Source organism: Hypanus sabinus, chromosome X1, assembly GCF_030144855.1.
Source record: "Hypanus sabinus isolate sHypSab1 chromosome X1, sHypSab1.hap1, whole genome shotgun sequence".
Classification (NCBI taxonomy): domain Eukaryota; kingdom Metazoa; phylum Chordata; class Chondrichthyes; order Myliobatiformes; family Dasyatidae; genus Hypanus; species Hypanus sabinus.
In genome coordinates this window covers 31640568-31784746 of record NC_082738.1, presented here as the reverse complement: position 1 = coordinate 31784746, position 144179 = coordinate 31640568, and positions in this window count along the sequence as shown.

The following is a 144179-nucleotide window of genomic DNA, read 5'->3' as shown; positions in this document are numbered from 1 at the left end:
GGAGGGGTGCACAGACGGAGAAGGTGTAGGGGTGGGAGCGGGTCACAGAGCCGGGGAGGGATGTAGGGGAAAGAGTGGGTCATAGAGTCGTGGAGGAGGGTGTTACAGAGATGGGGAGGGGTGTAAGGGAGAGAAGGGGTTACAGACACGGGGAGTGAGGGGTTCACAGAGATAGGGAGTAACGTAGGGGCGGGAGAATTCACAGAGACGGGGAGTGAAGGGGAAGGTGGTAGTCATGGAGACAGGGAGGGATAAAGGGTTGGGGGGGTCACAAAGACTGAGAAGGGTGTCAGAGAGGGAGGGTGGGTCACAGAGATGCGTGGAGGGGGGGGTCACAGAGACAGGGAGGGGCATCGTGGAAGGAAGGGGGTCACTGAGGTGGAAAGGGGTGTAGGAGAGGGAAGGGGTGTCATGGAGACGGGCAGGGAGTGGGTCATGGAGAAGGTTAGAGGTGTTGTGGCTGGAGGGAGGGGTCATGGGGACAGGTGGTGTAAGGAGGAGAAGAGGGGTAACAGAGACAGGGTATTACACTGACGTGCGTGCCATCACCCCAGCATATTCAGAAATCACCCGCCCACCCCCGATTAATGACAGACACCGTCGATTCTGTGTCTGAAATGGAAGTTGAAATAGCGACAAGGCTTGACAGGGAGACAGATGCTGAGGCATCTGAAAGCGCAGGCAGTTTTCATAAACTGTGTTAGAATAATTATCCCCTTCAGGGATATAGGACGGAGGTAAAAAATGCGAGAAATTTCGACTGTTAACACACTGACTGCTTTATTGAGATCTCCATTATTTCAGAAATCCCAATAAATGCCGGATAATTTCAATAAATTATCTTCCTGCCTGAGGACTAAGGATTACAAAATGTGTGTATTCAGCACCCCTCTCTGTCTCAGTGACCGCCCCCACACCCAAGCAATTCTGTGACGCCCCTAAACCCTCCTCATCTCTGTGACCCACTCTCTCTCCCCATCTCTGTGAGCACCTCCCACCTCAAAACCCTTCTCTGTCTCTGTGAACCAACCCCTCCCTATACGCTTACCCAACCCGCACGCTCCGTTCTCTCTGTGACCAACCCCAATACCCCAATGCCTCTGTGAACCCCAAGGAGACACCGTATCTGTGAGTCTCTACATCACTGTCTCTGTAACATGCTCCCTCCACTACACAGCAATCTGTCTGTGACACACTGCCTCAATGAGTTCCCTCATCATATCTGTGAACCCCTCCATCCCCCATCGCAGAGACACCCACCCTCCGCTACAGCACTCGCTGGGTAGGGGATCGACACTGATGGCACCAATACATCATTGCCTCTGTCACAGCCTACTGCACCCACTCTCGAAACAACTTCCAGCAATAAAGGCTCTCTGACAGTAACACGCCCAAACAAACTTTATGCGCCAAGCCTGACATCAGGAGTGTGTACTAGGACTAGAAATACACTCTTCCCGCTAGCAAATGGAGAGTCTGACGGGATGGTGTGGAGGGAGCTTCAATCTGTGTCCGACCCTGGGAGTGTGTGATGGGACGGTGTGGAGGGAGCTTCAATCTGTGTCCGACCCTGGGAGTGTGTGATGGGACAGTGTGGAGGGAGATTCACTCTGTGTCTGACCCTGGGAGAGTGTGATGGGACGGTGTGGAGGGAGCTTCAATCTGTGTCCGAACCTGGGAGTGTGTGATGGGACAGTGTGGAGGGAGATTCACTCTGTGTCTGACCCTGGGAGTGTGTGATGGGACAGTGTGGAGGGAGATTCACTCTGGGTCTGACCCTGGGAGTGAGTGATGGGACGGGGTGGAGGGAGATTCACTCTGTGTCCGACCCTGGGAGAGAGTGATGGGACGGTGTGGAGGGAGATTCACTCTCTGTCTGACCCCGGGAGTGTGTGATGGGACGGTGTGGAGGGAGATTCACTCTGTGTCTGACCCTAGGAGTGTCTGATGGGACAATGTGGAGGGAGATTCACTCTGTGTCTGACCCTGGGAGTGTGTGATGGGACGGTGTGGAGGGAGATTCAAGCTGTGTCTGACCCTGGGAGTGTGTGATGGGACAGTGTGAAGGGAGATTCAGTCTGTGTCTGACCCTGGGAGAGTGTGATGGGACGGTGTGGAGGGAGCTTCAATCTGTGTCCGAACCTGGGAGTGTGTGATGGGACAGTGTGGAGGGAGATTCACTCTGTGTCTGACCCTGGGAGTGTGTGATGGGACAGTGTGGAGGGAGATTCACTCTGTGTCTGACCCCGGGAGAGTGTGATGGGACGGTGTGGAGGGGATTCACTCTGTGTCTGACCCTGGGAGAGTGTGATGGGACAGTGTGGAGGGAGATTCACTCTGTGTCTGACCATGGGTGTGTTTGATGGGAGAGTGTGGAGGGAGATTCACTCTGTGTCTGACCCTGGGAGTGTGTGATGGGACAGTGTGGAGGGAGATTCACTCTGTGTCTGACCCTGGGAGTGTGTGATGGGACGGTGTGGAGGGAGATTCACTCTGTATCTGACCCTCTGAGTGTGTGATGGGATGGTATGGAGGGAGATTCACTCTGTGACACTGGGAGTGTGTGGGAGTGCCCATCTCTCTCATACACTCACCCTGTCCATCTCTCACACACACCCTGTCCATCTCACACACACACACCCTGCCCATCTCTCTCATACACTCACCCTGTCCATCCCTCTCACACACACACACCCTGTCCATCTCTCACACACACAGAGATCCTGTCCATCTCTCTCACACACACCCTGTCCATATCTCTCACACACACCGTGTCCATCTCTCGCACACGCACCCTGTCCATCTCTCACACACGCACCCTGTCCATCTCTCTCACACACACATCCTGTTCATCTCTCTCACACACACACACCCTGTACATCTCTCTCTCACACACACCCTGTCCATCTCTCTCACACACACATCCTGTTCATCTCTCTCACACACACACACCCTGTACATCTCTCTCTCACACACACCCTGTCCATCTCTCTCACACACACACACACTGCCCATCTCTCTCACACACAATCTGTCCATTTCACACACACACACCCTGTCCATCTCTCTCACACACACACACCCTCTCCATCTCGCTCACACACACAGCCTGTCGATCTCTCACACACTGTATGTCCATCTCTGTCACATACACCCTGTCCATCTCTCACACACACACCCTGTCCATCTCACACACACACACCCTGTCCATCTCTCTCACACACACACCCTGTCCATCTCACACACACACACCCTGTCCATCTCTCTCACACACACCCTGTCCATCTCTCTCACACACACACACACTGCCCATCTCTCACACACACACACTGTCCATCTCTCTGTCACACACACACCTTGTCCATCTCTCTCACACACACACACACCCTGTCCATCTCTCTCACACACAGGGACTCTTTCCATCTCTCACACACACACCCGGTCCATCTCACTCACACACGCACCCTGTCCATCTCTCACACACATACCCTGTCCATCCCTCTCACTCACACACAACCCCTATCCACCTCTCTCTCACACACACCCTGTCCATTAAACTCACGCACACCCTGTCCATCTCTCTCTCACACACCCTGTCCATCTCTCACACACACAGGGACTCTTTCCATCTCTCACACACACACCCTGCCCATCTCTCTTATACACTCACTCTGTTCATCCATCTCACACACACCCTGTCCATCACTCTGACACACACCCTGTCCATCTCGCACACACACACCCTGTCCATCTCTCTCACACACACACCCTGTCCATCTCTCTCACACACACCCTGTCCATCTCTCGCACACGCACCCTGTCCATCTCTCACACACGCACCCAGTCCATCTCTCACACACACACCCTGTCCATCTCTCACACACGCACCCTGTCCACCTCTCTCTGACACACACACCCTGTCTATCTCTCTCTCACACACAACCTGTCCATCTCTCTCACACACACCCTGTCCATCTCTCGCACACACACACACAGCCTGTACATCTCCCTCTCACACACACCCTGTCCATCTCTCTCACACACACAGACCCTGTCCGTCTCTCTCACAGACACCCCCTGTCCATCTCACACACACACACACACCCTGTCCATGTCTTACACACACACCCTGTCCTCTCTCTCACACACACCCGGTCCATCTCTCTCTCACACACACCCTGTCCATCTCTCTCACACACACAGACCCTGTCCGTCTCTCTCACAGACACCCCCTGTGCATCTCACACACACACACACACCCTGTCCATGTCTTACACACACACCCTGTCCTCTCTCTCACACACACCCTGTCCATCTCTCTCACACACACACCCTGTCCATCTCTCTCTCACACACCCTGTCCATCTCTCACACACACGCACCCTGTCCATTTCTCTCTCATACACACACCCTGTACATCTCTCCCACACACACACCCTGTCCTCCCTCTCACGCACACACTGTCCACATCTCTCTCACACACACCCTGTCCATCTCTCTCTCAAGCACTCAGCCTGTTCATCCCTCTCACTCACACACAACCCATATCCACCTCTCACTCACACACACCCTGTCCATTACTCTGACACACACCCTGTCCATCTCGGACACACGCACCCTGTCCACCTCTCTCTGAAGTACACACCCTGACTGTCTCTATCTCACACACAACCTGTCCATCTCTCTCACACACACCCTGTCCATCTCTCGCACACACACACACCCTGTACAATTCCCTCTCACACACACCCTGTCCATCACTCTCACACACACAGACCCTGTCCGTCTCTCTCACAGACACACCCTGTCCATCTCTCTCTCTCACACACACACACACACACACACACACACACACACACACACACACACACACACTGTCCATCTCTCTCACAGACACACCCTGTCCATCTCTCTCTCACACACACACACACACACACACACACACACACACCCTGTCCATCTCTCACACACACGCACCCTGTCCATTTCTCTCTCACACACACACCCTGTCCGTCTCTCTCACAGACACACCCTGTCCATCTCTCTCTCACACACACACACACACACACACACACACACACACCCTGTCCATCTCTCACACACACGCACCCTGTCCATTTCTCTCTCACACACACACCCTGTTCATCTCTCTCACACACACCCTGTCCATCTCTCTCTCAAGCACTCAGCCTGTCCATTTCTCTCTCACACACACACACCCTGTCCATCTCTCTCACACACACAGACCCTGTCCATCTCTCTCACACACACACCCTGTCCATCTCTCTCACACACAATCTGTCCATTTCTCACACACAGATCCTGTCCATCTCTCACACACACACACCCTGCCCATCTCTCTCACACACACCCTGTCCATCTCTCGCAAACACACCCTGTCCATCTCGCACACATGCACCCTGTCCACCTCTCTCTGAAGTACACACCCTGACTGTCTCTATCTCACACACAACCTGTCCATCTCTCTCACACACACCCGGTCCATCTCTCTCACACACGCACCCTGTCCATCTCTCACACACATACCCTGTCCATCCCTCTCACTCACACACAACCCCTATCCACCTCTCTCTCACACACACCCTGTCCATTAAACTCACGCACACCCTGTCCATCTCTCTCTCACACACCCTGTCCATCTCTCACACACACGCACCCTGTCCTCCCTCTCACGCACACACTGTCCACATCTCTCACACACACACCCTGTCCTCTCTCTCACAAACACACACTGTCCACCTCTCTCACACACACACACCCTGTCCATCTCTCTCTCAAGCACTCACCCTATCCATTTCTCTCACACACACACACCCTGTCCATCTCTCTCACACACACAGACCCTGTCCATCTCTCTCTCACACACACACACTGCCCATCTCTCTCACACACAATCTGTCCATTTCACACACACACATCCTGTCCATCTCTAACACACACACACTGTCCATCTCTCACACACACACCCTGTCCATCTCTCTCACACACACACACACTGCCCATCTCTCACAAACACACCCTGTCCATCTCTCTCACACACACACACACTGTCCACCTCTCTCTCACACACACACCCTGTCCATCTCTCTCACACACACACCCTGTCCTCTCTCTCACACACACACCCTGTCCATCGCTCTCACACACACAATCACCCAGTCCATCTCTGTCACACACACCCTGTCCATCTCTCTCACACTCACCCTGTCCATCTCTCTCTCAAGCACTCACCCTGTCCATTTCTCTCACACACACACACACACCCTGTCCATCTCTCTCACACAGACAGACCCTGTCCATCTCTCTCACACACACACCCTGTCCATCTCTCTCACACACAATCTGTCCATTTCTAACACACAGATCCTGTCTATCTCTCACACACACACACACACACTGCCCATCTCTCACACACACACCCTGTCCATCTCTCTCTCACACACACACACACTGCCCATCTCTCACACACACAGGGACTCTTTCCATCTCTCACACATGCACCCTGTCCATTTCACTCTCTCACACACACGCCCTGTCCATCCCTCTCACACACACACACCCTGTCTATCTCTCACACACACACACACTGCCCATCTCTCACACACACACCCTGTCCATCTCTCTCTCACACACACACACACTGCCCATCTCTCACACACACAGGGACTCTTTCCATCTCTCACACATGCACCCTGTCCATTTCACTCTCTCACACACACGCCCTGTCCATCCCTCTCACACACACACACCCTGTCCATCTCTCTCACACACACACACTGTCCATCTCTCACACACACACCCTGCCCATCTCTCTCATACACCCACACTATCCATCCCTCTCACACACACCCTGTCCATCACTCTGACACACACCCTGTCCATCTCTCACACACGCACCCTGTCCATCTCTCGCAAACACCCCCTGTCCATCTCGCACACACGCACCCTGTCCACCTCTCTCTGAAGTACACACCCTGACTGTCTCTATCTCAAACACAACCTGTCCATCTCTCTCACACACACCCTGTCCATCTCTCGCACACACACACACCCTGTCCATCTCTCTCATACACCCACACTATCCATCCCTCTCACACACACCCTGTCCATCACTCTGACACACACCCTGTCCATCTCTCACACACGCACCCTGTCCATCTCTCGCAAACACCCCCTGTCCATCTCGCACACACGCACCCTGTCCACCTCTCTCTGAAGTACACACCCTGACTGTCTCTATCTCACACACAACCTGTCCATCTCTCTCACACACACCCTGTCCATCACTCTCACACACACAGACCCTGTCCGTCTCTCTCACAGACACACCTTGTCCGTCTCTCTCACAGACACACCCTGTCCATCTCTCTCTCACACACACACACACACACACACAAACACACACTGTCCATCTCTCTCACACTCACCCTGTCCATCTCTCGCACACACACACACAGCCTGTACATCTCCCTCTCACACACACCCTGTCCATCTCTCTCACACACACAGACCCTGTCCGTCTCTCTCACAGACACCCCCTGTCCATCTCACACACACACACACACCCTGTCCATGTCTTACACACACACCCTGTCCTCTCTCTCACACACACCCGGTCCATCTCTCTCTCACACACACCCTGTCCATCTCTCTCACACACACAGACCCTGTCCGTCTCTCTCACAGACACCCCCTGTGCATCTCACACACACACACACACCCTGTCCATGTCTTACACGCACACCCTGTCCATCTCTCTCTCACACACCCTGTCCATCTCTCACACACACGCACCCTGTCCATTTCTCTCTCATACACACACCCTGTACATCTCTCCCACACACACACCCTGTCCATCTCTCACACACACACCCTGTCCATCCCTCTCACTCACACACAACCCATATCCACATCTCTCTCACACACACCCTGTCCATCACTCTGACACACACCCTGTCCATCTCGCACACACGCACCCTGTCCACCTCTCTCTGAAGTACACACCCTGACTGTCTCTATCTCACACACAACCTGTCCATCACTCTCACACACACCCTGTCCATCTCTCGCACACACACAGACCCTGTCCGTCTCTCTCACAGACACACCCTGTCCATCTCTCTCTCACACACACACACACACACACACACACACACACACTGTCCATCTCTCTCACACACACACCCTGTCCATCTCTCACACACACGCACCCTGTCCATTTCTCTCTCACACACACACCCTGTTCATCTCTGTCACACACACACCCTGTCCATCTCTCTCTCAAGCACTCACCCTGTCCATTTCTCTCTCACACACACACACCCTGTACATCTCTCTCACACACACAGACCCTGTCCATCTCTCTCACACACACACCCTGTCCATCTCTCTCACACACAATCTGTCCATTTCTCACACACAGATCCTGTCCATCTCTCACACACACACACCCTGCCCATCTCTCTCACACACACCCTGTCCATCTCTCTCACACACACACACACTGCCCATCTCTCACACACACACACTGTCCATCTCTCTGTCACACACACACCCTGTCCATCTCTCTCACACACACACACACCCTGTCCATCTCTCTCACACACAGGGACTCTTTCCATCTCTCACACATGCACCCTGTCCATCTCACTCTCTCACACACACGCCCTGTCCATCCCTCTCACACACACACACACCCTGTCCATCTCTCTCACACACAGGGACTCTTTCCATCTCTCACGCATGCACCCTGCCCATCTCTCTCATACACTCACCCTGTCCATCACTCTGACACACACCCTGTCCATCTCTCACACACACCCTGTCCATCTCTCACACACGCACCCTGTCCATCTCTCGCAAACACACCCTGTCCATCTCGCACACATGCACCCTGTCCACCTCTCTCTGAAGTACACACCCTGACTGTCTCTATCTCACACACAACCTGTCCATCTCTCTCACACACACCCGGTCCATCTCTCTCACACACGCACCCTGTCCATCTCTCACACACATACCCTGTCCATCCCTCTCACTCACACACAACCCCTATCCACCTCTCTCTCACACACACCCTGTCCATTAAACTCACGCACACCCTGTCCATCTCTCTCTCACACACCCTGTCCATCTCTCACACACACGCACCCTGTCCTCCCTCTCACGCACACACTGTCCACATCTCTCACACACACACCCTGTCCTCTCTCTCACAAACACACACTGTCCACCTCTCTCACACACACACACCCTGTCCATCTCTCTCTCAAGCACTCACCCTATCCATTTCTCTCACACACACACACCCTGTCCATCTCTCTCACACACACAGACCCTGTCCATCTCTCTCTCACACACACACACTGCCCATCTCTCTCACACACAATCTGTCCATTTCACACACACACATCCTGTCCATCTCTAACACACACACACTGTCCATCTCTCACACACACACCCTGTCCATCTCTCTCACACACACACACACTGCCCATCTCTCACAAACACACCCTGTCCATCTCTCTCACACACACACACACTGTCCACCTCTCTCTCACACACACACCCTGTCCATCTCTCTCACACACACACCCTGTCCTCTCTCTCACACACACACCCTGTCCATCGCTCTCACACACACAATCACCCTGTCCATCTCTGTCACACACACCCTGTCCATCTCTCTCACACTCACCCTGTCCATCTCTCTCTCAAGCACTCACCCTGTCCATTTCTCTCACACACACACACACACCCTGTCCATCTCTCTCACACAGACAGACCCTGTCCATCTCTCTCACACACACACCCTGTCCATCTCTCTCACACACAATCTGTCCATTTCTAACACACAGATCCTGTCTATCTCTCACACACACACACACTGCCCATCTCTCACACACACACCCTGTCCATCTCTCTCACACACACACTGTCCATCTCTCTCACACACACCCTGACCATCTCTCTCTCAAGCACTCACCCTGTCCATTTCTCTCACACACACACACCCTGTCCATCTCTCTCACACACACAGACCCTGTCCATCTCTCTCTCACACACACACACTGCCCATCTCTCTCACACACAATCTGTCCATTTCACACACACACATCCTGTCCATCTCTAACACACACACACTGTCCATCTCTCACACACACACCCTGTCCATCTCTCTCACACACACACACACTGCCCATCTCTCACACACACAGGGACTCTTTCCATCTCTCACACATGCACCCTGTCCATTTCACTCTCTCACACACACGCCCTGTCCATCCCTCTCACACACACACACCCTGTCTATCTCTCACACACACACACACTGCCCATCTCTCACACACACACCCTGTCCATTTCACTCTCTCACACACACGCCCTGTCCATCCCTCTCACACACACACAACCTGCCCATCTCTCTCATACACCCACACTATCCATCCCTCTCACACACACCCTGTCCATCACTCTGACACACACCCTGTCCATCTCTCACACACGCACCCTGTCCATCTCTCGCAAACACCCCCTGTCCATCTCGCACACACGCACCCTGTACACCTCTCTCTGAAGTACACACCCTGACTGTCTCTATCTCACACACAACCTGTCCATCTCTCTCACACACACCCTGTCCATCTCTCGCACACACACACACCCTGTACAATTCCCTCACACACACACCCTGTCCATCACTCTCACACACACAGACCCTGTCCGTCTCTCTCACAGACACACCCTGTCCATCTCTCTCTCACACACACACACACACACACACACAAACACACACTGTCCATCTCTCTCACACTCACACCCTGTCCATCTCTTACACACACACCCTGTCCATCTCTCACACACACGCACCCTGTCCATTTCTCTCTCACACTCACACCCTGTCCATCTCTCTCACACACACCCTGTCCATCTCTCTCTCAAGCACTCACCCTGTCCATTTCTCTCTCACACACACACCCTGTCCATCTCTCTGTCACACACACACCCTGTCCATCTCTCTCACACACACCCTGTCCATCTCTCTCACACACAATCTGTCCATTTCTCACACACAGATCCTGTCCATCTCTCACACACACACACCCTGCCCATCTCTCTCACACACACACCCTGTCCTCTCTCTCACACACACACACCCTGTCCATCTCTCTCTCAAACACCCTGTCCGTCTCTCGCACACACACCCTGTCCATCTCTCGCACACACACCCTGTCCATCGCTCTCACACACACACTGTCCATCTCTCTCACACACACCCTGACCATCTCTCTCTCAAGCACTCACCCTGTCCATTTCTCTCACACACACACACCCTGTCCATCACTCTCACACACACAGACCCTGTCCATCTCTCTCTCACACACACACACTGCCCATCTCTCTCACACACAATCTGTCCATTTCACACACACACATCCTGTCCATCTCTAACACACACACACTGTCCATCTCTCACACACACACCCTGTCCATCTCTCTCACACACACACACACTGCCCATCTCTCACAAACACACCCTGTCCATCTCTCTCACACACACACACACTGTCCCCTCTCTCTCACACACACACCCTGTCCATCTCTCTCACACACACACCCTGTCCTCTCTCTCACACACACACCCTGTCCATCGCTCTCACACACACAATCACCCTGTCCATCTCTGTCACACACACCCTGTCCATCTCTCTCACACTCACCCTGTCCATCTCTCTCTCAAGCACTCACCCTGTCCATTTCTCTCACACACACACACACACCCTGTCCATCTCTCTCACACAGACAGACCCTGTCCATCTCGCTCACACACACACCCTGTCCATCTCTCTTACACACAATCTGTCCATTTCTAACACACAGATCCTGTCTATCTCTCACACACACACACACTGCCCATCTCTCACACACACACCCTGTCCATCTCTCTCTCACACACACACACACTGCCCATCTCTCACACACACAGGGACTCTTTCCATCTCTCACACATGCACCCTGTCCATTTCACTCTCTCACACACACGCCCTGTCCATCCCTCTCACACACACACACCCTGTCCATCTCTCTCACACACAGGGACTCTTCCCATCTCTCACGCATGCACCCTGCCCATCTCTCTCATACACCCACCCTATCCATCCCTCTCACACACACCCTGTCCATCACTCTGACACACACCCTGTCCATCTCTCACACACGCACCCTGTCCATCTCTCGCAAACACATACTGTCCATCTCGCACACACGCACCCTGTCCACCTCTCTCTGAAGTACACACCCTGACTGTCTCTATCTCACACACAACCTGTCCATCTCTCTCACACACACCCTGTCCATCTCTCTCACACACACCCTGTCCATCTCTCTCACACACACACACACTGCCCATCTCTCACACACACACACTGTCCATCTCTCTGTCACACACACACCCTGTCCATCTCACTCTCTCACACACACACCCTGTCCATCTCTCTCACACACACACACACCCTGTCCATCTCTCTCACACAGAGGGACTCTTTCCATCTCTCACGCATGCACCCTGCCCATCTCTCTCATACACTCACCCTGTCCATCACTCTGACACACACCCTGTCCATCTCTCACACACACCCTGTCCATCACTCTGACACACACCCTGTCCATCTCTCGCAAACACACCCTGTCCATCTCGCACACATGCACCCTGTCCACCTCTCTCTGAAGTACACACCCTGACTGTCTCTATCTCACACACAACCTGTCCATCTCTCTCACACACACCCGGTCCATCTCTCTCACACACGCACCCTGTCCATCTCTCACACACATACCCTGTCCATCCCTCTCACTCACACACAACCCCTATCCACCTCTCTCTCACACACACCCTGTCCATTAAACTCACGCACACCCTGTCCATCTCTCTCTCACACACCCTGTCCATCTCTCACACACACGCACCCTGTCCTCCCTCTCACGCACACACTGTCCACATCTCTCACACACACACCCTGTCCTCTCTCTCACAAACACACACTGTCCACCTCTCTCACACACACACACCCTGTCCATCTCTCACACACACACACTGTCCATCCCTCTCACTCACACACAACCCATATCCACCTCTCTCTCACACACACCCTGTCCATTACTCTCACGCACACCCTGTCCGTCTCTCGCACACACACCCTGTCCATCTCTCGCACACACACCCTGTCCATCTCTCACACACACACCCTGTCCATCGCTCTCACACACACAATCACCCTGTCCATCTCTCTCACACACACCCTGTCCATCTCTCTAACACACACCCTGACCATCTCTCTCTCAAGCACTCACCCTGTCCATCTCTCTCACACACACACACACTGCCCATCTCTCACACACACAGGGACTCTTTCCATCTCTCACACACGCACCCTGTCCACCTCTCTCTGAAGTACACACCCTGTCTGTCTCTATCTCACACACAACGTGTCCATCTCTCTCACACACACCCGGTCCATCTCTCTCACACACACACCCTGTCCTCTCTCTCACACACACACACCCTGTCCATCTTTCTCTCAAACACCCTGTCCGTCTCTCGCACACACACCGTCAATCTCTCGCACACACACCCTGTCCATCTCTCACACACACACCCTGTCCATCTCGCACACACGCACCCTATCCACCTCTCTCTGAAGTACACACCCTGTCTGTCTCTATCTCACACACAACGTGTCCATCTCTCTCACACACACCCGGTCCATCTCTCTCACACACACACCCTGTCCTCTCACTCTCACACACACACACCCTGTCCATTACTCTGACGCACACCCTGTCCATCTCTCTCTGAAACACCCTGTCCGTATCTCGCACACACACCCTGTCCATCTCTCGCACACACACCCTGTCCATCTCTCACACACACACCCTGTCCATCGCTCTCACACACACCCTGTCCATCTCTCTCACACACACCCTGTCCATCTCTCACACACACACCCTGTCCATCGCTCTCACACACACAATCACCCTGCCATCTCTCTCACACACACACTGTCCATCTCTCTCTCAAGCACTCACCCTGTCCATTTCTCTCACACACACACACCCTGCCCATCTCTCTCACACACACACCCTGTCCTCTCTCTCACACACACACACCCTGTCCATCTCTCTCTCAAACACCCTGTCCGTCTCTCGCACACACACCCTGTCCATCTCTCGCACACACACCCTGTCCATCTCTCACACACACACCCTGTCCATCGCTCTCACACACACAATCACCCTGTCCATCTCTCTCACACACACACTGTCCATCTCTCTCACACACACCCTGACCATCTCTCTCTCAAGCACTCACCCTGTCCATTTCTCTCACACACACACACCCTGTCCATCTCTCTCACACACACAGACCCTGTCCATCTCTCTCTCACACACACACACTGCCCATCTCTCTCACACACAATCTGTCCATTTCACACACACACATCCTGTCCATCTCTAACACACACACACTGTCCATCTCTCACACACACACCCTGTCCATCTCTCTCACACACACACACACTGCCCATCTCTCACAAACACACCCTGTCCATCTCTCTCACACACACACACACTGTCCCCTCTCTCTCACACACACACCCTGTCCATCTCTCTCACACACACACCCTGTCCTCTCTCTCACACACACACCCTGTCCATCGCTCTCACACACACAATCACCCTGTCCATCTCTGTCACACACACCCTGTCCATCTCTCTCACACTCACCCTGTCCATCTCTCTCTCAAGCACTCACCCTGTCCATTTCTCTCACACACACACACACACCCTGTCCATCTCTCTCACACAGACAGACCCTGTCCATCTCGCTCACACACACACCCTGTCCATCTCTCTTACACACAATCTGTCCATTTCTAACACACAGATCCTGTCTATCTCTCACACACACACACACTGCCCATCTCTCACACACACACCCTGTCCATCTCTCTCTCACACACACACACACTGCCCATCTCTCACACACACAGGGACTCTTTCCATCTCTCACACATGCACCCTGTCCATTTCACTCTCTCACACACACGCCCTGTCCATCCCTCTCACACACACACACCCTGTCCATCTCTCTCACACACAGGGACTCTTCCCATCTCTCACGCATGCACCCTGCCCATCTCTCTCATACACCCACCCTATCCATCCCTCTCACACACACCCTGTCCATCACTCTGACAAACACCCTGTCCATCTCTCACACACGCACCCTGTCCATCTCTCGCAAACACATCCTGTCCATCTCGCACACACGCACCCTGTCCACCTCTCTCTGAAGTACACACCCTGACTGTCTCTATCTCACACACAACCTGTCCATCTCTCTCACACACACCCTGTCCATCTCTCTCACACACACCCTGTCCATCTCTCTCACACACACACACACTGCCCATCTCTCACACACACACACTGTCCATCTCTCTGTCACACACACACCCTGTCCATCTCACTCTCTCACACACACACCCTGTCCATCTCTCTCACACACACACACACCCTGTCCATCTCTCTCACACAGAGGGACTCTTTCCATCTCTCACGCATGCACCCTGCCCATCTCTCTCATACACTCACCCTGTCCATCACTCTGACACACACCCTGTCCATCTCTCACACACACCCTGTCCATCACTCTGACACACACCCTGTCCATCTCTCGCAAACACACCCTGTCCATCTCGCACACATGCACACTGTCCACCTCTCTCTGAAGTACACACCCTGACTGTCTCTATCTCACACACAACCTGTCCATCTCTCTCACACACACCCGGTCCATCTCTCTCACACACGCACCCTGTCCATCTCTCACACACATACCCTGTCCATCCCTCTCACTCACACACAACCCCTATCCACCTCTCTCTCACACACACCCTGTCCATTAAACTCACGCACACCCTGTCCATCTCTCTCTCACACACCCTGTCCATCTCTCACACACACGCACCCTGTCCTCCCTCTCACGCACACACTGTCCACATCTCTCACACACACACCCTGTCCTCTCTCTCACAAACACACACTGTCCACCTCTCTCACACACACACACCCTGTCCATCTCTCACACACACACACTGTCCATCCCTCTCACTCACACACAACCCATATCCACCTCTCTCTCACGCACACCCTGTCCGTCTCTCGCACACACACCCTGTCCATCTCTCGCACACACACCCTGTCCATCTCTCACACACACAATCACCCTGTCCATCTCTCTCACACACACCCTGTCCATCTCTCTAACACACACCCTGACCATCTCTCTCTCAAGCACTCACCCTGTCCATCTCTCTCACACACACACACACTGCCCATCTCTCACACACACAGGGACTCTTTCCATCTCTCACACACGCACCCTGTCCACCTCTCTCTGAAGTACACACCCTGTCTGTCTCTATCTCACACACAACGTGTCCATCTCTCTCACACACACCCGGTCCATCTCTCTCACACACACACCCTGTCCTCTCTCTCACACACACACACCCTGTCCATCTTTCTCTCAAACACCCTGTCCGTCTCTCGCACACACACCGTCCATCTCTCGCACACACACCCTGTCCATCTCTCACACACACACCCTGTCCATCTCGCACACACGCACCCTATCCACCTCTCTCTGAAGTACACACCCTGTCTGTCTCTATCTCACACACAACGTGTCCATCTCTCTCACACACACCCGGTCCATCTCTCTCACACACACACCCTGTCCTCTCACTCTCACACACACACACCCTGTCCATTACTCTGACGCACACCCTGTCCATCTCTCTCTGAAACACCCTGTCCGTATCTCGCACACACACCCTGTCCATCTCTCGCACACACACCCTGTCCATCTCTCACACACACACCCTGTCCATCGCTCTCACACACACCCTGTCCATCTCTCTCACACACACCCTGTCCATCTCTCACACACACACCCTGTCCATCGCTCTCACACACACAATCACCCTGCCATCTCTCTCACACACACACTGTCCATCTCTCTCTCAAGCACTCACCCTGTCCATTTCTCTCACACACACACACCCTGCCCATCTCTCTCACACACACACCCTGTCCTCCCTCTCACACACACACACCCTGTCCATCTCTCTCTCAAACACCCTGTCCGTCTCTCGCACACACACCCTGTCCATCTCTCGCACACACACCCTGTCCATCTCTCACACACACACCCTGTCCATCGCTCTCACACACACAATCACCCTGTCCATCTCTCTCACACACACACTGTCCATCTCTCTCACACACACCCTGACCATCTCTCTCTCAAGCACTCACCCTGTCCATTTCTCTCACACACACACACCCTGTCCATCTCTCTCACACACACAGACCCTGTCCATCTCTCTCTCACACACACACACTGCCCATCTCTCTCACACACAATCTGTCCATTTCACACACACACATCCTGTCCATCTCTAACACACACACACTGTCCATCTCTCACACACACACCCTGTCCATCTCTCTCACACACACACACACTGCCCATCTCTCACAAACACACCCTGTCCATCACTCTCACACACACACACACTGTCCCCTCTCTCTCACACACACAACCTGTCCATCTCTCTCACACACACACCCTGTCCTCTCTCTCACACACACACCCTGTCCATCGCTCTCACACACACAATCACCCTGTCCATCTCTGTCACACACACCCTGTCCATCTCTCTCACACTCACCCTGTCCATCTCTCTCTCAAGCACTCACCCTGTCCATTTCTCTCACACACACACACACACCCTGTCCATCTCTCTCACACAGACAGACCCTGTCCATCTCGCTCACACACACACCCTGTCCATCTCTCTTACACACAATCTGTCCATTTCTAACACACAGATCCTGTCTATCTCTCACACACACACACACACTGCCCATCTCTCACACACACACCCTGTCCATCTCTCTCTCACACACACACACACTGCCCATCTCTCACACACACAGGGACTCTTTCCATCTCTCACACATGCACCCTGTCCATTTCACTCTCTCACACACACGCCCTGTCCATCCCTCTCACACACACACACCCTGTCTATCTCTCACACACACACACACTGCCCATCTCTCACACACACACCCTGTCCATCTCTCTCTCACACACACACACACTGCCCATCTCTCACACACACAGGGACTCTTTCCATCTCTCACACATGCTCCCTGTCCATTTCACTCTCTCACACACACGCCCTGTCCATCCCTCTCACACACACACACCCTGTCCATCTCTCTCACACACAGGGACTCTTCCCATCTCTCACGCATGCACCCTGCCCATCTCTCTCATACACCCACCCTATCCATCCCTCTCACACACACCCTGTCCATCACTCTGACACACACCCTGTCCATCTCTCACACACGCACCCTGTCCATCTCTCGCAAACACATCCTGTCCATCTCGCACACATGCACCCTGTCCACCTCTCTCTGAAGTACACACCCTGACTGTCTCTATCTCACACACAACCTGTCCATCTCACTCACACACACCCTGTCCATCTCTCCAACACACACCCTGACCATCTCTCTCTCAAGCACTCACCCTGTCCATCTCTCTCACACACACAACCTGTCCATCTCTCTCACACACAATCTGTCCATTTCTCACACACAGATCCTGTCCATCTCTCACACACACACACCCTGCCCATCTCTAACACACACACCCTGTCCATCTCTCTCACACACACACACACTGCCCTTCTCTCTTACACACAATCTGTCCATTTCACACACACACATCCTGTCCATCTCTCACACACACACACTGTCCATCTCTCACACACACACCCTGTCCATCTCTATCACACACACACTCACTGCCCATCTCTCACCCACACACACACTGTCCATCTCTCTCTCACACACACACCCTGTCCATCTCTCACACACACAGGGACTCTTTCCATCTCTCACACATGCACCCTGTCCATCTCTCTCACACACAATCTGTCCATTTCTAACACACAGATCCTGTCCATCTCTCTCACACACAATCTGTCCATTTCTAACACACAGATCCTGTCCATCTCTCTCACACACAATCTGTCCATTTCTAACACACAGACCCTGTCCATCTCTCTCACACACGCCCTGTCCATCTCTCACACACACACACCCTGTCCATCTCTCTCACACACACACACACACACTGCCCATCTCTCACACACACACACACACACTGCCCATCTCTCACACACACAGGGACTCTTTCCATCTCTCACACACGCACCCTGTCCACCTCTCTCTGAAGTACACACCCTGTCTGTCTCTATCTCACACACAACGTGTCCATCTCTCTCACACACACCCGGTCCATCTCTCTCACACACACACCCTGTCCTCTCTCTCTCACACACACACACTGTCCATTACTCTGACGCACACCCTGTCCATCTCTCTCTGAAACACCCTGTCCGTATCTCGCACGCACACCCTGTCCATCTCTCGCACACAGACCCTGTCCATCTCTCACACACACGCCCTGTCCATCCCTCTCACACACACACACCCTGTCCATCTCTCTCACACACAGGGACTCTTCCCCTCTCTCACGCATGCACCCTGCCCATCTCTCTCATACACCCACCCTATCCATCCCTCTCACACACACCCTGTCCATCACTCTGACACACACCCTGTCCATCTCTCACACACGCACCCTGTCCATCTCTCGCAAACACACCCTGTCCATCTCGCACACACGCACCCTGTCCACCTCTCTCTGAAGTACACACACTGACTGTCTCTATCTCACACACAACCTGTCCATCTCCCTCTCACACAGACCCTGTCCGTCTCTCTCACAGACACACCCTGTCCATCTCTCACACACACACACACACCCTGTCCATCTCACTCACACACACCCTGTCCATCTCTCACACACACCCCCTGTCCATCTCTCTCACACACACACACACACACACACACACACTGTCCATCTCTCTCACACACACACCCTGTCCATCTCTCACACACATGCACCCTGTCCATCTCTCTCACACACACCCTGTCCATCTCTCTCTCAAGCACTCACCCTGTCCATTTCTCTCTCACACACACACACCCTGTCCATCTCTCTCACACACACAGACCCTGTCCATCTCTCTCACACACACACCCTGTCCATCTCTCTCACACACAATCTGTCCATTTCTCACACACAGATCCTGTCCATCTCTCACACACACACACCCTGCCCATCTCTCTCACACACACCCTGTCCATCTCTCTCACACACACACACACTGCCCATCTCTCACACACACACACTGTCCATCTCTCTGTCACACACACACCCTGTCCATCTCTCTCACACACACACACACCCTGTCCATCTCTCTCACACACAGGGACTCTTTCCATCTCTCACACACACACCCGGTCCATCTCACTCACACACGCACCCTGTCCATCTCTCACACACATACCCTGTCCATCCCTCTCACTCACACACAACCCCTATCCACCTCTCTCTCACACACACCCTGTCCATTAAACTCACGCACACCCTGTCCATCTCTCTCTCACACACACTGTCCATCTCTCACACATGCACCCTGTCCATTTCACTCTCTCACACACACGCCCTGTCCATCCCTCTCACACACACACACCCTGCCCATCTCTCTCATACACCCACACTATCCATCCCTCTCACACACACCCTGTCCATCACACTGACACACACCCTGTCCATCTCTCACACACACACACACCCTGTCCATCTCTCTCACACACAGGGACTCTTTCCATCTCTCACACACACACCCGGTCCATCTCACTCACACACGCACCCTGTCCATCTCTCACACACATACCCTGTCCATCCCTCTCACTCACACACAACCCCTATCCACCTCTCTCTCACACACACCCTGTCCATCACTCTGACACACACCCTGTCCATCTCTCACACACGCACCCTGTCCATCTCTCGCAAACACACCCTGTCCATCTCGCACACACGCACCCTGTCCACCTCTCTCTGAAGTACACACCCTGACTGTCTCTATCTCACACACAACCTGTCCATCTCTCTCACACACATCCTGTCCATCTCTCGCACACACACACACCCTGTACAATTCCCTCTCACACACACCCTGTCCATCTCTCACACACACAGACCCTGTCCGTCTCTCTCACAGACACACCCTGTCCATCTCTCTCACACACACACCCTGTCCATTTCTCTCTCACACACACACCCTGTTCATCTCTCTCACACACACCCTGTCCATCTCTCTCTCAAGCACTCACCCTGTCCATTTCTCTCTCACACACACACACCCTGTCCATCTCTCTCACACACACAGACCCTGTCCATCTCTCTCACACACACACCCTGTCCATCTCTCTCACACACAATCTGTCCATTTCTCACACACAGATCCTGTCCATCTCTCACACACACACACCCTGCCCATCTCTCTCACACACACCCTGTCCATCTCTCTCACACACACACACACTGCCCATCTCTCACACACACACACTGTCCATCTCTCTGTCACACACACACCCTGTCCATCTCTCTCACACACAATCTGTCCATTTCTCACACACAGATCCTGTCCATCTCTCACACACACACACCCTGCCCATCTCTCTCACACACACACCCTGTCCTCTCTCTCACACACACACACCCTGTCCATCTCTCTCTCAAACACCCTGTCCGTCTCTCGCACACACACCCTGTCCATCTCTCGCACACACACCCTGTCCATCTCTCACACACACACCCTGTCCATCGCTCTCACACACACAATCACCCTGTCCATCTCTCTCACACACACACTGTCCATCTCTCTCACACACACCCTGACCATCTCTCTCTCAAGCACTCACCCTGTCCATTTCTCTCACACACACACACCCTGTCCATCTCTCTCACACACACAGACCCTGTCCATCTCTCTCTCACACACACACACTGCCCATCTCTCTCACACACAATCTGTCCATTTCACACACACACATCCTGTCCATCTCTAACACACACACACTGTCCATCTCTCACACACACACCCTGTCCATCTCTCTCACACACACACACACTGCCCATCTCTCACAAACACACACTGTCCCCTCTCTCTCACACACACGCCCTGTCCATCTCTCTCACACACACACCCTGTCCTCTCTCTCACACACACACCCTGTCCATCGCTCTCACACACACAATCACCCTGTCCATCTCTGTCACACACACCCTGTCCATCTCTCTCACACTCACCCTGTCCATCTCTCTCTCAAGCACTCACCCTGTCCATTTCTCTCACACACACACACACACCCTGTCCATCTCTCTCACACAGACAGACCCTGTCCATCTCGCTCACACACACACCCTGTCCATCTCTCTTACACACAATCTGTCCATTTCTAACACACAGATCCTGACTATCTCTCACACACACACACACACTGCCCATCTCTCACACACACACCCTGTCCATCTCTCTCTCACACACACACACACTGCCCATCTCTCACACACACAGGGACTCTTTCCATCTCTCACACATGCACCCTGTCCATTTCACTCTCTCACACACACGCCCTGTCCATCCCTCTCACACACACACACCCTGTCCATCTCTCTCACACACAGGGACTCTTCCCATCTCTCACGCATGCACCCTGCCCATCTCTCTCATACACCCACCCTATCCATCCCTCTCACACACACCCTGTCCATCACTCTGACACACACCCTGTCCATCTCTCACACACACACACACCCTGTCCATCTCTCTCTCAAACACCCTGTCCGTCTCTCGCACACACACCCTGTCCATCTCTCGCACACACACCCTGTCCATCTCTCACACACACACCCTGTCCATCGCTCTCACACACACAATCCCCCTGTCCATCTCTCTCACACACACACTGTCCATCTCTCTCACACACACCCTGACCATCTCTCTCTCAAGCACTCACCCTGTCCATTTCTCTCACACACACACACCCTGTCCATCTCTCTCACACACACAGACCCTGTCCATCTCTCTCTCACACACACACACTGCCCATCTCTCTCACACACAATCTGTCCATTTCACACACACACATCCTGTCCATCTCTAACACACACACACTGTCCATCTCTCACACACACACCCTGTCCATCTCTCTCACACACACACACACTGCCCATCTCTCACAAACACACCCTGTCCATCTCTCTCACACACACACACACTGTCCCCTCTCTCTCACACACACACCCTGTCCATCTCTCTCACACACACAACCTGTCCTCTCTCTCACACACACACCCTGTCCATCGCTCTCACACACACAATCACCCTGTCCATCTCTGTCACACACACCCTGTCCATCTCTCTCACACTCACCCTGTCCATCTCTCTCTCAAGCACTCACCCTGTCCATTTCTCTCACACACACACACACACCCTGTCCATCTCTCTCACACAGACAGACCCTGTCCATCTCGCTCACACACACACCCTGTCCATCTCTCTTACACACAATCTGTCCATTTCTAACACACAGATCCTGTCTATCTCTCACACACACACACACACTGCCCATCTCTCACACACACACCCTGTCCATCTCTCTCTCACACACACACACACTGCCCATCTCTCACACACACAGGGACTCTTTCCATCTCTCACACATGCACCCTGTCCATTTCACTCTCTCACACACACGCCCTGTCCATCCCTCTCACACACACACACCCTGTCCATCTCTCTCACACACAGGGACTCTTCCCATCTCTCACGCATGCACCCTGCCCATCTCTCTCATACACCCACCCTATCCATCCCTCTCACACACACCCTGTCCATCACTCTGACACACACCCTGTCCATCTCTCACACACGCACCCTGTCCATCTCTCGCAAACACATCCTGTCCATCTCGCACACACGCACCCTGTCCACCTCTCTCTGAAGTACACACCCTGACTGTCTCTATCTCACACACAACCTGTCCATCTCTCTCACACACACCCTGTCCATCTCTCTAACACACACCCTGACCATCTCTCTCTCACGCACTCACCCTGTCCATCTCTCTCACACACACAACCTGTCCATCTCTCTCACACACAATCTGTCCATTTCTCACACACATATCCTGTCCATCTCTCACACACACACACCCTGCCCATCTCTAACACACACACCCTGTCCATCTCTCTCACACACACACACACTGCCCTTCTCTCTCACACACAATCTGTCCATTTCACACACACACATCCTGTCCATCTCTCACACACACACACTGTCCATCTCTCACACACACAACCTGTCCATCTCTATCACACACACACTCACTGCCCATCTCTCACCCACACACACACTGTCCATCTCTCTCTCACACACACACCCTGTCCATCTCTCTCCCACACACACTGTCCATCTATCTCACACACACCCTGACCATCTCTCTCTCAAGCACTCACCCTGTCCATTTCTCTCACACACACACACCCTGTCCATCTCTCTCACACACACAGACCCTGTCCATCTCTCTCTCACACACACACACTGCCCATCTCTCTCACACACAATCTGTCCATTTCACACACACACATCCTGTCCATCCCTAACACACACACACTGTCCATCTCTCACACACACACCCTGTCCATCTCTCTCACACACACACACTGCCCATCTCTCACAAACACACCCTGTCCATCTCTCTCACACACACACACACTGTCCCCTCTCTCTCACACACACACCCTGTCCATCTCTCTCACACACACACCCTGTCCTCTCTCTCACACACACACCCTGTCCATCGCTCTCACACACACAATCACCCTGTCCATCTCTGTCACACACACCCTGTCCATCTCTCTCACACTCACCCTGTCCATCTCTCTCTCAAGCACTCACCCTGTCCATTTCTCTCACACACACACACACACCCTGTCCATCTCTCTCACACAGACAGACCCTGTCCATCTCGCTCACACACACACCCTGTCCATCTCTCTTACACACAATCTGTCCATTTCTAACACACAGATCCTGTCTATCTCTCACACACACACACACACTGCCCATCTCTCACACACACACCCTGTCCATCTCTCTCTCACACACACACACACTGCCCATCTCTCACACACACAGGGACTCTTTCCATCTCTCACACATGCACCCTGTCCATTTCACTCTCTCACACACACGCCCTGTCCATCCCTCTCACACACACACACCCTGTCTATCTCTCACACACACACACACTGCCCATCTCTCACACACACACCCTGTCCATCTCTCTCTCACACACACACACACTGCCCATCTCTCACACACACAGGGACTCTTTCCATCTCTCACACATGCACCCTGTCCATTTCACTCTCTCACACACACGCCCTGTCCATCCCTCTCACACACACACACCCTGTCCATCTCTCTCACACACAGGGACTCTTCCCATCTCTCACGCATGCACCCTGCCCATCTCTCTCATACACCCACCCTATCCATCCCTCTCACACACACCCTGTCCATCACTCTGACACACACCCTGTCCATCTCTCACACACGCACCCTGTCCATCTCTCGCAAACACATCCTGTCCATCTCGCACACATGCACCCTGTCCACCTCTCTCTGAAGTACACACCCTGACTGTCTCTATCTCACACACAACCTGTCCATCTCTCTCACACACACCCTGTCCATCTCTCCAACACACACCCTGACCATCTCTCTCTCAAGCACTCACCCTGTCCATCTCTCTCACACACACAACCTGTCCATCTCTCTCACACACAATCTGTCCATTTCTCACACACAGATCCTGTCCATCTCTCACACACACACACCCTGCCCATCTCTAACACACACACCCTGTCCATCTCTCTCACACACACACACACTGCCCTTCTCTCTCACACACAATCTGTCCATTTCACACACACACATCCTGTCCATCTCTCACACACACACACTGTCCATCTCTCACACACACACCCTGTCCATCTCTATCACACACACACTCACTGCCCATCTCTCACCCACACACACACTGTCCATCTCTCTCTCACACACACACCCTGTCCATCTCTCACACACACAGGGACTCTTTCCATCTCTCACACATGCACCCTGTCCATCTCTCTCACACACAATCTGTCCATTTCTAACACACAGATCCTGTCCATCTCTCTCACACACAATCTGTCCATTTCTAACACACAGATCCTGTCCATCTCTCTCACACACAATCTGTCCATTTCTAACACACAGATCCTGTCCATCTCTCTCACACACAATCTGTCCATTTCTAACACACAGACCCTGTCCATCTCTCTCACACACGCCCTGTCCATCTCTCACACACACACACCCTGTCCATCTCTCTCACACACACACACACACACTGCCCATCTCTCACACACACACCCTGTCCATCTCTCTCACACACACACACACTGCCCATCTCTCACACACACAGGGACTCTTTCCATCTCTCACACACGCACCCTGTCCACCTCTCTCTGAAGTACACACCCTGTCTGTCTCTATCTCACACACAACGTGTCCATCTCTCTCACACACACCCGGTCCATCTCTCTCACACACACACCCTGTCCTCTCTCTCTCACACACACACACTGTCCATTACTCTGACGCACACCCTGTCCATCTCTCTCTGAAACACCCTGTCCGTATCTCACACACACACCCTGTCCATCTCTCGCACACAGACCCTGTCCATCTCTCACACACACGCCCTGTCCATCCCTCTCACACACACACACCCTGTCCATCTCTCTCACACACAGGGACTCTTCCCATCTCTCACGCATGCACCCTGCCCATCTCTCTCATACACCCACCCTATCCATCCCTCTCACACACACCCTGTCCATCACTCTGACACACACCCTGTCCATCTCTCACACACGCACCCTGTCCATCTCTCGCAAACACACCCTGTCCATCTCGCACACACGCACCCTGTCCACCTCTCTCTGAAGTACACACACTGACTGTCTCTATCTCACACACAACCTGTCCATCTCTCTCACACACACCCTGTCCATCTCTCGCACACACACACACCCTGTCCATCTCCCTCCCACACATACCCTGTCCATCACTCTCACACACACAGACCCTGTCCGTCTCTCTCACAGACACACCCTGTCCATCTCTCTCTCACACACACACACACACACACACTGTCCATCTCTCTCACACACACACCCTGTCCATCTCTTACACACACACCCTGTCCATCTCTCACACACACGCACCCTGTCCATTTCTCTCTCACACACACACCCTGTCCATCTCTCTCTCAAGCACTCACCCTGTCCATTTCTCTCTCACACACACACACCCTGTCCATCTCTCTCACACACACAGACCCTGTCCATCTCTCTCACACACACACCCTGTCCATCTCTCTCACACACAATCTGTCCATTTCTCACACACAGATCCTGTCCATCTCTCACACACACACACCCTGCCCATCTCTCTCACACACACCCTGTCCATCTCTCTCACACACACACACACTGCCCATCTCTCACACACACACACTGTCCATCTCTCTGTCACACACACACCCTGTCCATCTCTCTCACACACACACACACCCTGTCCATCTCTCTCACACACAGGGACTCTTTCCATCTCTCACACATGCACCCTGTCCATCTCTCTCACACACAATCTGTCCATTTCTAACACACAGATCCTGTCCATCTCTCTCACACACAATCTGTCCATTTCTAACACACAGATCCTGTCCATCTCTCTCACACACAATCTATCCATTTCTAACACACAGACCCTGTCCATCTCTCTCACACACGCCCTGTCCATCTCTCACACACACACACCCGGTCCATCTCTCTCACACACGCACCCTGTCCATCTCTCACACACATACCCTGTCCATCCCTCTCACTCACACACAACCCCTATCCACCTCTCTCTCACACACACCCTGTCCATTAAACTCACGCACACCCTGTCCATCTCTCTCTCACACACCCTGTCCATCTCTCACACACACACACTGTCCATCTCTCTCACACACACCCTGACCATCTCTCTCTCAAGCACTCACCCTGTCCATTTCTCTCACACACACACACCCTGTCCATCTCTCTCACACACACAGACCCTGTCCATCTCTCTCTCACACACACACACTGCCCATCTCTCTCACACACAATCTGTCCATTTCACACACACACATCCTGTCCATCTCTAACACACACACACTGTCCATCTCTCACACACACACCCTGTCCATCTCTCTCACACACACACACACTGCCCATCTCTCACAAACACACCCTGTCCATCTCTCTCACACACACACACACTGTCCCCTCTCTCTCACACACACACCCTGTCCATCTCTCTCACACACACACCCTGTCCTCTCTCTCACACACACACCCTGTCCATCGCTGTCACACACACAATCACCCTGTCCATCTCTGTCACACACACCCTGTCCATCTCTCTCACACTCACCCTGTCCATCTCTCTCTCAAGCACTCACCCTGTCCATTTCTCTCACACACACACACACACCCTGTCCATCTCTCTCACACAGACAGACCCTGTCCATCTCGCTCACACACACCCTGACCATCTCTCTCTCACGCACTCACCCTGTCCATCTCTCTCACACACACAACCTGTCCATCTCTCTCACACACAATCTGTCCATTTCTCACACACAGATCCTGTCCATCTCTCACACACACACACCCTGCCCATCTCTAACACACACACCCTGTCCATCTCTCTCACACACACACACACTGCCCTTCTCTCTCACACACAATCTGTCCATTTCACACACACACATCCTGTCCATCTCTCACACACACACACTGTCCATCTCTCACACACACACCCTGTCCATCTCTATCACACACACACTCACTGCCCATCTCTCACCCACACACACACTGTCCATCTCTCTCTCACACACACACCCTGTCCATCTCTCACACACACAGGGACTCTTTCCATCTCTCACACATGCACCCTGTCCATCTCTCTCACACACAATCTGTCCATTTCTAACACACAGATCCTGTCCATCTCTCTCACACACAATCTGTCCATTTCTAACACACAGATCCTGTCCATCTCTCTCACACACAATCTGTCCATTTCTAACACACAGACCCTGTCCATCTCTCTCACACACGCCCTGTCCATCTCTCACACACACACACCCTGTCCATCTCTCTCACACACACACACACACACTGCCCATCTCTCACACACACACCCTGTCCATCTCTCTCACACACACACACACTGCCCATCTCTCACACACACAGGGACTCTTTCCATCTCTCACACACGCACCCTGTCCACCTCTCTCTGAAGTACACACACTGTCTGTCTCTATCTCACACACAACGTGTCCATCTCTCTCACACACACCCGGTCCATCTCTCTCACACACACACCCTGTCCTCTCTCTCACACACACACACCCTGTCCATCTCTCACACACACACTGTCCATTACTCTGACGCACACCCTGTCCATCTCTCTCTGAAACACCCTGTCCGTATCTCGCACACACACCCTGTCCATCTCTCGCACACAGACCCTGTCCATCTCTCACACACACGCCCTGTCCATCCCTCTCACACACACACACCCTGTCCATCTCTCTCACACACAGGGACTCTTCCCATCTCTCACGCATGCACCCTGCCCATCTCTCTCATACACCCACCCTATCCATCCCTCTCACACACACCCTGTCCATCACTCTGACACACAACCTGTCCATCTCTCTCACACACACCCTGTCCATCTCTCGCACACACACACACCCTGTCCATCTCCCTCCCACACATACCCTGTCCATCACTCTCACACACACAGACCCTGTCCGTCTCTCTCACAGACACACCTTGTCCATCTCTCTCTCACACACACACACACACACACACACACTGTCCATCTCTCTCACACACACACCCTGTCCATCTCTTACACACACACCCTGTCCATCTCTCACACACACGCACCCTGTCCATTTCTCTCTCACACACACACACCCTGTCGATCTCTCTCACACACACAGACCCTGTCCATCTCTCTCACACACACACCCTGTCCATCTCTCTCACACACACACACCCTGCCCATCTCTCTCACACACACCCTGTCCATCTCTCTCACACACACACACACTGCCCATCTCTCACACACACACCCTGTCCATCTCTCTGTCACACACACACCCTGTCCATCTCTCTCTCACACACACACCCTGTCCATCTCTCTCACACACAGGGACTCTTTCCATCTCTCACACATGCACCCTGTCCATCTCTCTCACACACAATCTGTCCATTTCTAACACACAGATCCTGTCCATCTCTCTCACACACAATCTGTCCATTTCTAACACACAGATCCTGTCCATCTCTCTCACACACAATCTGTCCATTTCTAACACACAGACCCTGTCCATCTCTCTCACACACGCCCTGTCCATCTCTCACACACACACACCCGGTCCATCTCTCTCACACACGCACCCTGTCCATCTCTCACACACATACCCTGTCCATCCCTCTCACTCACACACAACCCCTATCCACCTCTCTCTCACACACACCCTGTCCATTAAACTCACGCACACCCTGTCCATCTCTCTCTCACACACCCTGTCCATCTCTCACACACACGCACCCTGTCCTCCCTCTCACGCACACACTGTCCACATCTCTCACACACACACACTGTCCTCTCTCTCACAAACACACACTGTCCACCTCTCTCACACACACACACCCTGTCCATCTCTCACACACACACACTGTCCATCCCTCTCAATCACACACAACCCATATCCACCTCTCTCTCACACACACCCTGTCCATTACTCTCACGCACACCCTGTCCATCTCTCTCTCAAACACCCTGTCCGTCTCTCGCACACACACCTTGTCCATCTCTCGCACACACACCCTGTCCATCTCTCACACACACACCCTGTCCATCGCTCTCACACAAACAATCACCCTGTCCATCTCTCTCACACACACCCTGTCCATCTCTCTAACACACACCCTGACCATCTCTCTCTCAAGCACTCACCCTGTCCATCTCTCTCACACACACAACCTGTCCATCTCTCTCACACACAATCTGTCCATGTCTCACACACAGATCCTGTCCATCTCTCACACACACACACCCTGCCCATCTCTAACACACACACCCTGTCCATCTCTCTCACACACACACACACTGCCCTTCTCTCTCACACACAATCTGTCCATTTCACACACACACATCCTGTCCATCTCTCACACACACACACTGTCCATCTCTCACACACACACCCTGTCCATCTCTATCACACACACACTCACTGCCCATCTCTCACCCACACACACACTGTCCATCTCTCTCTCACACACACACCCTGTCCATCTCTCACACACACAGGGACTCTTTCCATCTCTCACACATGCACCCTGTCCATCTCTCTCACACACAATCTGTCCATTTCTAACACACAGATCCTGTCCATCTCTCTCACACACAATCTGTCCATTTCTAACACACAGATCCTGTCCATCTCTCTCACACACAATCTGTCCATTTCTAACACACAGACCCTGTCCATCTCTCTCACACACGCCCTGTCCATCTCTCACACATACACACCCTGTCCATCTCTCTCACACACACACACACTGCCCATCTCTCACACACACACCCTGTCCATCTCTCTCACACACACACACACTGCCCATCTCTCACACACACAGGGACTCTTTCCATCTCTCACACACGCACCCTGTCCACCTCTCTCTGAAGTACACACCCTGTCTGTCTCTATCTCACACACAACGTGTCCATCTCTCTCACACACACCCGGTCCATCTCTCTCACACACGCACCCTGTCCATCTCTCGCAAACACACCCTGTCCATCTCGCACACATGCACCCTGTCCACCTCTCTCTGAAGTACACACCCTGACTGTCTCTATCTCACACACAACCTGTCCATCTCTCTCACACACACCCGGTCCATCTCTCTCACACACGCACCCTGTCCATCTCTCACACACATACCCTGTCCATCCCTCTCACTCACACACAACCCCTATCCACCTCTCTCTCACACACACCCTGTCCATTAAACTCACGCACACCCTGTCCATCTCTCTCTCACACACCCTGTCCATCTCTCACACACACGCACCCTGTCCTCCCTCTCACGCACACACTGTCCACATCTCTCACACACACACCCTGTCCTCTCTCTCACAAACACACACTGTCCACCTCTCTCACACACACACACCCTGTCCATCTCTCACACACACACACTGTCCATCCCTCTCACTCACACACAACCCATATCCACCTCTCTCTCACACACACCCTGTCCATTACTCTCACGCACACCCTGTCCATCTCTCTCTCAAACACCCTGTCCGTCTCTCGCACACACACCCCGTCCATCTCTCGCACACACACCCTGTCCATCTCTCACACACACACCCTGTCCATCTCTCACACACACACCCTGTCCATCTGTCTCACACACACACCCTGTCCATCTCTCTCACACACACCCTGTCCATTACTCTCACGCACACCCTGTCCATCTCTCTCTCAAACACCCTGTCCGTCTCTCGCACACACACCCCGTCCATCTCTCGCACACACACCCTGTCCATCTCTCACACACACACCCTGTCCATCTCTCACACACACACCCTGTCCATCTCTCTCTCACACACACACACACTGCCCATCTCTCACACACACAGGGACTCTTTCCATCTCTCACACATGCACCCTCTCCATTTCACTCTCTCACACACACGCCCTGTCCATCCCTCTCACACACACACACCCTGTCCATCTCTCTCACACACAGGGACTCTTCCCATCTCTCACGCATGCACCCTGCCCATCTCTCTCATACACCCACCCTGTCCATCCCTCTCACACACACCCTGTCCATCACTCTGACACACACCCTGTCCATCACTCTGACACACACCCTGTCCATCTCTCTCACACACGCACCCTGTCCATCTCTCGCAAACACACCCTGTCCATCTCGCACACACGCACCCTGTCCACCTCTCTCTGAAGTACACACCCTGACTGTCTCTATCTCACACACAACCTGTTCATCTCTCTCACACACACCCTGTCCATCTCTCGCACACACACACACCCTGTACAATTCCCTCTCACACATACCCTGTCCATCACTCTCACACACACACACACACACACACACACACTGTCCATCTCTCTCACACACACACCCTGTCCATCTCTTACACACACACCCTGTCCATCTCTCACACACACACCCTGTCCATCTCTCACACACACACACTGTCCATCCCTCTCACTCACACACAACCCATATCCACCTCTCTCTCACACACACCCTGTCCATTACTCTCACGCACACCCTGTCCATCTCTCTCTCACACACCCTGTCCATCTCTCACACACACGCACCCTGTCCTCCCTCTCACGCACACACTGTCCACATCTCTCACACACACACCCTGTCCTCTCTCTCACAAACACACACTGTCCACCTCTCTCACACACACACACCCTGTCCATCTCTCACACACACACACTGTCCATCCCTCTCACTCACACACAACCCATATCCACCTCTCTCTCACACACACCCTGTCCATTACTCTCACGCACACCCTGTCCATCTCTCTCTCAAACACCCTGTCCGTCTCTCGCACACACACCCTGTCCATCTCTCGCACACACACCCTGTCCATCTCTCACACACACACCCTGTCCATCGCTCTCACACACACAATCACCCTGTCCATCTCTCTCACACACACCCTGTCCATCTCTCTAACACACACCCTGACCATCTCTCTCACACACACACCCTGTCCATCTCTCAAGCACTCACCCTGTCCATCTCTCTCACACACACACACACTGCCCATCTCTCACACACACAGGGACTCTTTCCATCTCTCACACACGCACCCTGTCCACCTCTCTCTGAAGTACACACCCTGTCTGTCTCTATCTCACACACAACGTGTCCATCTCTCTCACACACACCCGGTCCATCTCTCTCACACACACACCCTGTCCTCTCTCTCACACACACACACCCTGTCCATCTTTCTCTCAAACACCCTGTCCATCTCTCACACACACGCACCCTGTCCTCCCTCTCACGCACACACTGTCCACATCTCTCACACACACACCCTGTCCTCTCTCTCACAAACACACACTGTCCACCTCTCTCACACACACACACCCTGTCCATCTCTCACACACACACACTGTCCATCCCTCTCACTCACACACAACCCATATCCACCTCTCTCTCACACACACCCTGTCCATCTCTCACGCACACCCTGTCCATCTCTCTCTCAAACACCCTGTCCGTCTCTCGCACACACACCCGGTCCATCTCTCTCACACACACACCCTGTCCTCTCTCTCACACACACACACCCTGTCCATCTTTCTCTCAAACACCCTGTCCGTCTCTCGCACACACACCCTGTCCATCTCTCGCACACACACCCTGTCCATCTCTCACACACACACCCTGTCCATCTCGCACACACGCACCCTATCCACCTCTCTCTGAAGTACACACCCTGTCTGTCTCTATCTCACACACAACGTGTCCATCTCTCTCACACACACCCGGTCCATCTCTCTCACACACACACCCTGTCCTCTCTCTCTCACACACACACACTGTCCATTACTCTGACGCACACCCTGTCCATCTCTCTCTGAAACACCCTGTCCGTATCTCGCACACACACCCTATCCATCTCTCGCACACACACCCTGTCCATCTCTCACACACACACCCTGTCCATCGCTCTCACACACACCCTGTCCATCTCTCGCACACACACCCTGTCCATCTCTCACACACACACCCTGTCCATCGCTCTCACACACACAATCACCCTGTCCATCTCTCTCACACACACACTGTCCATCTCTCTCACACACACCCTGACCATCTCTCTCTCAAGCACTCACCCTGTCCATTTCTCTCACACACACACACCCTGTCCATCTCTCTCACACACACCCTGTCCATCTCTCACACACACACACCCTGCCCATCTCTCACACACACACCCTGTCCATCTCTCTCACACACACACACACTGCCCATCTCTCTCACACACAATCTGTCCATTTCACACACACACATCCTGTCCATCTCTCACACACACACACTGTCCATCTCTCACAGACACACCCTGTCCATCTCTCTCACACACACACACACTGCCCATCTCTCACCAACACACACACTGTCCATCTCTCTCTCACACACACAGGGACTCTTTCCATCTCACACACACACACCCTGTCCGTACCTCTCACACACACCCTGTCCATCACTCTGACACACACCCTGTCCATCTCTCACACACGCACACTGTCGATCTCTCGCAAACACACCATGTCCATCTCGCACACACGCACCCTGTCCACCTCTCTCTGAAGTACACACCCTGACTGTCTCTATCTCACATACAACCTGTCCATCTCTCTCACACACACCCTGTCCATCTCTCTCTCTCACACACACACACACACACATACACACACACACACACACACACACACACACACACACACACACACACACACACACACACACACACACACTGTCCATATCTCTCACACACACACCCTGTCCATCTCTTACACACACACCCTGTCCATCTCTCACACACACGCACCCTGTCCATTTCTCTCTCACACACAATCTGTCCATTTCTCACACACAGATCCTGTCCATCTCTCACACACACACACCCTGCCCATCTCTCTCACACACACCCTGTCCATCTCTCTCACACACACACACACACTGCCCATCTCTCACACACACACACTGTCCATCTCTCTGTCACACACACACCCTGTCCATCTCTCTCTCAAGCACTCACCCTGTCCATTTCTCTCTCACACACACACACCCAGTCCATCTCTCTCACACACACAGACCCTGTCCATCTCTCTCACACACACACCCTGTCCATCTCTCTCACACACAATCTGTCCATTTCTCACACACAGATCCTGTCCATCTCTCACACACACACACCCTGCCCATCTCTCTCACACACACCCTGTCCATCTCTCTCACACACACACACACACTGCCCATCTCTCACACACACACACTGTCCATCTCTCTGTCACACACACACCCTGTCCATCTCTCTCACACACACACACACACACCCTGTCCATGCTCTCTCACACACAGGGACTCTTTCCATCTCTCACACATGCGCCCTGTCCATCCCTCTCACACACACACACACCCTGTCCATCTCTCTCACACAGAGGGACTCTTTCCATCTCTCACGCATGCACCCTGCCCATCTCTCTCATACACTCACCCTGTCCATCACTCTGACACACACCCTGTCCATCTCTCACACACACCCTGTCCATCTCTCACACACGCACCCTGTCCATCTCTCGCAAACACACCCTGTCCATCTCGCACACATGCACCCTGTCCACCTCTCTCTGAAGTACACACCCTGACTGTCTCTATCTCACACACAACCTGTCCATCTCTCTCACACACACCCGGTCCATCTCTCTCACACACGCACCCTGTCCATCTCTCACACACATACCCTGTCCATCCCTCTCACTCACACACAACCCCTATCCACCTCTCTCTCACACACACCCTGTCCATTAAACTCACGCACACCCTGTCCATCTCTCTCTCACACACCCTGTCCATCTCTCACACACACGCACCCTGTCCTCCCTCTCACGCACACACTGTCCACATCTCTCACACACACACCCTGTCCTCTCTCTCACAAACACACACTGTCCACCTCTCTCACACACACACACCCTGTCCATCTCTCACACACACACACTGTCCATCCCTCTCACTCACACACAACCCATATCCACCTCTCTCTCACACACACCCTGTCCATTACTCTCACGCACACCCTGTCCATCTCTCTCTCAAACACCCTGTCCGTCTCTCGCACACACACCCTGTCCATCTCTCGCACACACACCCTGTCCATCTCTCACACACACACCCTGTCCATCGCTCTCACACACACAATCACCCTGTCCATCTCTCTCACACACACCCTGTCCATCTCTCTAACACACACCCTGACCATCTGTCTCTCAAGCACTCACCCTGTCCATCTCTCTCACACACACACACACTGCCCATCTCTCACACACACAGGGACTCTTTCCATCTCTCACACACGCACCCTGTCCACCTCTCTCTGAAGTACACACCCTGTCTGTCTCTATCTCACACACAACGTGTCCATCTCTCTCACACACACCCGGTCCATCTCTCTCACACACACACCCTGTCCTCTCTCTCACACACACACACCCTGTCCATCTTTCTCTCAAACACCCTGTCCGTCTCTCGCACACACACCCTGTCCATCTCTCGCACACACACCCTGTCCATCTCTCACACACACACCCTGTCCATCTCGCACACACGCACCCTATCCACCTCTCTCTGAAGTACACACCCTGTCTGTCTCTATCTCACACACAACGTGTCCATCTCTCTCACACACACCCGGTCCATCTCTCTCTGAAACACCCTGTCCGTATCTCGCACACACACCCTGTCCATCTCTCGCACACACACCCTGTCCATCTCTCACACACACACCCTGTCCATCGCTCTCACACACACCCTGTCCATCTCTCGCACACACACCCTGTCCATCTCTCACACACACACCCTGTCCATCGCTCTCACACACACAATCACCCTGTCCATCTCTCTCACACACACACTGTCCATCTCTCTCACACACACCCTGACCATCTCTCTCTCAAGCACTCACCCTGTCCATTTCTCTCACACACACACACCCTGTCCATCACTCTCACACACACCCTGTCCATCTCTCACACACACACACCCTGCCCATCTCTCACACACACACCCTGTCCATCTCTCTCACACACACACACACTGCCCATCTCTCTCACACACAATCTGTCCATTTCACACACACACATCCTGTCCAACTCTCTCACACACACACTGTCCATCTCTCTCACACACACACACTGTCCATCTCTCACAGACACACACACTGTCCATCTCTCTCTCACACACACAGGGACTCTTTCCATCTCTCACACATGCACCCTGTCCATTTCACTCTCTCACACACACGCCCTGTCCATCCCTCTCACACACACACACACCCTGTCCATCTCTCTCACACACACCCTGCCAATCTCTCTCATACACTCACCCTGTCCGTACCTCTCACACACACCCTGTCCATCTCTCTCTGAAGTACACACCCTGACTGTCTCTATCTCACACACAACCTGTCCATCTCTCTCACACACACCCTGTCCATCTCTCTCTCTCACACACACACACACACACACACACACTGTCCATATCTCTCACACACACACCCTGTCCATCTCTTACACACACACCCTGTCCATCTCTCTCTCAAGCACTCACCCTGTCCATTTCTCTCTCACACACACACACCCTGTCCAACTCTCTCACACACACAGACCCTGTCCATCTCTCTCACACACACACCCTGTCCATCGCTCTCACACAAACAATCACCCTGTCCATCTCTCTCACACACACCCTGTCCATCTCTCCAACACACACCCTGACCATCTCTCTCTCAAGCACTCACCCTGTCCATCTCTCTCACACACACAACCTGTCCATCTCTCTCACACACAATCTGTCCATTTCTCACACACAGATCCTGTCCATCTCTCACACACACACCCTGTCCATCTCTCTCTCAAACACCCTGTCCGTCTCTCGCACACACACCCTGTCCATCTCTCACACACACAACCTGTCCATCTCTCTCACACACAATCTGTCCATTTCACACACACACATCCTGTCCATCTCTCACACACACACTGTCCATCTCTCACACACACACCCTGTCCATCTCTATCACACACACACACCCTGTCCATCTCTCTCACACACAGGGACTCTTTCCATCTCTCACACATGCACCCTGTCCATCTCTCTCACACACAATCTGTCCATTTCTAACACACAGATCCTGTCCATCTCTCTCACACACAATCTGTCCATTTCTAACACACAGACCCTGTCCATCTCTCTCACACACGCCCTGTCCATCTCTCACACACACACACCCTTCCCATCTCTCACACACACACCCTGTCCATCTCTCTCACACACACACACACTGCCCATCTCTCACACACACAGGGACTCTTTCCATCTCTCACACACGCACCCTGTCCACCTCTCTCTGAAGTACACACCCTGTCTGTCTCTATCTCACACACAACGTGTCCATCTCTCTCACACACACCCGGTCCATCTCTCTCACACACACACCCTGTCCTCTCTCTCACACACACACACCCTGTCCATCCCTCTCTCAAACACCCTGTCCGTCTCTCGCACACACACCCTGTCCATCTCTCGCACACACACCCTGTCCATCTCTCACACACACACCGTCCATCGCTCTCACACACACAATCACCCTGTCCATCTCTCTCACACACACACTGTCCATCTCTCTCACACACACCCTGACCATCTCTCTCTCAAGCACTCACCCTGTCCATTTCTCTCACACACACACACACTGCCCATCTCTCTCACACACAGGGACTCTTTCCATCTCTCACACATGCACCCTGTCCATCTCACTCTCTCACACACACGCCCTGTCCATCTCTCTCACACAGAGGGACTCTTTCCATCTCTCACGCATGCACCCTGCCCATCTCTCTCATACACTCACCCTGTCCATCACTCTGACACACACCCTGTCCATCTCTCACACACACCCTGTCCATCTCTCACACACGCACCCTGTCCATCTCTCGCAAACACACCCTGTCCATCTCTCGCAAACACACCCTGTCCATCTCGCACACATGCACCCTGTCCACCTCTCTCTGAAGTACACACCCTGACTGTCTCTATCTCACACACAACCTGTCCATCTCTCTCACACACACCCGGTCCATCTCTCTCACACACGCACCCTGTCCATCTCTCACACACATACCCTGTCCATCCCTCTCACTCACACACAACCCCTATCCACCTCTCTCTCACACACACCCTGTCCATTAAACTAACGCACACCCTGTCCATCTCTCTCTCACACACCCTGTCCATCTCTCACACACACACACCCTGTCCTCCCTCTCACGCACACACTGTCCACATCTCTCACACACACACCCTGTCCTCTCTCTCACAAACACACACTGTCCATCCCTCTCACTCACACACAACCCATATCCACCTCTCTCTCACACACACCCTGTCCATTACTCTCACGCACACCCTGTCCATCTCTCTCTCAAACACCCTGTCCGTCTCTCGCACACACACCCTGTCCATCTCTCGCACACACACCCTGTCCATCTCTCACACACACACCCTGTCCATCTCTCTCTCAAACACCCTGTCCGTCTCTCGCACACACACCCTGTCCATCTCTCGCACACACACCCTGTCCATCTCTCACACACACACCCTGTCCATCTCTCTCTCAAACACCCTGTCCGTCTCTCGCACACACACCCTGTCCATCTCTCGCACACACACCCTGTCCATCTCTCACACACACACCCTGTCCATCGCTCTCACACACACAATCACCCTGTCCATCTCTCTCACACACACCCTGTCCATCTCTCTAACACACACCCTGACCATCTCTCTCACACACACACCCTGTCCATCTCTCAAGCACTCACCCTGTCCATCTCTCTCACACACACACACACTGCCCATCTCTCACACACACAGGGACTCTTTCCATCTCTCACACACGCACCCTGTCCACCTCTCTCTGAAGTACACACCCTGTCTGTCTCTATCTCACACACAACGTGTCCATCTCTCTCACACACACCCGGTCCATCTCTCTCACACACACACCCTGTCCTCTCTCTCACACACACACACCCTGTCCATCTTTCTCTCAAACACCCTGTCCGTCTCTCGCACACACACCCTGTCCATCTCTCGCACACACACCCTGTCCATCTCTCACACACACACCCTGTCCATCTCTCACACACACACACTGTCCATCCCTCTCACTCACACACAACCCATATCCACCTCTCTCTCACACACACCCTGTCCATTACTCTCACGCACACCCTGTCCATCTCTCTCTCACACACCCTGTCCATCTCTCACACACACGCACCCTGTCCTCCCTCTCACGCACACACTGTCCACATCTCTCACACACACACCCTGTCCTCTCTCTCACAAACACACACTGTCCACCTCTCTCACACACACACACCCTGTCCATCTCTCACACACACACACTGTCCATCCCTCTCACTCACACACAACCCATATCCACCTCTCTCTCACACACACCCTGTCCATCTCTCACACACACACACTGTCCATCTCTCTCACACACAAACTGTCCATCTCTCACACGCACATCCTGTCCATCTCTCAGACACACACACACACACACTGCCCATCTCTCTCTCACACACACACACACTGCCCATCTCTCACACACACAGGGACTCTTTCCATCTCTCACACACGCACACACTGCCCATCTCTCACCAACACACACACTGTCCATCTCTCTCTCACACACACAGGGACTCTTTCCATCTCTCACACATGCACCCTGTCCATTTCACTCTCTCACACACACGCCCTGTCCATCCCTCTCACACACACACACACCCTGTCCATCTCTCTCACACACACCCTGCCAATCTCTCTCATACACTCACCCTGTCCGTACCTCTCACACACACACACACCCTGTCCATCTCTCTCACACACACAGACCCTGTCCATCTCTCTCTCACCCACACACCCTGTCCATCTCTCTCACACACACACACCCTGTCCATCTCTCACACACACACCCTGTCCATCTCTGTCACACACACACACCCTGTCCATCTCTCGCACACACACACACCCTGTCCATCTCTCTCACACACACACCCTGTCCATCTCTCTCACACACACACACCCTGTCCATCTCACACACACACACCCTGTCCATCTCTCTCACACACACACCCTGTCCATCTCACACACACACACACACCCTGTCCATCTCACACACACACACCCTGTCCATCTCACACACACACACACCCTGTCCATCTCTCACACACACACACCCTGTCCATCACTCTGACACACACCCTGTCCATCTCTCACACACGCACCCTGTCCATCTCTCTCACACACAACCTGTCCATCTCTCTCACACACACCCTGTCCATCTCTCTCTCTCACACACACACACACACACACACACACACTGTCCATATCTCTCACACACACACCCTGTCCATCTCTTACACACACACCCTGTCCATCTCTCTCTCAAGCACTCACCCTGTCCATTTCTCTCTCACACACACACACCCTGTCCATCTCTCTCACACACACAGACCCTGTCCATCTCTCTCACACACACACCCTGTCCATCTCTCTCACACACAATCTGTCCATTTCTCACACACAGATCCTGTCCATCTCTCACACACACACACCGTGCCCATCTCTCTCACACACACCCTGTCCATCTCTCTCACACACACACCCTGTCCATCTCTTACACACACACCCTGTCCATCTCTCTCTCAAGCACTCACCCTGTCCATTTCTCTCTCACACACACACACCCTGTCCATCTCTCTCACACACACAGACCCTGTCCATCTCTCTCACACACACACCCTGTCCATCTCTCTCACACACAATCTGTCCATTTCTCACACACAGATCCTGTCCATCTCTCACACACACACACCGTGCCCATCTCTCTCACACACACCCTGTCCATCTCTCTCACACACACACTGTCCATCTCTCTGTCACACACACACCCTGTCCATCTCTCTCACACACACACACACCCTGTCCATCTCTCTCACACACAGGGACTCTTTCCATCTCTCACACATGCACCCTGTCCATCTCACTCTCTCACACACACGCCCTGTCCATCCCTCTCACACACACACACACCCTGTCCATCTCTCTCACACAGAGGGACTCTTTCCAACTCTCACGCATGCACCCTGCCCATCTCTCTCATACACTCACCCTGTCCATCACTCTGACACACACCCTGTCCATCTCTCACACACACCCTGTCCATCTCTCACACACGCACCCTGTCCATCTCTCGCAAACACACCCTGTCCATCTCGCACACATGCACCCTGTCCACCTCTCTCTGAAGTACACACCCTGACTGTCTCTATCTCACGCACACCCTGTCCATCTCTCTCTCACACACCCTGTCCATCTCTCACACACACGCACCCTGTCCTCCCTCTCACGCACACACTGTCCACATCTCTCACACACACATCCTGTCCTCTCTCTCACAAACACACACTGTCCACCTCTCTCACACACACACACCCTGTCCATCTCTCACACACACACACTGTCCATCCCTCTCACTCACACACAACCCATATCCACCTCTCTCTCACACACACCCTGTCCATTACTCTCACGCACACCCTGTCCATCTCTCTCTCAAACACCCTGTCCGTCTCTCGCACACATACCCTGTCCATCTCTCGCACACACACCCTGTCCATCTCTCACACACACACCCTGTCCATCGCTCTCACACACACACACACACCCTGTCCATCTCTCACACACACACCCTGTCCATCTCTCTCACACAAACAATCACCCTGTCCATCTCTCTCACACACACCCTGTCCATCTCTCTAACACACACCCTGACCATCTCTCTCTCAAGCACTCACCCTGTCCATCTCTCTCACACACACAACCTGTCCATCTCTCTCACACACAATCTGTCCATTTCTCACACACAGATCCTGTCCATCTCTCACACACACACACCCTGTCCATCTCTCTCTCAAACACCCTGTCCGTCTCTCGCACACACACCCTGTCCATCTCTCACACACACAACCTGTCCATCTCTCTCACACACAATCTGTCCATTTCACACACACACACACTGTCCATCTCTCACACACAATCACCCTGTCCATCTCTCTCACACACACCCTGTCCATCTCTGTCACACACACACACCCTGTCCATCTCTCGCACACACACACACCCTGTCCATCTCTCACACACACACACTGTCCATCTCTCACACACACACCCTGTCCATCTCTCTCACACACACACACACTGCCCTTCTCTCTCACACACAATCTGTCCATTTCACACACACACATCCTGTCCATCTCTCACACACACACACTGTCCATCTCTCACACACACACCCTGTCCATCTCTATCACACACACACACCCTGTCCATCTCTCTCACACACAGGGACTCTTTCCATCTCTCACACATGCACCCTGTCCATCTCTCTCACACACAATCTGTCCATTTCTAACACACAGATCCTGTCCATCTCTCTCACACACAATCTGTCCATTTCTAACACACAGACCCTGTCCATCTCTCTCACACACGCCCTGTCCATCTCTCACACACACACACCCTGCCCATCTCTCACACACACACCCTGTCCATCTCTCTCACACACACACACACTGCCCATCTCTCACACACACAGGGACTCTTTCCATCTCTCACACACGCACCCTGTCCACCTCTCTCTGAAGTACACACCCTGTCTGTCTCTATCTCACACACAACGTGTCCATCTCTCTCACACACACCCGGTCCATCTCTCTCACACACACACTCTGTCCTCTCTCTCACACACACACACCCTGTCCATCCCTCTCTCAAACGCCCTGTCCGTCTCTCGCACACACACCCTGTCCATCTCTCGCACACACACCCTGTCCATCTCTCACACACACACCGTCCATCGCTCTCACACACACAATCACCCTGTCCATCTCTCTCACACACACACTGTCCATCTCTCTCACACACACCCTGACCATCTCTCTCTCAAGCACTCACCCTGTCCATTTCTCTCACACACACACACACTGCCCATCTCTCTCACACACAGGGACTCTTTCCATCTCTCACACATGCACCCTGTCCATCTCACTCTCTCACACACACGCCCTGTCCATCTCTCTCACACAGAGGGACTCTTTCCATCTCTCACGCATGCACCCTGCCCATCTCTCTCATACACTCACCCTGTCCATCACTCTGACACACACCCTGTCCATCTCTCACACACACCCTGTCCATCTCTCACACACGCACCCTGTCCATCTCTCGCAAACACACCCTGTCCATCTCTCGCAAACACACCCTGTCCATCTCGCACACATGCACCCTGTCCACCTCTCTCTGAAGTACACACCCTGACTGTCTCTATCTCACACACAACCTGTCCATCTCTCTCACACACACCCGGTCCATCTCTCTCACACACGCACCCTGTCCATCTCTCACACACATACCCTGTCCATCCCTCTCACTCACACACAACCCCTATCCACCTCTCTCTCACACACACCCTGTCCATTAAACTCACGCACACCCTGTCCATCTCTCTCTCACACACCCTGTCCATCTCTCACACACACGCACCCTGTCCTCCCTCTCACGCACACACTGTCCACATCTCTCACACACACACCCTGTCCTCTCTCTCACAAACACACACTGTCCACCTCTCTCACACACACACACCCTGTCCATCTCTCACACACACACACTGTCCATCCCTCTCACTCACACACAACCCATATCCACCTCTCTCTCACACACACCCTGTCCATTACTCTCACGCACACCCTGTCCATCTCTCTCTCAAACACCCTGTCCGTCTCTCGCACACACACCCTGTCCATCTCTCGCACACACACCCTGTCCATCTCTCACACACACACCCTGTCCATCGCTCTCACACACACAATCACCCTGTCCATCTCTCTCACACACACCCTGTCCATCTCTCTAACACACACCCTGACCATCTCTCTCTCAAGCACTCACCCTGTCCATCTCTCTCACACACACACACACTGCCCATCTCTCACACACACAGGGACTCTTTCCATCTCTCACACACGCTCCCTGTCCACCTCTCTCTGAAGTACACACCCTGTCTGTCTCTATCTCACACACAACGTGTCCATCTCTCTCACACACACCCGGTCCATCTCTCTCTCACACACACCCTGTCCTCTCTCTCACACACACACACCCTGTCCATCTTTCTCTCAAACACCCTGTCCGTCTCTCGCACACACACCCTGTCCATCTCTCGCACACACACCCTGTCCATCTCTCACACACACACCCTGTCCATCTCGCACACACGCACCCTATCCACCTCTCTCTGAAGTACACACCCTGTCTGTCTCTATCTCACACACAACGTGTCCATCTCTCTCACACACACCCGGTCCATCTCTCTCACACACACACCCTGTCCTCTCTCTCTCACACACACACACTGTCCATTACTCTGACGCACACCCTGTCCATCTCTCTCTGAAACACCCTGTCCGTATCTCGCACACACACCCTGTCCATCTCTCGCACACACACCCTGTCCATCTCTCACACACACACCCTGTCCATCGCTCTCACACACACAATCACCCTGTCCATCTCTCACACACACACACTGTCCATCTCTCTCACACACACCCTGACCATCTCTCTCTCAAGCACTCACCCTGTCCATTTCTCTCACACACACACACCCTGTCCATCTCTCTCACACACACCCTGTCCATCTCTCACACACACACACCCTGCCCATCTCTCACACACACACCCTGTCCATCTCTCTCACACACACACACACTGCCCATCTCTCTCACACACAATCTGTCCATTTCACACACACACATCCTGTCCATCTCTCACAGACACACCCTGTCCATCTCTCTCACAAACACACACTGTCCACCTCTCTCACACACACACACCCTGTCCATCTCTCACACACACACACACTGTCCACCTCTCTCTCACACACACACCCTGTCCATCTCTCTCACACACACACCCTGTCCTCTCTCTCACACACACACCCTGTCCATCGCTCTCACACACACAATCACCCTGTCCATCTCTGTCACACACACCCTGTCCATCTCTCTCACACTCACCCTGTCCATCTCTCTCTCAAGCACTCACCCTGTCCATTTCTCTCTCACACACACACACACACCCTGTCCATCTCTCTCACACAGACAGACCCTGTCCATCTCTCTCACACACACACCCTGTCCATCTCTCTCACACACAATCTGTCCATTTCTAACACACAGATCCTGTCTATCTCTCACACACACACACACTGCCCATCTCTCACACACACACCCTGTCCATCTCTCTCTCACACACACACACACTGCCCATCTCTCACACACACAGGGACTCTTTCCATCTCTCACACATGCACCCTGTCCATTTCACTCTCTCACACACACGCCCTGTCCATCCCTCTCACACACACACACCCTGTCCATCTCTCTCACACACAGGGACTCTTTCCATCTCTCACGCATGCACCCTGCCCATCTCTCTCATACACCCACCCTATCCATCCCTCTCACACACACCCTGTCCATCACTCTGACACACACCCTGTCCATCTCTCACACACGCACCCTGTCCATCTCTCGCAAACACACCCTGTCCATCTCGCACACACGCACCCTATCCACCTCTCTCTGAAGTACACACCCTGTCTGTCTCTATCTCACACACAACGTGTCCATCTCTCTCACACACACCCGGTCCATCTCTCTCACACACACACCCTGTCCATCTCTCTCTCAAACACCCTGTCCGTCTCTCGCACACACACCCTGTCCATCTCTCGCACACACACCCTGTCCATCTCTCACACACACACCCTGTCCATCGCTCTCACACACACAATCACCCTGTCCATCTCTCTCACACACATACTGTCCATCTCTCTCACACACAGCCTGACCATCTCTCTCACACACACAGACCCTGTCCATCTCTCTCTCACACACACCCTGTCCATCTCTCTCACACACACCCTGTCCATCTCTCACACACACACACTGCCCATCTCTCTCACACACAATCTGTCCATTTCACACACACACATCCTGTCCATCTCTCACACACACACACCCTGTCTATCTCTCTCACACACAAACTGTCCATCTCTCTCTCACACACACGCACCCTGTTCATCTCTCTCACACACACAGGGACTCTTTCCATCTCACACACACACACCCTGTCCGTCTCTCTCACAGACACACCCTGTCCATCTCTCTCTCACACACACACACACACACACACACACACACTGTCCATCTCTCTCACACACACACCCTGTCCATCTCCTACACACACACCCTGTCCATCTCTCACACACACACCCTGTTCATCTCTCTCACACTCACCCTGTCCATTTCTCTCACACACACACACACCCTGTCCATCTCTCTCACACACACCCTGTCCATCTCTCACACACACACACACACTGCCCATCTCTCTCACACACACACACACTGTCCATCTCTCTGTCACACACACACCCTGTCCATCGCTCTCACACACACAATCACCCTGTCCATCACTCTGACACACACACCCTGTCCATCTCTCACACACACACCCTGTCCATCTCTCACACACACACCCTGTCCATCTCTCGCAAACACACCCTGTCCATCTCGCACACATGCACCCTGTCCACCTCTCTCTGAAGTACACACCCTGACTGTCTCTATCTCACACACAACCTGTCCATCTCTCTCACACACCCTGTCCATCTCTCGCACACACACACACCCTGTACAACTCCCTCTCACACATACCGTCCATCACTCTCACACACACAGACCCTGTCCACCTCTCTCTCACACACACACACTGTCCATCTCTCTCACAAATGCACCCTGTCCATTTCTCTCTCACACACTCACACCCTGTTCATCTCTCTCACACACACCCTGTCCATCTGTCTCACACCCACACACCCTGTCCATTTCTCTCACACACACACACACCCTGTCCATCTCTCTCACACACACAGACCCTGTCCATCTCTCTCACACACACACCCTGTCCATCTCTCTCACACACAATCTGTCCATTTCTCACACACAGATCCTGTCCATCTCTCACACACACACACCCTGCCCATCTCTCACACACACACCCTGTCCATCTCTCTCACACACACACACACCCTGTCCATCTCTCTGTCACACACACCCTGTCCATCTCTCTCACACACACACACACACTGTCCATCTCTCTCACACACAGGGACTCTTTCCATCTCTCACACATGCACCCTGTCCATCTCACTCTCTCACACACACGCCCTGTCCATCCCTCTCACACACACACACACACACCCTGTCCATCTCTCTCACACACAGGGACTCTTTCCATCTCTCACGCATGCACCCTGCCCATCTCTCTCATACACTCACCCTGTCCATCACTCTGACACACACCCTGTCCATCTCTCACACACGCACCCTGTCCATCTCTCGCAAACACACCCTGTCCATCTCGCACACATGCACCCTGTCCACCTCACTCTGAAGTACACACCCTGACTGTCTCTATCTCACACACAACCTGTCCATCTCTCTCACACACACCCGGTCCATCTCTCTCACACACGCACCCTGTCCATCTCTCACACACATACCCTGTCCATCCCTCTCACTCACACACAACCCCTATCCACCTCTCTCTCACACACACCCTGTCCATTACTCTGACGCACACCCTGTCCATCTCTCTCTCACACACCCTGTCCATCTCTCACACACACACCCTGTCCATCTCTGTCAAATACACCCTGTCCATCTCTCACACACACACCCTGTCCATCGCTCTCACACACACAATCACCCTGTCCATCTCTCTCACACACACACTGTCGATCTCTCTCACACACACCCTGTCCATCTCTCTCACACACAGGGACTCTTTCCATCTCTCACACATGCACCCTGTCCATCTCACTCTCTCACACACACACCCTGTCCATCTCTCTCACACAGAGGGACTCTTTCCATCTCTCACGCATGCACCCTGCCCATCTCTCTCATACACTCACCCTGTCCATCACTCTGACACACACCCTGTCCATCTCTCACACACACCCTGTCCATCTCTCGCACACACACCCTGTCCATCTCTCGCACACACACCCTGTCCATCTCTCTCACACACACCCTGTCCATTTCTCTAACACACACCCTGACCATCTCTCTCTCAAGCACTCACCCTGTCCATCTCTCTGACACACACAACCTGTCCATCTCTCTCACACACAATCTGTCCATTTCTCACACACAGATCCTGTCCATCTCTCACACACACACACCCTGCCCATCTCTAACACACACACCCTGTCCATCTCTCTCACACACACACTGCCCTTCTCTCTCACACACAATCTGTCCATTTCACACACACACATCCTGTCCATCTCTCACACACACACACTGTCCATCTCTCACACACACACCCTGTCCATCTCTATCACACACACACTCACTGCCCATCTCTCACCCACACACACACTGTCCATCTCTCTCTCACACACACACCCTGTCCATCTCTCACACACACAGGGACTCTTTCCATCTCTCACACATGCACCCTGTCTATCTCTCTCACACACAATCTGTCCATTTCTAACACACAGATCCTGTCTATCTCTCACACACACACACCCTGTCCACCTCTCTCTGAAGTACACACCCTGTCTGTCTCTATCTCACACACAACGTGTCCATCTCTCTCACACACATACCCTGTCCATCCCTCTCACTCACACACAACCCCTATCCACCTCTCTCTCACACACACCCTGTCCATTACTCTGACGCACACCCTGTCCATCTCTCTCTCACACACCCTGTCCATCTCTCACACACACACCCTGTCCATCTCTCGCACACACACCCTGTCCATCTCTCACACACACACCCTGTCCATCGCTCTCACACACACAATCACCCTGTCCATCTCTCTCACACACACACTGTCCATCTCTCGCACACACACCCTGTCCATCTCTGTCACATACACCCTGTCCATCTCTCACACACACACCCTGTCCATCGCTCTCACACACACAATCACCCTGTCCATCTCTCTCACACACACACTGTCCATCCCTCTCACACACACACACACCCTGTCCATCTCTCTCACACACAGGGACTCTTTCCATCTCTCACGCATGCACCCTGCCCATCTCTCTCATACACTCACCCTGTCCATCACTCTGACACACACCCTGTCCATCTCTCACACACACCCTGTCCATCTCTCACACACGCACCCTGTCCATCACTCGCAAACACACCCTGTCCATCTCGCACACATGCACCCTGTCCACCTCTCTCTGAAGTACACACCCTGACTGTCTCTATCTCACACACAACCTGTCCATCTCTCTCACACACACCCGGTCCATCTCTCTCACACACGCACCCTGTCCATCTCTCACACACATACCCTGTCCATCCCTCTCACTCACACACAACCCCTATCCACCTCTCTCTCACACACACACACTGTCCATCTCTCTCACAAATGCACCCTGTCCATTTCTCTCTCACACACTCACACCCTGTTCATCTCTCTCACACACACCCTGTCCATCTGTCTCACACCCACACACCCTGTCCATTTCTCTCACACACACACACACCCTGTCCATCTCTCTCACACACACAGACCCTGTCCATCTCTCTCACACACACACCCTGTCCATCTCTCTCACACACAATCTGTCCATTTCTCACACACAGATCCTGTCCATCTCTCACACACACACACCCTGCCCATCTCTCACACACACACCCTGTCCATCTCTCTCACACACACACACACCCTGTCCATCTCTCTGTCACACACACCCTGTCCATCTCTCTCACACACACACACACACTGTCCATCTCTCTCACACACAGGGACTCTTTCCATCTCTCACACATGCACCCTGTCCATCTCACTCTCTCACACACACGCCCTGTCCATCCCTCTCACACACACACACACACACCCTGTCCATCTCTCTCACACACAGGGACTCTTTCCATCTCTCACGCATGCACCCTGCCCATCTCTCTCATACACTCACCCTGTCCATCACTCTGACACACACCCTGTCCATCTCTCACACACGCACCCTGTCCATCTCTCGCAAACACACCCTGTCCATCTCGCACACATGCACCCTGTCCACCTCACTCTGAAGTACACACCCTGACTGTCTCTATCTCACACACAACCTGTCCATCTCTCTCACACACACCCGGTCCATCTCTCTCACACACGCACCCTGTCCATCTCTCACACACATACCCTGTCCATCCCTCTCACTCACACACAACCCCTATCCACCTCTCTCTCACACACACCCTGTCCATTACTCTGACGCACACCCTGTCCATCTCTCTCTCACACACCCTGTCCATCTCTCACACACACACCCTGTCCATCTCTGTCAAATACACCCTGTCCATCTCTCACACACACACCCTGTCCATCGCTCTCACACACACAATCACCCTGTCCATCTCTCTCACACACACACTGTCGATCTCTCTCACACACACCCTGTCCATCTCTCTCACACACAGGGACTCTTTCCATCTCTCACACATGCACCCTGTCCATCTCACTCTCTCACACACACACCCTGTCCATCTCTCTCACACAGAGGGACTCTTTCCATCTCTCACGCATGCACCCTGCCCATCTCTCTCATACACTCACCCTGTCCATCACTCTGACACACACCCTGTCCATCTCTCACACACACCCTGTCCATCTCTCGCACACACACCCTGTCCATCTCTCGCACACACACCCTGTCCATCTCTCTCACACACACCCTGTCCATTTCTCTAACACACACCCTGACCATCTCTCTCTCAAGCACTCACCCTGTCCATCTCTCTGACACACACAACCTGTCCATCTCTCTCACACACAATCTGTCCATTTCTCACACACAGATCCTGTCCATCTCTCACACACACACACCCTGCCCATCTCTAACACACACACCCTGTCCATCTCTCTCACACACACACTGCCCTTCTCTCTCACACACAATCTGTCCATTTCACACACACACATCCTGTCCATCTCTCACACACACACACTGTCCATCTCTCACACACACACCCTGTCCATCTCTATCACACACACACTCACTGCCCATCTCTCACCCACACACACACTGTCCATCTCTCTCTCACACACACACCCTGTCCATCTCTCACACACACAGGGACTCTTTCCATCTCTCACACATGCACCCTGTCTATCTCTCTCACACACAATCTGTCCATTTCTAACACACAGATCCTGTCTATCTCTCACACACACACACCCTGTCCACCTCTCTCTGAAGTACACACCCTGTCTGTCTCTATCTCACACACAACGTGTCCATCTCTCTCACACACATACCCTGTCCATCCCTCTCACTCACACACAACCCCTATCCACCTCTCTCTCACACACACCCTGTCCATTACTCTGACGCACACCCTGTCCATCTCTCACACACGCACCCTGTCCATCTCTCGCAAACACACCCTGTCCATCTCTCTCTCACACACCCTGTCCATCTCTCACACACACACCCTGTCCATCTCTCGCACACACACCCTGTCCATCTCTCACACACACACCCTGTCCATCGCTCTCACACACACAATCACCCTGTCCATCTCTCTCACACACACACTGTCCATCTCTCGCACACACACCCTGTCCATCTCTGTCACATACACCCTGTCCATCTCTCACACACACACCCTGTCCATCGCTCTCACACACACAATCACCCTGTCCATCTCTCTCACACACACACTGTCCATCCCTCTCACACACACACACACCCTGTCCATCTCTCTCACACACAGGGACTCTTTCCATCTCTCACGCATGCACCCTGCCCATCTCTCTCATACACTCACCCTGTCCATCACTCTGACACACACCCTGTCCATCTCTCACACACACCCTGTCCATCTCTCACACACGCACCCTGTCCATCACTCGCAAACACACCCTGTCCATCTCGCACACATGCACCCTGTCCACCTCTCTCTGAAGTACACACCCTGACTGTCTCTATCTCACACACAACCTGTCCATCTCTCTCACACACACCCGGTCCATCTCTCTCACACACGCACCCTGTCCATCTCTCACACACATACCCTGTCCATCCCTCTCACTCACACACAACCCCTATCCACCTCTCTCTCACACACACCCTGTCCATTAAACTCACGCACACCCTGTCCATCTCTCTCTCAAACACCCTGTCCGTCTCTCACACACACGCACCCTGTCCTCCCTCTCACGCACACACTGTCCACATCTCTCACACACACACCCTGTCCTCTCTCTCACAAACACACACTGTCCACCTCTCTCACACACACACACCCTGTCCATCTCTCACACACACACACTGTCCAACTCTCTCACACACTCACCCTGTCCATCTCTCACACACACACACTGTCCATCCCTCTCACTCACACACAACCCATATCCACCTCTCTCTCACACACACCCTGTCCATTAAACTCAAGCACACCCTGTCCATCTCTCTCTCACACACCCTGTCCATCTGTCTCACACACACACCCTGTCCATCTCTCTCACACACACCCTGTCCATTACTCTCACGCACACCCTGTCCATCTCTCTCTCAAACACCCTGTCCGTCTCTCGCACACACACCCTGTCCATCTCTCTCACACACACCCTGTCCATCTCTCTCTGATGCACAAACCCTGTCCATCTCTCTCTGATGCACAAACCCTGTCCATCTCTCTCACACACACCCTGTCCATCTCTCGCACACGCACCCTGTCCATCTTTCTCACACGCACCCTGTCCATCTCTCTCTCAAGCACTCAACCTGTCCATTTCTCTCACTCACACAGACCCTGTCCATCACTCACACACACACGGTCCATATCTCTCACACGGGCCTCTTTCCATCTCTCACACACACACTCCCTGTCAATCCCTCTCACACACTCACACCCTGTCCATCTCTCTCACACACACACCCTGTCCTCTCTCTCACACACACTCCCTGTCCATCGCTCTCACACACACAAACACCCTGTCCATCTCTCTCACACATGCACCCTGTCCATCTCCCTCTCTTACACACACGCCCTGTCCATCCCTCTCACACACTCACACCCTGTCCATCTCTCTCACACACACACACTGTCCATCTCTCACATATGCACTCTGCGCATCTCTCTCATACACTCACCCTGTCCATCTCTCTCACACACACACACCCTGTCCATCTCTCTCACACACACACCCTGTCCACTCTCTCTCACACACACTCCCTGTCCATCGCTCTCACACACACAATCACCCTGTCCATCTCTCTCACACCCACCCTGTCCAGCTCTCTCTCATACACTCACCCTGTCCATCCCTCTGACACACACACACCCTGTCCATCTCTCACACACACAGAGATCCTGTCCATCTCTCTCACACACACCCTGTCCATCTATCGCACACGCACCCTGACCATCTCTCACACACACACCCTGTCCATCTCTCACACAAACACACTGCCCATCTCTCTCACACACACCCTGTCCATCTCTCGCACACGCACACACCCTGAACATCTCCCTCTCACACACACCCTGTCCATCTCTCTTACACACACACCCTGTCCATCTCTCTCACACACAGGTCCTCTTTCCATCTCTCACACATGCACCCTGTCCATCTCCCTCTCTCACACACACACACCCTGTCCATCTCTCACACACACACACTGTCCATCTCTCACATATGCACTCTGCGCATCTCTCTCATACACTCACCCTGTCCATCTCTCTCACACACACCCTGTCCATCTCTCTCTGATGCACACACCCTGTCCATATCTCTCACACACACACTGTCCATCTCTCGCACACGCACCCTGTCCATCTCTCACACACACACACACACACACACACTGCTCACCTCTCACACACCCATCCTGTCCATCGCTCTCACCCATGCACACACTGCCCATCTCTCACACACACACCCTGTGCATCTCTCTCACACAGAGGGCCTCTTTCCATCTCTCACACATGCACCCTGCCCATCTCTCTCTCTCACACACATGCCCTGTCCATCTCTCACACACACACACACACCCTGTCCATCCCTCTCACACACACACACCCTGTCCATCTCTCTCACACACACACACTGTCCATCTCTCACAAACGCACCCTGTCCATCTCTCTCAAACACGTACCCTGTCCATATCTCTCTCACACGCACACCCTGTCCATCTCTCGCACACGCACCCTGTCCATCTCTCACACACGCAGCCTGTCCATCTCTCTCACACACACACTCTGTCCATCTCTCTCTCACACACACACAGTCCATCTCTCACATACGCACCCTGTCCATCTCTCTCAAACACACAGACACCCTGTACATCTCTCTGTCACACACACCCTGTCCATCACTCACACACACACCCTTTCCATCTCACACCCACACACCCTGTCCATCTCTCTCACACACACACCCTGTCCATCTCTCACACACACACACCCTGTCCATATCTCACACACACACACCCTGTCCATCTCACACACACACACCCTGTCCATCTCTCACACACACACACCCTGTCCATCTCTCTCACACACACACCCTGTCCATCTCTCTCTCACACCCACACCCTGTCCATCTCTCACACCCACACCCTGTCCATCTTTCTCTCACACACACCCTGTCCATCTTTCTCTCACACACACCCTGTCCATCTCTCTCTCACACACACAGTCCATCTCTCTCACACACACACACCCTGTCCATCTCTCACACTCACGCACCCTGTCCATTTCTCTCTCACACACACACCCTGTCCATCTCTCTCACACACTCACACACACCCTGTCCATCTCTCTCACACACAGGGACTCTTTCCATCTCTCACGCATGCACCCTGCCCATCTCTCTCATACACTCACCCTGTCCATCACTCTGACACGCACCCTGTCCATCTCTCGCAAACACACCCTGTCCATCTCGCACACACGCACCCTGTCCACCTCACTCTGAAGTACACACCCTGACTGTCTCTATCTCACACACAACCTGTCCATCTCTCTCACACACACCCGGTCCATCTCTCTCACACACGCACCCTGTCCATCTCTCACACACATACCCTGTCCATCCCTCTCACTCACACACAACCCCTATCCACCTCTCTCTCACACACACCCTGTCCATTACTCTGACGCACACCCTGTCCATCTCTCTCTCACACACCCTGTCCATCTCTCACACACACACCCTGTCCATCTCTGTCAAATACACCCTGTCCATCTCTCACACACACACCCTGTCCATCGCTCTCACACACACAATCACCCTGTCCATCTCTCTCACACACACACTGTCGATCTCTCTCACACACACCCTGTCCATCTCTCTCACACACAGGGACTCTTTCCATCTCTCACACATGCACCCTGTCCATCTCACTCTCTCACACACACACCCTGTCCATCTCTCTCACACAGAGGGACTCTTTCCATCTCTCACGCATGCACCCTGCCCATCTCTCTCATACACTCACCCTGTCCATCACTCTGACACACACCCTGTCCATCTCTCACACACACCCTGTCCATCTCTCGCACACACACCCTGTCCATCTCTCGCACACACACCCTGTCCATCTCTCTCACACACACCCTGTCCATTTCTCTAACACACACCCTGACCATCTCTCTCTCAAGCACTCACCCTGTCCATCTCTCTGACACACACAACCTGTCCATCTCTCTCACACACAATCTGTCCATTTCTCACACACAGATCCTGTCCATCTCTCACACACACACACCCTGCCCATCTCTAACACACACACCCTGTCCATCTCTCTCACACACACACTGCCCTTCTCTCTCACACACAATCTGTCCATTTCACACACACACATCCTGTCCATCTCTCACACACACACACTGTCCATCTCTCACACACACACCCTGTCCATCTCTATCACACACACACTCACTGCCCATCTCTCACCCACACACACACTGTCCATCTCTCTCTCACACACACACCCTGTCCATCTCTCACACACACAGGGACTCTTTCCATCTCTCACACATGCACCCTGTCTATCTCTCTCACACACAATCTGTCCATTTCTAACACACAGATCCTGTCTATCTCTCACACACACACACCCTGTCCACCTCTCTCTGAAGTACACACCCTGTCTGTCTCTATCTCACACACAACGTGTCCATCTCTCTCACACACACCCTGTCCATTACTCTGACGCACACCCTGTCCATCTCTCTCTCACACACCCTGTCCATCTCTCACACACACACCCTGTCCATCTCTCGCACACACACCCTGTCCATCTCTCACACACACACCCTGTCCATCGCTCTCACACACACAATCACCCTGTCCATCTCTCTCACACACACACTGTCCATCTCTCGCACACACACCCTGTCCATCTCTGTCACATACACCCTGTCCATCTCTCACACACACACCCTGTCCATCGCTCTCACACACACAATCACCCTGTCCATCTCTCTCACACACACACTGTCGATCTCTCTCACACACACCCTGTCCATCTCTCTCACACACAGGGACTCTTTCCATCTCTCACACATGCACCCTGTCCATCTCACTCTCTCACACACACACCCTGTCCATCTCTCTCACACACAGGGACTCTTTCCATCTCTCGCACACACACCCTGTCCATCTCTCACACACACACCCTGTCCATCGCTCTCACACACACAATCACCCTGTCCATCTCTCTCACACACACCCTGTCCATCTCTCACACACACACCCTGTCCATCGCTCTCACACACACAATCACCCTGTCCATCTCTCTCACACACACACTGTCCATCCCTCTCTCTCACACACACACCCTTTCCATCTCTCTCACACACAGGGACTCTTTCCATCTCTCACGCATGCACCCTGCCCATCTCTCTCATACACTCACCCTGTCCATCACTCTGACACACACCCTGTCCATCTCTCACACACACCCTGTCCATCTCTCACACACGCACCCTGTCCATCTCTCGCAAACACACCCTGTCCATCTCGCACACATGCACCCTGTCCACCTCTCTCTGAAGTACACACCCTGACTGTCTCTATCTCACACACAACCTGTCCATCTCTCTCACACACACCCGGTCCATCTCTCTCACACACGCACCCTGTCCATCTCTCACACACATACCCTGTCCATCCCTCTCACTCACACACAACCCCTATCCACCTCTCTCTCACACACACCCTGTCCATTAAACTCACGCACACCCTGTCCATCTCTCTCTCAAACACCCTGTCCGTCTCTCACACACACGCACCCTGTCCTCCCTCTCACGCACACACTGTCCACATCTCTCACACACACACCCTGTCCATCTCTCACACACACACACTGTCCATCTCTCTCACACACTCACCCTGTCCATCTCTCACACACACACTGTCCATCCCTCTCACTCACACACAACCCATATCCACCTCTCTCTCACACACACCCTGTCCATTAAACTCACGCACACCCTGTCCATCTCTCTCTCACACACCCTGTCCATCTCTCACACACACGCACCCTGTCCTCCCTCTCACGCACACACTGTCCACATCTCTCACACACACACCCTGTCCTCTCTCTCACAAACACACACTGTCCACCTCTCTCACACACACACACCCTGTCCATCTCTCACACACACACACTGTCCATCCCTCTCACTCACACACAACCCATATCCACCTCTCTCTCACACACACCCTGTCCATTACTCTCACGCACACCCTGTCCATCTCTCTCTCAAACACCCTGTCCGTCTCTCGCACACACACCCTGTCCATCTCTCTCACACACACCCTGTCCATCTCTCTCTGATGCACAAACCCTGTCCATCTCTCTCTGATGCACAAACCCTGTCCATCTCTCTCACACACACCCTGTCCATCTCTCGCACACGCACCCTGTCCATCTTTCTCACACGCACCCTGTCCATCTCTCTCTCAAGCACTCAACCTGTCCATTTCTCTCACTCACACAGACCCTGTCCATCACTCACACACACACGGTCCATATCTCTCACACGGGCCTCTTTCCATCTCTCACACACACACTCCCTGTCAATCCCTCTCACACACTCACACCCTGTCCATCTCTCTCACACACACACCCTGTCCTCTCTCTCACACACACTCCCTGTCCATCGCTCTCACACACACAAACACCCTGTCCATCTCTCTCACACATGCACCCTGTCCATCTCCCTCTCTTACACACACGCCCTGTCCATCCCTCTCACACACTCACACCCTGTCCATCTCTCTCACACACACACACTGTCCATCTCTCACATATACACTCTGCGCATCTCTCTCATACACTCACCCTGTCCATCTCTCTCACACACACACACCCTGTCCATCTCTCTCACACACACACCCTGTCCACTCTCTCTCACACACACTCCCTGTCCATCGCTCTCACACACACAATCACCCTGTCCATCTCTCTCACACCCACCCTGTCCAGCTCTCTCTCATACACTCACCCTGTCCATCCCTCTGACACACACACACCCTGTCCATCTCTCACACACACAGAGATCCTGTCCATCTCTCTCACACACACCCTGTCCATCTATCGCACACGCACCCTGACCATCTCTCACACACACACCCTGTCCATCTCTCTCACACACACACCCTGTCCATCTCTCACACAAACACACTGCCCATCTCTCTCACACACACCCTGTCCATCTCTCGCACACGCACACACCCTGAACATCTCCCTCTCACACACACCCTGTCCATCTCTCTTACACACACACCCTGTCCATCTCTCTCACACACAGGTCCTCTTTCCATCTCTCACACATGCACCCTGTCCATCTCCCTCTCTCACACACACACACCCTGTCCATCTCTCACACACACACACTGTCCATCTCTCACATATGCACTCTGCGCATCTCTCTCATACACTCACCCTGTCCATCTCTCTCACACACACCCTGTCCATCTCTCTCTGATGCACACACCCTGTCCATATCTCTCACACACACACTGTCCATCTCTCGCACACGCACCCCGTCCATCTCTCACACACACACACACACACACACACACTGCTCACCTCTCACACACCCATCCTGTCCATCGCTCTCACCCATGCACACACTGCCCGTCTCTCACACACACACCCTGTGCATCTCTCTCACACAGAGGGCCTCTTTCCATCTCTCACACATGCACCCTGCCCATCTCTCTCTCTCACACACATGCCCTGTCCATCTCTCACACACACACACACCCTGTCCATCCCTCTCACACACACACACCCTGTCCATCTCTCTCACACACACATACTGTCCATCTCTCACAAACGCACCCTGTCCATCTCTCTCAAACACGTACCCTGTCCATATCTCTCTCACACGCACACCCTGTCCATCTCTCTCACACACACGCCCTGTCCACTCTCTCTCACACACACTCCCTGTCCATCGCTCTCACACACACAATCACCCTGTCCATCTCTCACATATGCACTCTGCGCATCTCTCTCATACACTCACCCTGTCCATCCCTCTCACACACACACACACTGTCCATCTCTCACACACACAAAGATCCTGTCCATCTCTCTCACACACACCCTGTCCATCTCTCTCTGATGCACACACCGTGTCCATATCTCTCACACACACCCTGTCCATCTCTCGCACACGCACCCTGTCCATCTCTCACACACGCAGCCTGTCCATCTCTCTCACACACACACTCTGTCCATCTCTCTCTCACACACACACAGTCCATCTCTCACATACGCACCCTGTCCATCTCTCTCAAACACACAGACACCCTGTACATCTCTCTGTCACACACACCCTGTCCATCACTCACACACACACCCTTTCCATCTCACACCCACACACCTTGTCCATCTCTCTCACACACACACCCTGTCCATCTCTCACACACACACACCCTGTCCATATCTCACACACACACACCCTGTCCATCTCACACACACACACCCTGTCCATCTCTCACACACACACACCCTGTCCATCTCTCTCACACACACACCCTGTCCATCTCTCTCTCACACACACACCCTGTCCATCTCTCACACCCACACCCTGTCCATCTTTCTCTCACACACACCCTGTCCATCTTTCTCTCACACACACCCTGTCCATCTCTCTCTCACACACACAGTCCATCTCTCTCACACACACACACCCTGTCCATCTCTCACACTCACGCACCCTGTCCATTTCTCTCTCACACACACACCCTGTCCATCTCTCTCACACACTCACACACACCCTGTCCATCTCTCACACACACACCCTGTCCATCTCTCTCACACACCCTGTCCATCTCTCGCACACACACCCTGTCCATCTCTCGCACACACACCCAGTCCATCTCTCGCACACGCACCCTGTCCATCTCTTACAGACACACCCTGTCCTCTCTCTAACACACACTGTCCATCTCTCTCACACACACACCCTGTCCATCTCTGTCACACACACCCTGTCCATCTCTCACACACACACCCTGTCCATCTCTCGCACACGCACCCTGTCCATCTTTCTCACACGCACCCTGTCCATCTCTCTCTCAAGCACTCAACCTGTCCATTTCTCTCACTCACACAGACCCTGTCCATCACTCACACACACACTGTCCATCTCTCACACACGCACCCTGTTCATCTCTCACACACACACACCCTGTCCATCTCTCTCACACACGCACCCTGTCCATCTCTCACACACACACACCCTGTCCATCTCTCTCACACACACACCCTGTCCATCTCTCACACACACACCCTGTACATCTCTCTCTCACACACACCCTGTCCATCACTCACACACACCCTGTCCATCTCTCTCACAAACACCCTGTCCTCTCTCTCACGCACACCCTGTCCATCTCTCTCACACACACACCCTGTCCATCTCTCTCACACACAAACTGTCCATGTCTCACAGACACACCCTGTCCATCTCTCTCACACACAAAATGTCCATCTCTCTCTCACACACCCTGTCCATCTCTCTCACACACACACACCCTGTACAACTCCCTCACGCACACACCCTGTCCATCTGTCTCACACACACAGACCCTGTCCATCTCTCTTACACGCACACACTGCCCAACTCTCACACACACACCCTGTCCATCTCTGTCACACACACCCTGTCCATCTCTCACACACACACCCTGTCCATCTCTCGCACACGCACCCTGTCCATCTTTCTCACACGCACCCTGTCCATCTCTCTCTCAAGCACTCAACCTGTCCATTTCTCTCACTCACACAGACCCTGTCCATCACTCACACGCACCCTGTCCATCTCTCTCACACACACATCCTGTTCATCTCTCTCACACACAGACACCCTGTACATCTCTCTCTCACACACAGCCTGTCCATCTCTCTCACACACCCTGTCCATCTCTCTCACACACACCCTGTCCATCTCTCTCACACACACATCCTGTTCATCTCTCTCACACACACACACCCTGTACATCTCTCTCTCACACACAGCCTGTCCATCTTTCTCACACACACCCTGTCCATTTCTCTCACACACTCACACCCTGTCCATCGCTCTCACACACACACCTTGTGCATCTCTCACACACACACACCCTGTCCATCTCTCACACACACACACCCTGTCCATCTCTCACACACACACACCCTGTCGATTTCTCTCACACAATCACACCATGTCCATCTCTCTCACACACACCCTGTCCATCGCTCTCACACATACACACACACCCTGTGCATCTCTCACAGACACACACCCTGTCCATCTCTCACACACACACACCCTGTCCATCTCTCTCACACACACAGACCCTGTCCATCTCTCACACACACACACGCTGTCCATCTCTCTCTCACACACACACTGTCCATCTCTCACATACGCGCCCTGTCCATCTCTCTCACACACAACCTGTCCATCTCTCTCACACACCCTGTCCATCTCTCGCACACACACCCTGTCCATCTCTCGCACACACACCCAGTCCATCTCTCGCACACGCTCCCTGTCCATCTCTTACACACACACCCTGTCCTCTCTCACACACACCCTGTCCAGCTCTCGCGCACACACCCTGTCCATCTCTCACACACACACCCTGTCCATCTCTCTCTCACACACACGCACTGCCCAACTCTCACACACACACACCCTGTCCATCTCTCTCACACACAAACTGTCCATCTCTCACACACACACCCTGTCCATCTCTCACACACACACACACACACACACACTGCCCATCTCTCTCACACACCCAAACTGTCCATCGCTCTCACACATACACACACTGCCCATCTCTCACACACACACCCTGTCCATCTCTCTCACACACAGGGCCTCTTTCCATCTCTCACACTTGCACCCTGTCCATCTCTCTCTCTCACACACACACCCTGTCCATCCCTCTCACACACACACACACCCTGTCCATCTCTCTCACACACACACACTGTCCATCTCTCACAAACGCGCCCTGTCCATCTCTCTCACACACACCCTGTCCATCTCTCTCACACACCCTGTCCATCTCTCGCACACACACCCTGTCGATCTCTCGCACACACACCCAGTCCATCTCTCGCACACGCACCCTGTCCATCTCTCTCACACACACAGACACCCTGTACATCTCTCTGTCACACACACCCTGTCCATCTGTCTCACACACACACCCTGTCCATCTCTCTCACAGACACACCCTGTCCATCTCTCACACACACACCCTGTCCATCTCTCTCACACACAGAGACACCCTGTACATCTCTCACGCACACACCCTGTCCATCTCTCTTACACACACACCCTGTCCATCTCTCTCACACACAAACTGTCCATCTCTCACACGCACATCCTGTCCATCTCTCACACACACACACACACACACACTGCCCATCTCTCTCACACATCCAACCTGTCCATCGCTCTCACACATACACAAACTGCCCATCTCTCACACACACACCCTGTCCATCTCTCTCACACACAGGGCCTCTTTCCATCTCTCACACTTGCACCCTGTCCATCTCTCTCACACACACAGACACTGTCCATCTCTCTCACACACACCCTGTCCATCTCTCTCTCACGCGCACACCCTGTCCATCTCCCTCACACACACACCCTGTCCATCTGTCTCACACACACAGACCCTGTCCATCTCTCTCACACACACACCCTGTCCATCTCTCTCACACACAAACTGTCCATCTCTCACACACAATCACCCTGTCCATCTCTCTCACACACAGAGACCCTGTCCATCTCTCACACACACACACACACCCTGTCCATCTCACTCACACACACTCACACCCTGTCCATCCCTCACACACACACACACCCTGTCCATCTCTCTCACACACACACACTGTCCATCTCTCACATACGCGCCCTGTCCATCTCTCTCACACACACCCTGTCCATCTCTCTCACACACCCTGTCCATCTCTCGCACACACACCCTGTCGATCTCTCGCACACACACCCAGTCCATCTCTCGCACACGCACCCTGTCCATCTCTTACACACACACCCTGTCCTCTCTCTCACACACACCCTGTCCATCTCTCACACACACCCTGACCATCTCTCTCACACACACACCCTGTCCTCTCTCTCACACACACCCTGTCCGTCTCTCACACACACACTGCCCATCTCTCACACACACACCCTGTCCATCTCTCTCTCACACACACACACTGCCCATCTCTCACACACACACCCTGTCCATCTCTCTCACACGCACCCTGTCCATCTCTCGCACACGCACCCTGTCCATCTCTCGCACACACACCCTGTCCATCTCTCACACACTCACCCTGTCCATCTCTCTCACACACACCCTGTCCATCTCTCGCACACGCACCCTGTCCATCTCTCGCACACGCACCCTGTCCATCTCTCACACACACACCCTGTCCATCTCTCTCTGATGCACACACCCTGTCCATCTCTCTCACACACACACCCTGTCCATCTCTCACACACACACCCTGTCCATCTCTCTTACACACACACCCTGTCCATCTCTCTCACACTCACACCCTGTCTATCTCTCTCACACGCACCCTGTCCATCTCTCTTACACACACACCCTGTCCATCTCTCTCACACACACCCTGTCCATCTCTCTGACACACAAACTGTCCATCTCTCACGACACACCCTGTCCATCTCTCTCACACACACACCCTGTCCATCTCTCTCACACACACCCTGTCCATCACTCTTACACACACACCCTGTCCATCTCTCTCACACACAAACTGTCCATCTCTCACACACACACCCTGTCCATCTCCCTCACACACACACACCCTGTCCATCTCTCTCACACACACAATCACCCTGTTCATCTCTCTCACACACTCCCTGTCCATAGCTCTCACACACACAATCACCCTGTCCATCTCTCTCACACACACCCTGTCCATCTCTCTCTCACGCACACACCCTGTCCATCTCCCTCACACACACACCCTGTCCATCTATCTCACACACACAGACCCTGTCCATCTCTCTCACACACACACCCTGTCCATCTCTCTCACACACAAACTGTCCATCTCTCACACACACACCCTGTCCATCGCTCTCACACACACAATCACCCTGTCCATCTCTCTCACACACACAGACCCTGTCCATCTCTCACACACACAGACCCTGTCCATCTCTCACACACACACACACACCCTGTCCATCTCACTCACACACACCCTGTCCATCTCTCTCACATACGCGCCCTGTCCATCTCTCGCACACACACCCTGTCCATCTCTCTCACACTCCCTGTCCATCTCTCGCACACACACCCTGTCCATCTCTCACACACACACTGCCCATCTCTCACACACACACCCTGTCCATCTCTCTCTCACACACACACACTGCCCATCTCTCACACACACACCCTGTCCATCTCTCTCACACACACCCTGTCCATCTCTCGCACTCGCACCCTGTCCATCTCTCGCACACGCACCCTGTCCATCTCTCACACACGCACCCTGTCCATCTCTCTCATACACTCACCCTGTCCATCCCTCTCACACACACACACCCTGCCCATCTCTCTCATACACTCACCCTGTCCATCTCTCACACACACCCTGTCCATCTCACACACACACACCCTGCCCATCTCTCTCATACACTCACCCTGTCCATCCCTCTCACACACACACACCCTGTCCATCTCTCACACACACAGAGATCCTGTCCATCTCTCTCACACACACCCTGTCCATATCTCTCACACACACCGTGTCCATCTCTCGCACACGCACCCTGTCCATCTCTCACACACGCACCCTGTCCATCTCTCTCACACACACATCCTGTTCATCTCTCTCACACACACACACCCTGTACATCTCTCTCTCACACACACCCTGTCCATCACTCACACACACCCTGTCCATCTCTCTCACAAACACCCTGTCCTCTCTCTCACGCACACCCTGTCCATCTCTCTCACACACACACCCTGTCCATCTCTCTCACACACAAACTGTCCATGTCTCACAGACACACCCTGTCCATCTCTCTCACACACAAAATGTCCATCTCTCTCTCACACACCCTGTCCATCTCTCTCACACACACACACCCTGTACAACTCCCTCACGCACACACCCTGTCCATCTGTCTCACACACACAGACCCTGTCCATCTCTCTTACACGCACACACCCTATCGATCTCCCTCACACACACACCCTGTCCATCTGTCTCACACACACACACCCTGTCCATCTCTCTCACACACCCTGTCCATCTCTCGCACACACACCCTGTCGATCTCTCGCACACACACCCAGTCCATCTCTCGCACACGCACCCTGTCCATCTCTTACACACACACCCTGTCCTCTCTCTCACACACACCCTGTCCATCTCTCACACACACCCTGACCATCTCTCTCACACACACACCCTGTCCTCTCTCTCACACACACCCTGTCCGTCTCTCACACACACACTGCCCATCTCTCACACACACACCCTGTCCATCTCTCTCTCACACACACACACTGCCCATCTCTCACACACACACCCTGTCCATCTCTCTCACACGCACCCTGTCCATCTCTCGCACACGCACCCTGTCCATCTCTCGCACACACACCCTGTCCATCTCTCACACACTCACCCTGTCCATCTCTCTCACACACACCCTGTCCATCTCTCGCACACGCACCCTGTCCATCTCTCGCACACGCACCCTGTCCATCTCTCACACACACACCCTGTCCATCTCTCTCTGATGCACACACCCTGTCCATCTCTCTCACACACACACCCTGTCCATCTCTCACACACACACCCTGTCCATCTCTCTTACACACACACCCTGTCCATCTCTCTCACACTCACACCCTGTCTATCTCTCTCACACGCACCCTGTCCATCTCTCTTACACACACACCCTGTCCATCTCTCTCACACACACCCTGTCCATCTCTCTGACACACAAACTGTCCATCTCTCACGACACACCCTGTCCATCTCTCTCACACACACACCCTGTCCATCTCTCTCACACACACCCTGTCCATCACTCTTACACACACACCCTGTCCATCTCTCTCACACACAAACTGTCCATCTCTCACACACACACCCTGTCCATCTCCCTCACACACACACACCCTGTCCATCTCTCTCACACACACAATCACCCTGTTCATCTCTCTCACACACTCCCTGTCCATAGCTCTCACACACACAATCACCCTGTCCATCTCTCTCACACACACCCTGTCCATCTCTCTCTCACGCACACACCCTGTCCATCTCCCTCACACACACACCCTGTCCATCTATCTCACACACACAGACCCTGTCCATCTCTCTCACACACACACCCTGTCCATCTCTCTCACACACAAACTGTCCATCTCTCACACACACACCCTGTCCATCGCTCTCACACACACAATCACCCTGTCCATCTCTCTCACACACACAGACCCTGTCCATCTCTCACACACACAGACCCTGTCCATCTCTCACACACACACACACACCCTGTCCATCTCACTCACACACACCCTGTCCATCTCTCTCACATACGCGCCCTGTCCATCTCTCGCACACACACCCTGTCCATCTCTCTCACACTCCCTGTCCATCTCTCGCACACACACCCTGTCCATCTCTCACACACACACTGCCCATCTCTCACACACACACCCTGTCCATCTCTCTCTCACACACACACACTGCCCATCTCTCACACACACACCCTGTCCATCTCTCTCACACACACCCTGTCCATCTCTCGCACACGCACCCTGTCCATCTCTCGCACACGCACCCTGTCCATCTCTCTCACACACGCACCCTGTCCATCTCTCTCATACACTCACCCTGTCCATCTCTCACACACACCCTGTCCATCTCACACACACACACCCTGCCCATCTCTCTCATACACTCACCCTGTCCATCCCTCTCACACACACACACCCTGTCCATCTCTCACACACACAGAGATCCTGTCCATCTCTCTCACACACACCCTGTCCATATCTCTCACACACACCGTGTCCATCTCTCGCACACGCACCCTGTCCATCTCTCACACACACACACCCTGTCCATCTCTCTCACACACACATCCTGTTCATCTCTCTCACACACACACACCCTGTACATCTCTCTCTCACACACACCCTGTCCATCTCTCTCACACACACACCCTGTCCATCTCTCTCACACACACACCCTGTCCATTTCTCTCACACACTCACACCCTGTCCATCTCTCTCACACTCACCCTGTCCATCCCTCTCACACACACACACCCTGTCCATATCTCTCACACACACCGTGTCCATCTCGCGCACACGCACCCTGTCCATCTCTCACACACGCACCCTGTCCATCTCTCTCACACACACATCCTGTTCATCTCATCTCTCTCTCACACACACCCTGTCCATCTCTCTCACACACCCTGTCCATTTCTCTCACACACTCACACCCTGTCCATCTCTCTCACACACACCCTGTCCATCGCTCTCACACATACACACACACCCTGTCCATCTCTCTCACACACACACACCCTGTCCATCTCTCACACACACACACCCTGTCCATTTCTCTCACACACTCACACCCTGTCCATCTCTCTCACACACACCCTGTCCATCGCTCTCACACACCCAAACTGTCCATCGCTCTCACACATACACACACTGCCCATCTCTCACACACACACCCTGTCCATCTCTCTCACACACAGGGCCTCTTTCCATCTCTCACACTTGCACCCTGTCCATCTCTCTCTCTCACACACACACCCTGTCCATCCCTCTCACACACACACACACCCTGTCCATCTCTCTCACACACACACACTGTCCATCTCTCACAAACGCGCCCTGTCCATCTCTCTCACACACACCCTGTCCATCTCTCTCACGCACCCTGTCCATCTCTCGCACACACACCCTGTCCATCTCTCGCACACACACCCAGTCAACCTCTCGCACACGCACCCTGTCCATCTCTCACACACACACCCTGTCCTCTCTCTCACACACACCCTGTCCATCTCTCACACACACACACTGCCCATCTCTCACACAAACACCCTGTCCATCTCTCTCTCACACACACACACTGCCCATCTCTCACACACACACCCTCTGCATCTCTCTCACACACACCCTGTCCATCTCTCGCACACGCACCCTGTCCATCTCTCGCACACGCACCCTGTCCATCTCTCACACACGCACCCTGTTCATCTCTCTCACACACACACACCCTGTACATCTCTCTCGCACACGCACCCTGTCTATCTCTCACATACGCACCCTGTCCATCTTTCTCACACACACATCCTGTTCATCTCTCTCACACACACGCACCCTGTCCATTTCTCTCTCACACACACACCCTGTCCATCTCTCACACACACACCCTGTCCATCTCTCTCACACACGCAGACACCCTGTACATCTCTCTGTCACACACACCCTGTCCATCTGTCTCACACACACACCCTGTCCATCTCTCTCACAGACACACCCTGTCCATCTCTCACACACACACCCTGTCCATCTCTCTCACACACAGAGACACCCTGTACATCTCTCACACACACACCCTGTCCATCTCTCTTACACACACACCCTGTCCATCTCTCTCACACACAAACTGTCCATCTCTCACACGCACATCCTGTCCATCTCTCACACACACACACACACACACACTGCCCATCTCTCTCACACATCCAACCTGTCCATCGCTCTCACACATACACACACTGCCCATCTCTCACACACACACCCTGTCCATCTCTCTCACACACAGGGCCTCTTTCCATCTCTCACACTTGCACCCTGTCCATCTCTCTCACACACACAGACACTGTCCATCTCTCTCACACACACCCTGTCCATCTCTCTCTCACGCACACACCCTGTCCATCTCCCTCACACACACACACTGTCCATCTGTCTCACACACACAGACCCTGTCCATCTCTCTCACACACACACCCTGTCCATCTCTCTCACACACAAACTGTCCATCTCTCACACACAATCACCCTGTCCATCTCTCTCACACACACAGACCCTGACCATCTCTCACACACACACACACACCCTGTCCATCCCTCTCACACACACACACCCTGTCCATCTCTCTCACACACACACACTGTCCATCTCTCACATACGCGCCCTGTCCATCTCTCTCACACACACCCTGTCCATCTCTCTCACACACCCTGTCCATCTCTCGCACACACACCCGTCGATCTCTCGCACACACACCCAGTCCATCTCTCGCACACGCACCCTGTCCATCTCTTACACACACACCCTGTCCTCTCTCTCACACACACCCTGTCCATCTCTCACACACACCCTGACCATCTCTCTCACACACACACCCTGTCCTCTCTCTCACACACACCCTGTCCGTCTCTCACACGCACACTGCCCATCTCTCACACACACACCCTGTCCATCTCTCTCTCACACACACACACTGCCCATCTCTCACACACACACCCTGTCCATCTCTCTCACACGCACCCTGTCCATCTCTCGCACACGCACCCTGTCCATCTCTCGCACACGCACCCTGTCCATCTCTCACACACTCACCCTGTCCATCTCTCTCACACACACCCTGTCCATCTCTCTCACACGCACCCTGTCCATCTCTCGCACACGCACCCTGTCCATTTCTCACACACACACCCTGTTCATCTCTCTCACACACACACACCCTGTACATCTCTCTCGCACACGCACCCAGTCCATCTCTCATACACTCACCCTGCCCATCTCTCTCACATACGCGCCCTGTCCATCTCTCGCACACACACCCTGTCCATCTCTCTCACACTCCCTGTCCATCTCTCGCACACACACCCTGTCCATCTCTCACACACACACTGCCCATCTCTCACACACACACCCTGTCCATCTCTCTCTCACACACACACACTGCCCATCTCTCACACACACACCCTGTCCATCTCTCTCACACACACCCTGTCCATCTCTCGCACTCGCACCCTGTCCATCTCTCGCACATGCACCCTGTCCATCTCTCACACACACACCCTGTCCATCTCTCTCTGATGCACACACCCTATCCATCTCTCTCACACACACACCCTGTCCATCTCTCACACACACACCCTGTCCATCTCTCTTACACACACACCCTGTCCATCTCTCTCACACTCACACCCTGTCTATCTCTCTCACACGCACCCTGTCCATCTCTCTTACACACACACCCTGTCCATCTCTCTCACACACACCCTGTCCATCTCTCTGACACACAAACTGTCCATCTCTCATGCACACACCCTGTCCATCTCTCTCACACACACACCCTGTCCATCTCTCTCACACACACCCTGTCCATCTCCCTTACACACACACCCTGTCCATCTCTCTCACACACAAACTGTCCATCTCTCACACACACACCCTGTCCATCTCCCTCACACACACACACCCTGTCCATCTCTCTCACACACACAATCACCCTGTACATCTCTCTCACACACTCCCTGTCCATAGCTCTCACACACACAATCACCCTGTCCATCTCTCTCACACACACCCTGTCCATCTCTCTCTCACGCACACACCCTGTCCATCTCCCTCACACACACACCCTGTCCATCTATCTCACACACACAGACCCTGTCCATCTCTCTCACACACACACCCTGTCCATCTCTCTCACACACAAACTGTCCATCTCTCTCACACACACCCTGTCCGTCTGTCTCACACACACACCCTGTCCATCTCTCACACACACACCCTGTCCATCGCTCTCACACACACAATCACCCTGTCCATCTCTCTCACACACACACACCCTGTCCATCTCTCACACACACACACACACCCTGTCCATCTCACTCACACACACCCTGTCCATCTCTCTCACATACGCGCCCTGTCCATCTCTCACACACACACCCTGTCCATCTCTCTCACACTCCCTGTCCATCTCTCGCACACACACCCTGTCCATCTCTCACACACACACTGCCCATCTCTCACACACACACCCTGTCCATCTCTCTCTCACACACACACACTGCCCATCTCTCACACACACACCCTGTCCATCTCTCTCACACACACCCTGTCCATCTCTCGCACTCGCACCCTGTCCATCTCTCGCACATGCACCCTGTCCATCTCTCACACACGCACCCTGTCCATCTCTCTCATACACTCACCCTGTCCATCCCTGTCACACACACACACCCTGCCCATCTCTCTCATACACTCACCCTGTCCATCTCTCACACACACCCTGTCCATCTCACACACACACACCCTGCCCATCTCTCTCATACACTCACCCTGTCCATCCCACTCACACACACACACCCTGTCCATCTCTCACACACACAGAGATCCTGTCCATCTCTCTCACACACACCCTGTCCATATCTCTCACACACACCGTGTCCATCTCTCGCACATGCACCCTGTCCATCTCTCACACACGCACCCTGTCCATCTCTCTCACACACACATCCTGTCCATCTCTCTCTCACACACACCCTGTCCATCTCTCACACACGCACCCTGTCCATCTCTCTCACACACACATCCTGTTCATCTCTCTCACACATACACACCCTGTACATCTCTCTCTCACACACACCCTGTCCATCTCTCTCACACACACCCTGTCCATTTCTCTCACACACTCACACCCTGTCCATCTTTCTCACACACACCCTGTCCATTTCTCTCACACACACACACCCTGTCCATCTCTCTCACACACACCCTGTCCATCGCTCTCACACATACACACACACCCTGTGCATCTCTCACACACACACACACCCTGTCCATCTCTCACACACACACACCCTGTCCATCTCTCTCACACACACACCCTGTCCATTTCTCTCACACACTCACACCCTGTCCATCTCTCTCACACACACCCTGTCCATCGCTCTCACACATACACACACACCCTGTGCATCTCTCACACACACACACCCTGTCCATCTCTCACACACACACACCCTGTCCATTTCTCTCACACACTCACACCCTGTCCATCTCTCTCACACTCACCCTGTCCATCCCTCTCAAACACACACACCCTGTCCATCTTTCTCACACACACCCTGTCCATTTCTCTCACACACTCACACCCTGTCCATCTCTCTCACACACACCCTGTCCATCGCTCTCACACATACACACACACCCTGTGCATCTCTCACACACACACACCCTGTCCATCTCTCACACACACACACCCTGTCCATTTCTCTCACACACACACACCCTGTCCATCTCTCACACACACACACCCTGTCCATCTCTCTCACACACACCCTGTCCATCGCTCTCACACATACACACACACCCTGTGCATCTCTCACACACACACACCCTGTCCATTTCTCTCACACACTCACACCCTGTCCATCTCTCTCACACTCACCCTGTCCATCCCTCTCAAACACACACACCCTGTCCATCTCTCACACACACAGAGATCCTGTCCATCTCTCTCACACACACCCTGTCCATCTCTCTCTGATGCACACACCCTGTACATCTCTCTCTCTCACACACACCGTGTCCATCTCTCGCACACGCACCCTGTCCATCTCTCACACACGCACCCTGTCCATCTCTCTCACACACACATCCTGTTCATCTCATCTCTCTCTCACACACACCCTGTCCATCTCTCTCACACACCCTGTCCATTTCTCTCACACACTCACACCCTGTCCATCTCTCTCACACACACCCTGTCCATCGCTCTCACACATACACACACACCCTGTGCATCTCTCACACACACACACCCTGTCCATTTCTCTGACACACTCACACCCTGTCCATCTCTCTCACACACACCCTGTCCATCGCTCTCACACATACACACACACCCTGTGCATCTCTCACACACACACACCCTGTCCATCTCTCACACACACACACCCTGTCCATCTCTCTCACACACACACACTGTCCATCTCTCACATACGCGCCCTGTCCATCTCTATCACACACAACCTGTCCATCTCTCTCACACACCCTGTCCATCTCTCGCACACACACCCTGTCCATCTCTCGCACACACACACAGTCCATCTCTCGCACACGCACCCTGTCCATCTCTTACACACACACCCTGTCCTCTCTCACACACACCCTGTCCAGCTCTCACGCACACACCCTGTCCATCTCTCACACACACACCCTGTCCATCTCTCTCTCACACACACACACTGCCCATCTCTCACACACACACAACCTGTCCATCTCTCTCACACACAACCTGTCCATCTCTCGCACACACCCTGTCCATCTCTCGCACACACACCCTGTCCATCTCTCGCACACACACCCAGTCCATCTCTCGCACACACACCCTGTCCATCTCTTACACACACACCCTGTCCTCTCTCACACTCACCCTGTCCAGCTCTCACGCACACACCCTGTCCATCTCTCACACACACACCCTGTCCATCTCTCTCTCACACACACGCACTGCCCATCTCTCACACACACACCCTGTCCTTCTCTCTCACACACAAACTGTCCATCTCTCACACACACACCCTGTCCATCTCTCACACACACACACACACACTGCCCATCTCTCTCACACACCCAACCTGTCCATCGCTCACACACATACACACACTGCCCATCTCTCACACACACACCCTGTCCATCTCTCTCACACACAGGGCCTCTTTCCATCTCTCACACTTGCACCCTGTCCATCTCTCTCTCTCACACACACACCCTGTCCATCCCTCTCACACACACACACACCCTGTCCATCTCTCTCACACACACACACACTGTCCATCTCTCACATACGCGCCCTGTCCATCTCTCGCACACGCACCCTGTCCATCTCTCACACATGCACCCTGTTCATCTCTCTCACACACATACACCCTGTACATCTCTCTCGCACACGCACCCTGTCCATCTCTCACACACGCACCCTGTCCATCTCTCTCACACACACATCCTGTTCATCTCTCTCACACACACGCACCCTGTCCATTTCTCTCTCACAAACACACCCTGTCCATCTCTCACACACACACCCTGTCCATCTCTCACACACACACCCTGTCCATCTCTCTCACACACACAGACACCCTGTACATCTCTCTGTCACACACACCCTGTCCATCTCTCACACACACACCCTTTCCATCTCACACCCACACACCCTGCCCATCTCTCTCACACACACACCCTGTCCATCTCTCACACACACACCCTGTCCATCTCTCACACACACACCCTGTCCATCTCTCTTACACACACACCCTGTCCATCTCTCTCACACACAAACTGTCCATCTCTCACACGCACATCCTGTCCATCTCTCAGACACACACACACACACACTGCCCATCTGTCTCACACATCCAACCTGTCCATCGCTCTCACACATACACACACTGCCCATCTCTCACACACACACCATGTCCATCTCTCTCACACACAGGGCCTCTTTCCATCTCTCACACTTGCACCCTGTCCATCTCTCTCACACACACAGACACTGTCCATCTCTCTCACACACACCCTGCCAATCTCTCTCTCACACACACCCTGTCCATCTCTCTCTCACGCACACACCCTGTCCATCTCCCTCACACACACACCCTGTCCATCTGTCTCACACACACAGACACTGTCCATCTCTCTCACACACACACCCTGTCCATCTCTCTCACACACCAACTGTCCATCTCTCACACACACACCCTGTCCATCTCTCTCTCACACACACCCTGACCATCTCTCACACACACCCTGTCCATCTCTCACACACACACAGACCCTGTCCATCTCTCACACACACACACACACACCCTGTCCATCTCACTCACACACAGGGCCTCTTTCCATCTCTCACGCACACACCCTGTCCATCTCTCTCTCTCACACTCACACTCTGTCCAGCCCTCTCACACACACACACTGTCCATCTCTCTCACACACACCCTGTCCATCTCTCTCACACACACCCTGTCCATCTCTCTCACACACACACACTGTCCATCTCTCTCACACACACCCTGTCCATCTCTCTCACACACCCTGTCCATCTCTCGCACACACACACTGCCCATCTCTCTCTCACACACACACACTGCCCATCTCTCACACACACACCCTGTCCATCTCTCTCACACACACCCTGTCCATCTCTCGCACACGCACCCTGTCCATCTCTCACACACGCACCCTGTCCATCTCTCTCACACACACCCTGTCCATCTCTCGCACATGCACCCTGTCCATCTCTCGCACACGCACCCTGTCATTCTCTCACACACACACCCTGTTCATCTCTCTCACACACACACACCCTGTACATCTCTCTCGCACACGCACCCTGTCCATCTCTGTCACACACACCCTGTCCATCTCTCTCTCACACACACACACCCTGTCCATCTCTCTCTCACACACCCTGCCCATCTCTCTCATACACTCACCCTGTCCATCCCTCTCACACACACACACCCTGTCCATCTCTCACACACACAGAGATCCTGTCCATCTCTCTCACACACACCCTGTCCATCTCTCTCACACACACACCCTGTCCATCTCTCTCACACACACCCTGTCCATCTCTCTTACACACACACCCTGTCCATCTCTCTCACACACACCCTGTCCATCTCTCTGACACACAAACTGTCCATCTCTCACGCACACACCCTGTCCATCTCTCTCACACACACACCCTGTCCATCTCTCTCACACACACCCTGTCCATCTCTCTTACACACACACCCTGTCCATCTCTCTCACACACAAACTGTCCATCTCTCACACACACACCCTGTCCATCTCTCTCACACACACACACCCTGTCCATCTCTCTCACACACACCCTGTCCATCTCTCTCACACACACCCTGTCCATCTCTCTTACACACACACCCTGTCCATCTCTCTCACACACAAACTGTCCATCTCTCACACACACACCCTGTCCATCTCTCTCACACACACACACCCTGTCCATCTCTCTCACACACACCCTGTCCATCTCTCTTACACACACACCCTGTCCATCTCTCTCACACACACCCTGTCCATCTCTCTCACACACACGGTCCATCTCTCTCACACACACCCTGTCCATCTCTCTCACACACACCCTGTCCATCTCTCTCACACACACCCTGTCCATCTCTCTGACACACAAACTGTCCATCTCTCACGCACACACCCTGTCCATCTCTCTCACACACACACCCTGTCCATCTCTCTCACACACACCCTGTCCATCTCTCTCACTCACATACCCTGTCCATCTCTCTTACACACACACCCTGTCCATCTCTCTCACACACAAACTGTCCATCTCTCACACACACACCCTGTCCATCTCCCTCACACACACACACCCTGTCCATCTCTCTCACACACACAATCACCCTGTTCATCTCTCTCACACACTCCCTGTCCATAGCTCTCACACACACAATCACCCTGTCCATCTCTCTCACACACACCCTGTCCATCTCTCTCTCACGCACACACCCTGTCCATCTCCCTCACACACACACCCTGTCCATCTGTCTCACACACATAGACCCTGTCCATCTCTCTCACACACACACCCTGTCCATCTCTCTCACACACAAACTGTCCATCTCTCACACACACACCCTGTCCATCGCTCTCACACACACAATCACCCTGTCCATCTCTCTCACACACACAGACCCTGTCCATCTCTCACACACACACACACACACCCTGTCCATCTCACTCACACACAGGGCCTCTTTCCATCTCTCACACTTGCACCCTGTCCATCTCTCTCTCTCACACACACACCCTGTCCATCCCTCTCACACACACACACCCTGTCCATCTCTCTCACACACACCCTGTCCATCCCTCTCACACACACTGTCCATCTCTCACATACGCGCCCTGTCCATCTCTCTCACACACACCCTGTCCATCTCTCTCACACTCCCTGTCCATCTCTCGCACACACACCCTGTCCATCTCTCGCACACACACCCAGTCCATCTCTCGCCCACGCACCCTGTCCATCTCTTCCACACACACCCTGTCCTCTCTCTCACACACACCCTGTCCATCTCTCGCACACGCACCCTGTCCATCTCTCGCACACGCACCCTGTCCATCTCTCACACACACACCCTGTCCATCTCACACACACACACCCTGTCCATCTCTCTCACACACACACCCTGTCCATCTCACACACACACACCCTGTCCATCTCTCACACACACAGAGATCCTGTCCATCTCTCTCACACACACCCTGTCCATCTCTCTCACACACACACCCTGTCCATCTCTCTCACACACACCCTGTCCATCTCTCTTACACACACACCCTGTCCATCTCTCTCACACACACCCTGTCCATCTCTCTGACACACAAACTGTCCATCTCTCACGCACACACCCTGTCCATCTCTCTCACACACACACCCTGTCCATCTCTCTCACACACACCCTGTCCATCTCTCTTACACACACACCCTGTCCATCTCTCTCACACACAAACTGTCCATCTCTCACACACACACCCTGTCCATCTCTCTCACACACACACACCCTGTCCATCTCTCTCACACACACCCTGTCCATCTCTCTCACACACACCCTGTCCATCTCTCTTACACACACACCCTGTCCATCTCTCTCACACACAAACTGTCCATCTCTCACACACACACCCTGTCCATCTCTCTCACACACACACACCCTGTCCAACTCTCTCACACACACCCTGTCCATCTCTCTTACACACACACCCTGTCCATCTCTCTCACACACACCCTGTCCATCTCTCTCACACACACGGTCCATCTCTCTCACACACACCCTGTCCATCTCTCTCACACACACCCTGTCCATCTCTCTCACACACACCCTGTCCATCTCTCTGACACACAAACTGTCCATCTCTCACGCACACACCCTGTCCATCTCTCTCACACACACACCCTGTCAATCTCTCTCACACACACACCCTGTCCATCTCTCTCACACACACACCCTGTCCATCTCTCTCACACACACCCTGTCCATCTCTCTCACTCACATACCCTGTCCATCTCTCTTACACACACACCCTGTCCATCTCTCTCACACACAAACTGTCCATCTCTCACACACACACCCTGTCCATCTCCCTCACACACACACACCCTGTCCATCTCTCTCACACACACAATCACCCTGTTCATCTCTCTCACACACTCCCTGTCCATAGCTCTCACACACACAATCACCCTGTCCATCTCTCTCACACACACCCTGTCCATCTCTCTCTCACGCACACACCCTGTCCATCTCCCTCACACACACACCCTGTCCATCTGTCTCACACACATAGACCCTGTCCATCTCTCTCACACACACACCCTGTCCATCTCTCTCACACACAAACTGTCCATCTCTGACACACACACCCTGTCCATCGCTCTCACACACACAATCACCCTGTCCATCTCTCTCACACACACAGACCCTGTCCATCTCTCACACACACACACACACCCTGTCCATCTCACTCACACACAGGGCCTCTTTCCATCTCTCACACTTGCACCCTGTCCATCTCTCTCTCTCACACACACACCCTGTCCATCCCTCTCACACACACACACCCTGTCCATCTCTCTCACACACACCCTGTCCATCCCTCTCACACACACTGTCCATCTCTCACATACGCGCCCTGTCCATCTCTCTCACACACACCCTGTCCATCTCTCTCACACTCCCTGTCCATCTCTCGCACACACACCCTGTCCATCTCTCGCACACACACCCAGTCCATCTCTCGCCCACGCACCCTGTCCATCTCTTCCACACACACCCTGTCCTCTCTCTCACACACACCCTGTCCATCTCTCGCACACGCACCCTGTCCATCTCTCGCACACGCACCCTGTCCATCTCTCACACACACACCCTGTCCATCGCTCTCACACAGACCCTGTCCATCTCTCTCACACACACCCTGTCCATCTCTCTCATACACTCACCCTGTCCATCCCTCTCACACACACACACCCTGTCCATCTCTCACACACACACAGACACCCTGTACATCTCTCTGTCACACACACCCTGTCCATCTCTCACACACACACCCTTTCCATCTCACACCCACACACCCTGTCCATCTCTCTCACACACACACCCTGTCCATCTCTCACACACACACCCTGTCCATCTCTCACACACACACCCTGTCCAGCTCTCTGTCACACACACCCTGTCCATCTCTCACACACACACCCTTTCCATCTCACACCCACACACCCTGTCCATCTCTCTCACACACACACCCTGTCCATCTCTCACACACACACCCTGTCCATCTCTCACACACACACCCTGTCCATCTCTCTCACACACACAATCACCCTGTTCATCTCTCTCACACACTCCCTGTCCATAGCTCTCACACACACAATCACCCTGTCCATCTCTCTCACACACACCCTGTCCATCTCTCTCTCACGCACACACCCTGTCCATCTCCCTCACACACACACCCTGTCCATCTGTCTCACACACATAGACCCTGTCCATCTCTCTCACACACACACCCTGTCCATCTCTCTCACACACAAACTGTCCATCTCTCACACACACACCCTGTCCATCACTCTCACACACACAATCACCCTGTCCATCTCTCTCACACACACAGACCCTGTCCATCTCTCACACACACACACACACCCTGTCCATCTCACTCACACACAGGGCCTCTTTCCATCTCTCACACTTGCACCCTGTCCATCTCTCTCTCTCACACACACACCCTGTCCATCCCTCTCACACACACACACCCTGTCCATCTCTCTCACACACACCCTGTCCATCCCTCTCACACACACTGTCCATCTCTCACATACGCGCCCTGTCCATCTCTCTCACACACACCCTGTCCATCTCTCTCACACTCCCTGTCCATCTCTCGCACACACACCCTGTCCATCTCTCGCACACACACCCAGTCCATCTCTCGCCCACGCACCCTGTCCATCTCTTCCACACACACCCTGTCCTCTCTCTCACACACACCCTGTCCATCTCTCGCACACGCACCCTGTCCATCTCTCGCACACGCACCCTGTCCATCTCTCACACACACACCCTGTCCATCGCTCTCACACAGACCCTGTCCATCTCTCTCACACACACCCTGTCCATCTCTCTCATACACTCACCCTGTCCATCCCTCTCACACACACACACCCTGTCCATCTCTCACACACACAGAGATCCTGTCCATCTCTCTCACACACACCCTGTCCATCTCTCTCACACACACACCCTGTCCATCTCTCTCACACACACCGTCCATCTCTCTTACACACACACCCTGTCCATCTCTCTCACACACACCCTGTCCATCTCTCTGACACACAAACTGTCCATCTCTCACGCACACACCCTGTCCATCTCTCTCACACACACACCCTGTCCATCTCTCTCACACACACCCTGTCCATCTCTCTTACACACACACCCTGTCCATCTCTCTCACACACAAACTGTCCATCTCTCACACACACACCCTGTCCATCTCTCTCACACACACACACCCTGTCCATCTCTCTCACACACACCCTGTCCATCTCTCTCACACACACCCTGTCCATCTCTCTTACACACACACCCTGTCCATCTCTCTCACACACAAACTGTCCATCTCTCACACACACACCCTGTCCATCTCTCTCACACACACACACCCTGTCCATCTCTCTCACACACACCCTGTCAATCTCTCTTACACACACACCCTGTCCATCTCTCTCACACACACCCTGTCCATCTCTCTGACACACAAACTGTCCATCTCTCACGCACACACCCTGTCCATCTCTCTCACACACACACCCTGTCCATCTCTCTCACACACACCCTGTCCATCTCTCTTACACACACACCCTGTCCATCTCTCTCACACACAAACTGTCCATCTCTCACACACACACCCTGTCCATCTCTCTCACACACACACACCCTGTCCATCTCTCTCACACACACCCTGTCCATCTCTCTCACACACACCCTGTCCATCTCTCTTACACACACACCCTGTCCATCTCTCTCACACACAAACTGTCCATCTCTCACACACACACCCTGTCCATCTCTCTCACACACACACACCCTGTCCATCTCTCTCACACACACCCTGTCAATCTCTCTTACACACACACCCTGTCCATCTCTCTCACACACACCCTGTCCATCTCTCTCACACACACGGTCCATCTCTCTCACACACACCCTGTCCATCTCTCTCACACACACCCTGTCCATCTCTCTCACACACACCCTGTCCATCTCTCTGACACACAAACTGTCCATCTCTCACGCACACACCCTGTCCATCTCTCTCACACACACACCCTGTCCATCTCTCTCACACACACCCTGTCCATCTCTCTCACTCACATACCCTGTCCATCTCTCTTACACACACACCCTGTCCATCTCTCTCACACACAAACTGTCCATCTCTCACACACACACCCTGTCCATCTCCCTCACACACACACACCCTGTCCATCTCTCTCACACACACAATCACCCTGTTCATCTCTCTCACACACTCCCTGTCCATAGCTCTCACACACACAATCACCCTGTCCATCTCTCTCACACACACCCTGTCCATCTCTCTCTCACGCACACACCCTGTCCATCTCCCTCACACACACACCCTGTCCATCTGTCTCACACACATAGACCCTGTCCATCTCTCTCACACACACACCCTGTCCATCTCTCTCACACACAAACTGTCCATCTCTCACACACACACCCTGTCCATCGCTCTCACACACACAATCACCCTGTCCATCTCTCTCACACACACAGACCCTGTCCATCTCTCACACACACACACACACCCTGTCCATCTCACTCACACACAGGGCCTCTTTCCATCTCTCACACTTGCACCCTGTCCATCTCTCTCTCTCACACACACACCCTGTCCATCCCTCTCACACACACACACCCTGTCCATCTCTCTCACACACACCCTGTCCATCCCTCTCACACACACTGTCCATCTCTCACATACGCGCCCTGTCCATCTCTCTCACACACACCCTGTCCATCTCTCTCACACTCCCTGTCCATCTCTCGCACACACACCCTGTCCATCTCTCGCACACACACCCAGTCCATCTCTCGCCCACGCACCCTGTCCATCTCTTCCACACACACCCTGTCCTCTCTCTCACACACACCCTGTCCATCTCTCGCACACGCACCCTGTCCATCTCTCGCACACGCACCCTGTCCATCTCTCACACACACACCCTGTCCATCGCTCTCACACAGACCCTGTCCATCTCTCTCACACACAAACTGTCCATCTCTCACACACACACCCTGTCCATCTCTCTCACACACACACACCCTGTCCATCTCTCTCACACACACCCTGTCAATCTCTCTTACACACACACCCTGTCCATCTCTCTCACACACACCCTGTCCATCTCTCTCACACACACGGTCCATCTCTCTCACACACACCCTGTCCATCTCTCTCACACACACCCTGTCCATCTCTCTCACACACACCCTGTCCATCTCTCTGACACACAAACTGTCCATCTCTCACGCACACACCCTGTCCATCTCTCTCACACACACACCCTGTCCATCTCTCTCACACACACCCTGTCCATCTCTCTCACTCACATACCCTGTCCATCTCTCTTACACACACACCCTGTCCATCTCTCTCACACACAAACTGTCCATCTCTCACACACACACCCTGTCCATCTCCCTCACACACACACACCCTGTCCATCTCTCTCACACACACAATCACCCTGTTCATCTCTCTCACACACTCCCTGTCCATAGCTCTCACACACACAATCACCCTGTCCATCTCTCTCACACACACCCTGTCCATCTCTCTCTCACGCACACACCCTGTCCATCTCCCTCACACACACACCCTGTCCATCTGTCTCACACACATAGACCCTGTCCATCTCTCTCACACACACACCCTGTCCATCTCTCTCACACACAAACTGTCCATCTCTCACACACACACCCTGTCCATCGCTCTCACACACACAATCACCCTGTCCATCTCTCTCACACACACAGACCCTGTCCATCTCTCACACACACACACACACCCTGTCCATCTCACTCACACACAGGGCCTCTTTCCATCTCTCACACTTGCACCCTGTCCATCTCTCTCTCTCACACACACACCCTGTCCATCCCTCTCACACACACACACCCTGTCCATCTCTCTCACACACACCCTGTCCATCCCTCTCACACACACTGTCCATCTCTCACATACGCGCCCTGTCCATCTCTCTCACACACACCCTGTCCATCTCTCTCACACTCCCTGTCCATCTCTCGCACACACACCCTGTCCATCTCTCGCACACACACCCAGTCCATCTCTCGCCCACGCACCCTGTCCATCTCTTCCACACACACCCTGTCCTCTCTCTCACACACACCCTGTCCATCTCTCGCACACGCACCCTGTCCATCTCTCGCACACGCACCCTGTCCATCTCTCACACACACACCCTGTCCATCGCTCTCACACAGACCCTGTCCATCTCTCTCACACACACCCTGTCCATCTCTCTCATACACTCACCCTGTCCATCCCTCTCACACACACACACCCTGTCCATCTCTCACACACACACAGACACCCTGTACATCTCTCTGTCACACACACCCTGTCCATCTCTCACACACACACCCTTTCCATCTCACACCCACACACCCTGTCCATCTCTCTCACACACACACCCTGTCCATCTCTCACACACACACCCTGTCCATCTCTCACACACACACCCTGTCCATCTCTCTTACACACACACCCTGTCCATCTCTCTCACACACAAACTGTCCATCTCTCACACGCACATCCTGTCCATCTCTCAGACACACACACACACACACTGCCCATCTCTCTCACACATCCAACCTGTCCATCGCTCTCACACATACACACACTGCCCATCTCTCACACACACACCATGTCCATCTCTCTCACACACAGGGCCTCTTTCCATCTCTCACACTTGCACCCTGTCCATCTCTCTCACACACACAGACACTGTCCATCTCTCTCACACACACCCTGCCAATCTCTCTCTCACACACACCCTGTCCATCTCTCTCTCACGCACACACCCTGTCCATCTCCCTCACACACACACCCTGTCCATCTGTCTCACACACACAGACACTGTCCATCTCTCTCACACACACACCCTGTCCATCTCTCTCACACACCAACTGTCCATCTCACACCCACACACCCTGTCCATCTCTCTCACACACACAGACCCTGTCCATCTCTCACACACACACACACACACCCTGTCCATCTCACTCACACAGAGGGCCTCTTTCCATCTGTCACGCACACACCGTCCATCTCTCTCTCTCACACTCACACTCTGTCCAGCCCTCTCACACACACACACTGTCCATCTCTCTCACACACACCCTGTCCATCTCTCTCACACACCCTGTCCATCTCTCGCACACACACACTGCCCATCTCTCACACACACACCCTGTCCATCTCTCTCTCACACACGCACCCTGTCCATCTCTCTCACACACACCCTGTCCATCTCTCGCACACGCACCCTGTCCATCTCTCGCACACGCACCCTGTCATTCTCTCACACACACACCCTGTTCATCTCTCTCACACACTCACACCCTGTACATCTCTCTCGCACACGCACCCTGTCCATCTCTGTCACACACACCCTGTCCATCTCTCTCTCACACACACACACCCTGTCCATCTCTCTCTCACACACCCTGCCCATCTCTCTCATACACTCACCCTGTCCATCCCTCTCACACACACACACCCTGTCCATCTCTCACACACACAGAGATCCTGTCCATCTCTCTCACACACACCCTGTCCATCTCTCTCACACACACACCCTGTCCATCTCTCTCACACACACCCTGTCCATCTCTCTTACACACACACCCTGTCCATCTCTCTCACACACACCCTGTCCATCTCTCTGACACACAAACTGTCCATCTCTCACGCACACACCCTGTCCATCTTTCTCACACACACACCCTGTCCATCTCTCTCACACACACCCTGTCCATCTCTCACACACACACACCCTGTCCATCTCTCTCACACACACCCTGTCCATCTCTCTCACACACACCCTGTCCATCTCTCTTACACACACACCCTGTCCATCTCTCTCACACACAAACTGTCCATCTCTCACACACACACCCTGTCCATCTCTCTCACACACACACACCCTGTCCATCTCTCTCACACACACCCTGTCCATCTCTCTTACACACACACCCTGTCCATCTCTCTCACACACACCCTGTCCATCTCTCTCACACACACCCTGTCCATGTCTCTGACACACAAACTGTCCATCTCTCACGCACACACCCTGTCCATCTCTCTCACACACACACCCTGTCCATCTCTCTCACACACACCCTGTCCATCTCTCTCACTCACATACCCTGTCCATCTCTCTTACTCACACACCCTGTCCATCTCTCTCACACACAAACTGTCCATCTCTCACACACACACCCTGTCCATCTCCCTCACACACACACACCCTGTCCATCTCTCTCACACACACAATCACCCTGTTCATCTCTCTCACACACTACCTGTCCATAGCTCTCACACACACAATCACCCTGTCCATCTCTCTCACACACACCCTGTCCATCTCTCACTCACGCACACACCCTGTCCATCTCCCTCACACACACACCCTGTCCATCTGTCTCACACACATAGACCCTGTCCATCTCTCTTACACACACACCCTGTCCATCTCTCTCACACACAAACTGTCCATCTCTCACACACACACCCTGTCCATCTCTCTCACACACACACACCCTGTCCATCTCTCTCACACACACCCTGTCCATCTCTCTTACACACACACCCTGTCCATCTCTCTCACACACACCCTGTCCATCTCTCTCACACACACCCTGTCCATCTCTCTGACACACAAACTGTCCATCTCTCACGCACACACCCTGTCCATCTCTCTCACACACACACCCTGTCCATCTCTCTCACACACACCCTGTCCATCTCTCTCACTCACATACCCTGTCCATCTCTCTTACACACACACCCTGTCCATCTCTCTCACACACAAACTGTCCATCTCTCACACACACACCCTGTCCATCTCCCTCACACACACACACCCTGTCCATCTCTCTCACACACACAATCACCCTGTTCATCTCTCTCACACACTCCCTGTCCATAGCTCTCACACACACAATCACCCTGTCCATCTCTCTCACACACACCCTGTCCATCTCTCTCTCACGCACACACCCTGTCCATCTCCCTCACACACACACCCTGTCCATCTGTCTCACACACATAGACCCTGTCCTCTCTCTCACACACACCCTGTCCATCTCTCACACACACACACTGCCCATCTCTCACACACACACCCTGTCCATTTCTCTCTCACACGCACACACTGCCCATCTCTCACACACACACCCTGTCCATCTCTCTCACACACACCCTGTCCATCTCTCGCACACGCACCCTGTCCATCTCTCGCACACGCACCCTGTCCATCTCTCACACACACACCCTGTCCATCGCTCTCACACAGACCCTGTCCATCTCTCTCACACACACCCTGTCCATCTCTCTCATACACTCACCCTGTCCATCCCTCTCACACACACACACCCTGTCCATCTCTCACACACACAGAGATCCTGTCCATCTCTCTCTGATGCACACACCCTGTCCATATCTCTCACACACACCGTGTCCATCTCTCGCACACGCACCCTGTCCATCTCTCACACACGCACCCTGTCCATCTCTCTCACACACACCCTGCCAATCTCTCTCTCACACACACCCTGTCCATCTCTCTCTCACGCACACACCTTGTCCATCTCCCTCACACACACACCCTGTCCATCTGTCTCACACACACAGACACTGTCCATCTCTCTCACACACACACCCTGTCCATCTCTCTCACACACCAACTGTCCATCTCTCACACACACACCCTGTCTATCGCTCTCACACACACAATCACCCTGTCCATCTCTCTCACACACACAGACCCTGTCCATCTCTCACACACACACACACACACCCTGTCCATCTCACTCACACACAGGGCCTCTTTCCATCTCTCACGCACACACCGTCCATCTCTCTCTCTCACACTCACACTCTGTCCAGCCCTCTCACACACACACACTGTCCATCTCTCTCACACACACCCTGTCCATCTCTCTCACACACCCTGTCCATCTCTCGCACACACACACTGCCCATCTCTCACACACACACCCTGTCCATCTCTCTCTCACACACACACACTGCCCATCTCTCACACACACACCCTGTCCATCTCTCTCACACACACCCTGTCCATCTCTCGCACACGCACCCTGTCCATCTCTCACACACGCACCCTGTCCATCTCTCTCACACACAGCCTGTCCATCTCTCGCACACGCACCCTGTCCATCTCTGTCACACACACCCTGTCCATCTCTCTCTCACACACACACACCCTGTCCATCTCTCTCTCACACACCCTGCCCATCTCTCTCATACACTCACCCTGTCCATCCCTCTCACACACACACACCCTGTCCATCTCTCACACACACAGAGATCCTGTCCATCTCTCTCACACACACTCTGTCCATCTCTCTCACACACACACCCTGTCCATCTCTCTCACACACACCCTGTCCATCTCTCTTACACACACACCCTGTCCATCTCTCTCACACACACCCTGTCCATCTCTCTGACACACAAACTGTCCATCTCTCTTACACACACACCCTGTCCATCTCTCTCACACACAAACTGTCCATCTCTCACACACACACCCTGTCCATCTCTCTCACACACACACACCCTGTCCATCTCTCTCACACACACCCTGTCCATCTCTCTCACACACACCCTGTCCATCTCTCTGACACACAAACTGTCCATCTCTCACGCACACACCCTGTCCATCTCTCTCACACACACACCCTGTCCATCTCTCTCACACACACCCTGTCCATCTCTCTCACTCACATACCCTGTCCATCTCTCTTACACACACACCCTGTCCATCTCTCTCACACACAAACTGTCCATCTCTCACACACACACCCTGTCCATCTCCCTCACACACACACACCCTGTCCATCTCCCTCACACACACACCCTGTCCATCTGTCTCACACACATAGACCCTGTCCATCTCTCTCACACACACACCCTGTCCATCTCTCTCACACACAAACTGTCCATCTCTCACACACACACCCTGTCCATCGCTCTCACACACACAATCACCCTGTCCATCTCTCTCACACACACAGACCCTGTCCATCTCTCACACACACACACACACCCTGTCCATCTCACTCACACACAGGGCCTCTTTCCATCTCTCACACTTGCACCCTGTCCATCTCTCTCTCTCACACACACACCCTGTCCATCCCTCTCACACACACACACCCTGTCCATCTCTCTCACACACACCCTGTCCATCCCTCTCACACACACTGTCCATCTCTCACATACGCGCCCTGTCCATCTCTCTCACACACACCCTGTCCATCTCTCTCACACTCCCTGTCCATCTCTCGCGCACACACCCTGTCCATCTCTCGCACACACACCCAGTCCATCTCTCGCCCACGCACCCTGTCCATCTCTTCCACACACACCCTGTCCTCTCTCTCACACACACCCTGTCCATCTCTCACACACACACACTGCCCATCTCTCACACACACACCCTGTCCATCTCTCTCTCACACACACACACTGCCCATCTCTCACACACACACCCTGTCCATCTCTCTCACACACACCCTGTCCATCTCTCGCACACGCACCCTGTCCATCTCTCGCACACGCACCCTGTCCATCTCTCACACACACACCCTGTCCATCGCTCTCACACAGACCCTGTCCATCTCTCTCACACACACCCTGTCCATCTCTCTCATACACTCACCCTGTCCATCCCTCTCACACACACACACCCTGTCCATCTCTCACACACACAGAGATCCTGTCCATCTCTCTCTGATGCACACACCCTGTCCATATCTCTCACACACACCGTGTCCATCTCTCGCACACGCACCCTGTCCATCTCTCACACACGCACCCTGTCCATCTCTCACACACACACACCCTGTACATCTCTCTCTCACACACACCCTGTCCATCTCTCTCACACACCCTGTCCATCTTTCTCACACACACCCTGTCCATTTCTCTCACACACTCACACCCTGTCCATCTCTCTCACACACACCCTGTCCATCGCTCTCACACATACACACACACCCTGTGCATCTCTCACACACACACACCCTGTCCATCTCTCACACACACACACCCTGTCCATTTCTCTCACACACTCACACCCTGTCCATCTCTGTCACACACACCCTGTCCATCGGTCTCACACATACACACACACCCTGTGCATCTCTCACACACACACACCCTGTCCATTTCTCTCACACACTCACACCCTGTCCATCTCTCTCACACACACCCTGTCCATCGCTCTCACACATACACACACACCCTGTGCATCTCTCACACACACACACCCTGTCCATCTCTCGCACACGCACCCTGTCCATCTCTCGCACACGCACCCTATCCATCTCTCACACACGCACCCTGTCCATCTCTCTCACACACACACCCTGTCCATCTCACACACACACACCCTGTCCATCTCTCTCACACACTCACCCTGTCCATCTCTCTCACACACACACCCTGTCCATCTCTCTCATACACACACACCCTGTCCATCTCTCTCACACACACACCCTGTCCATCTCTCTCACACACACACCCTGTCCATCTCTCTCATACACACACACCCTGCCCATCTCTCTCATACACACACACCCTGTCCATCTCTCACACACACAGAGATCCTGTCCATCTCTCTCACACACACTGTCCATCTCTCTCTGATGCACACACCCTGTCCATCTCTCTCACACACACCGTGTCCATCTCTCGCACACGCACCCTGTCCATCTCTCACACACAATCACCCTGTCCATCTCTCTCACACACACAGACCCTGTCCATCTCTCACACACACAGAGATCCTGTCCATCTCTCTCACACACACTGTCCATCTCTCTCTGATGCACACACCCTGTCCATCTCACACACACACACACCCTGTCCATCTCTCTCACACACACAGACCCTGTCCATCTCTCACACACACACACACACCCTGTCCATCTCACTCACACACAGGGCCTTTTTCCATCTCTCACACTTGCACCCTGTCCATCTCTCTCTCTCACACACACACCCTGTCCATCCCTCTCACACACACACACCCTGTCCATCTCTCTCACACACACTGTCCATCTCTCACATACGCGCCCTGTCCATCTCTCTCACACACACCCTGTCCATCTCTCTCACACTCCCTGTCCATCTCTCGCACACACACCCTGTCCATCTCTCGCACACACACCCAGTCCATCTCTCGCACACGCACCCTGTCCATCTCTTACACACACACCCTGTCCTCTCTCTCACACACACCCTGTCCATCTCTCACACACACACACCCTGTCCATCTCACACACACACACCCTGCCCATCTCTCACACACACACCCTGTCCATCTCTCTCTCACACACACACACTGCCCATCTCTCACACACACACCCTGTCCATCTCTCTCACACACACCCTGTCCATCTCTCGCACATGCACCCTGTCCATCTCTCGCACACGCACCCTGTCCATCTCTCACACACGCACCCTGTCCATCTCTGTCATACACTCACCCGGTCCATCCCTCTCTCACAAACACACCCTGTCCATCTCTCTCACACACACACCCTGTCCATCTCTCTCTCACACACCGTGTCCATCTCTCGCACACGCACCCTGTCCATCTCTCTCACACACACATCCTGTTCATCTCTCTCACACACACACACCCTGTACATCTCTCTCTCACACACCCTGTCCATCTTTCTCACACACACCCTGTCCATTTCTCTCACACACTCACACCCTGTCCATCTCTCTCACACACACCCTGTCCATCGCTCTCACACATACACACACACCCTGTGCATCTCTCTCACACACACACCCTGTCCATCTCTCACACACACACACCCTGTCCATTTCTCTCACACACTCACACCCTGTCCATCTCTCTCACACACACCCTGTCCATCGCTCTCACACATACACACACACCCTGTGCATCTCTCACACACACACACCCTGTCCATTTCTCTCACACACTCACACCCTGTCCATCTCTCTCACACACACCCTGTCCATCGCTCTCACACATACACACACACCCTGTGCATCTCTCACACACACACACCCTGTCCATCTCTCACACACACACACCCTGTCCATCTCTCGCACACGCACCCTGTCCATCTCTCGCACACGCACCCTGTCCATCTCTCGCACACACACCCTGTCTATCTCTCACACACACACACCCTGTCCATCTCTCGCACACGCACCCTGTCCATCTCTCGCACACGCACCCTGTCCATCTCTCGCACACGCACCCTGTCCATCTCTCGCACACGCACCCTGTCCATCTCTCGCACACGCACCCGGTCCATCTCTCACACACGCACCCTGTCCATCTCTCTCATACACTCACCCTGTCCATCCCTCTCACACACACACACCCTGTCCATCTCTCACACACACAGAGATCCTGTCCATCTCTCTCACACACACTGTCCATCTCTCTCTGATGCACACACCCTGTCCATATCTCTCACACACACCCTGTCCATCCCTCTCACACACACTGTCCATCTCTCACATACGCGCCCTGTCCATCTCTCTCACACACACCCTGTCCATCTCTCTCACACTCCCTGTCCATCTCTCGCGCACACACCCTGTCCATCTCTCGCACACACACCCAGTCCATCTCTCGCCCACGCACCCTGTCCATCTCTTCCACACACACCCTGTCCTCTCTCTCACACACACCCTGTCCATCTCTCACACACACACACTGCCCATCTCTCACACACACACCCTGTCCATCTCTCTCTCACACACACACACTGCCCATCTCTCACACACACACCCTGTCCATCTCTCTCACACACACCCTGTCCATCTCTCGCACACGCACCCTGTCCATCTCTCGCACACGCACCCTGTCCATCTCTCACACACACACCCTGTCCATCGCTCTCACACAGACCCTGTCCATCTCTCTCACACACACCCTGTCCATCTCTCTCATACACTCACCCTGTCCATCCCTCTCACACACACACACCCTGTCCATCTCTCACACACACAGAGATCCTGTCCATCTCTCTCTGATGCACACACCCTGTCCATATCTCTCACACACACCGTGTCCATTTCTCGCACACGCACCCTGTCCATCTCTCACACACGCACCCTGTCCATCTCTCACACACACACACCCTGTACATCTCTCTCTCACACACACCCTGTCCATCTCTCTCACACACCCTGTCCATCTTTCTCACACACACCCTGTCCATTTCTCTCACACACTCACACCCTGTCCATCTCTCTCACACACACCCTGTCCATCGCTCTCACACATACACACACACCCTGTGCATCTCTCACACACACACACCCTGTCCATCTCTCACACACACACACCCTGTCCATTTCTCTCACACACTCACACCCTGTCCATCTCTCTCACACACACCCTGTCCATCGGTCTCACACATACACACACACCCTGTGCATCTCTCACACACACACACCCTGTCCATTTCTCTCACACACACACCCTGTCCATCTCTCGCACACGCACCCTGTCCATCTCTCGCACACGCACCCTATCCATCTCTCACACACGCACCCTGTCCATCTCTCTCACACACACACCCTGTCCATCTCACACACACACACCCTGTCCATCTCTCTCACACACTCACCCTGTCCATCTCTCTCACACACACACCCTGTCCATCTCTCTCATACACACACACCCTGTCCATCTCTCTCACACACACACCCTGTCCATCTCTCTCACACACACACCCTGTCCATCTCTCTCATACACACACACCCTGCCCATCTCTCTCATACACACACACCCTGTCCATCTCTCACACACACAGAGATCCTGTCCATCTCTCTCACACACACTGTCCATCTCTCTCTGATGCACACACCCTGTCCATCTCTCACACACAATCACCCTGTCCATCTCTCTCACACACACAGACCCTGTCCATCTCTCACACACACAGAGATCCTGTCCATCTCTCTCACACACACTGTCCATCTCTCTCTGATGCACACACCCTGTCCATCTCACACACACACACACCCTGTCCATCTCTCTCACACACACAGACCCTGTCCATCTCTCACACACACACACACACCCTGTCCATCTCACTCACACACAGGGCCTTTTTCCATCTCTCACACTTGCACCCTGTCCATCTCTCTCTCTCACACACACACCCTGTCCATCCCTCTCACACACACACACCCTGTCCATCTCTCTCACACACACTGTCCATCTCTCACATACGCGCCCTGTCCATCTCTCTCACACACACCCTGTCCATCTCTCTCACACTCCCTGTCCATCTCTCGCACACACACCCTGTCCATCTCTCGCACACACACCCAGTCCATCTCTCGCACACGCACCCTGTCCAGCTCTTACACACACACCCTGTCCTCTCTCTCACACACACCCTGTCCATCTCTCACACACACACACCCTGTCCATCTCACACACACACACCCTGCCCATCTCTCACACACACACCCTGTCCATCTCTCTCTCACACACACACACTGCCCATCTCTCACACACACACCCTGTCCATCTCTCCCACACACACCCTGTCCATCTCTCGCACACGCACCCTGTCCATCTCTCGCACACGCACCCTGTCCATCTCTCACACACGCACCCTGTCCATCTCTGTCATACACTCACCCTGTCCATCCCTCTCTCACAAACACACCCTGTCCATCTCTCTCACACACACACCCTGTCCATCTCTCTCTCACACACCGTGTCCATCTCTCGCACACGCACCCTGTCCATTTCTCTCACACACTCACACCCTGTCCATCTCTCTCACACACACCCTGTCCATCGCTCTCACACATACACACACACCCTGTGCATCTCTCTCACACACACACCCTGTCCATCTCTCACACACACACACCCTGTCCATTTCTCTCACACACTCACACCCTGTCCATCTCTCTCACACACACCCTGTCCATCGCTCTCACACATACACACACACCCTGTGCATCTCTCACACACACACACCCTGTCCATTTCTCTCACACACTCACACCCTGTCCATCTCTCTCACACACACCCTGTCCATCGCTCTCACACATACACACACACCCTGTGCATCTCTCACACACACACACCCTGTCCATCTCTCACACACACACACCCTGTCCATCTCTCGCACACGCACCCTGTCCATCTCTCGCACACGCACCCTGTCCATCTCTCGCACACACACCCTGTCTATCTCTCACACACACACACCCTGTCCATCTCTCGCACACGCACCCTGTCCATCTCTCGCACACGCACCCTGTCCATCTCTCGCACACGCACCCTGTCCATCTCTCGCACACGCACCCGGTCCATCTCTCACACACGCACCCTGTCCATCTCTCTCATACACTCACCCTGTCCATCCCTCTCACACACACACACCCTGTCCATCTCTCACACACACAGAGATCCTGTCCATCTCTCTCACACACACTGTCCATCTCTCTCTGATGCACACACCCTGTCCATATCTCTCACACACACAGAGTCCATCTCTCGCACACACACCCTGTCCATCTCTCTCACACACACCCTGTGCATCTCTCACACACACACACCCTGTCCATCTCTCACACACACACACCCTGTCCATTTCTCTCACACACTCACACCCTGTCCATCTCTCTCACACACACCCTGTCCATCGGTCTCACACATACACAGACACCCTGTGCATCTCTCACACACACACACCCTGTCCATTTCTCTCACACACTCACACCCTGTCCATCTCTGTCACACACACCCTGTCCATCGCTCTCACACATACACACACACCCTGTGCATCTCTCACACACACACACCCTGTCCATCTCTCGCACATGCACCCTGTCCATCTCTCGCACACGCACCCTGTCCATCTCTCACACACGCACCCTGTCCATCTCTCTCACACACACACCCTGTCCATCTCACACACACACACCCTGTCCATCTCTCTCACACACTCACCCTGTCCATCTCTCTCACACACACATCCTGTCCATCTCTCTCATACACACACACCCTGTCCATCTCTCTCACACACACACCCTGTCCATCTCTCTCACACACACACCCTGTCCATCTCTCTCATACACGCACACCCTGCCCATCTCTCTCATACACACACACCCTGTCCATCTCTCACACACACAGAGATCCTGTCCATCTCTCTCACACACACTGTCCATCTCTCTCTGATGCACACACCCTGTCCATCTCTCTCACACACACCGTGTCCATCTCTCGCACACGCACCCTGTCCATCTCTCACACACAATCACCCTGTCCATCTCTCTCACACACACAGACCCTGTCCATCTCTCACACACACAGAGATCCTGTCCATCTCTCTCACACACACTGTCCATCTCTCTCTGATGCACACACCCTGTCCATCTCTCTCACACACACCGTGTCCATCTCTCGCACACGCACCCTGTCCATCTCTCACACACAATCACCCTGTCCATCTCTCTCACACACACAGACCCTGTCCATCTCTCACACACACACACACACCCTGTCCATCTCACTCACACACAGGGCCTCTTTCCATCTCTCACACTTGCACCCTGTCCATCTCTCTCTCTCACACACACACCCTGTCCATCCCTCTCACACACACACACCCTGTCCATCTCTCTCACACACCCTGTCCATCTCACACACACACACCCTGCCCATCTCTCACACACACACCCTGTCCATCTCTCTCTCACACACACACACTGCCCATCTCTCACACACACACCCTGTCCATCTCTCTCACACACACCCTGTCCATCTCTCGCACACGCACCCTGTCCATCTCTCGCACACGCACCCTGTCCATCTCTCACACACGCACCCTGTCCATCTCTGTCATACACTCACCCTGTCCATCCCTCTCTCACAAACACACCCTGTCCATCTCTCTCACACACACACCCTGTCCATCTTTCTAACACACACCCTGTCCATCTTTCTCACACACACCCTGTCCATTTCTCTCACACACTCACACCCTGTCCATCGCTCTCACACATACACACACACCCTGTGCATCTCTCTCACACACACACCCTGTCCATTTCTCTCACACACTCACACCCTGTCCATCTCTCTCACACACACCCTGTCCATCGCTCTCACACATACACACACACCCTGTGCATCTCTCACACACACACACCCTGTCCATCTCTCACACACACACACCCTGTCCATCTCTCGCACACGCACCCTGTCCATCTCTCGCACACGCACCCTGTCCATTTCTCTCACACACTCACACCCTGTCCATCTCTCTCACACACACCCTGTCCATCGCTCTCACACATACACACACACCCTGTGCATCTCTCTCACACACACACCCTGTCCATCTCTCACACTCACACACCCTGTCCATTTCTCTCACACACTCACACCCTGTCCATCTCTCTCACACACACCCTGTCCATCGCTCTCACACATACACACACACCCTGTGCATCTCTCACACACACACACCCTGTCCATTTCTCTCACACACTCACACCCTGTCCATCTCTCTCACACACACCCTGTCCATCGCTCTCACACATACACACACACCCTGTGCATCTCTCACACACACACACCCTGTCCATCTCTCACACACACACACCCTGTCCATCTCTCGCACACGCACCCTGTCCATCTCTCGCACACGCACCCTGTCCATCTCTCGCACACACACCCTGTCCATCTCTCACACACACACACCCTGTCCATCTCTCGCACACGCACCCTGTCCATCTCTCGCACACGCACCCTGTCCATCTCTCGCACACGCACCCTGTCCATCTCTCACACACGCACCTTGTCCATCTCTCTCATACACTCACCCTGTCCATCCCTCTCACACACACACACCCTGTCCATCTCTCACACACACAGAGATCCTGTCCATCTCTCTCACACACACTGTCCATCTCTCTCTGATGCACACACCCTGTCCATATCTCTCACACACACCGTGTCCATCTCTCGCACACGCACCCTGTCCATCTCTCACACACGCACCCTGTCCATCTCTCTCACACACACATCCTGTTCATCTCTCTCACACACACACACCCTGTACATCTCTCTCTCACACACACCCTGTCCATCTCTCTCACACACCCTGTCTATCTTTCTCACACACACCCTGTCTATTTCTCTCACACACTCACACCCTGTCCATCTCTCTCACACACACCCTGTCCATCTCTCGCACACGCACCCTGTCCATCTCTCGCACACGCACCCTGTCCATCTCTCGCACACGCACCCTGTCCATCTCTCACACACACACACCCTGTCCATCTCTCGCACACGCACCCTGTCCATCTCTCGCACACGCACCCTGTCCATCTCTCGCACACACACCCTGTCCATCTCTCACACACACACACCCTGTCCATCTCTCGCACACGCACCCTGTCCATCTCTCGCACACGCACCCTGTCCATCTCTCGCACACGCACCCTGTCCATCTCTCACACACGCACCTTGTCCATCTCTCTCATACACTCACCCTGTCCATCCCTCTCACACACACACACCCTGTCCATCTCTCACACACACAGAGATCCTGTCCATCTCTCTCACACACACTGTCCATCTCTCTCTGATGCACACACCCTGTCCATATCTCTCACACACACCGTGTCCATCTCTCGCACACGCACCCTGTCCATCTCTCACACACGCACCCTGTCCATCTCTCTCACACACACATCCTGTTCATCTCTCTCACACACACACACCCTGTACATCTCTCTCTCACACACACCCTGTCCATCTCTCTCACACACCCTGTCCATCTTTCTCACACACACCCTGTCTATTTCTCTCACACACTCACACCCTGTCCATCTCTCTCACACACACCCTGTCCATCTCTCGCACACGCACCCTGTCCATCTCTCGCACACGCACCCTGTCCATCTCTCGCACACGCACCCTGTCCATCTCTCGCACACGCACCCTGTCCATCTCTCACACACGCACCCTGTCCATCTCTCTCATACACTCACCCTGTCCATCCCTCTCACACACACACACCCTGTCCATCTCTCACACACACAGAGATCCTGTCCATCTCTCTCACACACACTGTCCATCTCTCTCTGATGCACACACCCTGTCCATATCTCTCACACACACCGTGTCCATCTCTCGCACACGCACCCTGTCCATCTCTCACACACGCACCCTGTCCATCTCTCTCACACACACATCCTGTTCATCTCTCTCACACACACACACCCTGTACATCTCTCTCTCACACACACCCTGTCCATCTCTCTCACACACCCTGTCCATCTTTCTCACACACACCCTGTCTATTTCTCTCACACACTCACACCCTGTCCATCTCTCTCACACACACCCTGTCCATCGCTCTCACACATACACACACACCCTGTGCATCTCTCACACACACACACCCTGTCCATCTCTCACGCTCACACCCTGTCCATTTCTCTCACACACTCACACCCTGTCCATCTCTCTCACACACACCCTGTCCATCGCTCTCACACATACACACACACCCTGTGCATCTCTCACACACACACACCCTGTCCATTTCTCTCACACACTCACACCCTGTCTATCTCTCTCACACACACCCTGTCCATCGCTCTCACACATACACACACACCCTGTCCATCTCTCACACACACACACCCTGTCCATCTCTCTCACACACACACACTGTCCATCTCTCACATACGCGCCCTGTCCATCTCTCTCACACACAACCTGTCCATCTCTCTCACACACCCTGTCCATCTCTCGCACACACACCCTGTCCATCTCTCGCACACACACACAGTCCATCTCTCGCACACGCACCCTGTCCATCTCTTACACACACACCCTGTCCTCTCTCACACACACCCTGTCCAGCTCTCACGCACACACCCTGTCCATCTCTCACACACACACCCTGTCCATCTCTCTCTCACACACACACACTGCCCATCTCTCACACACACACACCCTGTCCATCTCTCTCACACACAAACTATCCATCTCTCACACACACTCCCTGTCCATCTCGCACACACACACACACACTGCCCATCTCTCTCACACACCCAACCTGTCCATCGCTCTCACACATACACACACTGCCCATCTCTCACACAGACACCCTGTCCATCTCTCTCACACACACCCTGTCCATCTCTCTCACACACACACACCCTGTCCATCCCTCTCACACACACACACCCTGTCCATCTCTCTCACATACACACACAGTCCATCTCTCTCACACACAATCTGTCCATTTCTCACACACACATCCTGTCCATCTCTCACACACACCCTGTCCATCTCTCTAACAGTCACCCTGTCCATCTCTCTCTCACACACACACCCTGTCCATCTCTCTCACACACACAATCTGTCCATTTCTCACACACACATCCTGTCCATCTCTCACACACACCCTGTCCATCTCTCTAACAGACACCCTGTCCATCTCTCTCTCACACACACACCCTGTCCATCTCTCGCACACACACACACACTGCCCATCTCTCACACACACACCCTGTCCATCTCCCTCACACACACACCCTGTCCATCTGTCTCACACACACAGACCCTGTCCATCTCTCACACACACACACTGTCCATCTCTCACACACTGCCTGTCCATCTCTGTCACACACACACACCCTGTCCATCTCACGCACACACACACACCCTGTCCATCTCTCTCACACACACACCCTGTCCATCTCTCTCACACACAAACTGTCCATCTCTCACACACACACCCTGTCCATCGCTCTCACACACACAATCACCCTGTCCATCTCTCTCACACACACAGACCCTGTCCATCTCTCTCACACACACACACACCCTGTCCATCTCACTCACACACAGGGCCTCTTTCCATCTCTCACACTTCCACCCTGTCCATCTCTCTCTCTCACAGACACACCCTGTCCATCCCTCTCACACGCACACACCCTGTCCATCTCTCTCACACACACTGTCCATCTCTCACATACGCGCCCTGTCCATCTCTCTCACACACGCCCTGTCCATCTCTCGCACACACACCCTGTCCATCTCTCGCACACACACCCAGTCCATCTCTCGCACACGCACCCTGTCCATCTCTTACACACACACCCTGTCCTCTCTCTCACACTCACCCTGTCCAGCTCTCACGCATACACACTGTCCATCTCTCACACACACCCTGTCCATCTCTCACACACACACACTGCCCATCTCTCACACACACAGCCTGTCCATCTCTCTCTCACACACACACACTGCCCAACTCTCTCACACACACCCTGTCCATCTCTCTCACACACACACCCAGTCCATATCTCACACACACACCCTGCCCATCTCTCTCATACACTCACCCTGTCCATCCCTCTCAAACACACACACCCTGTCCATCTCTCACACACACAGAGATCCTGTCCATATCTCTCACACACACCGTGTCCATCTCTCGCACACGCACCCTGTCCATCTCTCACACACACACCCTGTCCATCTCTCTAACACACGCTGTCTATCTTTCTCACACACACCCTGTCCATTTCTCTCACACACTCACACCCTGTCCATCTCTCTCACACACACCCTGTCCATCGCTCTCACACATACACACACACCCTGTGCATCTCTCACACACACACACCCTGTCCATCTCTCACACACACACACCCTGTCCATTTCTCTCACACACTCACACCCTGTCCATCTCTCTCACACACACCCTGTCCATCGCTCTCACACATACACACACACCCTGTGCATCTCTCACACACACACACCCTGTCCATTTCTCTCACACACTCACACCCTCTCCATCTCTCTCACACACACCCTGTCCATCGCTCTCACACATACACACACACCCTGTGCATCTCTCACACACACACACCCTGTCCATCTCTCACACACACACACCCTGTCCATCTCTCTCACACACACACACTGTCCATCTCTCACATACGCGCCCTGTCCAACTCTCTCAAACACAACCTGTCCATCTCTCTCACACACCCTGTACATCTCTCGCACACACACCCTGTCCATCTCTCGCACACACACACAGTCCATCTCTCGCACACGCACCCTGTCCATCTCTTACACACACACCCTGTCCTCTCTCACACACACCCTGTCCAGCTCTCACGCACACACCCTGTCCATCTCTCACACACACACCCTGTCCATCTCTCTCACACACACACACTGTCCATCTCTCACATACGCGCCCTGTCCATCTCTCTCACACACAACCTGTCCATCTCTCTCACACACAACCTGTCCATCTCTCTCACACACCCTGTCCATCTCTCGCACACACACCCTGTCCATCTCTCGCACACACACCCAGTCCATCTCTCGCTCACGCACCCTGTCCATCTCTTACACACACACCCTGTCCTCTCTCACACACACCCTGTCCAGCTCTCACGCACACACCCTGTCCATCTCTCACACACACACCCTGTCCATCTCTCTCTCACACACACGCACTGCCCATCTCTCACACACACACACCCTGTCCATCTCTCTCACACACAAACTGTCCATCTCTCACACACACACCCTGTCCATCTCTGACACACACACACACACACACTGCCCATCTCTCTCACACACCCAACCTGTCCATCGCTCTCACACATACACACACTGCCCATCTCTCACACACACACCCTGTCCATCTCTCTCACACACAGGGCCTCTTTCCATCTCTCACACTTGCACCCTGTCCATCTCTCTCTCTCACACACACACCCTGTCCATCCCTCTCACACACACACACCCTGTCCATCTCTCTCACACACACACACTGTCCATCTCTCACATACACACCCTGTCCATCTCTCTCACACACCCTGTCCATCTCTCGCACACACACCCTGTCCATCTCTCGCACACACACACAGTCCACCTCTCGCACACGCACCCTGTCCATCTCTCACACACACACCCTGTCCTCTCTCTCACACACACCCTGTCCATCTCTCACACACACACACTGCCCATCTCTCACACACACACCCTGTCCATCTCTCACACACACACACTGCCCATCTCTCACACACACACCCTGTCCATCTCTCTCTCACACACACACACTGCCCATCTCTCACACACACACCCTGTCCATCTCTCTCACACACACCCTGTCCATCTCTCGCACACGCACCCTGTCCATCTCTCGCACACGCACCCTGTCCATCTCTCACACACGCACCCTGTCCATCGCTCTCACACATACACACACACCCTGTGCATCTCTCACACACACACACCCTGTCCATTTCTCTCACACACTCACACCCTCTCCATCTCTCTCACACACACCCTGTCCATCGCTCTCACACATACACACACACCCTGTGCATCTCTCACACACACACACCCTGTCCATCTCTCACACACACACACCCTGTCCATCTCTCTCACACACACACACTGTCCATCTCTCACATACGCGCCCTGTCCAACTCTCTCAAACACAACCTGTCCATCTCTCTCACACACCCTGTACATCTCTCGCACACACACCCTGTCCATCTCTCGCACACACACACAGTCCATCTCTCGCACACGCACCCTGTCCATCTCTTACACACACACCCTGTCCTCTCTCACACACACCCTGTCCAGCTCTCACGCACACACCCTGTCCATCTCTCACACACACACCCTGTCCATCTCTCTCACACACACACACTGTCCATCTCTCACATACGCGCCCTGTCCATCTCTCTCACACACAACCTGTCCATCTCTCTCACACACAACCTGTCCATCTCTCTCACACACCCTGTCCATCTCTCGCACACACACCCTGTCCATCTCTCGCACACACACCCAGTCCATCTCTCGCTCACGCACCCTGTCCATCTCTTACACACACACCCTGTCCTCTCTCACACACACCCTGTCCAGCTCTCACGCACACACCCTGTCCATCTCTCACACACACACCCTGTCCATCTCTCTCTCACACACACGCACTGCCCATCTCTCACACACACACACCCTGTCCATCTCTCTCACACACAAACTGTCCATCTCTCACACACACACCCTGTCCATCTCTGACACACACACACACACACACTGCCCATCTCTCTCACACACCCAACCTGTCCATCGCTCTCACACATACACACACTGCCCATCTCTCACACACACACCCTGTCCATCTCTCTCACACACAGGGCCTCTTTCCATCTCTCACACTTGCACCCTGTCCATCTCTCTCTCTCACACACACACCCTGTCCATCCCTCTCACACACACACACCCTGTCCATCTCTCTCACACACACACACTGTCCATCTCTCACATACACACCCTGTCCATCTCTCTCACACACACCCTGTCCATCGCTCTCACACATACACACACACCCTGTGCATCTCTCACACACACACACCCTGTCCATCTCTCACACACACACACCCTGTCCATCTCTCGCACACGCACCCTGTCCATCTCTCGCACACGCACCCTGTCCATTTCTCTCACACACTCACACCCTGTCCATCTCTCTCACACACACCCTGTCCATCGCTCTCACACATACACACACACCCTGTGCATCTCTCTCACACACACACCCTGTCCATCTCTCACACTCACACACCCTGTCCATTTCTCTCACACACTCACACCCTGTCCATCTCTCTCACACACACCCTGTCCATCGCTCTCACACATACACACACACCCTGTGCATCTCTCACACACACACACCCTGTCCATTTCTCTCACACACTCACACCCTGTCCATCTCTCTCACACACACCCTGTCCATCGCTCTCACACATACACACACACCCTGTGCATCTCTCACACACACACACCCTGTCCATCTCTCACACACACACACCCTGTCCATCTCTCGCACACGCACCCTGTCCATCTCTCGCACACGCACCCTGTCCATCTCTCGCACACACACCCTGTCCATCTCTCACACACACACACCCTGTCCATCTCTCGCACACGCACCCTGTCCATCTCTCGCACACGCACCCTGTCCATCTCTCGCACACGCACCCTGTCCATCTCTCACACACGCACCTTGTCCATCTCTCTCATACACTCACCCTGTCCATCCCTCTCACACACACACACCCTGTCCATCTCTCACACACACAGAGATCCTGTCCATCTCTCTCACACACACTGTCCATCTCTCTCTGATGCACACACCCTGTCCATATCTCTCACACACACCGTGTCCATCTCTCGCACACGCACCCTGTCCATCTCTCACACACGCACCCTGTCCATCTCTCTCACACACACATCCTGTTCATCTCTCTCACACACACACACCCTGTACATCTCTCTCTCACACACACCCTGTCCATCTCTCTCACACACCCTGTCTATCTTTCTCACACACACCCTGTCTATTTCTCTCACACACTCACACCCTGTCCATCTCTCTCACACACACCCTGTCCATCTCTCGCACACGCACCCTGTCCATCTCTCGCACACGCACCCTGTCCATCTCTCGCACACGCACCCTGTCCATCTCTCACACACACACACCCTGTCCATCTCTCGCACACGCACCCTGTCCATCTCTCGCACACGCACCCTGTCCATCTCTCGCACACACACCCTGTCCATCTCTCACACACACACACCCTGTCCATCTCTCGCACACGCACCCTGTCCATCTCTCGCACACGCACCCTGTCCATCTCTCGCACACGCACCCTGTCCATCTCTCACACACGCACCTTGTCCATCTCTCTCATACACTCACCCTGTCCATCCCTCTCACACACACACACCCTGTCCATCTCTCACACACACAGAGATCCTGTCCATCTCTCTCACACACACTGTCCATCTCTCTCTGATGCACACACCCTGTCCATATCTCTCACACACACCGTGTCCATCTCTCGCACACGCACCCTGTCCATCTCTCACACACGCACCCTGTCCATCTCTCTCACACACACATCCTGTTCATCTCTCTCACACACACACACCCTGTACATCTCTCTCTCACACACACCCTGTCCATCTCTCTCACACACCCTGTCCATCTTTCTCACACACACCCTGTCTATTTCTCTCACACACTCACACCCTGTCCATCTCTCTCACACACACCCTGTCCATCTCTCGCACACGCACCCTGTCCATCTCTCGCACACGCACCCTGTCCATCTCTCGCACACGCACCCTGTCCATCTCTCGCACACGCACCCTGTCCATCTCTCACACACGCACCCTGTCCATCTCTCTCATACACTCACCCTGTCCATCCCTCTCACACACACACACCCTGTCCATCTCTCACACACACAGAGATCCTGTCCATCTCTCTCACACACACTGTCCATCTCTCTCTGATGCACACACCCTGTCCATATCTCTCACACACACCGTGTCCATCTCTCGCACACGCACCCTGTCCATCTCTCACACACGCACCCTGTCCATCTCTCTCACACACACATCCTGTTCATCTCTCTCACACACACACACCCTGTACATCTCTCTCTCACACACACCCTGTCCATCTCTCTCACACACCCTGTCCATCTTTCTCACACACACCCTGTCTATTTCTCTCACACACTCACACCCTGTCCATCTCTCTCACACACACCCTGTCCATCGCTCTCACACATACACACACACCCTGTGCATCTCTCACACACACACACCCTGTCCATCTCTCACGCTCACACCCTGTCCATTTCTCTCACACACTCACACCCTGTCCATCTCTCTCACACACACCCTGTCCATCGCTCTCACACATACACACACACCCTGTGCATCTCTCACACACACACACCCTGTCCATTTCTCTCACACACTCACACCCTGTCTATCTCTCTCACACACACCCTGTCCATCGCTCTCACACATACACACACACCCTGTCCATCTCTCACACACACACACCCTGTCCATCTCTCTCACACACACACACTGTCCATCTCTCACATACGCGCCCTGTCCATCTCTCTCACACACAACCTGTCCATCTCTCTCACACACCCTGTCCATCTCTCGCACACACACCCTGTCCATCTCTCGCACACACACACAGTCCATCTCTCGCACACGCACCCTGTCCATCTCTTACACACACACCCTGTCCTCTCTCACACACACCCTGTCCAGCTCTCACGCACACACCCTGTCCATCTCTCACACACACACCCTGTCCATCTCTCTCTCACACACACACACTGCCCATCTCTCACACACACACACCCTGTCCATCTCTCTCACACACAAACTATCCATCTCTCACACACACTCCCTGTCCATCTCGCACACACACACACACACTGCCCATCTCTCTCACACACCCAACCTGTCCATCGCTCTCACACATACACACACTGCCCATCTCTCACACAGACACCCTGTCCATCTCTCTCACACACACCCTGTCCATCTCTCTCACACACACACACCCTGTCCATCCCTCTCACACACACACACCCTGTCCATCTCTCTCACATACACACACAGTCCATCTCTCTCACACACAATCTGTCCATTTCTCACACACACATCCTGTCCATCTCTCACACACACCCTGTCCATCTCTCTAACAGTCACCCTGTCCATCTCTCTCTCACACACACACCCTGTCCATCTCTCTCACACACACAATCTGTCCATTTCTCACACACACATCCTGTCCATCTCTCACACACACCCTGTCCATCTCTCTAACAGACACCCTGTCCATCTCTCTCTCACACACACACCCTGTCCATCTCTCGCACACACACACACACTGCCCATCTCTCACACACACACCCTGTCCATCTCCCTCACACACACACCCTGTCCATCTGTCTCACACACACAGACCCTGTCCATCTCTCACACACACACACTGTCCATCTCTCACACACTGCCTGTCCATCTCTGTCACACACACACACCCTGTCCATCTCACGCACACACACACACCCTGTCCATCTCTCTCACACACACACCCTGTCCATCTCTCTCACACACAAACTGTCCATCTCTCACACACACACCCTGTCCATCGCTCTCACACACACAATCACCCTGTCCATCTCTCTCACACACACAGACCCTGTCCATCTCTCTCACACACACACACACCCTGTCCATCTCACTCACACACAGGGCCTCTTTCCATCTCTCACACTTCCACCCTGTCCATCTCTCTCTCTCACAGACACACCCTGTCCATCCCTCTCACACGCACACACCCTGTCCATCTCTCTCACACACACTGTCCATCTCTCACATACGCGCCCTGTCCATCTCTCTCACACACGCCCTGTCCATCTCTCGCACACACACCCTGTCCATCTCTCGCACACACACCCAGTCCATCTCTCGCACACGCACCCTGTCCATCTCTTACACACACACCCTGTCCTCTCTCTCACACTCACCCTGTCCAGCTCTCACGCATACACACTGTCCATCTCTCACACACACCCTGTCCATCTCTCACACACACACACTGCCCATCTCTCACACACACAGCCTGTCCATCTCTCTCTCACACACACACACTGCCCAACTCTCTCACACACACCCTGTCCATCTCTCTCACACACACACCCAGTCCATATCTCACACACACACCCTGCCCATCTCTCTCATACACTCACCCTGTCCATCCCTCTCAAACACACACACCCTGTCCATCTCTCACACACACAGAGATCCTGTCCATATCTCTCACACACACCGTGTCCATCTCTCGCACACGCACCCTGTCCATCTCTCACACACACACCCTGTCCATCTCTCTAACACACGCTGTCTATCTTTCTCACACACACCCTGTCCATTTCTCTCACACACTCACACCCTGTCCATCTCTCTCACACACACCCTGTCCATCGCTCTCACACATACACACACACCCTGTGCATCTCTCACACACACACACCCTGTCCATCTCTCACACACACACACCCTGTCCATTTCTCTCACACACTCACACCCTGTCCATCTCTCTCACACACACCCTGTCCATCGCTCTCACACATACACACACACCCTGTGCATCTCTCACACACACACACCCTGTCCATTTCTCTCACACACTCACACCCTCTCCATCTCTCTCACACACACCCTGTCCATCGCTCTCACACATACACACACACCCTGTGCATCTCTCACACACACACACCCTGTCCATCTCTCACACACACACACCCTGTCCATCTCTCTCACACACACACACTGTCCATCTCTCACATACGCGCCCTGTCCAACTCTCTCAAACACAACCTGTCCATCTCTCTCACACACCCTGTACATCTCTCGCACACACACCCTGTCCATCTCTCGCACACACACACAGTCCATCTCTCGCACACGCACCCTGTCCATCTCTTACACACACACCCTGTCCTCTCTCACACACACCCTGTCCAGCTCTCACGCACACACCCTGTCCATCTCTCACACACACACCCTGTCCATCTCTCTCACACACACACACTGTCCATCTCTCACATACGCGCCCTGTCCATCTCTCTCACACACAACCTGTCCATCTCTCTCACACACAACCTGTCCATCTCTCTCACACACCCTGTCCATCTCTCGCACACACACCCTGTCCATCTCTCGCACACACACCCAGTCCATCTCTCGCTCACGCACCCTGTCCATCTCTTACACACACACCCTGTCCTCTCTCACACACACCCTGTCCAGCTCTCACGCACACACCCTGTCCATCTCTCACACACACACCCTGTCCATCTCTCTCTCACACACACGCACTGCCCATCTCTCACACACACACACCCTGTCCATCTCTCTCACACACAAACTGTCCATCTCTCACACACACACCCTGTCCATCTCTGACACACACACACACACACACTGCCCATCTCTCTCACACACCCAACCTGTCCATCGCTCTCACACATACACACACTGCCCATCTCTCACACACACACCCTGTCCATCTCTCTCACACACAGGGCCTCTTTCCATCTCTCACACTTGCACCCTGTCCATCTCTCTCTCTCACACACACACCCTGTCCATCCCTCTCACACACACACACCCTGTCCATCTCTCTCACACACACACACTGTCCATCTCTCACATACACACCCTGTCCATCTCTCTCACACACCCTGTCCATCTCTCGCACACACACCCTGTCCATCTCTCGCACACACACACAGTCCACCTCTCGCACACGCACCCTGTCCATCTCTCACACACACACCCTGTCCTCTCTCTCACACACACCCTGTCCATCTCTCACACACACACACTGCCCATCTCTCACACACACACCCTGTCCATCTCTCACACACACACACTGCCCATCTCTCACACACACACCCTGTCCATCTCTCTCTCACACACACACACTGCCCATCTCTCACACACACACCCTGTCCATCTCTCTCACACACACCCTGTCCATCTCTCGCACACGCACCCTGTCCATCTCTCGCACACGCACCCTGTCCATCTCTCACACACGCACCCTGTCCATCGCTCTCACACATACACACACACCCTGTGCATCTCTCACACACACACACCCTGTCCATTTCTCTCACACACTCACACCCTCTCCATCTCTCTCACACACACCCTGTCCATCGCTCTCACACATACACACACACCCTGTGCATCTCTCACACACACACACCCTGTCCATCTCTCACACACACACACCCTGTCCATCTCTCTCACACACACACACTGTCCATCTCTCACATACGCGCCCTGTCCAACTCTCTCAAACACAACCTGTCCATCTCTCTCACACACCCTGTACATCTCTCGCACACACACCCTGTCCATCTCTCGCACACACACACAGTCCATCTCTCGCACACGCACCCTGTCCATCTCTTACACACACACCCTGTCCTCTCTCACACACACCCTGTCCAGCTCTCACGCACACACCCTGTCCATCTCTCACACACACACCCTGTCCATCTCTCTCACACACACACACTGTCCATCTCTCACATACGCGCCCTGTCCATCTCTCTCACACACAACCTGTCCATCTCTCTCACACACAACCTGTCCATCTCTCTCACACACCCTGTCCATCTCTCGCACACACACCCTGTCCATCTCTCGCACACACACCCAGTCCATCTCTCGCTCACGCACCCTGTCCATCTCTTACACACACACCCTGTCCTCTCTCACACACACCCTGTCCAGCTCTCACGCACACACCCTGTCCATCTCTCACACACACACCCTGTCCATCTCTCTCTCACACACACGCACTGCCCATCTCTCACACACACACACCCTGTCCATCTCTCTCACACACAAACTGTCCATCTCTCACACACACACCCTGTCCATCTCTGACACACACACACACACACACTGCCCATCTCTCTCACACACCCAACCTGTCCATCGCTCTCACACATACACACACTGCCCATCTCTCACACACACACCCTGTCCATCTCTCTCACACACAGGGCCTCTTTCCATCTCTCACACTTGCACCCTGTCCATCTCTCTCTCTCACACACACACCCTGTCCATCCCTCTCACACACACACACCCTGTCCATCTCTCTCACACACACACACTGTCCATCTCTCACATACACACCCTGTCCATCTCTCTCACACACCCTGTCCATCTCTCGCACACACACCCTGTCCATCTCTCGCACACACACACAGTCCACCTCTCGCACACGCACCCTGTCCATCTCTCACACACACACCCTGTCCTCTCTCTCACACACACCCTGTCCATCTCTCACACACACACACTGCCCATCTCTCACACACACACCCTGTCCATCTCTCACACACACACACTGCCCATCTCTCACACACACACCCTGTCCATCTCTCTCTCACACACACACACTGCCCATCTCTCACACACACACCCTGTCCATCTCTCTCACACACACCCTGTCCATCTCTCGCACACGCACCCTGTCCATCTCTCGCACACGCACCCTGTCCATCTCTCACACACGCACCCTGTTCATCTCTCTCACACACACACACCCTGTACATCTCTCTCGCACACGCACCCTGTCCATCTCTCACACACGCACCCTGTCCATCTCCCTCACACACACGCACCCTGTCCATTTCTCTCTCACACACACACCCTGTCCATCTCTCACACACACACATGTCCACCTCTCTCTCACACACAGACACCCTGTCCATCTGTCTCACACACACACCCTGTCCATCTCTCACACACACACCCTGTCCATCTCTCTCACACACAGAGACACCCTGTACATCTCTCACACACACACCCTGTCCATCTCTCTTACACACACACCCTGTCCATCTCTCTCACACACAAACTGTCCATCTCTCACACGCACATCCTGTCCATCTCTCACACACACACACACACACACACTGCCCATCTCTCACACACACACCCTGTCCATCTCTCTCACACACACACACCCTGTCCATCTCTCTCACACACAGGGCCTCTTTCCATCTCTCACACTTGCACCCTGTCCATCTCTCTCACACACACAGACACTGTCCATCTCTCTCACACACACCCTGCCAATCTCTCTCTCACACACACCCTGTCCATCTCTCTCTCACGCACACACCCTGTCCATCTCCCTCACACACACACCCTGTCCATCTGTCTCACACACACAGACCCTGTCCATCTCTCTCACACACACACCCTGTCCATCTCACACACACACACCCTGTCCATCTCTCTCACACACACACCCTGTCCATCTCTCTCACACACACAGACCCTGTCCATCTCACACACACACACCCTGTCCATCTCTCTCACACACACACCCTGTCCATCTCTCTCACACACACAGACCCTGTCCATCTCACACACACACACCCTGTCCATCTCTCTCACACACACACCCTGTCCATCTCACACACACACACCCTGTCCATCTCTCTCACACACACACCCTGTCCATCTCTCTCACACACACAGACCCTGTCCATCTCTCTCACACACACACCCTGTCCATCTCTCTCACACACCAACTGTCCATCTCTCACACACACACCCTGTCTATCGCTCTCACACACAAAATCACCCTGTCTATCGCTCTCACACACACACACCCTGTCCATCTCACTCACACACAGGGCCTCTTTCCATCTCTCACACTTGCACCCAGTCCATCCCTCTCACACACACACACCCTGTCCATCTCTCTCACACACACACACTGTCCATCTCTCACATACGCGCCCTGTCCATCTCTCACACACTCACACCCTGTCCATCTCTCTCACACACACCCTGTCCATCGCTCTCACACATACACACACACCCTGTGCATCTCTCACACACACACCCTGTCCATTTCTCTCACACACTCACACCCTGTCCATCTCTCTCACACACACCCTGTCCATCGCTCTCACACATACACACACACCCTGTGCATCTCTCACACACACACACCCTGTCCATCTCTCACACACACACACCCTGTCCATCTCTCTCACACACACACACTGTCCATCTCTCACATACGCGCCCTGTCCAACTCTCTCACACACAACCTGTCCATCTCTCTCACACACCCTGTACATCTCTCGCACACACACCCTGTCCATCTCTCGCACACACACACAGTCCATCTCTCGCACACGCACCCTGTCCATCTCTTACACACACACCCTGTCCATCTCTCTCACACACACCCTGTCCATCGCTCTCACACATACACACACACCCTGTGCATCTCTCACACACACACACCCTGTCCATCTCTCTCACACACACACACTGTCCATCTCTCACATACGCGCCCTGTCCAACTCTCTCACACACACCCTGTCCATCTCTCTCACACACAAACTGTCCATCTCTCACACACACACCCTGTCCATCTCTGACACACACACACACACACACTGCCCATCTCTCTCACACACCCAACCTGTCCATCGCTCTCACACATACACACACTGCCCATCTCTCACACACACACCCTGTCCATCTCTCTCACACACAGGGCCTCTTTCCATCTTTCACACTTGCACCCTGTCCATCTCTCTCTCTCACACACACACCCTGTCCATCCCTCTCACACACAAACACCCTGTCCATCTCTCTCACACACACACACTGTCCATCTCTCACATACACACCCTGTCCATCTCTCTCACACACCCTGTCCATCTCTCGCACACACACCCTGTCCATCTCTCGCACACACACACAGTCCACCTCTCGCACACGCACCCTGTCCATCTCTCACACACACACCCTGTCCTCTCTCTCACACACACCCTGTCCATCTCTCACACACACACACTGCCCATCTCTCACACACACACCCTGTCCATCTCTCTCTCACACACACACACTGCCCATCTCTCACACACACACCCTGTCCATCTCTCTCACACACACCCTGTCCATCTCTCGCACACGCACCCTGTCCATCTCTCGCACACGCACCCTGTCCATCTCTCACACACGCACCCTGTTCATCTCTCTCACACACACACACCCTGTACATCTCTCTCGCACACGCACCCTGTCCATCTCTCACACACGCACCCTGTCCATCTCCCTCACACACACGCACCCTATCCATTTCTCTCTCACACACACACCCTGTCCATCTCTCACACACACACCCTGTCCATCTCTCTCTCACACACAGACACCCTGTCCATCTGTCTCACACACACACCCTGTCCATCTCTCACACACACACCCTGTCCATCTCTCTCACACACAGAGACACCCTGTACATCTCTCACACACACACCCTGTCCATCTCTCTTACACACACACCCTGTCCATCTCTCTCACACACAAACTGTCCATCTCTCACACGCACATCCTGTCCATCTCTCACACACACACACACACACACACACTGCCCATCTCTCTCACACATCCAACCTGTCCATCGCTCTCACACATACACACACTGCCCATCTCTCACACACACACCCTGTCCATCTCTCTCACACACACACACCCTGTCCATCTCTCTCACACACAGGGCCTCTTTCCATCTCTCACACTTGCACCCTGTCCATCTCTCTCACACACACAGACACTGTCCATCTCTCTCACACACACCCTGCCAATCTCTCTCTCACACACACCCTGTCCATCTCTCTCTCACGCACACACCCTGTCCATCTCCCTCACACACACACCCTGTCCATCTGTCTCACACACACAGACCCTGTCCATCTCTCTCACACACACACACCCTGCCAATCTCTCTCTCACACACACCCTGTCCATCTCTCTCTCACGCACACACCCTGTCCATCTCTCTCACACACACACCCTGTCCATCTCTCTCACACACCAACTGTCCATCTCTCACACACACACCCTGTCTATCGCTCTCACACACAAAATCACCCTGTCCATCTCTCTCACACACACACACCCTGTCCATCTCACTCACACACAGGGCCTCTTTCCATCTCTCACACTTGCACCCAGTCCATCCCTCTCACACACACACACCCTGTCCATCTCTCTCACACACACACACTGTCCATCTCTCACATACGCGCCCTGTCCATCTCTCACACACTCACACCCTGTCCATCTCTCTCACACACACCCTGTCCATCGCTCTCACACATACACACACACCCTGTGCATCTCTCACACACACACCCTGTCCATTTCTCTCACACACTCACACCCTGTCCATCTCTCTCACACACACCCTGTCCATCGCTCTCACATATACACACACACCCTGTGCATCTCTCACACACACACACCCTGTCCATCTCTCACACACACACACACCCTGTCCATCTCTCTCACACACACACACTGTCCATCTCTCACATACGCGCCCTGTCCAACTCTCTCACACACAACCTGTCCATCTCTCTCACACACCCTGTACATCTCTCGCACACAGACCCTGTCCATCTCTTGCACACACACACAGTCCATCTCTCGCACACGCACCCTGTCCATCTCTTACACACACACCCTGTCCTCTCTCACACACACCCTGTCCAGCTCTCACGCACACACCCTGTCCATCTCTCACACACACACCCTGTCCATCTCTCTCTGACACACACACACTGCCCATCTCTCACACACACACACCCTGTCCATCTCTCTCACACACACACACTGTCCATCTCTCACATACGCGCCCTGTCCATCTCTCTCACACACAACCTGTCCATCTCTCTCACACACAACCTGTCTATCTCTCTCACACACCCTGTCCATCTCTCGCACACACACCCTGTCCATCTCTCGCACACACACCCAGTCCATCTCTCGCACACGCACCCTGTCCATCTCTTACACACACACCCTGTCCTCTCTCACACACACCCTGTCCAGCTCTCACGCACACACCCTGTCCATCTCTCACACACACACCCTGTCCATCTCTCTCTCACACACACGCACTGCCCATCTCTCACACACACACACCCTGTCCATCTCTCTCACACACACACACCCTGTCCATCTCTCTCACACACAAACTGTCCATCTCTCACACACACACCCTGTCCATCTCTGACACACACACACTGCCCATCTCTCTCACACACCCAACCTGTCCATCGCTCTCACATATACACACACTGCCCATCTCTCACACACACACCCTGTCCATCTCTCTCACACACAGGGCCTCTTTCCATCTCTCACACTTGCACCCTGTCCATCTCTCTCTCTCACACACACACCCTGTCCATCCCTCTCACACACACACACCCTGTCCATCTCTCTCACACACACACACTGTCCATCTCTCACATACGCGCCCTGTCCATCTCTCTCACACACACCCTGTCCATCTCTCTCACACACCCTGTCCATCTCTCGCACACACACCCTGTCCATCTCTCGCACACACACACAGTCCACCTCTCGCACACGCACCCTGTCCATCTCTCACACACACACCCTGTCCTCTCTCTCACACACACCCTGTCCATCTCTCACACACACACACTGCCCATCTCTCACACACACACCCTGTCCATCTCTCTCTCACACACACACACTGCCCATCTCTCACACACACACCCTGTCCATCTCTCTCACACACACCCTGTCCATCTCTCGCACACGCACCCTGTCCATCTCTCGCACACGCACCCTGTCCATCTCTCACACACGCACCCTGTTCATCTCTCTCACACACACACACCCTGTACATCTCTCTCGCACACGCACCCTGTCCATCTCTCACACACGCACCCTGTCCATCTCTCTCACACACACGCACCCTGTCCATTTCTCTCTCACACACACACCCTGTCCATCTCTCACACACACACCCTGTCCATCTCTCTCTCACACACAGACACCCTGTCCATCTGTCTCACACACACACCCTGTCCATCTCTCACACACACACCCTGTCCATCTCTCTCACACACAGAGACACCCTGTACATCTCTCACACACACACCCTGTCCATCTCTCTTACACACACACCCTGTGCATCTCTCTCACACACAAACTGTCCATCTCTCACACGCACATCCTGTCCATCTCTCACACACACACACACACACTGCCCATCTCTCACACACACACCCTGTCCATCTCTCTCACACACCAACTGTCCATCTCTCACACACACACCCTGTCTATCGCTCTCACACACACAATCACCCTGTCCATCTCTCTCACACACACACACACCCTGTCCATCTCACTCACACACAGGGCCTCTTTCCATCTCTCACACTTGCACCCAGTCCATCCCTCTCACACACACACACCCTGTCCATCTCTCTCACACACACACACTGTCCATCTCTCACATACGCGCCCTGTCCATCTCTCACACACTCACACCCTGTCCATCTCTCTCACACACACCCTGTCCATCGCTCTCACACATACACACACACCCTGTGCATCTCTCACACACACACACCCTGTCCATTTCTCTCACACACTCACACCCTGTCCATCTCTCTCACACACACCCTGTCCATCGCTCTCACACATACACACACACCCTGTGCATCTCTCACACACACACACCCTGTCCATCTCTCACACACACACACCCTGTCCATCTCTCTCACACACACACACTGTCCATCTCTCACATACGCGCCCTGTCCAACTCTCTCACACACAACCTGTCCATCTCTCTCACACACCCTGTACATCTCTCGCACACACACCCTGTCCATCTCTCGCACACACACACAGTCCATCTCTCGCACACGCACCCTGTCCATCTCTTACACACACACCCTGTCCTCTCTCACACACACCCTGTCCAGCTCTCACGCACACACCCTGTCCATCTCTCACACACACACCCTGTCCATCTCTCTCTGACACACACACACTGCCCATCTCTCACACACACACACCCTGTCCATCTCTCTCACACACACACACTGTCCATCTCTCACATACGCGCCCTGTCCATCTCTCTCACACACAACCTGTCCATCTCTCTCACACACAACCTGTCCATCTCTCTCACACACCCTGTCCATCTCTCGCATACACACCCTGTCCATCTCTCGCACACACACCCAGTCCATCTCTCGCACACGCACCCTGTCCATCTCTTACACACACACCCTGTCCTCTCTCACACACACCCTGTCCAGCTCTCACGCACACACCCTGTCCATCTCTCTCACACACACGCACTGCCCATCTCTCTCACACACACACCCTGTCCATCTCTCTCACACACAAACTGTCCATCTCTCACACACACACCCTGTCCATCTCTGACACACACACACACACACACACTGCCCATCTCTCTCACACACCCAACCTGTCCATCGCTCACACACATACACACACTGCCCATCTCTCACACACACACCCTGTCCATCTCTCTCACACACAGGGCCTCTTTCCATCTCTCACACTTGCCCCCTGTCCATCTCTCTCTCTCACACACACACCCTGTCCATCCCTCTCACACACACACACCCTGTCCATCTCTCTCACACACACACACTGTCCATCTCTCACATACGCGCCCGGTCCATCTCTCTCACACACACCCTGTCCATCTCTCTCACACACCCTGTCCATCTCTCGCACACACACCCTGTCCATCTCTCGCACACACACCCTGTCCTCTCTCTCACACACACCCTGTCCATCTCTCACACACACACACTGCCCATCTCTCACACACACACCCTGTCCATCTCTCTCTCACACACACACACTGCCCATCTCTCACACACACACCCTGTCCATCTCTCTCACACACACCCTGTCCATCTCTCGCACACGCACCCTGTCCATCTCTCGCACACGCACCCTGTCCATCTCTCACACACGCACCCTGTTCATCTCTCTCACACACACACACCCTGTACATCTCTCTCGCACACGCACCCTGTCCATCTCTCACACACGCACCCTGTCCATCTCTCTCACACACACGCACCCTGTCCATTTCTCTCTCACACACACACCCTGTCCATCTCTCACACACACACCCTGTCCATCACTCTCTCACACACAGACACCCTGTCCATCTGTCTCACACACACACCCTGTCCATCTCTCACACACACACCCTGTCCATCTCTCTCACACACAGAGACACCCTGTACATCTCTCACACACACACCCTGTCCATCTCTCTTACACACACACCCTGTCCATCTCTCTCACACACAAACTGTCCATCTCTAACACGCACATCCTGTCCATCTCTCACACACACACACACACACACTGCCCATCTCTCTCACACATCCAACCTGTCCATCGCTATCACACATACACACACTGCCCATCTCTCACACACACACACCCTGTCCATCTCTCTCACACACAGGGCCTCTTTCCATCTCTCACACTTGCACCCTGTCCATCTCTCTCACACACACAGACACTGTCCATCTCTCTCACACACACCCTGTCCATCTCTCTCTCACGCACACACCCTGTCCATCTCCCTCACACACACACCCTGTCCATCTTTCTCACACACACAGACCCTGTCCATCTCTCTCACACACACACCCTGTCCATCTCTCTCACACACCAACTGTCCATCTCTCACACACACACCCTGTCTATCGTTCTCACACACACAATCACCCTGTCCATCTCTCTCACACACACACACCCTGTCCATCTCACTCACACACAGGGCCTCTTTCCATCTCTCACACTTGCACCCAGTCCATCCCTCTCACACACACACACCCTGTCCATCTCTCTCACACACACACACTGTCCATCTCTCACATACGCGCCCTGTCCATCTCTCTCACATACACCCTGTCCATCTCTCTCACACACCCTGTCCATCTCTCGCACACACACCCTGTCCATCTCTCACACACACACCCTGTCCATCTCACACACACACTCACACCCTGTCCATCTCTCTCACACACACCCTGTACATCTCTCTCACACACCCTGTCCATCTCTCACACACGCACCCTGTCCATCTCTCTCACACACACCCTGTCCATCTCTCGCACACGCACCCTGTCCATCTCTCGCACACGCACCCTGTCCATCTCTCACACACACACCCTGTTCATCTCTCACACACACACACCCTGTGCATCTCTCACACACACACACCCTGTCCATCTCTCACACACACACACCCTGTCCATCTCTCTCACACACACACACTGTCCACCTCTCACATACGCGCCCTGTCCAACTCTCTCACACACAACCTGTCCATCTCTCTCACACACCCTGTACATCTCTCGCACACACACCCTGTCCATCTCTCGCACACACACACAGTCCATCTCTCGCACACGCACCCTGTCCATCTCTTACACACACACCCTGTCCTCTCTCACACACACCCTGTCCAGCTCTCACGCACACACCCTGTCCATCTCTCACACACACACCCTGTCCATCTCTCTCTGACACACACACACTGCCCATCTCTCACACACACACACCCTGTCCATCTCTCTCACACACACACACTGTCCATCTCTCACATACGCGCCCTGTCCATCTCTCTCACACACAACCTGTCCATCTCTCTCACACACAACCTGTCCATCTCTCTCACACACCCTGTCCATCTCTCGCACACGCACCCTGTCCATCTCTCACACACACACCCTGTTCATCTCTCTCACACACACACACCTTGTACATCTCTCTCGCACACGCACCCTGTCCATCTCTCACACACGCACCCTGTCCATCTCTCGCACACGCACCCTGCCCATCTCTCACACACACAAACTGTCCATCTCTCACACACACACTGTCCATCTCTCACATACGCGCCCTGTCCATCTCTCTCACACACACCCTGTCCATCTCTCTCACACTCCCTGTCCATCTCTCGCACACACACCCTGTCCATCGCTCGCACACACACCCAGTCCATCTCTCGCTCACGCACCCTGTCCATCTCTTACACACACACCCTGTCCTCTCTCTCACACACACCCTGTCCATTTCTCTCACACACTCACACCCTGTCCATCTCTCTCACACACACCCTGTCCATCGCTCTCACACATACACACACACCCTGTGCATCTCTCACACACACACACCCTGTCCATCTCTCACACACACACACCCTGTCCATCTCTCTCACACACACACACTGTCCATCTCTCACATACGCGCCCTGTCCAACTCTCTCACACACAACCTGTCCATCTCTCTCACACACCCTGTACATCTCTCGCACACACACCCTGTCCATCTCTCGCACACACACACAGTCCATCTCTCGCACACGCACCCTGTCCATCTCTTACACACACACCCTGTCCTCTCTCACACACACCCTGTCCAGCTCACACGCACACACCCTGTCCATCTCTCGCACACGCACCCTGTCCATCTCTCGCACACGCACCCTGTCCATCTCTCACACACACACCCTGTTCATCTCTCTCACACACACACACCTTGTACATCTCTCTCGCACACGCACCCTGTCCATCTCTCACACACGCACCCTGTCCATCTCTCGCACACGCACCCTGCCCATCTCTCACACACACAAACTGTCCATCTCTCACACACACACTGTCCATCTCTCACATACGCGCCCTGTCCATCTCTCTCACACACACCCTGTCCATCTCTCTCACACTCCCTGTCCATCTCTCGCACACACACCCTGTCCATCGCTCGCACACACACCCAGTCCATCTCTCGCTCACGCACCCTGTCCATCTCTTACACACACACCCTGTCCTCTCTCTCACACACACCCTGTCCATTTCTCTCACACACTCACACCCTGTCCATCTCTCTCACACACACCCTGTCCATCGCTCTCACACATACACACACACCCTGTGCATCTCTCACACACACACACCCTGTCCATCTCTCACACACACACACCCTGTCCATCTCTCTCACACACACACACTGTCCATCTCTCACATACGCGCCCTGTCCAACTCTCTCACACACAACCTGTCCATCTCTCTCACACACCCTGTACATCTCTCGCACACACACCCTGTCCATCTCTCGCACACACACACAGTCCATCTCTCGCACACGCACCCTGTCCATCTCTTACACACACACCCTGTCCTCTCTCACACACACCCTGTCCAGCTCACACGCACACACCCTGTCCATCTCTCACACACACACCCTGTCCATCTCTCTCTGACACACACACACTGCCCATCTCTCACACACACACACCCTGTCCATCTCTCTCACACACACACACTGTCCATCTCTCACATACGCGCCCTGTCCATCTCTCTCACACACAACCTGTCCATCTCTCTCACACACAACCTGTCCATCTCTCTCACACACCCTGTCCATCTCTCGCACACACACCCTGTCCATCTCTCGCACACACACCCAGTCCATCTCTCGCACACGCACCCTGTCCATCTCTTACACACACACCCTGTCCTCTCTCACACACACCCTGTCCAGCTCTCACGCACACACCCTGTCCATCTCTCACACACACACCCTGTCCATCTCTCTCTCACACACACGCACTGCCCATCTCTCTCACACACACACCCTGTCCATCTCTCTCACACACAAACTGTCCATCTCTCACACACACACCCTGTCCATCTCTGACACACACACACACACACACACTGCCCATCTCTCTCACACACCCAACCTGTCCATCGCTCTCACACATACACACACTGCCCATCTCTCACACACACACCCTGTCCATCTCTCTCACACACAGGGCCTCTTTCCATCTCTCACACTTGCACCCTGTCCATCTCTCTCTCTCACACACACACCCTGTCCATCCCTCTCACACACACACACCCTGTCCATCTCTCTCACACACACACACTGTCCATCTCTCACATACGCGCCCTGTCCATCTCTCTCACACACACCCTGTCCATCTCTCTCACACACCCTGTCCATCTCTCGCACACACACCCTGTCCATCTCTCGCACACACACCCAGTCCACCTCTCGCACACGCACCCTGTCTATCTCTTACACACACACCCTGTCCTCTCTCACACACACACCCTGTCCTCTCTCTCACACACACCCTGTCCATCTCTCACACACACACACTGTCCATCTCTCACACACACACCCTGTCTATCGCTCTCACACACACACACCCTGTCCATCTCACTCACACACAGGGCCTCTTTCCATCTCTCACACTTGCACCCAGTCCATCCCTCTCACACACACACACCCTGTCCATCTCTCTCACACACACACACTGTCCATCTCTCACATACGCGCCCTGTCCATCTCTCTCACACACTCACACCCTGTCCATCTCTCTCACACACACCCTGTCCATCGCTCTCACACATACACACACACCCTGTGCATCACTCACACACACACACCCTGTCCATTTCTCTCACACACTCACACCCTGTCCATCTCTCTCACACACACCCTGTCCATCGCTCTCACACATACACACACACCCTGTGCATCTCTCACACACACACACCCTGTCCATCTCTCACACACAAACACCCTGTCCATCTCTCTGACACACACACCCTGTCCATTTCTCTCACACTCACCCTGTCCATTTCTCTCACACACACACACCCTGTCCATCTCTCACACACACACACCCTGTCCATCTCTCTCACACACACACACTGTCCATCTCTCACATACGCGCCCTGTCCAACTCTCTCACACACAACCTGTCCATCTCTCTCACACACCCTGTACATCTCTCGCACACACACCCTGTCCATCTCTCGCACACACACACAGTCCATCTCTCGCACACGCACCCTGTCCATCTCTCACACACACACCCTGTCCATCTCTCACACACACACCCTGTCCTCTCTCACACACACCCTGTCCAGCTCTCACGCACACACCCTGTCCATCTCTCACACACACACCCTGTCCATCTCTCTCTGACACACACACACTGCCCATCTCTCACACACACACACCCTGTCCATCTCTCTCACACACACACACTGTCCATCTCTCACATACGCGCCGTCCATCTCTCTCACACACAACCTGTCCATCTCTCTCACACACAACCTGTCCATCTCTCTCACACACCCTGTCCATCTCTCGCACACACACCCTGTCCATCTCTCTCACACACACCCTGTCCAGCTCTCACGCACACACCCTGTCCATCTCTCACACACACACCCTGTCCATCTCTCTCTCACACACACGCACTGCCCATCTCTCACACACACACACCCTGTCCATCTCTGACACACACACACACACACACACTGCCCATCTCTCTCACACACCCAACCTGTCCATCGCTCTCACACATACACACACTGCCCATCTCTCACACACACACCCTGTCCATCTCTCTCACACACAGGGCCTCTTTCCATCTCTCACACTTGCACCCTGTCCATCTCTCTCTCTCACACACACACCCTGTCCATCCCTCTCACACACACACACCCTGTCCATCTCTCTCACACACACACACTGTCCATCTCTCACATACGCGCCCTGTCCATCTCTCTCACACACACCCTGTCCATCTCTCTCACACACCCTGTCCATCTCTCGCACACACACCCTGTCCATCTCTCGCACACACACCCAGTCCACCTCTCGCACACGCACCCTGTCCATCTCTCACACACACACCCTGTCCTCTCTCTCACACACACCCTGTCCATCTCTCACACACACACACTGTCCATCTCTCACACACACACCCTGTCTATCGCTCTCACACACACAATCACCTTGTCCATCTCTCTCACACACACACACCCTGTCCATCTCACTCACACACAGGGCCTCTTTCCATCTCTCACACTTGCACCCAGTCCATCCCTCTCACACACACACACCCTGTCCATCTCTCTCACACACACACACTGTCCATCTCTCACATACGCGCCCTGTCCATCTCTCACACACTCACACCCTGTCCATCTCTCTCACACACACCCTGTCCATCGCTCTCACACATACACACACACCCTGTGCATCTCTCACACACACACACCCTGTGCATCTCTCACACACACACTGTCCATCTCTCTCACACACTCACCCTGTGCATCACTCACACACACACACCCTGTCCATTTCTCTCACACACTCACACCCTGTCCATCTCTCTCACACACACCCTGTCCATCTCTCTCACACATACACACACACCCTGTGCATCTCTCACACACACACACCCTGTGCATCACTCACACACACACACCCTGTCCATTTCTCTCACACACTCACACCCTGTCCATCTCTCTCACACACACCCTGTCCATCGCTCTCACACATACACACACACCCTGTGCATCTCTCACACACACACACCCTGTCCATCTCTCACACACACACACCCTGTCCATCTCTCTCACACACACACACTGTCCATCTCTCACATACGCGCCCTGTCCAACTCTCTCACACACAACCTGTCCATCTCTCTCACACACCCTGTACATCTCTCGCACACACACCCTGTCCATCTCTCGCACACACACACAGTCCATCTCTCGCACACGCACCCTGTCCATCTCTTACACCACACCCTGTCCTCTCTCACACACACCCTGTCCAGCTCTCACGCACACACCCTGTCCATCTCTCACACACACACCCTGTCCATCTCTCTCTGACACACACACACTGCCCATCTCTCACACACACACACCCTGTCCATCTCTCTCACACACACACACTGTCCATCTCTCACATACGCGCCGTCCATCTCTCTCACACACAACCTGTCCATCTCTCTCACACACAACCTGTCCATCTCTCTCACACACCCTGTCCATCTCTCGCACACACACACTGTCCATCTCTCGCACACACACCCAGTCCATCTCTCGCACACGCACCCTGTCCATCTCTTACACACACACCCTGTCCTCTCTCACACACACCCTGTCCAGCTCTCACGCACACACCCTGTCCATCTCTCACACACACACCCTGTCCATCTCTCTCTCACACACACGCACTGCCCATCTCTCACACACACACACCCTGTCCATCTCTCTCACACACAAACTGTCCATCTCTCACACACACACCCTGTCCATCTCTGACACACACACACACACACACACACTGCCCATCTCTCTCACACACCCAACCTGTCCATCGCTCTCACACATACACACACTGCCCATCTCTCACACACACACCCTGTCCATCTCTCTCACACACAGGGCCTCTTTCCATCTCTCACACTTGCACCCTGTCCATCTCTCTCACACACACACACCCTGTCCATCTCTCTCACACACACACACTGTCCATCTCTCACATACGCGCCCTGTCCATCTCTCTCACACGCACCCTGTCCATCTCTCTCACACACCCTGTCCATCTCTCGCACACGCACCCTGTCCATCTCTCGCACACACACCCAGTCCACCTCTCGCACACGCACCCTGTCCATCTCTCACACACACACCCTGTCCTCTCTCTCACACACACCCTGTCCATCTCTCACACACACACACTGCCCATCTCTCACACACACACCCTGTCCATCTCTCTCTCACACACACACACTGCCCATCTCTCACACACACACCCTGTCCATCTCTCTCACACACACCCTGTCCATCTCTCGCACACGCACCCTGTCCATCTCTCGCACACGCACCCTGTCCATCTCTCACACACGCACCCTGTTCATCTCTCTCACACACACACACCCTGTACATCTCTCTCGCACACGCACCCTGTCCATCTCTCACACACGCACCCTGTCCATCTCTCTCACACACACGCACCCTGCCCATTTCTCTCTCACACACACACCCTGTCCATCTCTCACACACACACCCTGTCCATCTCTCTCTCACACACACAGTCCATCTCTCTCACACACACACACCCTGTCCATCTCTCACACACACACCTTGTCCATCGCTCTCACACACACACACCCTGTCCATCTCTCTCTCACACACAATCTGTCCATCTCTCTCACACACACACACCCTGTCCATCTCACTCACACACAGGGCCTCTTTCCATCTCTCACACTTGCACCCAGTCCATCCCTCTCACACACACACACCCTGTCCATCTCTCTCACACACACACACTGTCCATCTCTCACATACGCGCCCTGTCCATCTCTCTCACACACACCCTGTCCATCTCTCTCACACACCCTGTCCATCTCTCGCACACGCACCCTGTCCATCTCTCACACACACACCCTGTCCATCTCACACACACACTCACACCCTGTCCATCTCTCTCACACACACCCTGTACATCTCTCTCACACACCCTGTCCATCTCTCACACACGCACCCTGTCCATCTCTCTCACACACACCCTGTCCATCTCTCGCACACGCACCCTGTCCATCTCTCGCACACGCACCCTGTCCATCTCTCACACACACACCCTGTTCATCTCTCTCACACACACACACCTTGTACATCTCTCTCGCACACGCACCCTGTCCATCTCTCACACACGCACCCTGTCCATCTCTCGCACACGCACCCTGCCCATCTCTCACACACACAAACTGTCCATCTCTCACACACACACTGTCCATCTCTCACATACGCGCCCTGTCCATCTCTCTCACACACACCCTGTCCATCTCTCTCACACTCCCTGTCCATCTCTCGCACACACACCCTGTCCATCTCTCGCACACACACCCAGTCCATCTCTCGCACACGCACCCTGTCCATCTCTTACACACACACCCTGTCCTCTCTCTCACACACACCCTGTCCATCTCTCACACACACACACTGCCCATCACTCACACACACACCCTGTCCATCTCTCTCTCACACACACACACTGCCCATCTCTCACACACACACCCTGTCCATCTCTCTCACACACACCCTGTCCATCTCTCGCACACGCACCCTGTCCATCTCTCGCACACGCAACCTGTCCATCTCTCACACACACACCCTGTCCATCTCGCACACATGCACCCTGTCCATCTCTCGCACACGCACCCTGTCCATCTCTCACGCACACACCCTGTCCATCTCTCACACACACAGAGATCCTGTCCATCTCTCTCTGATGCACACACCCTGTCCATATCTCTCACACACACCCTGTCCATCTCTCACACACACACCCTGTCCATCTCTCTCTCACACACACCCTGTCCATCTCTCACACACGCACCCTGTCCATCTCTCACACACGCACCCTGTCCATCTCTCTCATACACTCACCCTGTCCATCCCTCTCACACACACACACCCTGTCCATCTCTCACACACACAGAGATCCTGTCCATCTCTCTCTGATGCACACACCCTGTCCATATCTCTCACACACACCGTGTCCATCTCTCACACACACACCCTGTTCATCTCTCTCACACACCCTGTACATCTCTCTCTCACACACACCCTGTCCATCTCTCTCACACACCCTGTCCATCTTTCTCACACACACCCTGTCCATTTCTCTCACACACTCACACCCTGTCCATCTCTCTCACACACACCCTGTCCATCGCTCTCACACATACACACACACCCTGTGCATCTCTCACACACACACACCCTGTCCATCTCTCACACTCACGCACCCTGTCCATCTCTCTCACACACACACCCTGTCCATCTCTCACACTCACGCACCCTGTCCATTTCTCTCTCACACACACACCCTGTCCATCTCTCACACACACGCACCCTGTCCATCTCACACACACGCACCCTGTCCATCTCTTACACACACACCCTGTCCATCTCTCACACTCACGCACCCTGTCCATTTCTCTCTCACACACACACCCTGTCCATCTCTCTCACACACACACCCTGTCCATCTCTCACACTCACGCACCCTGTCCATTTCTCTCTCACACACACACCCTGTCCATCTCTCACACACACGCACCCTGTCCATCTCACACACACGCACCCTGTCCATCTCTCACACACACCGTGACCATCTCTCACTCACACCCTGTCCATCTCTCTCACACACACCCTGTCCATCGCTCTCACACATACACACACACCCTGTGCATCACTCACACACACACACCCTGTCCATCTCTCACACACACACACCCTGTCCATCTCTCGCACACGCACCCTGTCCATCTCTCGCACACGCACCCTGTCCATCTCTCACACACACACACTGCCCATCTCTCACACATACACCCTGTCCATCTCTCTCTCACACACACACACTGCCCATCTCTCACACACACACTGTCCATCTCTCTCACACACACACACTGCCCATCTCTCACACACACACCCTGTCCATCTCTCGCACACACCCTGTCCATCTCCCTCACACACACACCCTGTCCATCTGTCTCACACACACTGACACTGTCCATCTCTCTCACACACACACCCTGTCCATCTCTCTCACACACACCCTGTCCATCTCTCGCACACACCGTGACCATCTCTCACACACACCCTGTCCATCTCTCTCACACACACACCCTGTCCATCTCCCTCACACACACACCATGTCCTCTCTCTCTCACACACACCCTGTCCTCTCTCTCTCACACACACCCTGTCCATCTCTCACACCCACGCACCCTGTCCATTTCTCTCTCACACCCACACCCTGTCCAACTTTCTCTCACACACACCCTGTCCATCTCTCTCACACACACACCCTGTCCATCTCTCACACTCACGCACCCTGTCCATTTCTCTCTCACACACACACCCTGTCCATCTCTCACACACACGCACCCTGTCCATCTCACACACACGCACCCTGTCCATCTCTCACACACACACCCTGTCCATCTCACACACTCACACCCTGTCCATCTCTCTCACACACACACCCTGTCCATCTCTCTCACACACACACCCTGTCCATCTCTCTCACACACACAGACACCCTGTACATCTCTCTGTCACACACACCCTGTCCATCTCTCACACACACACCCTTTCCATCTCACACCCACACACCCTGTCCATCTCTCTCACACACACAGACCCTGTCCATCTCTCTCACACACACCCTGTCCTCTCTCTCTCACACACACCCTGTCCATCTCTCACACCCACGCACCCTGTCCATTTCTCTCTCACACCCACACCCTGTCCATCTTTCTCTCACACACACCCTGTCCATCTCTCTCTCACACACACAGTCCATCTCTCTCACACACACACACCCTGTCCATCTCTCACACTCACGCACCCTGTCCATTTCTCTATCTCACACACACACCCTGTCCATCTCTCTCACACACACACCCTGTCCTCTCTCTCACACACACACCCTGTCCATCTCTCTCTCAAACACACTGTCCGTCTGTCGCACACACACACTGTCCATCTCTCGCACACACACCCTGTCCATCTCTCACACACACACCTTGTCCATCGCTCTCACACACACAATCACCCTGTCCATCTCTCTCACACTCACCCTTTCCATCTCACACCCACACACCCTGTCCATCTCTCTCACACACACAGACCCTGTCCATCTCTCTCTCACGCACACACCCTGTCTATCTCCCTCACAAACACACCCTGTCCATCTGTCTCACACACACAGACCCTGTCCATCTCTCTCACACACACACCCTGTCCATCTCTCACACACACACCCTTTCCATCTCACACCGACACACCCTGTCCATCTCTCTCACACACACTGACCCTGTCCATCACTCTCACGCACACACCCTGTCCATCTCCCTCACACACACACCCTGTCCATCTGTCTCACACACACAGACCCTGTCCATCTCTCTCACGCACACACCCTGTCCATCTGTCTCACACACACAGTCCCTGTCCATCTCTCTCACACACACACACCCTGTCCATCTCTCTCTCACACACACAGTCCATGTCTCTCACACACACACACCCTGTCCATCTCTCACACTCACGCACCCAGTCCATTTCTCTATCTCACACACACACCCTGTCCATCTCCCTCACACACACACCCTGTCCATCTGTCTCACACACACAGACCCTGTCCATCTCTCTCACGCACACACCCTGTCCATCTGTCTCACACACACAGTCCCTGTCCATCTCTCTCACACACACACCCTGTCCATCTCCCTCACACACACACCCTGTCCTCCCTCTCTCACACACACCCTGTCCTCTCTCTCTCACACACACCCTGTCCATCTCTCTCTCACACACACAGTCCATCTCTCTCACACACACACACCCTGTCCATCTCTCACACTCACGCACCCAGTCCATTTCTCTATCTCACACACACACCCTGTCCATCTCTCTCACACACACACCCTGTCCTCTCTCTCACACACACACACCCTGTCCATCTCTCTCTCAAACACCCTGTCCGTCTCTCGCACACACACCCTGTCCATCTCTCGCACACACACCCTGTCCATCTCTCACACACACACCTTGTCCATCGCTCTCACACACACAATCACCCTGTCCATCTCTCTCACACTCACCCTTTCCATCTCACACCCACACACCCTGTCCATCTCTCTCACACACACAGACCCTGTCCATCTCTCTCTCACGCACACACCCTGTCTATCTCCCTCACAAACACACCCTGTCCATCTGTCTCACACACACAGACCCTGTCCATCTCTCTCACACACACACCCTGTCCATCTCTCACACACACACCCTTTCCATCTCACACCGACACACCCTGTCCATCTCTCTCACACACACAGACCCTGTCCATCGCTCTCACGCACACACCGTCCATGTCCCTCACACACACACCCTGTCCATCTGTCTCACACACACAGTCCCTGTCCATCTCTCTCACACACACACCCTGTCCATCTCTCTCACACACACACCCTGTCCTCCCTCTCTCACACACACCCTGTCCATCTGTCTCACACACACACCCTGTCCATCTCTCACACACACACCCTGTCCATCTCTCTCACACACAAACTGTCCATCTCTCTCACACACAAACTGTCCATCTCTCACACGCACATCCTGTCCATCTCTCTCACACACACCCTGTCCATCTCTCACACACACACCCTGTCCATCTCTCTCACACACACCCTGTCCATCTCTCTCACACACAAACTGTCCATCTCTCACACGCACATCCTGTCCATCTCTCACACACACACACACACACTGCCCATCTCTCTCACACATCCAACCTGTCCATCGCTCTCACACATACACACACTGCCCATCTCTCACACACACACCCTGTCCATCTCTCTCACACACAGGGCCTCTTTCCATCTCTCACACTTGCACCCTGTCCATCTCTCTCACACACACAGACACTGTCCATCTCTCTCACACACACCCTGCCAATCTCTCTCTCACACACACCCTGTCCATCTCTCTCTCACGCACACACCCTGTCCATCTCCCTCACACACACACCCTGTCCATCTGTCTCACACACACAGACCCTGTCCATCTCTCTCACACACACACCCTGTCCATCTCTCTCACACAATCACCCTGTCCATCTCTCTCACACACACACACCCTGTCCATCTCACTCACACACAGGGCCTCTTTCCATCTCTCACACTTGCACCCAGTCCATCCCTCTCAAACACACACACCCTGTCCATCTCTCTCACACACACACACTGTCCATCTCTCACATACGCGCCCTGTCCATCTCTCTCACACACACCCTGTCCATCTCTCTCACACACCCTGTCCATCTCTCGCACACGCACCCTGTCCATCTCTCACACACACACCCTGTCCATCTCACACACACACTCACACCCTGTCCATCTCTCTCACACACACCCTGTACATCTCTCTCACACACCCTGTCCATCTCTCACACACGCACCCTGTCCATCTCTCTCACACACACCCTGTCCATCTCTCGCACACGCACCCTGTCCATCTCTCGCACACGCACCCTGTCCATCTCTCACACACACACCCTGTTCATCTCTCTCACACACACACACCTTGTACATCTCTCTCGCACACGCACCCTGTCCATCTCTCACACACGCACCCTGTCCATCTCTCGCACACGCACCCTGCCCATCTCTCACACACACAAACTGTCCATCTCTCACACACACACTGTCCATCTCTCACATACGCGCCCTGTCCATCTCTCTCACACACACCCTGTCCATCTCTCTCACACTCCCTGTCCATCTCTCGCACACACACCCTGTCCATCTCTCGCACACACACCCAGTCCATCTCTCGCACACGCACCCTGTCCATCTCTTACACACACACCCTGTCCTCTCTCTCACACACACCCTGTCCATCTCTCACACACACACACTGCCCATCACTCACACACACACCCTGTCCATCTCTCTCTCACACACACACACTGCCCATCTCTCACACACACACCCTGTCCATCTCTCTCACACACACCCTGTCCATCTCTCGCACACGCACCCTGTCCATCTCTCGCACACGCAACCTGTCCATCTCTCACACACACACCCTGTCCATCTCGCACACATGCACCCTGTCCATCTCTCGCACACGCACCCTGTCCATCTCTCACGCACACACCCTGTCCATCTCTCACACACACAGAGATCCTGTCCATCTCTCTCTGATGCACACACCCTGTCCATATCTCTCACACACACACACACTGCCCATCTCTCACACACACACCCTGTCCATCTCTCTCACACACACCCTGTCCATCTCTCGCACACACACCCTGTCCATCTCTCTCTCACACACACACACTGCCCATCTCTCACACACACACACACTGCCCATCTCTCACACACACACCCTGTCCATCTCTCTCTCACACACACACACTGCCCATCTCTCACACACACACCCTGTCCATCTCTCTCACACACACCCTGTCCATCTCTCGCACACGCACCCTGTCCATCTCTCGCACACGCACCCTGTCCATCTCTCACACACGCACCCTGTCCATCTCTCTCATACACTCACCCTGTCCATCCCTCTCACACACACACACCCTGTCCATCTCTCACACACACAGAGATCCTGTCCATCTCTCTCTGATGCACACACCCTGTCCATATCTCTCACACACACCGTGTCCATCTCTCGCACACGCACCCTGTCCATCTCTCACATACGCACCCTGTCCATCTCTCTCACACACACACCCTGTTCATCTCTCTCACTCACACACACCCTGTCCATCTCTCTCACACACCCTGTCCATCTTTCTCACACACACCCTGTCCATTTCTCTCACACACTCACACCCTGTCCATCTCTCTCACACACACCCTGTCCATCGCTCTCACACATACACACACACCCTGTGCATCTCTCACACACACACACCCTGTCCATCTCTCACACACACACACCCTGTCCATTTCTCTCACACACTCACACCCTGTCCATCTCTCTCACACACACCCTGTCCATCGCTCTCACACATACACACACACCCTGTGCATCTCTCACACACACACACCCTGTCCATCTCTCACACACACACACCCTGTCCATCTCTCGCACACGCACCCTGTCCATCTCTCGCACACGCACCCTGTCCATCTCTCACACACACACACTGCCCATCTCTCACACATACACCCTGTCCATCTCTCTCTCACACACACACACTGCCCATCTCTCACACACACACTGTCCATCTCTCTCACACACACACACTGCCCATCTCTCACACACACACCCTGTCCATCTCTCGCACACACACCCTGCCCATCTCTCTCACACTCACCCTGTCCATCCCTCTCACACACACACACCCTGTCCATCTCTCACACACACAGACCCTGTTCATCTCCCTCTCACGCACACACCCTGTCCATCTCCCTCACACACACACCCTGTCCATCTGTCTCACACTCACAGACCCTGTCCATCTCTCTCACACACACACACCCTGTCCATCTCTCTCACACACAGACACCCTGTCCATCTCTCTCACACACACACCCTGTCCATCTCTCACACACACACCCTTTCCATCTCACACCCACACACCCTGTCCATCTGTCTCACACACACAGACCCTGTCCATCTCTCTCACGCACACACCCTGTCCATCTCCCTCACACACACACCCTGTCCATCTGTCTCACACACACTGACCCTGTCCATCTCTCTCACACACACACCCTGTCCATCTCCCTCACACACACACCCTGTCCTCTCTCTCTCACACACACCCTGTCCTCTCTCTCTCACACACACCCTGTCCATCTCTCACACCCACGCACCCTGTCCATTTCTCTCTCACACCCACACCCTGTCCATCTTTCTCTCACACACACCCTGTCCATCTCTCTCACACACACACCCTGTCCATCTCTCACACTCACGCACCCTGTCCATTTCTCTCTCACACACACACCCTGTCCATCTCTCACACACACGCACCCTGTCCATCTCACACACACGCACCCTGTCCATCTCTCACACACACACCCTGTCCATCTCACACACACACACCCTGTCCATCTCTCTCACACACAGACCCTGTCCATCTCTCTCACACACACACACCCTGTCCATCTCTCTCACACACACACCCTGTCCATCTCTCTCACACACACACCCTGTCCATCTCTCTCACACACACAGACACCCTGTACATCTCTCTGTCACACACACCCTGTCCATCTCTCACACACACACCCTTTCCATCTCACACCCACACACCCTGTCCATCTCTCTCACACACACAGACCCTGTCCATCTCCCTCACACACACACCCTGTCCTCTCTCTCTCACACACACCCTGTCCTCTCTCTCTCACACACACCCTGTCCATCTCTCACACCCACGCACCCTGTCCATTTCTCTCTCACACCCACACCCTGTCCATCTTTCTCTCACACACACCCTGTCCATCTCTCTCACACACACACCCTGTCCATCTCTCACACTCACGCACCCTGTCCATTTCTCTCTCACACACACACCCTGTCCATCTCTCACACAGACGCACCCTGTCCATCTCACACACACGCACCCTGTCCATCTCTCACACACACACCCTGTCCATCTCACACATACACACCCTGTCCATCTCTCTCACACACAGACCCTGTCCATCTCTCTCACACACACACACCCTGTCCATCTCTCTCACACACACACCCTGTCCATCTCTCTCACACACACACCCTGTCCATCTCTCTCACACACACAGACACCCTGTCCATCTCTCACACACACCCTGTCCATCTCTCTCTCACACACACAGTCCATCTCTCTCACACACACACACCCTGTCCATCTCTCACACTCACGCACCCAGTCCATTTCTCTATCTCACACACACACCCTGTCCATCTCTCTCACACACACACCCTGTCCTCTCTCTCACACACACACACCCTGTCCATCTCTCTCTCAAACACCCTGTCCGTCTCTCGCACACACACCCTGTCCATCTCTCGCACACACACCCTGTCCATCTCTCACACACACACCTTGTCCATCGCTCTCACACACACAATCACCCTGTCCATCTCTCTCACACTCACCCTTTCCATCTCACACCCACACACCCTGTCCATCTCTCTCACACACACAGACCCTGTCCATCTCACTCTCACGCACACACCCTGTCTATCTCCCTCACAAACACACCCTGTCCATCTGTCTCACACACACAGACCCTGTCCATCTCTCTCACACACACACCCTGTCCATCTCTCACACACACACCCTTTCCATCTCACACCGACACACCCTGTCCATCTCTCTCACACACACAGACCCTGTCCATCTCTCTCACGCACACACCCTGTCCATCTCCCTCACACACACACCCTGTCCATCTGTCTCACACACACAGACCCTGTCCATCTCTCTCACGCACACACCCTGTCCATCTGTCTCACACACACAGTCCCTGTCCATCTCTCTCACACACACACCCTGTCCATCTCCCTCACACACACACCCTGTCCTCCCTCTCTCACACACACCCTGTCCTCTCTCTCTCACACACACCCTGTCCATCTCTCACACCCACGCACCCTGTCCATTTCTCTCTCACACCCACACCCTGTCCATCTTTCTCTCACACACACCCTGTCCATCTCTCTCACACACACACCCTGTCCATCTGTCTCACACACACAGACCCTGTCCATCTCTCTCACACACACACCCTGTCCATCTCTCTCACACACCAACTGTCCATCTCTCACACACACACCCTGTCTGTCGCTCTCACACACACAATCACCCTGTCCATCTCTCTCACACACACACACCCTGTCCATCTCACTCACACACAGGGCCTCTTTCCATCTCTCACACTTGCACCCAGTCCATCCCTCTCACACACACACACCCTGTCCATCTCTCTCACACACACACACTGTCCATCTCTCACATACGCGCCCTGTCCATCTCTCTCACACACACCCTGTCCATCTCTCTCACACACCCTGTCCATCTCTCGCACACGCACCCTGTCCATCTCTCACACACACACCCTGTCCATCTCACACACACACTCACACCCTGTCCATCTCTCTCACACACACCCTGTACATCTCTCTCACACACCCTGTCCATCTCTCACACACGCACCCTGTCCATCTCTCTCACACACACCCTGTCCATCTCTCGCACACGCACCCTGTCCATCTCTCGCACACGCACCCTGTCCATCTCTCACACACACACCCTGTTCATCTCTCTCACACACACACACCTTGTACATCTCTCTCGCACACGCACCCTGTCCATCTCTCACACACGCACCCTGTCCATCTCTCGCACACGCACCCTGCCCATCTCTCACACACACAAACTGTCCATCTCTCACACACACACTGTCCATCTCTCACATACGCGCCCTGTCCATCTCTCTCACACACACCCTGTCCATCTCTCTCACACTCCCTGTCCATCTCTCGCACACACACCCTGTCCATCTCTCGCACACACACCCAGTCCATCTCTCGCACACGCACCCTGTCCATCTCTTACACACACACCCTGTCCTCACTCTCACACACACCCTGTCCATCTCTCACACACACACACTGCCCATCACTCACACACACACCCTGTCCATCTCTCTCTCACACACACACACTGCCCATCTCTCACACACACACCCTGTCCATCTCTCTCACACACACCCTGTCCATCTCTCGCACACGCACCCTGTCCATCTCTCGCACACGCAACCTGTCCATCTCTCACACACACACCCTGTCCATCTCGCACACATGCACCCTGTCCATCTCTCGCACACGCACCCTGTCCATCTCTCACGCACACACCCTGTCCATCTCTCACACACACAGAGATCCTGTCCATCTCTCTCTGATGCACACACCCTGTCCATATCTCTCACACACACCCTGTCCATCTCTCACACACACACCCTGTCCATCTCTCTCTCACACACACACACTGCCCATCTCTCACACACACACCCTGTCCATCTCTCTCACACACACCCTGTCCATCTCTCGCACACGCACCCTGTCCATCTCTCGCACACGCACCCTGTCCATCTCTCTCATACACTCACCCAGTCCATCCCTCTCACACACACACACCCTGTCCATCTCTCACACACACAGAGATCCTGTCCATCTCTCTCTGATGCACACACCCTGTCCATATCTCTCACACACACCGTGTCCATCTCTCACACACACACCCTGCCCATCTCTCACACACACACCCTGTCCATCTCTCTCACACACACCCTGTCCATCTCTCGCACACGCACCCTGTCCATCTCTCACACACGCACCCTGTCCATCTCTCTCATACACTCACCCTGTCCATCCCTCTCACACACACACACCCTGTCCATCTCTCACACACACAGAGATCCTGTCCATCTCTCTCTGATGCACACACCCTGTCCATATCTCTCACACACACCGTGTCCATCTCTCGCACACGCACCCTGTCCATCTCTCACATACGCACCCTGTCCATCTCTCTCACACACACACCCTGTTCATCTCTCTCACTCACACACACCCTGTCCATCTCTCTCACACACCCTGTCCATCTTTCTCACACACACCCTGTCCATTTCTCTCACACACTCACACCCTGTCCATCTCTCTCACACACACCCTGTCCATCGCTCTCACACATACACACACACCCTGTGCATCTCTCACACACACACACCCTGTCCATCTCTCACACACACACACCCTGTCCATCTCTCGCACACGCACCCTGTCCATCTCTCGCACACGCACCCTGTCCATCTCTCACACACACACACTGCCCATCTCTCACACATACACCCTGTCCATCTCTCTCTCACACACACACACTGCCCATCTCTCACACACACACTGTCCATCTCTCTCACACACACACACTGCCCATCTCTCACACACACACCCTGTCCATCTCTCGCACACACACCCTGCCCATCTCTCTCACACTCACCCTGTCCATCCCTCTCACACACACACACCCTGTCCATCTCTCACACACACAGACCCTGTCCATCTCTCTCTCACGCACACACCCTGTCCATCTCCCTCACACACACACCCTGTCCATCTGTCTCACACTCACAGACCCTGTCCATCTCTCTCACACACACACACCCTGTCCATCTCTCTCACACACAGACACCCTGTCCATCTCTCTCACACACACACCCTGTCCATCTCTCACACACACACCCTTTCCATCTCACACCCACACACCCTGTCCATTTCTCTCTCACACCCACACCCTGTCCATCTCTCACACACACGCACCCTGTCCATCTCACACACACGCACCCTGTCCATCTCTCACACACACACCCTGTCCATCTCACACACACACACCCTGTCCATCTCTCTCACACACAGACCCTGTCCATCTCTCTCACACACACACACCCTGTCCATCTCTCTCACACACACACCCTGTCCATCTCTCTCACACACACACCCTGTCCATCTCTCTCACACACACAGACACCCTGTACATCTCTCTGTCACACACACCCTGTCCATCTCTCACACACACACCCTTTCCATCTCACACCCACACACCCTGTCCATCTCTCTCACACACACAGACCCTGTCCATCTCTCTCACACACACCCTGTCCTCTCTCTCTCACACACACCTTGTCCATCTCTCACACCCACGCACCCTGTCCATTTCTCTCTCACACCCACACCCTGTCCATCTTTCTCTCACACACACCCTGTCCATCTCTCTCTCACACACACAGTCCATCTCTCTCACACACACACACCCTGTCCATCTCTCACACTCACGCACCCAGTCCATTTCTCTATCTCACACACACACCCTGTCCATCTCTCTCACACACACACCCTGTCCTCTCTCTCACACACACACACCCTGTCCATCTCTCTCTCAAACACCCTGTCCGTCTCTCGCACACACACCCTGTCCATCTCTCGCACACACACCCTGTCCATCTCTCACACACACACCTTGTCCATCGCTCTCACACACACAATCACCCTGTCCATCTCTCTCACACTCACCCTTTCCATCTCACACCCACACACCCTGTCCATCTCTCTCACACACACAGACCCTGTCCATCTCACTCTCACGCACACACCCTGTCTATCTCCCTCACAAACACACCCTGTCCATCTGTCTCACACACACAGACCCTGTCCATCTCTCTCACACACACACCCTTTCCATCTCACACCGACACACCCTGTCCATCTCTCTCACACACACAGACCCTGTCCATCTCTCTCACGCACACACCCTGTCCATCTCCCTCACACACACACCCTGTCCATCTGTCTCACACACACAGACCCTGTCCATCTCTCTCACGCACACACCCTGTCCATCTGTCTCACACACACAGTCCCTGTCCATCTCTCACACTCACGCACCCTGTCCATTTCTCTCTCACACACACACCCTGTCCATCTCTCACACACACGCACCCTGTCCATCTCACACACACGCACCCTGTCCATCTCTCACACACACACCCTGTCCATCTCACACACACACACCCTGTCCATCTCTCTCACACACAGACCCTGTCCATCTCTCTCACACACACACACCCTGTCCATCTCTCTCACACACACACCCTGTCCATCTCTCTCACACACACACCCTGTCCATCTCTCTCACACACACAGACACCCTGTACATCTCTCTGTCACACACACCCTGTCCATCTCTCACACACACACCCTTTCCATCTCACACCCACACACCCTGTCCATCTCTCTCACACACACAGACCCTGTCCATCTCTCTCACACACACCCTGTCCTCTCTCTCTCACACACACCTTGTCCATCTCTCACACCCACGCACCCTGTCCATTTCTCTCTCACACCCACACCCTGTCCATCTTTCTCTCACACA